This window comes from Bos indicus, chromosome 21, assembly GCF_029378745.1.
Source record: "Bos indicus isolate NIAB-ARS_2022 breed Sahiwal x Tharparkar chromosome 21, NIAB-ARS_B.indTharparkar_mat_pri_1.0, whole genome shotgun sequence".
In the NCBI taxonomy this organism is placed as follows: Eukaryota; Metazoa; Chordata; class Mammalia; order Artiodactyla; family Bovidae; genus Bos; species Bos indicus.
In genome coordinates, this window is record NC_091780.1 from 61,322,101 (window position 1) to 61,466,279 (window position 144,179).

General features: G+C 41.0%; 2 protein-coding genes and 1 pseudogene across 6 annotated transcripts; 2 read left to right on the top strand and 1 right to left on the bottom strand.

Moving 5' to 3' along the window:
- The first annotated feature begins 602 nt into the window (after nucleotides 1-602).
- On the top strand, nucleotides 603-68,617 carry AK7 (adenylate kinase 7). Its single transcript, XM_019983944.2, has 18 exons — nucleotides 603-758; nucleotides 8,423-8,611; nucleotides 16,169-16,277; nucleotides 25,086-25,180; nucleotides 33,052-33,162; nucleotides 37,409-37,489; nucleotides 38,950-39,038; nucleotides 41,031-41,121; nucleotides 42,806-42,883; nucleotides 44,374-44,523; nucleotides 47,521-47,649; nucleotides 48,848-48,980; nucleotides 55,951-56,079; nucleotides 56,313-56,381; nucleotides 60,414-60,611; nucleotides 65,176-65,396; nucleotides 67,675-67,833; nucleotides 68,375-68,617. Exons 1-18 carry the CDS (start codon nucleotides 654-656, stop codon nucleotides 68,408-68,410), a joined length of 2,172 nt encoding a protein of 723 aa, XP_019839503.2. The 5' UTR covers nucleotides 603-653; the 3' UTR covers nucleotides 68,411-68,617.
- Nucleotides 60,898-64,891, bottom strand: LOC109575108 (small ribosomal subunit protein eS19-like; annotated as a pseudogene).
- Nucleotides 68,618-84,391: 15,774 nt separating the features above from the next.
- Nucleotides 84,392-137,874, top strand: PAPOLA (poly(A) polymerase alpha). 5 transcript variants are annotated; one of them, XM_019983364.2, is made up of 22 exons: nucleotides 84,392-84,616; nucleotides 98,897-99,082; nucleotides 99,485-99,551; nucleotides 102,319-102,400; nucleotides 104,143-104,252; nucleotides 104,703-104,756; nucleotides 107,529-107,640; nucleotides 108,290-108,379; nucleotides 108,470-108,608; nucleotides 110,461-110,533; nucleotides 111,870-111,990; nucleotides 112,942-113,026; nucleotides 117,563-117,616; nucleotides 118,143-118,262; nucleotides 119,382-119,491; nucleotides 121,899-122,020; nucleotides 125,033-125,175; nucleotides 127,501-127,601; nucleotides 127,798-128,018; nucleotides 131,705-131,767; nucleotides 133,624-133,698; nucleotides 135,719-137,874. In XM_019983364.2, the coding sequence occupies exons 1-22, from the start codon at nucleotides 84,609-84,611 to the stop codon at nucleotides 135,812-135,814; spliced, it is 2,232 nt and encodes a 743-aa protein (XP_019838923.1). In that variant the 5' UTR covers nucleotides 84,392-84,608; the 3' UTR covers nucleotides 135,815-137,874. The 5 variants fall into 5 exon arrangements, with proteins under 5 accessions (XP_019838923.1, XP_019838924.1, XP_070631761.1 ...); XM_019983365.2 differs by having other exon boundaries at nucleotides 84,393-84,616; nucleotides 98,909-99,082; XM_070775660.1 differs by lacking the exon at nucleotides 84,392-84,616 and adding an exon at nucleotides 85,000-97,378 and having other exon boundaries at nucleotides 98,909-99,082.
- Nucleotides 137,875-144,179: the final 6,305 nt, after the last annotated feature.

Sequence of the window (144,179 nt, forward strand, 5' to 3'; positions counted from 1 at the left end):
ATTCTATCCCTTTGTGAAAGAGGGTGAATCCCAGCACAAATGGCCTCCAGCTACCCCCACTGCAGCCCCGGAACTGCTGAACCTCTAAAGCCCAGTGGACTACCACCACTGGCAAGAGCAGTGGGGACCACACTCGCTGTGGATCCTGGGTCCTGACCCTGAAACTCCATGGCAACAGCCCTCCTTTGCAGTAGAGGATTAAGTCAAACCCTCCGGATCAGACCATCCTACAAAGGGCATGTTAATTCACTTCAACATTTCGGGGAAGGCCTAGGCTACGGACTTTTTACCTTCTCCTCTGATTCATCAATATCTTTAGTGCTCCGAGTCTGGGGGTCACTGGGACGTGTTTCTGGAGTTTTCGAATGAAAGAGAGGAAAGGGAACAGAGGGCAAGCACAGCCCGACGGCACCGGCAAGAAGCAGAGCAGAATGGGGCCCCAGCTGCAAGCTCTCGGGAGGGGACACGGCGGGCCAGCCCTGCGCCCTAGCGGGGGAAAACTCAGGGCGCGGGAAAGCGGAGGCCCCGCCTCGCGCCCTAGGCCCCGCCCCGGAAGGGCCGCCTGGGCTCCGAGGTTCTAGGGCCGCGGCCCCACCCACCTCCTTGGCAACCAAAGGGACGCTTTCTTCTTAGCAACCAGCGCGGCTCCCACCATGGCTGAAGAAGAGGAAAGTGCTGCCCCTGCGGAGAAAGCTATCCGGATCCAGAGGGTGTTTATAAACCTGGTGGACTCATACAGCAGCAGAAACATCGGGAAGGTAAGCGGCGGTGGGTCAAAGCCGAACCCCAGACCCCAGCTCCCCCAGTCCCGGCTCCAGGCCCTCAAACCCGGTTGCACCTTAGCCGCGGACTTTTTCAGGGTCTCCCCTAAGGGACCCTCCATCGTCCGGGACACAGGCAGTGTCCCGGCTCCCCAGTCCGCCTCCAGGCTAGACCAGCGCCCGACCTGGAAGACCAGGGTTTTGGAGACAGCCGGTCCAGTCCGGGTTTCTCCCTTGTTTAGGGGCGGAAACTGAAGCTCAGAAGGAATTGGGGGCTTGCCCAAGACTACTTAGCGAGCTGGGGGCTCAGATCTCCGGCTTCTAACCAGGTTCTCTTTCCACTCCCGCTGAGGAGTCTCAAGCAGGAAAGTGACGGATAAAGTTCAAAACCAAATGCAGTAACAAAACGTCAAAAAGATAGGGGTTGTGTTTGTTGTTCAGTTGATAAGTCGTGTCCAGTTTTTTTGCGACCCCATGGACTGTATAGCCCGCCAGGCTCCTCTGTCCATGGGATTTCCCTCGCAAGAATACTGGAGTGGGTTGCCATTTCCTTCTACAGGGAATCTTCCCAATCCAGGAATGGGACCTACCTCTCCTGCATTGGCAGGCGGATGCTTTACCACTGAGCCACCAGAGAAGCCGGTAGTATGAAATTATTTGTATCTTTCAAAAAGATACAAATATAGAGAAGATGTGTATATGAGTGTGTGTGTGTGTGTGTGTGTGTGTGTGTGTGTGTGTGTGTGTGTGTGCGTGTGCTCAGTTGTGGCCAGCTCTCCATGGACTGGGGCCCGCCAGCCTCCTTTGTCCATGGAATTTCCCAGGCAAGAATACTGGTGTGGGTTGCCATTTCCTATTGTAGCAGATCTTCCCAATTCAGGGATCAGACCCTGGTCTCCAGCAATTGGCAGGCACAATCTTTACCACTGTGCTACCTAGAAAGCCCAAAGAAGATAGATAGATAGATAGATAATCTACATACAGAAAATGTCTCAAAGGATACACAGGACATTTAACTATTATCACCTCTGGTGCATGGGATTCATTTATTCATTCAGTGCAGTTCAGTTGAGTTGCTCAGCCGTGTCTGACTCTTTGCGACCCCATGAATTGCAGCACGCCAGGCCTCCCTGTCCATCACCAACTCCTGGAGTTCACTGAGACTCACGTCCATCGAGTCAGTGATGCCATCCAGCCATCTCATCCTCTGTTGTCCCCTTCTCCTCCTGCCCCCAATCCCTCCCAGCATCAGAGTCTTTTCCAATGAGTCAACTCTTTGCATGAGGTGGCCAAAGTACTGGAGTTTCAGCTATAGCATCATTCCTTCCAAAGAACAAGGGGTATCTCCTCACCGCCACCCTTCCTGACCTTCAGCGTGGGATGGCTGGGCTTTGCTGGAGCAGCTGTGAAGAGATACCCCATGCCCAAGGTAAGAGAAACCCAAGTAAGACAGTAGGTGTTGCAAGAGGGCATCAGAGGGCAAACACACTGAAACCATACTCACAGAAAACTAGTCAATCTAATCACACTAGGACCACAGCCTTGTCTAACTCAATGAAACTAACCCATGCCCGTGGGGCAACCCAAGATGGGCCGGTCATGCTGGAGAGATCTGACAGAATGTGGCCCACTGGAGAAGGGAATGGCAAACCACTTCGGTATTCTTGCCTTGAGAACCCCATGAACAGTATGAAAAGGCAAAATGATAGGATACTGAAAGAGAAACTCCCCAGGTCAGTAGGTGCCCAATATGCTACTGGAGATCAGTGGAGAAATAACTCCAGAAAGAATGAAGGGATGGAGACAAAGCAAAAACAATACCCAGCTGTGGATATGACTGGTGATAGAAGCAAGGTCCGATGCTGTAAAGAGCAATATTGCACAGGAACCTGGAATGTCAGGTCCATGAATCAAGGCAAATTGGAAGTGGTCAAACAAGAGATGGCAAGAGTGAATGTTGACATTCTAGGAATCAGCGAACTGAAATGGACTGGAATGGGTGAATTTAACTCAGATGACCATTATATCTACTACTGCTGGCAGGAATCCCTCAGAAGAAATGGAGTAGCCATCATGGTCAACAGAAGAGTCCGAAATGCAGTACTTGGATGCAATCTCAAAAATGACAGAATGATCTCTGTTCGTTTCCAAGGCAAACCATTCCATATCACAGTAATCCAAGTCTATGCCCCAACCAGTAATGCTGAAGAAGCTGAAGTTGAACGGTTCTATGAAGACCTACAAGACCTTTTAGAACACCCAAAAAAGATGTCCTTTTCATTATAGGGGACTGGAATGCAAAAGTAGGAAGTCAAGAAATACCTGGAGTAACAGGCAAATTTGGCCTTGGAATACGGAATGAAGCAGGGCAAAGACTAATAGAGTTTTGCCAAGAAAAAGCACTGGTCATAACAAACACCCTCTTCCAACAACACAGGAGAGGACTCTATACATGGACATCACCAGATGGTCAACACCGAAATCAGATTGATTATATTCTTTGCAGCCAAAGATGGAGAAGCTCTATACAGTCAGCAAAAACAAAACCAGGAGCTGACTGTGGCTCAGACCATGAACTCCTTATTGCCAAATTCAGACTTAAATTGAAGAAAGTAGGGAAAACCAGTAGACCGTTCAGGTATGACCTAAATCAAATCCCTTATGATTAGACAGTGGAAGTGAGAAATAGATTTAAGGGCCTAGATCTGATAGATAGAGTGCCTGATGAGCTATGGAATGAGGTTCATGACATTGTACAGGAGACAGGGAGCAAGACCATCCCCATGGAAAAGAAATGCAAAAAAGCAAAATGGCTGTCTAGGGAGGCCTTACAAATAGCTGTGAAAAGAAGAGAAGCGAAAAGCAAAGGAGAAAAGGAAAGATATAAACATCTGAATGCAGAGTTTCAAAGAATAGCAAGGAGAGATAAGAAAGCCTTCCTCAGCGATCAATGCAAAGAAATAGAGGCAAACAACAGAATGGGAAAGACTAGGGATCTCTTCAAGAAAATCAGAGATACCAAAGGAACATTTCATGCAAAGATGGGCTCGATAAAGGACAGAAATGGTATGGACCTAACAGAAGCAGAAGATATTAAGAAGAGATGGCAAGAATACACAGAAGAACTGTACAAAAAAGATCTTCACGACCCAGATAATCACGATGGTGACCTAGAAGCAGATATCCTGGAATGTGACGTCAAGTGGGCCTTAGAAAGCATCACTACGAACAAAGCTAGTGGAGGTGATGGAATTCCAGTTGAGCTATTCCAAATCCTGAAAGATGATGCTGTAAAAGTGCTGCACTTTTACACAATGCCAAAGAATGCTCAAACTACTGCACAATTGCACTCATCTCACACGCCAGTAAAGTACTGCTCAAAATTCTGCAAGCCAGGCTTCAGCAATATGTGAACTGTGAACTTCCTGATGTTCAAGCTGGTTTTAGAAAAGGCAGAGGAACCAGAGATCAAATTGCCAACATCCACTGGATCATGGAAAAAGCAAGAGAGTTCCAGAAAAACATCTATTTCTGCTTTATTGACTATGCCAAAGCCTTTGACTGTGTGGATCACAATAAACTGTGGAAAATTCTGAAAGAGATGGGAATACCAGACCACCTGATCTGCCTCTTGAGAAATCTGTATACAGATCAGGAAGCAACAGTTAGAACTGGACATGGAACAACAGACTGGTTCCAAATAGGAAAAGGAGTACGTCAAGGCTGCATATTGTCACCCTGTTTATTTAACTTATATGCAGAGTACATCATGAGAAACCCTGGACTGGAAGAAACACAAGCTGGAATCAAGATTGCCGGGAGAAATATCAATAACCTCAGATATGCAGATGACACCACCGTTATGGCAAAAGGGAAGAGGAACTCAAAAGCCTCTTGATGAAAGTGAAAGAGGAGAGTGAAAAAGTTGACTTAAAGCTCAACATTCAGAAAACGAAGATCATGGCATCCGGTCCCATCACTTCATGGCAAATAGATGGGGAAACAGTGTCAGACTTTATTTTTGGGGGCTCCAAAATCACTGCAGACGGTGACACCAGTCCATTCTGAAGGAGATCAGCCCTTCCTTTGGAAGGAATGATGCTAAAGCTGAAACTCCAGTACTTTGGCCACCTCATGCGATGAGTTGACTCATTGGAAAAGACTCTGATGCTGGGAGGGATTGGGTGCAGGAGGAGAAGGGGACGACAGAGGATGAGATGGCTGGGTGGCATCACTGACTCGATGGACGTGAGTCTCAGTGAACTCTGGAAGTTGGTGATGGACAGGGAAGCCTGGCATGCTGCGATTCATGGGGTCGAAAAGAGTCAGACACGACTGAGCGACTGATCTGATCTGATCTTCCAAAGAAATCCCAGGGCTGATCTCCTTCAGAATGGACTAGTTAGATCTCCTTGCAGTCCAAGGGACTCTCAAGAGTCTTCTCCAACACCACAATTCAAAATCATCAATTCTTCAGCGCTCAGCTTTCTTCACAGTCCAACTCTCACATCCATACATGACCACAGGAGAAACCATAGCCTTGACTAGACGGAACTTTGTTTGCAAAGTAAGGTCTCTGCTTTTGAATGTGCTATCTAGGTTGGTCATAACTTTCCTTCCAAGGAGTAAGTGTCTTTTAATTTCATGGCTGCAGTCACCATCTGCAGTGATTTTGGAGCCCAAAAAAATAAAGTCTGACACTGTTTCCACTGTTTCCCCATCTATTTCCCATGAAGTGATGGGACCGGATGCCATGATCTTCGTTTTCTGAATGTTGAGCTTTAAGCCAACTTTTTCACTCTCCACTTTCACTTTCATCAAGAGGCTTTTGAGTTCCTCTTCACTTTCTGCCACAAGGGTGCTGTCATCTGCATTTATTCATTACATCCTACTAAATGGCATTCACAGTTAATAAGACCCAACAAAGTTTTTGCCCTTGAGGCTCCTTCCTCTCTGGAAGGAAATAGACAATAAATAATTTTTAACATAAACAAGATATTTCAATCCCTACTAAGTACTCTGCAGGAAAGAGAATAGAAATTGTAGACTTGGGGAGGAGAGGGTGGCTGCTTTAAATAGAGTTGCATGAAGGGCACTCTTGAGAGGTGACATTTAATCTGACATGTACAGAATGAAGGTCCAGCCCGAGGAACTAGCTCCCACAGGGCACAGTAAAGGTTGCAGAGGTCAAAGTGGCGAGGGTGCAGTGAATCAGGGGCCCCAGGGGACAGCAGTCACCGTGTCCAGGACCCATGGGACTTTGGGGCCCATAAAAATGTTTTAATTTCTCTTAAATTTGGAAGGAAGCAAAAAAAAAAAAAAATTGGAAGGAAGCAAATTTAAAATTTAGCAACAAAGATTGTGTGTCTTTATAAAAATACAGTCATAAAGTTTCATTTTTATTAATAATATATTTTATGGAGGAAAGTCAGAAGGTGGCCCTGCCCAGCAACTAAGCAGTGCTTCACACAAAGCCAGCACTTCATCAGTATTTGCTGTGTGAATTCACAAAGTGTGTGTGCTTAGTCACGTCCAACTCTTCTGTGACCCTTTGGCCTACACCTGTCAGGCTCCTCTGTCCTTGGGATTTTTCAGGCAAGAATACTAGAGTGGGTTGCCATTTCCTCCTCCAGGGGATCTTCCCATCCCAGGGATCAAACCAGGGTCTCCTGTGTCTCCTGCATTGCAGGCAGATCCTTTACCCACTGAGTCTCAGGGAAGCTCAATGAAGCAAGTGAAAGTCACTGTCGTGTCCCACTCTTTGCGACCCCATGGACTATACAGTCCACGGAATTCTCCAGGCCAGAATACTGGAGTGGGTAGCCTTTCCCTTCTCCAGGGGATCTTCCCAACCCAGGGATTGAACCCAGGTCTCCCACATTGCAGGCAGATTCTTTATCAGCTGAGCCACCAGGGAAGCCCCAGTGAAGCAAAGTCAAGCATAAAGACTGACAACTTGTGGGGCTTTTGTCAGGAATTTAGTTTATGTTCTAAATACAATGATAGTCACTGGAGTACTTAAAAATAGAGGTGACATGATTGAAATTAGGAGGGAGGGAGGGAGGGAGGGAAGAGAATTTAACCTTTTACTTTACCCCATTTTGATCACTGATTATTTTTTACAACAGCATATTTTTATAATAAAACTTTTAGTTTGTAGAGATTTTTTCAAAAGCTGATCAATAACAGAATTTTCTGGTTATTCCTAAACAAAGCAGGACTTGAATTTCTCAAATTACAAGTAATTGCATTGTCGGCACTAAGCAACATGGGAGTAGAAATATAAAGCATTAAAAAAAAAAAAAAAAGGCATGGAAACCATGTCTCCTGACCTCAGTTGGACCATGCACCCCAGCCCCTTCTCCAGTCTGGAAAGGGGCCGTGTGGCAACCGTGCAACTTAGAATATCGTATCAGAAGATCTGGCATACCCCCTCCTTCCCCATGCAATCTTGGGCAAATTGCTTACTGCTGGGCCTCAGTCTCCTCGTCTGTGAAATGGGATAATAAAATTGAAGTTGCATGTTTGAGAGGTAAACAAAAGTATATATGTCATATTTGGGGAAAATATATTCCAATAAGAGATTGAACCTGACATCTTGCCTACTAACTTGGACTGTTTTTGTTTTTTTTAATCAAAATAAGTGGGGAAGGACTTTTTGTTTATTTGGTTTTGTAATGTTTTTACTCCCAAGAAGTAATATCATCATGATTATTTACATATGTTTAATCTAAGAATTATATGTTTAATCTATAAATTAAAATTACTTCTATTTATATATGAAACTCATGAACATTGCATAAACCACTCACAAAGATAGCTTTTATAAACACAAGAAAAGAAACTTTGCCAACCTCCTTCTCTTTCATTATTCATAGCCACTGGCCACATGCGGTTGTTGGATGTTTACACGTGTCTAGTCTAAATGGATCTGTGCTGTAAGAGTAAAATACACATCAAATCTCAAATACTTACTGTGGGAAATACAGAATATATAATATCTCAGTAATGTTTATATTGGTATGTTAAACTGATAATAACTTGGATACCTTGAGTTAAAACATACTTAAATTCTTTTAAAATTTAAGCATTACCTACATTCACCTGTTTCTTTTTATTTTTATTAATGTGGCTACTAGCAAATTTGAGTTCCCTAAGCAGATCCCATCACGTGTCTACATTTCTGTTAGACAAAATCATCATGGTGAATTTAGCCCAGCTCCGCCTTTTGCTAGTGCAGGATAATGTCCTTAATGAGGGACTTTCCTGGTGGGCCAGTGGTTAAGACTCCGTGCTCCCAATGCAGGTTCCCTGGAGTGTATCCCTGGTCAGGGAACTAGATCCTGCATGCTGCAACTGAAGATCCTAACCCAGTCAAATAAATTTTAAAAAAATTTTAAATATGTCATTAATGAGCTCTTAAAGCTCTCTGAGCCTGAGTTCCCTGCCTATAAAATGGGGACTCATAATATAGTACCCGTTTCACTGTATTCTTGTGGGAATTAAACCAGTTTCAGTGAGATACCAGTGTCAAAAGCTCTGGCTTTGTACAAGTGGAACCACTATCAAGCCTTCAATAAAGGTCAGCTTTTAGAATCATCATTCATTCTGGTTCCATTCTGAGCTGTTCTTAGTGTTCAGGAAATTTCTCTTTGTTGCAGTTTCTTTCTAACTGTGTTGTCGGGGCTTCACTTGAAGAAATTACAGAGGAGGAGGAAGAGGACGATGAAAATAAATCAGCGATGCCAGAAGCCTCCATGGCCAAACTGAAGGAAGGCACGTTCCAGATCGTGGGCACAGTTTCCAAGCTGGACATCCCCCGACCCGAGTTTGCTGTGGAGACCTACTGTGTAAGTCCAGGGGGGCTGCTAAGAGGGGACAAAGGAAAGCACCACCCTCTGCTCAAATGCCCTGCCAATGTGTTTGCTTCTCACCTCCTCTCTCCTGCCAATGAGACCGTGGGAAAGCTGGGAGGGAGCAGGTCTCCCTGTGATGGAGGCTAACACCTCTCATCTCTCCACTTCAAAGGTTTGCCTACAGGGACTTCCTGGTGGTCCAGGAAGCTCTGAGCTTCCTCTGCAGGAGGCACAGCTTCCATTCCTGGGCTGGCAAGCTGCAGGGAGCACCCCCTTCCCCCCATCCCCTCCAAGAAAAAGCAGCAAAAATCTTAAATGATATAAATGAGATATTCTTAGAAGGTTAGAAGGTGTGGATCTCACTTGAACTTTCAGACTCATAAAATTCTCTATCCTGTGTTTAAAATGCATTCTGCCCTGCCTCACCCTAACATGACTCTGGACCATGAAGGGTGTTATTTTGAAAGACACCTCCTTTGGTAATAAGCCACTGGAGAGCAACATACCATTACATTGCTGTCTTATTGAGAAGTAATGCTGCCTTTAAAAAACAGAGTCTATACAACCCTCATCCTGAGACATTTAAGTACCTCCAGGGAGGGCAGCCCTCCCAGGCTAACCTCTCCCATCACCCTGCCTGCCATTCTCCAGATCCTAAGGGACAGCTTTGCACATTCTGAGCCCTGGAATAGGCTTCCCACTTCCCTCCCTATATATCCTTCATGCTTTAACACAGAATGTTGTCTCTTCCAGGAAGCCCTTCATGATTCCCCACTCCTAGTATAGATTCTGAGCTCTTTGCCTGTCTAGATCCTTTTACACTTTTTACACCCCATTGTTATTATGTGTCTATTGTTATGTGTCTATTGTCTATTGATTACACTGACTGTGACTATCTGTTCCTTGAATGTGGACATAGCACCCCGTTTATTCTCATGTGTATCCGTGAATGGTGACAGACAGCACTGGCCCTTAATAAGTACTCATAACTGAATGAATGCATCCCCTCCCACCAACTTTGGGAACTTCACCACTTAACCCCTTTTCACCCTCTCTGGCTCTTTCTTTTTTTTAAAGGTTGATTTGTTTTATTTTTGGCCGTGGTGAGTCTTCCTTGCTGAGCACAGGCTTTCTCTAGTTGCAGCGAGTGGGGGCCTACTCTCTAGTTGCTCAGGCTTCTCCTTGCAGTGGCTTCTCTTGTCGCAGAGCACAGGCTCTGGGTGTGCAGGCTGAGTAGTTGCGACTCTTGGGCTCTAGAGTGCTGGCTCGGTAGCCATGATGCACAGACTGTGTTGCCCCGGGGCATGTGGGCTCTTCCTGCCCAGGGATCTGACCGGTGTCCCTTGCATTGCAAAGCAGAGTCTGAAGCCCTGGACCACCAGGGAAGCCCTCTTCTGTGTCTTCACTTGCCACTTCTTTCTTTCTACTCCACATATGCTGACATCTTCCCACTGGGAAACACACACACACACACCTCCTGCCTCTTCTCTGCCCCTGGCCCTGCCACCACTGGGCTTGGGAGAGGGCTCAGCACCCTCACAGGCCTCACTCCTGCACTCTCCAGCCCGCACCCCTTCACAGGACGTATCCTGGCCATGGTCTCTCTTCCCCACTTCCCTGCAGCAGCACCTGGCTGACTGCCCACGTGCATCCGCTCCTTCTCTTTAAATGTTTTTTTCCAGAGCTCCCTCCCCTCTCCTAACAGGCATTCTTCCTAACTCTTATCCAGTCCTGTAGCTTCAGCTTCAAGACGGTGCCTTTCTGATCCTTTCCCAGCCCTGCTGACTGAGCACACATCCAACTGCTTTGTAGCCTCTCCCCAGATGTCCGGCAGCACTTTTACATCATCATATCCAAAACGAAGTCTCTCACACTCCTCTACAAAACCACTCTGCCCTGCTTTGTGTTAGGGGCCTCACTGTCTGTATCTCTTTGGACTATTTGGGGTTGCGAGTCATAGTGGGGAAAGGGGTGATGTAAACTGGCTTATTCAGTAAGGACATTCATTAGCTTATGTGGCTGGTGGTCTCAAGGAAGAACCTGCTTCAGGCCTGGTGTGATCCAGGGATGGTAGCCCTTTTCCAGCCCTTTCCTCGGCTCTGTCTTTCTCTGAGGGTGACTTCATTCCTCAGGTTGGCAGCAAGGCTGCAGCATTCCAGGGTTCTGCACACCTACACAGCCACACCCTGATGAAGAAAACTTTCAGAAGTTCTTATAGAAAGGAGGGTGAACTTTCCAGCAGTACCCCACACTCACTGTCTGCAGTTGAGTCACTTGCCTGTTCCTGAACCAGTCTCTTATCTGGAATCAGTAAGGCCCTTACTTGAAGTTAGAGGATGAAGTTAATTTCCCACAGGCTGAGAAGGGGAGTAGTTTAACAAAATTCGGGATCTGTTGGGAAAGAGGAAGAGGGAATGGATGTTTGTAGACAACCAAGTGTCCTTTATACCATTCATCATGCACTTGCCCCCATCACAGCTGTGAGCCTGGTATTGCTATGGGCTTCTGCCTCCCTACTATTAACTGGGAAAAAAAAAATACTACTCAGAGTGTGAGAGCTGTGAGTTCAGTTTTATTTGGGGTTTACTGATGACTATAACCTGAGAAACACACAGAGAGCTCTGAGGACCTGCTCCAAAGATGTAGGTGGCATTAAGGTGGCTTATTTAACTCCGCATGTAAGTGAAATAAGCAGGGCTGACAACATACAGCCTTGACGTACTCCTTTCCCAATTCTGAACCAGTCTGTTTTTCCATGTCTGGCTCCAACTGTTGCTTCTTGACCTGCACACGTTTCTCAGGAGGCAGGTCAGGTGGTCTGGTATTCTCATCTCTTGAAACATTTTCCAGTTTGTTGTGATCCACACAGTCAAAGCAGTATGTATGTGATTTGAGTGAAGGGGGAGTAAGTGCAATTAAACACATGCAATTAAGTATGTGCAATTAACACATCTCAGTAAAATGTCGCTGCTAGTCAGGAGGAGCAGATGTCTCCATTACTGATTTCGGTGCTTTTCTAGGTATTAGAACATGCAAGATAATGGGGTCATAAAAATTTCTCCTGAAAATACTTATCTCTCTGAAGGCCTGTTCTGTTGGTTTTTCCCTGAGCACGAGATGCCTCCTTCCTGACCTCCCCGCTGATTTCCGTTCAGGGGTGTTGGAGGTCAGCAAGCGCAATAGCTAATGACCTCATCCTTGTAGAGCCGGATGGCTGGTGACGTCCTTGCTGGCACCACTGCATCTCATATCCTCTTGGTCATGAGATCCTCAACCCAGCTCTCTCTAATTTTTAAGAGCTCAGCTTTTTATTGGACGTATTACCAAAGAGGCTTAGTCAAAAAGACCAAGGCCCATGTTATCATCAGACTCTTCAGATTCTTCTTTGCTTCTGCTTTCTGCTCCTCAGCTGGGGCAACAGTGGTGGGGGTGGGGGGACAGGACCCCCTGCTGGGGCAGGTCTACCAGCCCTGCCCCCTGCCATCCCTACCGCTCCCCGCCCCCATCATTGCAGATGAAGCTCCCGATGCTGACATTGGCCGAAGCCTTTGTGAACAAGCCTGGCCAGAAGGCTCAACATTTACACTGACTGCTTTAATGAGGGCATTGTTATCCTCTGCAGCCATCACCTCATCCTCATGCAGGATGAGGGCCGAGTAGACGCTGATGGGCTCCAAGACCGAGGCCGTGGTGAGGGCGAGCCCTAGGCCCAGGTGCCAGGCACGGTGCTAGCGCAGGGTGAAATGACGGTCTCACTCTAACGCGGTCTTAGCTTCCCCGGAAAGACCGAGAAGCTTAACCCAGCTGAGGGAAGGGAGGCCTCAACCCATCTCTTGAATAGCTCTCTAAAGAATGTCTCCTTTCCATTCTCCTGGCTAATTGCATTGGTTCAGGTCCTCACCACTGATCTCTATTTATACCTGAATTTGATTCAGTGAATTAGTATTGAGCCCTTTCTTTCTTTGGCCTTGCTACACTGCAAGCGGGATCTTAGTTCTCTGACCACGGATCCAACCGGCACCCCCTGCCTTGGTACACAGCGTCTTAGCTCCTAGACTGCCAGGGATGTCCCTGGAGTACTTTAAAGGCCCAAAGATGACTGCAGGGCTCACAGACTAGCAGGGACTCTTCGATCTAAACTAGCAGCTCCAGGCAGAACGGTGACTTGATGACTGAGGCATGCGTACAGCCGTGTCCAGAGCACTCTGCAAAGGTCAGTTTGAGTTTTCAGTCTTATCTAGAGAGCCAGACAAGTGAGCTCCAAACTTCTCCCCATCCCGCAGATCAAGACCCATCCCAGCTCCTCTGATCTGGAGATCCAACACAGTTGGCCCTCCTTTTTGGAGTTTGGGGACTGCTGGAAATGCTGGGACTGAGGCTGAGCCTGCAGGGCTGAGTAGAACTTACCAAGCAGGTAAGGGGACACCTAGGTGAGGGTATGGTGTGCTTTGGAACAGAAAGCATCAGTACAGCTAGAGCTTGGATTCTAGGGGAGCCAAGGGAAGAAGCAAGTATGGCATAAAAGGTGAGACAGAGTGGAGAATGGAAGATAGCAGGCTGGCCCAGGTTGTGAAAGGAGCTTCTTCCTGGCTCAGCAAACGGCCTGCTAGTCTGTGAACTTCCTAGGCTCTGCTCAGGGAGCTTGTATTCACCCTGTCAGCCCAGCTCAAATGTCAGTCCCTATGAGTCATAATCACATACTCGCTGGTCCATCAGAGCTCAAATGTACCTCTATGATAGCCCTTTCTACACTGGGGGCTGCCCTGAAAGAATGCACAGGCTGCCCACTGCACAAGGATGTTCAGCTGTGGCCGTGAGTAGGGGCTGAACCGTGTTCTGCTGGCTGCAGTGTGTCCTGGAGTGGGCGGCACATCATTTGTCCAAGAGCAGGTTAGCTTTTTCTACTTTGTACAAAAGCTTCACGTGCTTAGTTGCATCCTTGTCCACATTAGACCATACTTATTTGCCAAAATTTTGCCAACAACACACGCACACCCAATGCTCCGTATTATCAACAGTCATACATCATTTTTTGCCTTTCTCCTTAGGGTCAAAATCAGTGCTCACAATTATTTATTGGGGGAACAAATGAATGCACATATCTGATAGGATGACCATTCTCTTGAAAATATGCCTGTTTCAGCTTAAATCAGTCCAACTGTGACTTACCGGGTGTACATGTTTTCTTCTGGACACATCTCACATGCTTTCATGGACTCACAGATGCTTCATCTTCTTTGTCTTGGAAGAGATCTAGAACACACTGTGTCAGGAACACGTGGCTTCAATTTCTTCCCATCCCCCAATCTTTCTCACTATGTCCTTGCTGACTGTACGTAAGTCCCAGGCGTACCAGGACCGTGGTGTATCATGTCATGCTGTTGACAAGGTGAAAATCCATCTTTGTTTCTTTAAGAAAAGTTTTTGTTTTTGTTTTTTTTACTGTAATGTGCATCTTGTGGGATCTTAGTTCCCTGACCAGGGATTGAACCCAGGCCCTCAGCACTGAAAGTGCAAAGTGCTAACCACTGGCCAGCCAGGGAGTTCCAAAAATCCATGTTTGAATCAGGATTTTCAGAGTATCTTCTCTCTTGCACATTCAGTCCAGAAAAGAAATCAAATGGATGATATTATGGGCTGAATCCTGTCCAAAATATGTGAAGTCCTAATCCCCCAGGACCTCCAGAGGAGACCTTATTTGAACATAGGGTCTTTACAGAAGAAATCGAGTTAGAAGGAGGTCATTTGGGTGGGTCTCTAATCCAGTATGCTCAGTGTCCTTATAAAAAAGGGGAAATTTGGACAGAGTATAGGAAGAATTTCATGTAAAGATGAAGGTAAAGATGTGGGTGATGTTTCTATAAGCCAGGGAACACCAAATATTGCCAGGGAACCACCAGAAGCTAGGATGTTGCTGTTGAATTTAACAAGAATGTGAGAAACCTAGACAGTGTATTAAAAAGCAAGACATCACTTTGCCAACAAAGGTCCATCTAATCAGAGCTATGGTTTTTCCAGTAGTCATGTATGGATGTGAGAGTTAGACCACAAAGAAGGTTGAGCGCCAAAGAACTAATGCTTTCCAACTATGGCGCTGGAGTAGACTCTTGAGAGTTCATTGGACTGCAAGAAGATCAAACCAGTCAGTCCTAAAGGAAATCAACCCTGAATATTCATTAGAAGGACTGATGCCAAAGCTGAAGCTCCCATACTTTGATGAGAAGAGCTGACTCATTGGAAAAGACCCTGATGCTGGGAAAGATTGAAGACAAAAGGAGATGGGGTGGGTCGGGGGGTGCAGCAGAGGATGAGACGGTTAGATAGCATCACCAACTCAAGGGACATGAATTTGAGCAAACTCCCAGAGGCAGTGAAGGACGGGCAAGCCTAACTGTGCTGCAGTCCATGGGATCGAAGAGTCAGACACAACTTAGCGACTGAACACACACACACACACAACCTCTGATGAAAGGCATCTCCCCTCTTGTGATTCTCCAGAAGAAGTTGTGGTAAAGAGATCAAGTTTGATCTAAAGTGTCCTGCTCTCATGCAACCAATCAAGGATCTATGGAGGAATATCTGACCCCTGAGACAGGAGGAATAGCAGCCAGTGCAAATCCTGGTCCTTTTATGGTTGATACCCACCCTCAGTACAGTACTCCCAAAATCTGCTGGCACCACACAGCAGGGAATAACTAGTTAAACACAATGATCGTCGAAGTTACTTTCATATCATATAAGAAATTTTTCTTTTTAACATTAGAAGTTTCTGTATTGTGGGGCTTCCCGGGTGGCTCAGTGGTTAAAGAATCCACCTGTTAATGCAGGAGACACGGGTTTGATCCCTGATCTGGGAAGATCCCACATGCCACGGAGCAACTAAGCCCATGGAGCCCAACTACTAAAGCCCACACACCCTAGAGCCTGTGCATTGAGAAGCCTGCCCATGGCCACTAGAGATTAGCCCCTGCTCTCCAAACTAGAGGAAAACCCACAGAGCAACAAAGACCCAGCACAGCCAAAAATAAGTAAATTTTTTTAAATTCTGTATTTTTTAAATACTCCCAGCTGTCAACTGTGATAAGTCACCTTACATTTTGAGACCAGGTTTGTTCCACCTTGAGGATTCTGAAATAATCCACATTAATCACTTACCAGCACTTCTGAGTCATTCATGATCTATAACGGCTCAAAGAAACTTCCTCAAAGATTGAGTTTGTTTTAAATGCTTCACACATTTTCTTCTAGTGTGTTCTAATTCTTCCCTCCTGAATCACGGTTTAAACAGAAGGCAGAAATAGTACCTAAGATCTTTATGTAATTTTCTTATTCATCTGTTCCCGGCTATTTTCATAAACTTTGTTATTTGAAAACTACACACAGAAGAGAGCCAAGATTTCATTTTAAATTAAAAAAAAAAAATCCTTCTGTGATTTTTTCTTCTTGGGGGACTATCCAGGCGGCATGTCTCATCTGGAAATTGTCACTCCCATCTAAATATTAAGGTGACATTGCTTCTTGCAACAAATTACTGTCAACTTTCTTTTTCAGGGCATCTCTCAAGAAGACCTTCTCTTGCGCCTGCTGGAATGTGATGTTATCATTTATAACATCACTGAGAACCCCCAGCAAGCGGAGGAAGCCATCTGGGCAGTCTCTGGTCAGTGAGATGCACCCTTGATCTCCAGGGGCGGGACTTTCATGCCATATACCTTACCAAAGAGCCATCCCAGGAACACCAGGCAAATTAGAACCAGGGGAGAACTGATCTGAAATTTACCTAAAACAGGAAGTGAGATCAAACTAGTGGATATACCTATGGATAATGTTACAACATACCCAGAGGCATATGAAAATATTTAAGAGTTTATGTGAGCAAGAATCAATTCATACTGGGAATTCCCTGGAGGTCCAGTGGTTAGGACTGTGTGCTTTCACTGCCAAGAGCCCGGGTTCAAATCCTAAGATCCCCATGGCTAGGCAGACAAAAAAAAAAAAGAATCTATTCATGTTGGGCAGCACCAAATTCCAAGTGGTTAGGAGATCCACTAACAGAAACTAGGGGCAAGACTGAGAAAACTCAGAAGCAAGGCAATTATTTGACTGGCTACAGCTTAAGTATTAGTTGCTCAGTCATGTCTGACTGGGAGAAGGCAATGGCAACCCACTCCAATACTCTCGCCTGGAAAATCCCATGGATGGAGGAGCCTGGTAGGCTGCGGTCCATGGGGTCGATAAGAGTTGGACACAACTGAGTGTCTTCACTTTCACTTTTCATTTTCATGCATTGGAGAAGGAAACGGCAACCCACTCCAGTGTTCTTGCCTGGAGAATCCCAGGGACGGGGGAGCCTGGTGGGCTGCTGTCTATGGGGTTGCACAGAGTCGGACACGACTGAAGTGACTTAGCAGCAGCAGCAGCAACATGTCCAACTCTTTGTGACCCCATGGACTGTGGCCTGCCAGACTCCTCTGTGGAATTCTCTAGGCAAGAAGAAATTCCCTTCTCCAGGGGATCTAACTGACCCAGGGATCGAACTTGGGTCTCCCACATCGCAGGCAGATTCTTTACCATCTAGGTGACCAGGGAAGAGAAAAGCCAGAAGCATGCAATTATTTGATTGGCTGCAGCGAAAGCATTTCCCTTATTTGGGAGGGTCTATCGACTATTTGTGATTAGTTTCTTTAGGTTTGGGTTTGCTCATCGAGGCTGCTAAGGTGCTAGGGCCACCTCAGTCTAATGGCTTCCTTGCTAAATTAATTTAGCAACAGGTACTCCTGAAGGAGAGAATTTTTTAAATTGAAGTATAGTTGATGTGGTGGTTTAGTCACTAAGTTGTATCCGACTCTAGTGACCCTATGGACTGTAGCCCGACAAACTCCTCTGTCCACAAGATTTTCCAGGCAAGAATATTAGAGTGGGTTGCCATTTCCTTCTCCAGGGGATCTTTCCAACCCAGGGATCGAACCCAGGTTACCTGCACTGCAGGATTCTTTACTGTGAGCTACAGGGAAGCCCAAAATTGATGTACAATATTATAAAAGTGTATAATGTTATGAGTCACAATTTTTGAAGGTTATACCCTACTTGCCATTATTATAAAATGTTGGCTGTGTTTCCTGTGTTGCACAATATATCCTTATAGCTTATTTTATACCTAATGTTATTGTTTAGTTGCTTAGTCGTGTCTGACTCTTTGTGACCCCATGGACTGCAGCACACCAGGCCTCCCTGTCCCTTACCATCTCCTGAAATCTGTTCAAGTTCATGTCCATTACATCGATGATGCCATCCAGCCATCTCATCCTCTGACGCCCTCTTCTCCTTCTGCCTTCAATCTTTCCCAGCATCAGGGACTTCTCCAATGAGTCAGCTGCTCACATCAGATGACGAAAATACTGGAGCTTCAGGTTCAGCATCAATCCTTCCAATGAGAATTCAGGATTGACTTCCCTTAATATTGACTGGTTTGATCTCCTTGCTGACTAAGGGACTTTCAGGAGTCTTCTCCAACACCACAGTTGGAAGGCGTCAATGCTTTGGTGCTCTACCTTATTCATGGTCCAGCTCTCACAACCGTACGTGACCACTGGGAAGACCATAGCCTTGACTTTACCTAATAGTTTGTACCTTTTAATTCCCTACCCTTATCTAGCCCCTCCCTCTTCCCTTTCCCCACTGGTAACCACTAGTTTTTTCTCTAGTTCTGTGAGTCTCCTTCCTTTTTGTTATATTCACTAGTTTGTGTATTTTTTAGATCCCACATATAAGTGATATTAGACAGTATTTGTCCTGCTCTGTCTGACTCATTTTACTCAGCATAGTAAGTCTATCCATGTTGTTACAAATGGCAAAATGTCATTCTTTTTTATAGTTGAGTAGTATTCCAATGTCGGAGAAGGCAATGGCACCCCACTCCAGTACTCTTGCCTGGAGAATCCCATGGACGGAGGAGCCTGGTGGGCTGCAGTCCATGGGGTCGCTAGGAGTCGGACATGACTGAGCGACTTCACTTTCACTTTTCCCTTTCATGCATTGGAGAAGGAAATGGCAACCCACTCCAGTGTTCTTGCCTGGAGAACCCCAGGGACGGGGGAGCCTGGTGGGCTGCCGTCTATGGGGTCACACAGAGTCGGACACGACTGAAGCGACTTAGCAGCAGCAGCAGCAGCAGTATTCCAATGTACACACAGACAAATATATATCTATCTATATGAATTCTTCTTTATCCCTTCATCTGTTGAAGGACTTTAGATTGCTTCCATATCTTGGCTATTGTAAATAATGCTGCTGTGAACAGGGGGTACATGTATCTTTTTGAATTAGTGTTTTTGTTTTTTCAGATATAGACCCAAGAGTGGAACTGTTGGGTCATATGATAGTTCTATTTTTAGTTTTTTGGGAAACTTCCACACTGTTTTCCACAGCAGCTGCACCAGTGCACATTGCTGGCAATAGTGGGCAAGGGTTCCCTTTTCTCCACATCCTCGCCCGAACTTGTTACTTGCTGTCTTTTGGATCACAGCCATTCTAACGCATGTGAGGTGATATCTTACTGTGGTTTTGATTTGCGTTTCCTTAGTGATTAGCGATGCTGAGCATCTATTCATGTGTTTGTTGGTCATCTGCATTTCCTCTTTGGAAAAATATCTGTCCACTTCTGCACATTTTAAAAATTGTGTTGTTGGTTTTTTTGATGTTGAGTTGAATGAGCTGTTTATATATGTTGGACATTAACCCCTTATTGCTTTTACATTTGCAAATAGTTTCTCCCCATTAGTACATTGGCTTTTCAGTTTGTTAGTGGCTGTGCAAAAGCTTTTAATTTTAATTAGGTCCCATTTGTTTATTTTTCTTTTATTTGCTTTGCTTTAGGAGACAGATCAAAAAAAAATACTGCTATAATTTATGTCAAAAAGTGTTCTGCCTATGTTTTCCTTTAGGAGTTTTATGGTTTCCAGTATTACAGTTAGGTATTTAATCCATTTTGAGTTAATTTTTACATATGATGTTAGGGAGTGTTCTGAGTTCATTCTTTTACATGTAGCTGTCCAGTTTTCCTAGTGTCATTTATGGAAGAGACTGTCTTTTTCTCCATTGGGTATTCTTGCCTCCTTTGTCGAAGACTGACCATAAGTGTGTGGGTTTATTTCTGGGCTGTCTAGTCTATTCCACTGGTCTGTGTGTTCAAAGAATAGAATATTTTTAATCATTTAAAGAAATGAAACATTAACATTCAAAATTTAACCTTTATTCATTCTACAGACACTGCTCAAGGAGGTGGGATTGAATGTATTGGGAAGATACAAAGACAAATAAAAGGGGTACCTCAAGACTTTTGTAGGCCCATGGGAGAGCTAAGGGACTCAGGAGAAACTTTTGTGCAGGACAGAGAATGGCATGTTGATACAAAAGGTGTCACAAGATAGATGTGACTTTAGGAGAAGAGGAATTATTTCTAACTCTGCGGATTCGATTCAGTTCAACAGATGTTCCCTGATAGCAGGGGTTGGGAAGGGGTTGCAGAGAACACTTGCATGTTTTAAATGTTTTGAAAAAGGTAATAAACTCTAAGGAACAAAGTGATGTTTAGCAATTTTGTGCTTTGTAATTCATATCCTTATTAAGTCCAGAGCAACTGAGCTTATTTGAATTGTCATTCTAGACCAGGAGGACAGCGAAAAAGACACAAGCACCTTGCTTTGCAGTATTTTTTACTTCTATGTTAGGTGCTTCCCTGGTGGCTCAGACTGTAACGAATCTTCCTGCAATGCAGGAGACCCAGGTTCTATCCCTGGGCTGGGAAGATCCCTGGAGGAAGAAATGGCTACCCACTCCAGTATTCTTGTCTGGAGAATTCCATGGACAGAGAAGCCTGGCAGGCTATATAGTCCATGGGTCACAAAGAGTTGGACACAGCTGAAAGACTATCACTTACACTTCAATATCTTCATTTTTGGCAGATTAGTCCAGGAGTCAGCAGACTTTTTCTGTAAAAGGCCAGGTTCCTGGCTTTTCAAGCCAACTTCTCTGCCATTGTAGCACAAATGCAACTATAGACAAAAAAGTAAATGAATGAACCGGGTTCCAATAAAACTTAAAAATATATATTTATTTATTTATTTGGCTGCTCCAGGTCTTAGTTGCAGCATGGGGGATCTAGTTCAAAGATCAAGCCCAGGCCTCCTGCTTTGGAAGCACGGAATCTTATCCACTGGGCCACTAGGGAAGCTCCATTCAACAAAACTTTATTTACAAAAACAAGCAGTACCTTGCCAACCCCTGAATAAGAAAAGAGAAAAACTGTATTTTGGCTTATGTTCAAAGAAATGGAATGAAGCTTCAGGAATATCTGTACCATATTCAGAGAAATAATGATGGGAAAGTACTCTCTCTGGGTTCTGCGGAAGTCCTCAGGAGCTTAGAATGTTTGATTTCTCATTTATCACTGTGGGCCTAAGTTTCATTCAGATACAAATCAAAAACATGAGCAGTGTGTCATATTTCAGAACAGAGCTTTATAATTGCCTACTCCCCACATTTTGTCCCTTTGCAAATATCGACAGATGATGTATAATTGCACCACCTAAAATAATAATCAGACCTAATGTTTACTGAGTTCTCATTTTGTGCTGGTCTTTGGAAATTGATTTTTTCTGTTTAATACATACTCAGAGTTTTCTTTAAATTTTAATTCTTTTCTGCTATAAAACCTGGACGTATTTCAAAAATTTAAAAAAGCACAGGAGGATTTAGAAGAAAAAAAAAATTTCGTGCATTTCTTTCCCATCCCATCTTTACTCCCCCAAAGGAACCTCATTTAACCCACTTGTTCCTTTTAATACACACACACAAAAATGCCTGCACTGATGTCCTTTGATTATGAATTTTAGACATTAACCACTGACTTCCTGCTATAACAGATGAGCCTCAGCACCTTGTAGGATCCCTCTCACTAATCATCACGGGAACATGGTAGGTTTGATAGGGTGGCCTCAGCCTGCAGAGGCTTGGAGTGGGGTTTCAGTTCCCGGCCAGAGATTGAGGTCAATCGAGGCGGTGAGAGCATCTAGTCCTAGCCACTAGACCAGGGGTCAGTGACAAGGCCCTGGCCCCTTGGCTTTGCAGAAATGAATTCCCATGAAGATGGAGAGTAGTGAAACAAGTAAAATGCTTATTAGGAGGAAAGAGTACAAGTAAGTGTGGATAGACACAAGTGGAATCATTTTGATTCGCCAGATTCAGAGTCCATACTTGGTGTATCTCAGGATCCTACCATGTGTTCGTGCACATCTCTCAGCCAAGATGGAATCCACCAAAGAGGCTCATGGGTAGTGAGCATCACTTACTGCAGTGTGGTGCCCCCTCCCTTTCTGACCTCCAGGGAGCCTTTCTGTGCATCCTGTGCATACTAAGGGAGGTCTCCTGACTTCAAGAATGAGAAAAATAGGTGGTCTCTTATCTAGAGGCACTTGGACAACGAGATCAAACCAAGTCAGTCCTAAAGGAAATCAGTTCAGTTCAGTTCAGTTGCTCAGTCATGTCCGACTCTTTGAGACCCCATGCACTGCAGCACGCCAGGTCTCCCTGTCCATCGCCAACTCCCAGAGTTTACTCAAACTCATATCCATTGAGTCAGTGATGCCATCCAACCATCTCATCCTCTGTCATCCCCTTCTCCTCCTGCCTTCAGTCTTTCCCAGCATCAGGGTCTTTTCAAATTAGTCAGTTCTTTGCATCAGGTAGCCAAAGTATTGAAGTTTCAGCTTCAGCATCAGTCCTTCCAATGAATATTCAGGACATTTCCTTTAGAATGGACTGGTTGGATCTCCTTGCAGTCCAAGGGACTTTGAAGAGTCTTCTCCAACACCACAGTTCAAAAGCATCAATTCTTCAGTGCTCAGCTTTCTTTATAGTCCAACTCTCACATCCATACATGACTACTGGAAAATCAACCCTGAATATTCATTGGAAGGACTGATGCTGAAGCTCCAATACTTTGACCATCTGATGCAAAGAACCAATTCATTGGAAAAAGACCCTGATCGTGGGAAAGATTGAGGGCAGGAGGAGAAGGGGGTGACAGAGGATGAGATGGTTGGATGGCATCACCGACTCAATGGACATGAGTTTGAGCAAACTCAGAGAGATAGTGAAGGACAGGGAAGCCTGGCGTGCTGCAGTTCATGGGGTAGCAAAGAGTAGACATGACTTAGCAACTGAACAACAACATCGGATCACAGAGAACAAATTTCCAACTCTTTGCCCCAGGGACCCATCTATCGCCTGCCCCAGGTTCTCAAACTTAGATACCACAATTCTTTTCATGGGGGACTCTTCAGTGGCTCAGCAGTAAAGAATTTGCATGCCAGTTCAGGAGACTCAAGAGACTTGAGTTTGATCCTGGGTTTGGGAAGATCCACTGGAGGAGGAAATGGCCACCCACTCTGGTATTCTTGCTTGGAAAATCCCATGGACAGAGAAGCCTGGTGGGCTACAGTCCATGGATTGCAAAAAGTCAGACACGACAGTGAGTTCCACTCCACTCCAATGCTTAAATGTGTGGAGAGCCCTCCTGGAAAATAACAAACCTTTTGGATACCAAATACTCATGGGTCCAATCCACCACTATTCTAAATTCCAGTGTCTACATATTGTTCATAATCAAGCATTGAGGTGTTACCAAAACCTTCCACCCACAGCCCCTAGCCACCACTCATGGACTGCTCTACCCCAGCCAGGGACAGTTCGGGGGGTGAAAAATTACTTCTTTCCACAAGGACTTAAGCTGAATAGCACTGCTTTATGTGAAATCATGAGAGGGCCTGGTCCCATTAAAAAAAAAAAGATTGAAATAATGCTATTTATAGCAACATGATGGACCTAGAGAATATCATACTAAGTGAAGTAAGTTAGAGAAAGACAAATATCACAAGATATCACTTATACATGAAAGCCTAAAAAATGTAAATGAATTTATTTACAAAGTAGAAATAGACTCACAGACACAGAAAAGAAACTTATGGTTATGGGTTGGTGGGGGGTGGATAACATGTACACACTATTATATATAAACTAGATGAACAACAAGGATCTACTGTATAGCACAGGGTTCCGTAGTCACGGTCTTATAATAACCTATAATGGAAAAGATTCTGAAAAAAAAAAATTTATAGATATAGATTTTGTTTTATTTTTAGTTGCTAAGAGTATCCAACTCTTTGTAACCCCATGGACAATAGCCCACCAGGCTCCTCTGTCCATGGGATTTCCCAACCAAGACTAGAGTGGGTTGCCGTTTCCTTCCCCAGGGATCTTCCCAACCAGGGGATCAAACCTGCATCTCCTGCATTGGCAGTTGGATTCTTTACCACTTGCCACCAGGGAAGCTGTATAGGTATAGATGGATACAACTGAATCACTTTGCTGTACATCTGAAGCTAGCATAACATTGAAAGTTAGCTATATTTAAATTTTTTTTCAAGATTTTTAAAAAACAGAGAGGCCTAGCCTTCTGATTCAGGCCTCCCACTCCACTCTCCATGAAGCCCGAGAAGAGACATAGTGGGCACCACAGGCCAGACAACCAGGCTTCTAGAACTGGACTCTGTCCCACGGCTTCATTCCATGACTCTGGGCAAATGGGAAGTGTGCTTCCCTTCCCTTTTCTATAAAAACAGAGCTGTTAGCATCTACCTCCTGATGGTAAGAATTCAGTGCATGTGTGTGTTAGTTGCTCAATCATGTCTGACTCTTTGCAGCCCCATGGACTGTAGCCTGCCCGGCTCCCCTGTCCATGGAATTCTCCAGGCAAGAATACTGGAGTGGGTTGCCATGCCCTCCTTCAGGGGATTTTCCCAACCCAGGGATTGAACCCAATCGCCTGCTTTGAAGGCAGATTTCTTACCATTTGAGACACCAGGAATTATTTACTAAAGCCCATGAATTGTTGCCATTCATGCCCTGGTGGCTCGGTCAGTAAAGAATCTGCCTGCAATGCAGGAGACGCATGTTCCATCCCTGGGTCAGAACGATCCCCTGGAGGAGGAAATGGCTGCCCACTCCAGTATTCTTGCCTGGAGAATCCCATGGACAGAGGAGCCTGGCAGGCTACAGTCCATGGGGGTCGCAAAGAGTAGGACATCAACTAAGCGACTAAAACACCACCATGTCAGCTTTAATTACTAGTATCTCGGGCCCTCCTAAAGGTGGAAGCACACCGCTGCAGGCCAGAAAATAGGAAGGGGCTGGACTGTGAGCTGGGCGCTGAGGAAGTCGGATGGCTGGAGGGAGGCGGCCGGGAGCAGAGACTAGGAGGGGCAGTGAGGCGTCAGAGGGGGCGCCCCCTGGTGTTAAGTCGCTGCTTGAAAGAGAAGTCACTTCAAGTCAGACTGGTAATGAAAAGTGCACAGCATTTTAACACGTTCTGCATGGATCCAAGTAACCACTCCGCTTTTTGGCTCCGCAGCCCTGAATGAAGAAACCAGCCATTTCGAAAAGCGGAAGGTGTTTATTTTGGTCTCCACGGTGATGACCTGGGCGCGGTCCAAACCCCTGGACCCGGTAAGTAGTGTAGTGCGCTAGCTTTTCTTCTGTGCAGCATTGCTGCCTCCGTACCTTGTAATCCGCCCGTGGAAAGAGCTTTCTACAGTTTTCAATGTGCTTACGCTCCTGAACTCTGCCCCTTAATAAGCACTCCGCAGCGTTCATGGACAGGGAAGCCTGGTGTGCTGCATGTTAGCCTGGGGTTGCAAACAGTCGGACAGGACTGAGCGACTGAACTGAGAGTTCATGGGCTCCAAGCCACTCCATTCCAAGGAGCCACGTTGTTTTAGAAGGCCCTGAGAAAGAAGAGGAAAATGCTGCCTGTCCAACTATAACAAACCTTATCACTTTTTATTTTAAATGTATTAAAAGCGTGCTCTTTTAGACTTAACCTGTACCTATATTTTTATCGTGTATATTCCCATGCATACATTAAAAGGGAAAATATAAGCAAATACAAAATATAAGCAAAAATATAAGCAAATTCAGTGGTTCTAGTATTCCCCAAACTTCTTCAAACTCAGAGTTCAGGGGCTTCCCTGGTGGTCCAGTGGCCAAGACTCCACACTCCCAATGCAAGGGTTTGATTCTTGGGCTGGTGCAGTGGTCAAGAATCTGTCTTCCAATGCAGGAGACCCAGGTGACACAGATTCGATCCCTGGGTAGAGAAGATCCCCTGGAGGAGGAAATGGCAACCTGCTCCAGTATTCTTGCCTGGGAAATCCCATAGACAGAGGAGCCTGGCAGGCTACAGTCTGTGGAGTTGCAAAGACTCAGACACGACTGAGCACACACTTTCCTATAAAGCTGATATCATCAGACTTGTCCGCTGATATCAGATTTTGCTGCTTTGTCTCCATGCCTCTGTGCCTGTGAACTGCCTTTTCATCCCAGTACTGAATCACACTATAATCTTTGAAAAGACATCCTAAAAGGCAATTAGACCAACATGCGTAGTACCTAAGTCAGTATAAAGATGATATGTGCTCAAGGCGACCCCAAGGTGACCCGGGCTCCAACGAGGACGGCATGGCGGATGCTTCCTGGCTGAGCATGTTGTGATAAGCCAGTGATGACAGGACACATTCCAATCTTAGAGATGTTAAAATGGGGAGGGAAAAAGGCACGTGTTAGACTCAGTGGAATGCTTTATTTATAACAAGGAAGTATTTACGCATTTATCACACTCCTTGCGTCAGAGGTCATTTATTTGTCAGAGGTCATTTATTTGTTTAATTCTCTCTCCCTTAGTGGACACAGAGGTCCTCGAGGGCAGGAACCGGAGGGTTTCTGTCCGTTTCTTGTGAATCTCACTCACCTCCTCCACTTGGTTGCCATCGCCTCAAGGAGCAGGCCTGTCACTTTATTCCTGTTGGAGTTCCAACCCTCAGAGTATCTAGTAAAGCGTCTGCTACAAAACAGTCGTTGGTCACTTGACTGGCTGATCATTTCACTGGCTTGATTGATTGTCCTCACTCCTTCAGTTATTAACAAACTCATACAGACTTAAGCAAAAGAGGGGTTTATTGACTCATAACTGGGTAGTCAGACCATGGGCTTCAGGTTCAGCTGTATCTAGGGGCTTAAACAGTGCTCAGAACTAACCTACTCTTTCTCTCCCTTCAATTGCTTCTTTTCTCCTCTAGGCTTATTCTCAGGTAAGGTCTCCACTCCTTCTGGCCCCCAGGAGCTCCCAGGCTTATATCCCTAGAGCTTACTTCTCTTCTCCCTTTAGGCCATATCCCTTCCCAGCTCTGGAATATGCCATTCTTCCAGGTCTTACGTCACAGGCCTAACCATCAATCAGTCACTGTGACTGGGGGAATGGAGAACTCTGATTGACCAGACCTGGGATCATGTACCTACATCTAGAGGCAGGAATGATCAGCCTCCTGAACTAAATAGGCCAAGAGTGGGGAAGAGATGGTTCCTCCAAAGAAAATATGGGGAAATGGCTCCAGTGTTAGCTTCTGTGTCCCTTTGGCATGTTCTCATCCTCCCACCATGGTTTTTTTTTTCTTTTTAAACGATTTTTTGTTGTTGTTCAGTCACTCAGTCATGTCCGACTCTTTGCGACCCCATGGACTGTGGCCTCCCTGTCCTTCACCATCTCCTAGAGTTTGCTCAAACTCATGTCCTCTGAGTCGATGATGCCATCCAACCATCTCATCCTCTGTTGCCCCCTTCTCTTCTTTCCCTCAGTCTTCCCCAGCATCAGGGTCTTTTTCAGTGAGTCAGCTCTTTGCATCAGGTGGCCAAAGTATTGGAGCTTCAGCATCAGTCCTTCCAATGGTTATTCAGAGCTGATTTCCTTTGGGATTGACTTGTTTGATCTCCTTGCCGTCCAGGGGACTCTCAAGAGTCTTCTCTAGCACCACAACTTGAAAGCATAAATCATTCAGTTCTCAGTCTTCTTTATGCTCCAACTCTCACATCCATACATGACTACTGGAAAAACCATGTCTTTGACTATATGGACCCCTGTCAGCTAAGTGCTGTCTCTGCTTTTCAACATGCTGTCTAGGTTTGTCATAGATTTTTTTCCGAGTAAGCATCTTTTAATTTCGTGGCTGTAGTCACAGTCCACAGTGATTTTCAAGCCCAAGAAAATAATATCTGCTGCTGTTTCCTCATTTTCTCCATCTATTGGCCATGAAGTGATGGGACCAGATGCCATGATCTTAGTTTTTTGTATGTTGAGTTTTAAGTCAGCTTTATCAATCTCCTCTTTCACCTTCATCAAGAGGGTCTTTAGTTTCTCTTTGCTTTCTGCCATTTGAGTGGTATTATCTACATATCTGAGGTTGTTGATACTTCTCCCGGCAGTCTTGATTACAGCTTGAGCTTCACCCAGCCCGGCATTTCTCATGATGTGCTCTGCATATAAGGTAAATAAGCAGGGTGACAATATATACAGCCTTGACATACTCCTTTCTCATTTTGTACCGGTCTGTTGTTCCAACTCCAGTTCTATCCAGTCATGTGGCCACACCCAACTGCAAGGAAGCCTGGGAGATGCCGTCTAGCTCTGAGCCCAGGAAGTCAGCTGAGTCCAGGCTCCTCAGGGAAGGGCTCATCCCTAACGAAGGGAGACTTAAGCAAGATGCAGCCTTCGTCCCTCTGGGGATGCTGTCGTGCCTGGCTCTGACACCTGAAACTGCTGCTGACATCTTCTGTGCCTGAAGAGGAAGGCCACACCCTGAGGGCCACAGGCTGAAAAAGGTGTCCAGAGGGCAGAGAAGACGCCCATCGCACGACACCTGGAGGCGCTCCATTTGGGGATGTTACTCATGGGAAACAATGCCTCCTCGCACTTTTGAGGACATTTTGAGTTCCAGTTTTTGTTATTTGTAGCCAAAAACATCTAAACAAATACAAAACTGCATTTAGTTCAGTTCAGTTCAGTTGCTCAGTCGTGTCTGACTCTTTGTGACCCCATGAATCGCAGCACGCCAGGCCTCCCTGTCCATCACCAACTCCCGGAGTCCACCTAACCCCATGTCCACTGAGTTGGTGATTCCATCCAACCATCTCATCCTCTGTCGCCCCCTTCTCCTCCAGCCTCAATCTTTCCCAACATCAGGGTCTTTTCCAGTGAGTCAGCTCTTTGCATCAGGTGGTCAAAATATTGGAGTTTCAGCTTCAACATCAGTCCTCCCAATGAACACTCAGGACTGATCTCCTTCAGAATGGACTGGTTGGATCTCCTTGCAGTCCAAGGGACTCTCAAGAGTCTTCTCCAACACCACAGTTCAAAAGCATCAATTCTGTGCTCAGCTTTCTTTATGGTGCATTTAAGATAGTTTTAATACAAAAGGGTAAGTAGAATAGAATATTTTCATTTGTAAATATTATACAATTTTAATAAGTTGGAGAATCTTAATATACCCAGGTTTTTTCCATAGTATCTGTTTTAGAAGTATAGGGACTTCCTCAGTGGTCCAGCAGTTAAGACTCCATCTTCCAATGCAGAGGGCACAAGTTTGATCCCTGGTTGCAGAACTAAGGTCCCACATGCCATGGAGTAACACCAAAAATTTAAAAATAGTAATAAAAGTATAGCTATGTATTTGGTTTTTTATACTGAGTGAAGGGGGGGACCAGAGATGACATTGGCTTAACCAGATAGCCCAGAAGAGCAGATGGGATCTGTCATCACACATACGGACCAGGTGGGAGAAAGAGAATAATGATCAGGGGGGAAAGAGTCCAGCAAGTGATCCACACGGGGAGTCAAACACAATGACCGATTAAAAAGAGGGTCCCCCAGAGTCTTAGCGGACAACAGGTTCACCCAAAGTCCTTGAAGAAAAGGGAGATGACTACAGAGTCAGTTCTCTGCTTCCTATGAAGATGAGGCCTATCAGTGAGCCTGTTGATTGTAATGAGGTGTTAATAAGGCAGGCAGTTTCCAGAAATGGCAACACACATCAATACACAACAATAGAAGAGTCCTGGTTTTATGCCGACAATACGGCGACTCATCACTTACTGGAAGAGCGACTGATACAAATGGTTGCAAGAGACTAGAACCTGTATAAAAGATGCAAGTTTAAAAGACATTTTATTTGTCATTTGTTTGTAACATGGGAAATTTAAGGACTAGAGGGAACATAGCCCCACAATCGGTAGGGAAGTTTCGAAATGTACAAACCAGATCTCAGTCCCAACCAGGAATTGGAGATGACAGCTCGAAGCCTGCAGCGCAGGATTGGCTAGACCTTACGGGCCCAGTGCAGCTGGCCAGAGAGGGTGGACCAGTCTTAGTCTCAGAGTGCAGGGGAGACACTGGCTGGCTGTCCAGACCTGTGACCAGAGAACCAGGTCACCTGAAACGTAACTGTTTCTGTCACTGCCATAAGGACTGAGGGTGCTACAAGGCCCAGAGGGCACTGGGCAGCCAGTCACAGGGAGCAGGAAGGTCAGTTCGGCAGGCTGGCCACCATGTCACTGTCACTAGGACCAGGGAGATGCTGGCACTCAGTCCATCCTGAAAGCAAAGCTGATTATAGATCTGCTGTGACTAGGATTGCCAGATGTAGCTACTAAAATACAGGACACCCAGGTAAATTTAAATTTCAGATAAACTGCAAATAATGTGTCACGTAAGTGTATCTCATGCCTTAAGACATACTCATACTTGAAAAAATATTTGTTTATCTGACATTCAAATTTAGCTGGGTGGAGAAGGCAATGGTACCCCACTCCAGTACTCTTGCCTGGAGAATCCCATGGACGGAGGAGCCTGGTGGGCTGCAGTCCATGGGGTCGCCAGGAGTTGGACTCGACTGAGCGACATCACTTTCACGCATTGGAGCAGGCAATGGCAACCCACTCCAGTGTTCTTGCCTGGAAAATCCCAGGGACGGGGGAGCCTGGTGGGCTGCCATCTATGGGGTCGCACAGAGTCGGACACGACTGAAGCGACTTAGCAGCAGCAGCCTCTATTTTATCTGGCAGTCCTACATAGGAGTCCCTGGGTATATTTAAGAGGTCTGCTAATTAGATGACATGTGTTCATTGAGTATCTACTATGGACACAGAATTGGGGTGGACTAACTGGATCTTCCCCAAAACTCACTCTTTCTCAGTCTTTCTCCCAGTAGTGTCCACCATGTCCACTGCTCACCTTCTCTCCCTTCCATCCATCAGTCAGTTCATCACTCAGTTCTGTTAATTCCTCATCCGAAATGTCTCCTAAATCCATCCTGTTCTCATTGTATCTGTGGGCTACAGGATGGCCTCGGAACTGGCAGCTGCCATCACATCCTTCCAAGGCAGTCTCCAACAAACAGCTCAAGTGATCTTGTTCAAATATAATTCAGATCATGCTATTGTTGTTGTTGTTCAGTCGCTAAGTCATGTCTTTGCGACCCCATGGACGGCAGCATACCAGGCTTCCCTGTCCTCCATTATCTCCTGGAGTTTGCTCAAGTTCATGTCCATTAAGTCGGTAAGGTTATAGTCCTGCTTAAAATGCTGAAAATCCTCCATGCCTTCCCATGCCTTTAGGATGAATCTAAACTCCTTCACCTGGTCCACAAACCCTGGCAGCCTGGCACTGCCTACCTCTTCCTCTCCCAATCCCCAGCGTGGCTCCAGTCATTTCAGCCCTTCTTCCCATTTCCCAAACCTGCCAACAATTGTCATGCCTCAGGGTTCTCATCCTTGTGTTTGTTCTTCCTCTCTGATTAATTTTGGATAAGCCCTGGACTCAGATGCTTTTGTCCAGTTATTTATCTTAGAGCAATGTGATGTGATTGGAAGGCTTCTGATTAGACTGTATTTTTTGAAATCCTTGGACTTTCCTGGAGGTCCAGTGGTTAAGACTGTGTGCTTCCATGGCACGGGGCACTGGTTCAATCCCTGATCAGGGAACTAAGATCCCATATGCTGTGCAGCTCGGTCAAAAAAAAAATATCAGAAATCCTACTCCAATTAGGACCTCTAAATCTGCATGGATTGGGGAGAAATCTGTACCATGGATTTCAGTTTCTCCGTTTATTCTACAGGAAGTTTTTGTTGAACTGTCCCTCCGAGGGACTCTAGGAGCGTGAGTTGTGGAGAGACCAAGTGATGAACAGCTCAGTGGACTGTCGGGAAATATTTTCCATTCCTGATTCTTAGGACAAACTGATATCCTATCTGATGAAGCCAGTTTTTAAAGCCTAAGACAGAAACTTGGACAGGGTATCTTCTAATTAACATGGGATTGACTTGAGGGAAAGAGGCAGTATGGAAAAGAAGAAGAAGGAAAAAAAAGCCTCACAATTTAGATTTTAAAAATGAAACTGCAGGGATCTTCCCTGGTGGTTCAGTGGGTCAGAATCTGCCTGCCAATGCAGGAGACACGGGTTCAATCCCTGATTCAGGAAGGTTCCCCATGACGAGGAGCAACTAAGCCTATGAACCACAACTGCTGAGCCCACGTGCCCTGGAGCCTGTGTTCCTCAACAAGAGAAGCCGTGGCAATGAGAAGCCCGAGTACCAAAGCCAGAGAATAGCCCCTACTCGACGCAACTAGAGAAAAGCCCACAAAGCAATGAAGACCCAGCCCAGCCAAAAATAAATAAAATTAAAAGAATAAATGAAACTACATGCATGTCAAGAACTATTAAGAAATGAGGTTTTTCTAATGTCTTTATAGAATCACGTCTCTACAGAATAAAAGAAGACATTTAAATTTTAAAATTCTGTTTAGATGAAGTGTAAATGATAGAATTTGGGGAAGTCCCTGGTGGTTCAGTGGTTGAACTCAGAACTCTCACCACCAGGAGCCTGGGTTTGAGCCCTGGTCAGGGAACTGAAATCTCTCAAGCTTCGAGGTGTGGTCAAAAAAAAAAAAAGGTAGAATTTAACTAGCTGAAACATTTTCAAGGAAGTTAAGTCACTGTAGAAATAAGCAGTAATTTTTAGAACACTTTGAACTTAAAGGAAAGTTTTTTTTCTTCTTTTCCATACTGGCTTTTCCCTCAAGTCAATTCCATGTTAATAACATACCCTGCACAAGTTTCTGTCTTAGGCTTTAAAAACTGGATTCATCAGATAGGATATCAATTTATCCTAAGAATCAGGAATGAAAAATATTTCCAGACAGTCTACTAAGCTGTTCATCCCTTGGTCTCTCCACAACTCACATTCCTATACAGTCCCTTGGAGGGACAGTTCAGCAGTTCTTCCTGGAGAATCAAAGGGATAAACTGAAATCTATGGTACAGATTTCCCTAGCATCTTGGAGCTTAGAAGTTCCCATCGTGGCTAGAAGGGGGCGGGGCCTAGTGGGGCGGGGCCTGGGCCGCGCGCTTGCGCGCAGAGAAAAATTATTAAAAAAAAAAAAAAGAAGTTCCCATCGTGCTAATGCATGGACTCTGGGCTTTTTTCTCTCATAGGATGACTCTGAGGTCCCATTTACTGAAGAGGATTATCGAAGAAGAAAGCAACATCCTAATTTTCTGGACCACATAAATGCTGAAAAAATGGTTCTCAAATTTGGGAAAAACGTAAGTCTCAAGTAGTAGAACCTTTTGAGTAGGAAAAGCTCTTTTGGGACCCGCTTGCAATGCCCCTGCTCAGGACCATTCCACATGCTCTGCATACATATCTTAGCTGGCTCCCTCTCTCTGCATTTAGGTCCCACGTCCTTACACTCACAGACCTCCAAGCTTCAGGCTCCCTCAGAGAGGCCGTGTCCTGGCCCAAGTTCTGGCCCAGCCCCCTAAGATGGAAGCCTTGTGTGGGGTCCTCAGCAGAGCCCAGTGTAGATCCAAAAGGTCGAGAAGAGGCAAATAACTCAAGAGTGGGAATGTGTGTGTGATGCGCAAGGTCTTCGTTCCCCAATCAGAGACTGAACCCTGTCCCTTGGCAGTGAAAGCACCAAATCCTAGCCTCTGGATTTTCAGGGAATTCCCTCTAAGATGAGGTTTATATGCACTTTTCAGAGTAGATGTAAGAAATAAATGAGATAGAGTCTGGGAAAAGGGGGAAATGCAGTTTCCTCTTCCTCATTCCCACTTTGGGGCTTCCCAGGTAATTCAGTGGTAAAGAATCTGCCTGCCTATGCAGGGGACGTGGTTTCTGTCCCTGGGTCGGGAAGATCCCCTGAAGAAGGAAATGGCAACCTACTCCAGTATTCTTGCCTGGGAAATCCCATGGACAGAGGAGCCTGATGGGCTACAGTCCGTGGGGATCACAAAAGAGTCAGACGTGACTTAGCAAACAAACAGCAACAACATGTGGGGTCTAGTTCACCAGCCGCGCCCCTTCCCCCCCACCCCACCCCCGCCCCCCGCGTTAGGAGCGTAGAGTTTTAGCCACACAGGGAAAGCCCTGTGTACGTACATAATTATTCTAATTTCACAAATGCAGACTTTGTGGGAAAGAGGTGTCAAGTGGTAGGGAGCTGTGACTGAAACCTGGATCCATCAGACACCAAAGCCTGTGGGTTTTGTTATTTTTTTCCTGACTCCAAAACTCCACCATTCAATAGAGTTCATCTTGACACATCTATGTCACTGATTGTTGACATACCTCTAGCTGAGAATTCAACAAAGATAATAGCTTGTTAGCCTTCACTTGCAGAAAATTTTTATCATTTTGAAATCCATATATTTTAAAATTTTTTAATTTCTCTATATCAAATTATATGACAGGGATGCCTTGGTGATGAATAAACAATAACAAGCTAAAAATTGAAAGCTTGCTTTCCGTGTACCAGGCACTATGCCAGATGTATTACTTACAGTACCTCATGTAATCCTCATATACCTCATAGGTAATCCTCACAACGTTGTGAATTAAGTGATACTATCATTAGCCTCATTTAACTTACGTACATTTGTATGGAACCCCCAAACCTCTAAGTTTTCATCCACTGCTATTTTCCCATAGTCACGAGACCGTCAGTAATGGTAGGTAATTATAGTTCTAAGACGACACCTAGTGGTCTCAGAGAATATTACACAAGGAACTCTGTTCCCAAAACTGTGCTTCTAGTAAATTTTTTTCTTTTTTACTTTGGCGATACAAACACTGTGAATATAAAATATTTGAAGAAAAAAAATATGATATTAGGAATTCTAATCCATTAACTTATGATCTTAGCCAAGTCATTCAACTTTTGGAGTTAAGTAGGTAATATAATGGAGAAGGCAACGGCACCCCACTCCAGCACTCTTGCCTGGAAAATCCCCATGGACGGAGGAGCCTGGTGGGCTGCAATCCATGGGGTCGCTAAGAGTCGGACACAACTGAGCGACTTCACTTTCACTTTTCACGTTCATGCATTGGAGAAGGAAATGGCAACCCACTCCAGTGTTCTTGCCTGGAGAATCCCAGGGACGGGGGAGCCTGGTGGGGTGCCGTCTATGGGGTCGCACAGAGTCGAACACAACTGAAGCGACTTAGCAGCAGCAGCAGCAGGCAATATAAAAGGGTTTAGACTAGACAATCTAAATTTCTTCCAGCTCCAAATCCTGTATTATATTAAACCTGTCCCAATGGAAAATCCATGATTTCTTGATCACTGGTTGAGAAGGCATGATCACACATGCAAAAATAATGGGAGTGAGTGTTAGTCGCTCAGTCATGCCCGACTCTTTGAGGCCCCGTGGACTGCAGCCCACCAGGGTCCTCTGTCCGTGGGATTTACCAGACAAGGATACTGGAGTGGGTTGCCATTTCTTCTCCAGGGGATCTTCCCAACCCAGAGATCGAACCCGGGTCTCCTGCACTGCAAGCAAATTCTTTACCGACTGAGCTACGAGGGAATGTGAATGACAATCTAAAATGGAGAAATAAGGGAATTCCCTGGCGGCCCAGTGTTTGGGACTCTGCATTTTCACTGCACCGGGCATGGGCTCAACCCCTGGTCAGGGAACTAAGATCCGGAGTGCCTGTGCAATGTAGCCATAAATAAATAAAATGGAGAAACAGCATCATCTTAGTATCTTTTTTTATTATAAGAACATGACATATGTCCCATGCTCTAAATGACACAATCAAAATTTAGGGTTTTTTGTCCCTATTTTTCTTTTTAAATTTTTTCTTGATTAAAATATAGGTAATATACAGTGTTGTCCCAATCTCTGCTGTACAGCCAAGAGACTCAGGTATACACACACATGCATTCATTCTTTATTTTCTTTTCCATTATGGTTTATTACAAGATATGGAACAGAGTTCCCTGTGCTATACAGTAGGATCTGTTGTTTACCCATTCTAAATGTAATAGTTTACATCTACCAACACCAAACTCCCAGTACACCCCTCTTTCTTCTCCCTTTCTCCTTGTCAACCACAGTCTATTCTATATGTCTGTGAGCCTGTTTCTGTTCTATAGATAAGTTCATTTGGGTCATATTTTAGATTCCATGTGTAAGTGATATCATATGTATTTGTCTTTCTCTTTCTGACTTACTTCACCAAGTATGATTATCTCTAGCTGCAAATGGCATTATTTAGTTTTTTTTTAGGGCTGAGTAGTATTCGATGGTATATATGCACCACATCTTTATCCATTCCTCTATTAATTATCCCAAGCTTTGTTAGCCACTCTTTTCTGAACAATTAGGAAATAAGGTTGCTCTGGCCAACGTGTTCATCCTAATAACTCTTCTTTAACCTAGTGTTTTTCATCAAGTAGATAGACCCTTGGAAAGAATCTTGTAACTCACATCCGTTAAGATCCTACTGTGTACCAGGCACTGTGGGTAGGAGCTGGTCTCACAGCCATGAACAAAACAGACGTGGTCACTGTGTTCCTGGGGCTGGTTGTCCAGTATTTATCTACTGTCACCACATCAGCAGCCATCACACTCATAGTTACAAACTATACTATAAACACCAGACTATGGACCAATTTTGGAGAAGGAAATGGCAGCCCACTCCAGTATTCTTGCCTGGAGAATCCCAGGGACGGGGGAGCCTGGTGGGCTGCCGTCTATGGGGTCGCACAGAGTCGGACACGACTGAAGCGACTTAGCACCAGCAGCAGCAGTGGGCCAATTTAGCATTTTGAGGCAAGTTCATAAGCTTTTTAAATCCTTTGCGGACTTTTGTTATCACGTTCTCTAGGACAGGCAGGAAAAGCTGGGGGACCTGGTCACCGTGCCCTTGCCTTGCTTATCCCCCGGCCCAGTTGTACAGGAACATAGATCAGTTACAATTCCCTGTTGGCTCAGCTGGTAAAGAATCCACCTGCAATGCAGGAGACCTGGGTTCAATCCCTGGGTTGGGAAGATCCGCTGGAGAAGGGAAAGGCTACCCACTCCAATATTCTGGCCTGGAGAAATCCATGGACGGTATAGTCCATGGACTTGGAAAGAGTCAGACAGGACTGAACGACTTTCAGTTTTCACAAAGTTCACTCAAAGACCCCAGTTCTCTCATACTGGTGGTGGTGGTTGGGGGGTGTTCCCATCTCTACTTGGGTTCCATCTTCACTTGGGTTCCATCTTCATTTCACAATTCTCTCTTCAACTTAGCAACATCCAGCCGCCCCAAATCGAATCTCAGTGGTGGTAGGGTGGGGGTTGTCTGTACTGATAATTGTACTTCAGACACCAATGAGCGTGCTCTAATCAGCTGAAGGATTAACAAGAGGCCAGGCACACAAAATATGTTAGGAGTTTTTGAAAGAGGTGATGAGACTTACTAAACTGCTCATTTAAAAAAAAATCACTAAAATAATCTGATTCACTGCGATTTATAATACTACATTTAGCTTTTCTTTTGTATTTTATCTCATAGGTCAGAAAATTTGCCACTTATGTAGTTGCTGCTGGACTTCAGTATGGAATGGAAGGAGGCATCTTGCATGCTTTTTTTAAGGTATGACTTTTCTATAACTATGAGGATTTTTTTTAAGATGGCAAATTTCTAAATATTTATTTTTTTCTAATTTATTTATTTTTCATTAAAAAGAAAATCTTTCCCAGGGTTGGGCCATTCAATCCCATGACTGGTGCCACTGACTTAAACATCAGTGTCCAGTGGAACTCCCTCTCCCTCTGCAGGTCCAGCACCTCAACGTGCGTGTTTCACAAATCCAAACTGTATCTATGGTCACTTCCCAAATCTGCAGCTCTTCCCGGGGCCCCATATCAGAAAAGTGGGCCACCTTGCACCCAGCTACACCAACCAAAGCCCAACTCCTCCCTCCTTCTCGTCCACCACGAGATCCTCAAGCCCCATGGAGACAGACTCCCCAGAATTTCCCTTTCTTCAACCCAGCACTCCCAACTCCCCACCCACCCTCTCTGGACGAGATTACTTCATCAGTTAGATAGATCTTTTTGGATGTCTCCAACTATGGCTGTCTTTGTGAGCTGTAATAGTCAGGCACATGGAACTGGGGAAAAATGCTTTTGATTTTCTTTATTTTAGCTAGCTTGGTTGGGTGAAGTCCCTGCATTACCAGTGTTTGGAGATGAAACAAATGTCATTCCAGCCAGTCACATGGCTTAGGTCTCTCCATTTAAACTCTTACTTCCCATTATCATCCCTTCACAAGAAAGTGAAAGTGGAAGTGTTGGTCACTCCATCGTGTCCAACTCTTTGCGACCCCATGGACTGTATGTAGCCCACCAGGTTCCTCTGTCCATGGGATTCTCCAGGCAAGAATACTGGGGTGGGTTGCCATTCCCTCTCCAGGGGATCCTAAAGCAAATCCAGTCATTTCACTTCCCTGCTTAAAGCCCTTAAATGGTTTTCCCCAAGTCCAAAATATCCAGTGATCTGCTGAGGCCCCCACCCCTACCTCTTTCACTCAGGATAATTAAACAGTACCCACACTATCTATTTACTGAAATCTTTAATGAAGGGAAAAGACAAGGATTTGGACTCTGTGAAGATCATGGTTCAAATTCAGTGTAAAGGACTTATCAGAAGTCTAATTCCTGAAAGGTACTTTATCCACTAAGCATTTCATCTACAAACTGATGATAATAACCCCCAACCAGTGGGGGTACTTTGAAATTTTAATTCTCATAAAAATAAAAATTGAAGACATTATACATACTGCAGTATGTTCTGTCTATGTAGATAACAGGCAGATGACTACTAAAGATAGCTAATGAAAAGTATTTCAGCCCTGAGGTTGCACTTCATTTCTTTTAATAGGATTTGATTAACTAAATCTCATCAGAACTGATTTATAAAACATCTTAAGCTGATTACTTCATCAGTTAGATAGATCTTTTTGAATGTCTCCAACTATGGCTGTCTTTGTGAGCTGTAATAGTCAGGCACAAGGAACTGGGGAAAAATGCTTTTGATTTTCTTTATTTTAGCTAGCTTGGTTGGGTGAAGTCCCTGCATTACCAGTGTTTGGAGATGGTACAAATGTCATTCCAGCCATTCACGTTCTTGATCTAGCAGGGTAAGTGTTCTCCCAGCCGTGTGACTGCCCTAGAATTAACTGACCGACGCATTTGTTTCTTACCAAGTGCTAAGATCCTCATGCGTATTATTGTATTTCTTCTTCACAGCAACCCTAAGTAAACGGTACTTTTATCAGCTCCACTTTGAAATAGTGTCTGTCTGATGAAATAGTGATGAAATACTATTGAAATAGTGTCTGATGAAATAGTGTCTGTTATCTAAGAGTTCCCCACTTCCGACAGCAAGTTCAAGTTCAGGTTCACCCTAGGAGCACAGTTGCACATCTTCCAGTGTTTTTCAGACTCATAGAGTATCCCCAGATCCCCATATCCTTCTTTGCACATGCTGACTTAAACACTAGGTAAGAGATGGGTTCAATTTATTTGCAATTCATCACACCTGCATTTCGAGTTCCAAGAGCTTCATTCTGTTATCCCCTTGGCTCACCCCACAGGAGGAACCAGTGCCTCTCTGAGAGTCTTTCTGGTTTCTTTTTCTTTCTCTCTCTCTCTTCTCTTTTTTAAATTTGGCCATGTGGCTAGTGGGAACTTAGTTCCCTGACCAGGGATAGAACCCATGCCCCCTGCAGTGAAAGTGTGGAGCCCTAACCACTGGACTGCTAGGGAATTCCCCCTCTCTGGTTTCTAGATCCCTCTCTTTCTCTCCATTATTCAATTAGTCCCAATCCCAGGCAGTATTTACTGGGAAACAATGAGACTTAAACTTCAGGACCCTTCCCCTGCATGGGTCCCTTCCACAGCCCTAAACTTAATCTTCATTACTATTCTCAAAGAAGGATTCCCTAAGCTTCAGACTCCACTCAAAACCTCAATCTGCTCCAGGCCACATTAACACTGAACATGGTGAGGCTGAGACAGACTCTTCTTTTCTGCAGAAACTTTACATTACCACGTTATCAAGTTTTAAAGATATGAAAGCATCTTACATTATTAAATTAATTAAATTATTCCCATTACACAAGGACTCAGGGGCCCTTTTGGTAGAATTTTTTTCCCTGCTAATTTCTTGAAGATTGTCAAATATTTAACAAAGGAAGAAGCTAAAAGAGGCAATGTTCTGTGAAATTAATATAAAACAAATATGAAATAGAGATTTAGACAGGTGCATTTGTTTTATTTCCATTTGACTAAGGGAGCCACGATAGAGGTAGAATCCACAGTCTCGTGACAATCTTCTCTTCACTGTTGTTTCTTGGGAATTGTTTTTCATCTGTGTGCAAATCCCTGCTCTGCCTCAGTAGCTGTGTGAGTTTGGGGAAGTTGCTTAACTTCTCTGGGTCTGATTTTCTCATTTGTGAGATGGGGATGATAATAGCCTTACTTGAGTGTTGTGAGAATTCAGTGGGGTAAAACCTGGGGTAGCCCACAGCACAGGGTTGATGGCATTAAGCCCTCAGAAATGTTGGCCGTCATCCATTATTAATCCAAGGTGGGAAGTCTAAGCCACTCCATGCTATGTGACTTAAGGAGTCATAGCTTCTGTGAATTCATGTCTTACTTTGTGAAAGACCTTCCCCAAAGCACTGTCATGAGACTTCATTGAGGTAGTGGGTGAACGGACTTCATCGACACAAGTCCTGACAGGGCTCAGCTACTCTTGTAAGCAGATGGATCTGGTTTCCAATCCTGGCCCTTCTACCTTCCCAGTAACTCTTCAGCCCAAGAAATGTCACTTAACTCTTTACCAGCCTCCTCCTCTGTAGCCTGGGGACCATCATTCCAACCTTGACCTTGTAGGAAAATGAAAGTGAGATAATCCACTAAATCGTCAAAGCCCCTGGCCCGTGGGGGTAGCAATCAGCGAATCCTATTCACATAAACAAACATCTCCTGTATTTACTCCCTCTGGGGATGATGCTCCCTGGGGGTCTGCAGAGTGATGGGGGTAGCAATCAGCGAATCCTATTCACATAAACAAACATCTCCTGTGTTTGCTCCCTCTGGGGATGATGCTCCCTGTGGGTCTGCAGAGTGATACAGAACATCATAGACCACGTGCCGAAGCTCCGCTACCTGGTGGCTGTGGACGAGTCAGTTCACACCCTGGAAGACTTTGTCAAGGTATAGCCGTGTCATCCCAGGCTGGGTGGCATCTCTTAAATCATTTTACCCCAGCCCCTCAAGGTGGAATCAGAGGTGCTAACAAGATTGGGTGTAGGGTGGGGGTGGGGCCTAAAATAGAATATCCTTAAACCCAAGCTTGGGCTTCCCTGGTGGCTCAGTGGTAAAGAGTCCACCTGCCAATGCCGGAGACTTGGGTTCGATCCCTGCGTCAGTAAGAGCCCCTGGAGAAGGAAATGGCAACCCATTCTAGTGTTCTTGCCTGGGAAATCCCATGGACAAAGGAGCCTGGCAGGCTACAGTCCACGGGGTCTGTACAACAACAAAACCGAAGCTTACTATTTGCATCTGCAGTATATGTATGCTTGGAGGGAAATGGCAACCCACTCCAGTATTCTTGCCTGGAGAATCCCAGGGACAGGGGAGCCTGGTGGGCTGTCGTCTGTGGGGTCGCAGAGTCGGACACGACTGAAGCGACTTAGCAGCAGTAGCAGCAGCATACATATGCTGGGAAATTACAACCATGATAGTCTCTCCCCAGTATATGCACGGAAAGGAGCAGAAAAGGCCACTGTAGGGTTCAGACACAAATCACACACCGGACTACTAGAATCTGTGACCTGTGCCCCAGAGTACTGATAATGGTCAAGTTCTCCAAACCTACTGGCAGCTTCCAGGAGCTCTGATCTTTGAAGATCTCCTCTCCTCTCCAGGCTGCTCTGGCTAAAGGTCACCTTGTGGCCCAGCTGGCTCAGCCAGTGCAGCCTTCCTTTGCCCCTCCCCAGGGCACCCCCTGCTCATCTTTTATGGGAGGAGGGTCCCACACAGAGCAGCATGTGGGATCTTAGTTCCCTGACCAGAGACGGAAGCTGGGCCCTCTGCAGTCAGAGTGTGGAATCCTAACCACTGAACTGCCAGGGAACTGACCCCTACTCACCTCTACGGTTCAGCTCAGGGGCTTCCGCACTGGTCCACGGGCTAGGACTCGAGCTCGCGCTGCAGGAGGTGCAGGCCGATCCCTGATGGTGGAAGTACTTCCTGCCGAGTGCGTGTGTGCTCAGTCGCTTAGTCGTGACCAACTCTGTGCCACACTATGGACTATAGCCCTCCAGGCTCCTCTGTCCACAGGGTTCTCCAGGAAAGAATACTGGAGTGGGTTGCTATTTCCTACTCCAGGGGATCTTCCCGACCCAGGAATCAAGCCCATGTCTCCTGTGCCACCTGCATTGGCAGGTGGATTCTTTACCACTGAGCCACCTGGGAAGCCCGCCGCTTGCTGAAAGGTGTGGCCAAAACAAGTAAATAAAGATTCACCTCAGACCTCTTCCTCTGCACCCTCGCTACCTCCACCCCACCTCCCCTGCAGCCCCAGCACCTCGTTTCCATATTCCTAACATCAGACATTACACACCAGCATCTGAGTACCCGTCTGTCTCTCCCTTTTCAGATTGGGAGCTCCCTGAGGGCAGGGATCGGGCTTTATTCATCTCTGTGTCCAGTTCCTGTTGTGCCGTGAGGATCCTTTGCTCTGTGTGGAACTAATAAACCAGTTCATGTCCTCAGGGCTCTCCCCTGTTGCTTTGCAGATTTTTTTTGTATTCAGTTATGTTTGCATTTATTTGAGAAATTTTACATCAAAATCTTACAGGTCAACCAAAATAATATTTCTGTTTTTCTCTAACAGTGCATCAGTAAAAGTACTGGCCCTGGGAAAATCCAGAAAGTACCCAAGGAAAATGCTTTCCTAACCAAGGACTTAACAGTTAGTATATGAGAGATTTTTTTGTGTTTTTCCTACTCTTTTCCTGAAGGTATTGCTTCTTGAGAGATCTGGAGTCAGAGGATCTGGCTTGCGGGTTCATTTCAGCTCCTCCTTTACAGTGGAAATTCAAACCTGTAGCAACTTCTTCTCTTCTGTGAGCCTGTTTTTTTTTCTTTTTTTTCTTTGTTTTCTTTGTTTGTTTGTTTTCCCTCTGAAAATCCTTCAGAGATCATGATCAAAAAATATATTTGAAAGCTGTCTAATGTATAAAATGCTATACAAACACTACATGCTGTTCTCTTTGGCTCCTCTCTAAAATTCAAAGAGGAGGCTGAATTTCTGATCTCATCACTGCAACAAGAAGAGGACAGTTTTAGCCATGCAGTGCATTCTTCCAGCTTGTTTTAGGATATAATCTTCCCTTAAGAAATAAATTCTAGCGAAAGAGTTGACTGGGCATGATTCCGAAAGGACTGATATCGTTGCTTGCTTCTGAGAAGCAGAACTGGGTGGATGGTGACTGGGGCCAAAGAGGGCACTTTGCCCCTCTACTATTTTTTTTTTTAAGTGTGAAGTATAGTTAATTTCCATTGTGATGTTCGTTTCAGGTGTACAGAAAAGTGATTCAGTTATATGTACATATATCTATTTTTTTTCAAAGTCTTTCCCCCTTAGGTTATTGCAAAATACTGAGTCGAGTTCTGTGTATGACACACTAGGCCCTTGTTGGTTATCTACGTGTATATAGTAGTGTGTATGTTTGCCCTGCACTTTTTGTTCTTTTGGATTTTGAACCATGAGATTGCAATACTCAAAAAACTGGTAGAGTTTTTAAAAACCTTTTTTTTTTTAAAGGAAGAAATCTTCCACTTGCACTTCTAGTATCTCTCTACCATTTTTTTTTTTTTTTTTTTTGCCGCACTGCATGGCCCAATCCATGCCTCCTGCAGTGGAACCACAGAGCCTTAACCACTGGACCACCAAGGAAGTCCCTCTCCCTACTCTTTGTTTGTGTAACTGTGTAAGGCAGGACACCGCCCATCACAAGAGAGCAAGTGTGGGGAGACTTTGGGGTCACAGAGTCTCACAGCAGGTGCTCTGTCAAAACTTGTCATTCAGTCGCTAAGTCGTGTCCAACTCTCTGCGACCCCGTGGACTGCAGCACGCCGGGCTTCCCTGTTCTTCACTATCTTCCAGAGTTTGCTCAAACTCATGTCCACTGAGTCAGTGATGCTGTCTAACCATCTCAGCCTCTGCCATCCCCTTCTTCTCCTGCCTTCAATCTTTCCCAGCATCAGGGTCTTTCCCAATGAGTTGGCTCTTCCCATCAGGTGGCCAAAGTATCAAACTTAGAGCTGTCTTCACTGACATTCATGTTTAGCAAATGCGTCCATATTTTTCTTCAATAACTTCGGTGATTTAGGTTTGTTATAACTGTCGGGGGAGGGGGCTGGCAGGAGACAAGTCTTTGACGTCCTTTTCTCTCTTAGCAAGAGAATATTGACCACTTACTGGTCAATTTGAGGATGGAAGCACTCTTTGTGAAGGAGAATTTTAACATTCGATGGTTCGCTCAAGCAGGATTTGTGGAAAATATCAACAGCATCCTCAAAGAGTACAAGCAAAGCAGAAGATTATTGGTAACTATAACCACTTCCTATTTAAGCTTCTGATTTAAGCAAAGTACATGAGGCTTTGGTGTAATTACACCAATGGAAGTACTTTTCTTTCACATGTCTGAATTTCTAAATTCAAGTTCTTTATCACGTCTGACCCGTTGTTCAGGTCTAACAATCCGCATCTATATTCTATTGGAAACTTGCCAATCGAATATTAAAAATTTTTGAGTTGACACTGATGACCGTTATGCTTGACACCAACTGAACATGATAGTGAGCCCCAGACTGAGTGTCACAGAGCCGTCTCTATAAGGGAAGATGTCAGGTCCCTCAATGGTCCATGTTTCACCTGGGTATCCATCTGGGTAGGTAGGAGGTAGGGAAGGCTGATGATTACTTTGATCTTTTCTGATTGGCCAGGGGATTTGCTGGTCATTTTAATTTTTTTTTTTTTTAAGATTTTTGTTGTTGATGTGGATCATTTTTAAAGTCTTTATTGAATTTGTTACAATATTGCTTCTGTTTTATGTTTTGCTTTTTGGCCACAAGGCATGTGGGAACTTAGGTCCCCAGCCAAGGATCGAATCTGCGCCTCCTGCATTGGCAGGCAAAATCTTAACCACTGAATCAGCAGAGAAGGCCCTTCTGATCGTTTTAGCAATCACAACTTGCCGTAGATATTCTTATCTCCATATTCCAGATGAGGAAACCAAAGCTCAGAGAGATGGAGCAATTTCTTCAAGGTCACACAGCTAGTCAGGGATTCAGACTAGCTAAGATGCCAACTTAGCTTGAACGGCCGAACTGTGGAGCCTCCACAGCTCCATCTCTGAAGTCAGGTAAAGGCAGCACTTGCCCAGATCTTTGGATTTCTCACAGGGAGGCTTTCCCAAGATGAGAGTGAATATGACAGGAGAAAGCATTTAGAAAACTACAGTCCACGAGGAACAGGTGCCCTCAGGTTGCCATTGTGCATGGAAATACTGAACAAAAGCCAGCAGAGTTGCATTTGTAGCCTAAAAATCATACTCTCTGGAAAATGATGCCTTGTTGAGAATCAGTAAAAGATGTACCAACTTGCAAGAGAAACGATGATGCTTTTAAGCATCTGAGACACCCACGATGGCTGTCCTTGGAGACTGTCCTGAAGCACAGAGCAACTCAAGAGGTTAGACTAGTGTTGTCATCTGTGGGTCAACTTAGAACAACACCAAGTCAGAGTGGAGGTAGGACAAGACACCTTAAAGAGACCATGTGGTTTCTGATGAGCAAAACTGGACAGAATATGATAGAAGGAGTAAGCATACCTAAAGATTAAAGTGAGTCTGTCCATCCCTGGGGCGTTGGTGAGCATGGCAGCATAGAACAGCAAACACGACCGAGGGCAGTGTAGACAATGCCATGCCGGTGGCATTGAGCCAATGGCCCCCACAATCCCATTCCTTTAACAAAGCAAAGCCGGCCCTGTGCAGAGCCAGGTGCATTCAGCCACCTTGATCTATTGCCACTCAACAGTCCATTCATCCAACTCTCACTCTGATCAAAGCTCATCAAACTATTTTCTATACGTGTCTGCCTTGAGGGGTAATATACCAAACACGAGCCCTTGGAGTGTCCTGAGCCCAGTGGCAACCCTACTTGTCATTATAAACGAGTAAACTACCAGCTCCTGCTTTGTACCCTGATAAGGTGGCTTCTCTGATGGCTCATCGGGTAAAGAATCCACCTTCAGTGCAGGAGACGCAGGAGACATGGGTTTGATCCCTGGGTTGGGAAGATCCCCTGGTGGAGGAAATGGTGATCCACTCCAGTAGTCTTGCCTAAAAAATCCCATGGACAGAGGAGCCTGGCAGGCTACAGTCCATAGAGTCACAAAGAGGCAGATGCAATTTAGCACGCAGCACACAAGGTGAGCATCCCTACGCCAGGAGACAGATCCACTCTTGGTGTGTGGGTGACACAGGCAGGTGAACCTGCCCAGTTGACCACCGGCCCTCACGTCTTGGTGAAGGCACCATGTGCCCCTCGGAGCCCAGCTCTGTGCATCAAGACTCAGTTCCAGTGTTGCTCTGCTGACTCCTACCCTCTCATGCCCACCACCTTGGTCATCGCCATCACCCTGAGAGCCTGCCCCTGAGCAGACGAGATCATTCATGTCCACCACACCTTACCCAGCACCCCTGCAGGGCCTCTGCTCACTCCCTTCACAGCCTGACAAATAGTAATAACAATAGTAGTAGTACTAATAATGATAGCAGTAATCATGATAATCAACTCCATGTATGAAATTATGTAAGCTTTAAGCACATGGACACTCTGCCCATGGAAATTTCTTTTCTTTGGCATGATTTTTTTTTTAATTTAAAATTTTGAAAATTTGCCTTGCAAAATACCAAGCTTCAGTTTCACAACCATTTGAACCATTTCAAAAGAAATGACTTATTTGTCACCGGTATTTTTATTTCTGTTAGAAATAAACATTTGCTCACCAGTTATGAATGTAGTGAGCTTCTTTAGCATCCAAGCAAGTTTTTCAGCAGAGGAAATTTTTTTTTAATGGGTGTATTTTTAAAAAAACTAGAATAAATTAACTGGTTTAAAAAGGAAAAGATAATTCAAGACCAAGTTTAATCCAGAAACAATGTTCAAGAGGCAATAAATTAAGCACTTTCTAAGAGTAGACTAGAAACTCTTCTCTGTCTTTGCTGTCTTTACAGGGGTAACACTGCAAAGGTGAAATTGTAGTGTGTAATGCTCAACTACTTTGCTTTTTTTTGTTTTTAAGTACTTTTAGGGTGCTCCTGAGCACAGTTTGCTGTGTCTTGTCCCCCATGCGCAGATCAGGACACATAGTAGATGCTCATTAAACACCAAGAGAAAGTGACTCTGGGCTCTTGATGAAGCAGTGAACCGGCCTGCGGAATCCTGAGACTTCAAAGGGCTGATCCTTGAAATAAAGATCTCGCTTAGCTGCAGATCATTCAGAGGCCCTGTGTCATCCCTTTTCTCCTCTTTTAGCCGATCAAGATTTGCATTCTCGGTCCTCCTGCTGTGGGAAAATCCAGCGTCGCTGAAGTTTTAGCCAAATACTATAAACTGCACCACATTAAATTGAAAGATGTCATCTCTGAAGCCATAGCGAAACTGGTAACAATTTTAGCAACTTTATTGGGGATTTCAATAATTTAAAAATGCCTTTTCTTAGTCTTATAATTAAGAAGTCACTGATCTTCTGTGGCATCCTTCAAAGAGATTTGTTATTTTAACTGGAGTTTGTTGTCAGCCCCTATTATGAAAACACAGAATCCCAAAGGGTTTTCCTTCGTAAGGTGGAAGCATCTTTCATGGGTGGACTTTAAACTTTTGTCTGTCTCTAGTTGTTGCTCAAAATATATCTTGTATTCTCTCTGTTGACTGGCGGTTTTGTTATTCTTTTTAAAACTGTATAGTTGTACAATTTAAAAATTGTATAGTATAGTTGATTTATAATATTGTATAACTTACACATGTACAAAGTGATTTACAATTTTTAAAGATTATATTCCATTTACAGTTATTATAAAGCATTGGCTATACTCCCAGTGTTGTACAGTATACCCTTGTATCTTCTTTTAGAAATAATAGTTTGTGCCTCTTACCTTTCTGCCCTTACGTAGCCCCTCCGCACTTCCCTCTCCACATTGGTAACCACTAGTTTGTCCTCTGTATCTCTGAGTCTGTTTCTTTTTTGTTATATTCATTAGTTTGCTGTATTTTTTAGATTCCACATATAAGTGATATCATACAGTATTCGTTCTTCTCTGTCTGACTTATTTCACTTAGCATAATGCCCTCCAAGTCCATCCATTTATTGCAAGAGGCAAATTTTCATTATTTTTCATGGCTGGGTAGTATTCCATCATGTGATATAAATACATATCTGTTGATAGACCTTAGGTTGCTTCCCTATCTTGGCAATCATAAATAATGCTGCTGTGATTGAGGTGCATGCATCTTTTCAAATTAATGTTTTTATGGTTTTTGGATATATGTTCTTGTTTAGTCACTAAGTCATGTCTGACTCAACGATGCTTACTAGGTGGTGTCCGTGGGTAGAGAGAGTGTTGATTCTTAAGTGGTTCTGGCATTAGCACAGAAATAGATTACTCATCTAAAAGAGAGTAAGAAACCCACAAGATGCTCATCTGTCCCATAGATACAAGCATCTTGACCACTTTTGCATGCCTGTCCTTGAGTACCTCCCCTGTTTGGGTACCAGCCTTTTCCAGGATCATTTGCCACAAGGTTTAAGAGTAGCCAATCAATGCAGGACATCACGCTATTTGAATATCTTTGTGATATATAGGAGGCAATCATTACACCTAAGGATGTAACAGAAGGAGGAGAAGAAGAAGGTGAAGAGGAGGAAGAGGAGGATAATGTGGAGGATGCTCAGGAGCTCTTGGAAGGCATCAAGGAAAGCATGGACCAGAACGCAGGTAACCATTCTGTGATATTCTTGTAACAGTCATATTCTTGTGACAGTGATAGTCTTGTGACAGTTGGGTTTTGCCCTTGTTATAAAAACAACCTTGTGTTGTTGTTCAGTTGCTAAGTTGTGTCTGACTCTTCAGCCTCGTGGACTGCAGCACTTTTGGCTCCTCTGTCCTCTACTATCTGCTGGAGTTTTTTCACATTCATGTCCATTGAGTTGGTGATGCTATCACATCTCATCCTCTGTTGCCCGCTTCTCCTGCCTTCAATCTTTTCCAGCATCAGGATTTTCCAGTGAATCAACTCTTTGCATCAGGTGGCCAAAGTATTGGAGCTTCGGCTTCAGCATCAGTCCCTCCAATGAATATTCAGAGTTGATTTAAGATAAAAAAAACTTGATGGGAAAGAACTACCTAAGTTTTAAAAAATTGTGTGTAGTCATCAGTCAGTTCAGTTCAGTTCAGTCGCTCAGTCATGTCCGACTCTTTGCGACCCCATGAATCGCAGCACGCCAGGCCTCCCTGTCCATCACCAACTCCCAGAGTTCACCCAGACCCACGTCCATCGAGTCAGTGATGCCATCCAGCCATTTCATCCTCTGTCGTCCCCTTCTCCTCCTGCCCCCAATCCCTCCCAGCATCAGAGTCTTTTCCAATGAGTCAACTCTTCCCATGAGGTGGCCAAAGTAGTCATAAGTATTTGTAAAGCATCAAAAACTGTAATTAAACAGCAAAGGACATATCAGGAAAAAATATTTACCACCAAATATGACGAAAAGTTAATAGTTAATAAAATAATAAGAAAATCATTAAGTCCTGAATAGGAAAACATGGATGAAAAACTTGGGCCAATGATTCACTCATTCAGGAAGAAATACAAATAAACAGAAAAATTATCTCACTCACATGATAATTTTAACCAGTTTGTTGAACACATGCATTGCAGTTAAGTGTCCCTTTAAACGTAAACTCTGTACTCATTCTTCCCTTGCCCTGGAATGGTATTTCAGGCTGGTCCCACTGCAGCTTTTAGATAATAAGTAAATGGCGTCTCTGTTTGTTCATACTTTAAGAAGGTCATTCCAGCCAAATAATCATAAATGAGGTTTTGAAATGAGATGTCTTTAAGGAAGCTTGCCACCCAGGCAGGAAAGCATCAGCAGCAGTTAGAAAAATAGAAACCATTTCATCTTTACATAATTGAGATCCTCCATCAAACGGGTAATACTAGCATTGGCTGTGAAAGTGAAAGTCTCTCAGTCATGTCTGACTCTGCGACGCCATGGACTGAACTCTACAGGCCAGAGTACTGGAGTGGGTAGCCTTTCCCTTCTCCAGGGGATCTTCCTGACCCAGGGATCGAACCTGCGTCTCCTGTGTTGCAGGAAGGAGGACAAAGGTGCAAAAGGGCTCTCCCCTTGAGGACCGCCCACCGCCTTCCCCTGGGGCACAGCTCTGGGCTGCCGTCTGTCTCTGGTCTTCTGACACTCCCCGTACTGTCCCTCCAGATGCTCTTCTTACTAGCTATTTATCTTCGGGACTCCTCACCCTCCTCCCAACTCTGTTTTAACCCTCCACTTCCTCCTGGCCTGCCCCCAGGCCACTCCAGTCCAGTCTATAGGGCGGAGAATATGCTTTTTTCTGCATACACTGAGGGTTCACTTAAACCAGCTAGCTTTCTGAGTCTGGGTTTTTGCTTTGATGTAGGCCAGGTGGGGCCACACCTAGGTGGCTCAGAGGTTAAAGCGTCTGCCTGCAATGTGGGAGACCTGGGTTTGATCCCTGGGTCGGGAAGATCCCCTGGAGAAGGAAATGGCAACCCACTCCAGTATTCTTGCCTGGAAAATCCCATGGACGGAGAAGCCTGGTGGGCTACAGTCCACCGGGTCGCAAAGAGTCGGACACGACTGAGCGACTTCACTTTCACTTTCAGGCCAGATGGGGAGGAAATGAAAGTCAGAATCCCAGAGAGATTTCCCAGAGATAAAGGAAATAACCCTAAACACTCATTGGAAAGACTGGTGCTGAAGCTCCAGCGCTTTGGCCACCTGATGCAAAGAGCCAACCTCTTGGAAAAGACCCTGATGCTGGGAAAGATTCAGGGCAGGAGGAGAAGGGGACGACAGAGGATGAGATGGTTGGATGGCATCACCGACTCGATGGACACGGGTTTAAGCAAACTCTGGGAGACAGTGAAGGACTGGTGTGCCACCGTTCACGGGGTCCCAAAGAGTTGGAGACAACTTAGCAACTGAACAACACTGAGCATTCACTTATACCAGCTGGTTATCTGAGTCTGAATTTTTGCTCTGGCTGGGCTGGGTGTGGAGGAAATGGAATTTAAAATCCCAGAGGTGAAGGGCAGAAAACACAGGTCAACACTTTAAGATATGACACTGCCCTTGCCTCGCCTGTTTCCTTTGTAGCCCAGTTGGTTAAGAATCCGCCTGCAATGCACGAGACCCTGGTTCGATTCCTGGGTCGGGAAGATCACCTGAAGAAAGGATAGGCTCCAGTATTCTTGGACTTCCCTTGTGGCTCAGCTGGTATAGAATCCGCCTGCAAGTGGGACACCTGGGTTCGATCTCTGGGTTGGGAAGATTCCCTGGAGAAGGGAATGGCCACCCACGCCAGTATTCTGGCCTGGAGAATTCCATGGACTGAATAGTCCATGGGGTCGCAAAGAGTCGGACACAAATGAGCGACTTTCACTTTCACCTTTGCCTCGCCTGTGACAGTGGGGAATCCCTATCTTGGTTTCAGAGTCTTGCAGTGTCCCGGCTCTTACCATTCAGGGGAGAGGAAGAAAGCAAAACAAGACATTCCATTGTGAGGACACCTGTGGAGGAAGTCTGGCAAGGCCACTTGGAAGGGTGGGGCCTGGGGTTTGTAGGAATCCACAGGTGATCGTGGTCATGTGTACATACGCTGTAAGCCTGGGGTCTAAGGCCAGAACCAGACAGACACGGGACAATGTTTATTGACAGAATCATATAGTTGGTCTTTGCAAAGACCCGAAAGTCTTATCCAATAACTTTGTGTAAACAGGGTGACATGAAGTACTGACTGGACTCTTTTCATGTCCCGGTGGGGGTGACCACACAGAACAAGAATTATGGTTGAGAGCAGTCATTGCGTCACCAAAGTTCAAGAAGGGCCTGTCCTTGGCAGGAGATTCTGTACTTCCCACTGATGCTGTTGTTGCCATTCAGTCGCTAAGTCACGTCTGACTCTTTGCAACCCTATGGACTGCAGCACACCAGGCTCCTCTGTCCTCTGCTATCTCCCAGCGTTTGCTCACATTTATCACTCACTGAGTCAGTGATGCTATCAAGCCGTCTCATCCTCTGCCACCCCCTTCTCCTTTTGCCTTCAATCTATCCCAGCATGCAGGAGAGGCCAACTGGATTAGTAGCCAGGGTCTCCAGTTGGTGCTAGTGGTAAAGAACCCGCCTGCCAGTGCCAGAGACATAAGAGACACGGGTTCGATCCTTGGGTCGGGAAGATCCCCTGGAGAAGGGAGTGGCAACCTACTCCAGTATTCTTGCCTGGAGAATCTCATGGACAGTGGAGCCTGATGGGCTCCAGTGCAAAGGGTTGCAAAGAGTCGGACTGAAGCGACTTAGCATGCACAGGGAGGGAGGCAACCCTCCCCGCTGTCACAGGCCCACCCTCCCCGCTGTCACAGCCCACCCACCCGCTCACTTCTGACAAGATGGCAATAGTCCAGTCAGTCCCCCGTAACCCCAGGAAAGTGCTTTTTTCTTCAAGCTTGTTCAAAACTCCTTCCTATTCACATTTACCTGAAACTAGAACACAGACCCAGGTTACGTTTAAACAAAAGAAGACCTGTGAACCCATGGTGCAAACCTCTGGAAATTTCATAGCATGAAGAGGCAGAAGTCCTCACCTGACCCAGTGTGTCATCATTTGAGTCTAAGAACTCCAGCAAGACAGAACTCACAGTCCTGCAGGGAGGCACCTCCGAATTCTTATCGATTCGTGATTCCACTCCCGTTGATCCCTGACTATGCAGCCAAAATAAGGACTTGTTTAAACCACAGAATTCACTAACTAGTTCTAGATCCTTTTTGCATTGTGGATTTGTTGAATCTGGTTGGTGGGATTCCAGGTGATCGGCAGACTGGCCTTTTAACTTTTCTGTGGGTTTGAAATTAAAAAGTTGGGGACAGGGTGAGAAAAATATGTAAATGTATCAACGTTGTAGTGTCTCTACTGTGCATGCATGCTAAGACACTTCAGTCGTGTCCAAATCTTTGTGACCCACTAGGCTCCTCTGTCCATAGCTTCCTCCAGGCAAGAATACTTTAGTGGGTGGCCATGCCCTCCTCCAGGGGATCTTCCCGACCCAGGAATTGAACCCTGTTATGCATGGATTATTTTAAAGACCTTGTTGAACCTTTTTTTTTCTTTTTCCTGTATTTTGGCTGCACTGCTTGGCATGCAGGATTTTAGTTCCCCAACTAGGGAACTAACTGGCGACTCCTGCAATGGAATTGCAGTCTCTCTTAACCACGGGACCACCAGGGAAGTCTCCCTGCTATCTATGTTTAAACTGTCTTTAGCAGTTATAATTATGGGTTAATATTAGCATTTAAATATTACTGTTATTTGAAAGGCAGACTTAAAATTTAACAAAAAAAGAAAACAATGAAGCTGTGTGGTGTTTTAAGGCCTGTCCAGCAGGGCTGTGCTCATTTATTTTAAAGCAGAAGTAACTGTCACCTTCCAAAATGCCCCGGGCCAGCCAAGGTCATGGCTGTATCTCCAGGAGGTCACAGTTCTCTAGAGAAAGGCACCTGGACTTGGCCCTTTGTGTACTCACATTCCATGGTTATCATAAACTGCTACTCAGGGCTTCCTCGGTGGCACAGTGGGTAAGAATCCGCCTGCCAGTGCAGAGTGCGCAGGTTCGATCCCCGGTCCAGGAAAATGCCACATGCCTTGGGGCAACTAAGCCTGAGCACCACAACTACTGAGCCCGTGTGCCACAGCTACTGAGGCCCACATGCCTGGACGGCGTGCTCCGCAACACGAAAAGCCACCGCAGTGAGAAGCCCGTGCACCACGGCGAAGAGCAGTCCCCATTCGCCGCAACTAGAGAAAGCCCACGTGCAGCAACGAAGACCCAGTGCAGAAAATAAAGATAAAATAAACTGCTGCTCAAGCCCCCTTCTGGCATATTGAACTCTTAGTTCTGAAACAAACAGAACAAATGGCCAAGCTCATTGCCTGAAATAAACCAAGGGATGCCACAGAGGAGGCTGAAGCTAGATTTCTGAGTATGTGCCTTTCCTTATCAGGGAAGCTTTTGAGAATTGGAAATACTGTTTAAATAAAACTCATCTTTGGATATCAGTGGATCCTTGACATTTTTAAAATGTGGCTTTATTTCTTGACAGCACTGTGAACCTTACTGAAAAGGAATGTCAAATCACTTTGAGGAATTTCATTATGTTAAATAACATCTTTATCTTTTTGTCTCTGCCATAATATTTAAGTTTCTGAAAGACGTGATTATTTTCTGAATCAATTACCACCTAATGATTTGTGTGACAATGAAAGGTGGAAGAAAGGAGAGCTGTTTTCATTAGATCATCTCGTTGTCGTTGAATAATAAAAAAGGCTTCAAATTATTTTATATTATACATCCACTGATAAGCTGAAAGTATAGTGCTGCCCTAGGAAGAGTTTCCGGAGAAGGCAATGGCAACCCACTCCAGTACTCTTGCCTGGAAACTCCCACGGACAGAGGAGCCAGGTGGGCTGCAGTCCATGGGGTCCGCTAAGAGTTGGACACAACTGAGTGACTTCCCTTTCACTTTTCACTTTCATGCATTGGAGAAGGAAATGGCAACCCACTCCAGTGTTCTTGCCCGGAGAATCCCAGGGATGGGGGAGCCTGGTGGGCTGTCATCTATGGGGTCGCACAGAGTCAGACATGACTGAAGCGACTTAGCAGCAGCAGCACCAGGAAGAGTTTCAGAGATCAGTTTCTAAACTCCCCAAACTTGCATTGTTGTTTAGTTGCTCAGTCCTGTCTGACTCTTGGGACCCCATGGGCTCTAGCGCATCAAGCTCCTCCATCCCTGGGATTCTCCAGGCAAGAACACTGGAGTGGGTTGCCATTTCCTTCTCCAAAACTTGCATTACCATAATGTATATATTAAGCCATATAAAGGCAGGGCTGTTTTTTAGAAGTGATAGCTGTTCAACAGTTAACAATGGAAGGATAGATGAATATTTTAGAGAAGTTACATCATACTGTCTTGGAAACACTGTGACAGTTTTTGGACAAACTCCTCCCTCCTTTGCCTCCCCAAGCAACTGCAGGAATCCCACATTCAAGGCTGGAGAGAAAACTGTCCAGTGGGGTCAAGGTCTGAAATGCCGACTGGAAGAGACAGGGAGCAGAGGGCTGGTGCCTTTAAGGGTCAGGATCAAGCTTGATTTTTATTCAAAAGCAGCAAATATTTATTGGGCGTGTGCTATTAATAAATCATGTGGCAGCAGGATGCATGAATACCATCCCACTGAATTCTCACAATGGAAGCATTTTTTATTATGTATCAAAGCATAGAAGTATAATATCAAAATAGAATTGAGTAAACCCTGCCAGTCAGGGAGAACACTCTGGATTTCTCCACTTAACTGCTCTTTCAACTTCATCCAAAAGTTGTGACCATGGTTAAAAAAACAAATCTGAAAGTGCAGACATCAGCATTTGCCTCCACTCTTTCTTGCAGACGAGTTCCTTAGTTTCTCCTACTTTACAGGGCGTTAGAATTCATGTGTCATGGTTGAAATACAGAACCACATATTTTTCACTGTAATGCAAAGATAAGAGTTTTTGCGTAGTAATTTTGACGACACAAGAATTTTTGAGGTCACTTTAGAATGTAACCTGTATATGTAGAATATGACTGCATGGTAATTTTTTTTTTCTTTTTATCAGGTCGCCTGGAAGATCAATATATTATTAGATTTATGAAAGAAAAGCTAAAATCCATGCCTTGCAGGAATCAAGGTTACATTTTGGATGGATTCCCAAAGACCTATGATCAGGCCAAAGACCTGTTCAGCCGTAAGTGTGGGTGTTCCTTTTGTTTTGAATGTTTACATTCAGATAAGTTGCAACTTTATTGTTCAGAGTAATAACGGTCACAATTAAAAAAATCAGAGGGACTATATCTAAAATACAAGCTTTCCTTGTTACAGCTAGTTTTCATGAGTGACTCAGTTAAAACATTTACATTTTTGAGCTGTCCTTCATAATAATATGTAATGAATTCAATGATGTATATTTTGTTTTACTAGAAGAGGATGAGGAGGAGGAAGAAGAAGGCAGAGGCAAAATGTTTCCCTATGATAAACTAATCATACCTGGTAAGTTTAAGCTACTTCTCCAAGGTCATATTTAAAGGAACGTCATTTGATATCTCTTTTGTACCACAACAACATTTTTTATGTTGATAAAGTAGGTTTGTTTGTATTAGGAAAAAAGTAAAGCAATATCCTTAATATCAAATTCCAACCTAAAGAATGCACTGGGGGTAATGGATAGAGTCCCTATGAGAACATTCATATCTGCTGTTCCCTTCTGTGACAGAGCAGAAAAGTTAGCCAATCTGTTGGTGCCCTGACTTCCTTTCTTTTTTGTTTTTCTGTACTTTTTTAAAACTTGAGATATAGTTGATTTACAACATTATATAAATTTCAGGTATATAGCATAATACAGCATAGTGATTCACAATTTTTTTAAAAGTCTTTATTGACTGTGTTACAACATTGCTTCTGTTTTGCGTTTTGGTTTTTCAGCCATGAGGCATATGGGATCTTAGGGATCAAACCCTCACCCCCTGCAGTGGAAGGTGTAGTCTTAACCACCAGACCATCAGGGAAGTTCTGATTCACTTTTTAAAAAATTTTTTCCTTTTTTTTTTTTTGATTTAACAGTGTTTTAAAATTGTGCTCCATTTGTAGTTATTACAAAATATTGCCTCTATTCCCTGTGCTCTACAGTGTCCTGGGGAGAGTTGTCAGTTGGTGAGACCGCCAGGGACTGGGTCACTGCCCTTCCTTCCTGCTCTGCTTTAGGTCCTGGCCATGCCATTGTCTCTTCTGGAAGACATCCAGAATCCAGAATCGAGACTGGGCAGGAAGAAGCTGCTCGGGTCCCTAACCACCACAAGTTTATCCTTTTAGGTATTTACCCAGAGCTCTCACTACATACCCTTAAAAGAGAAGTATCAACAATGTGTTCCATGAAAAAGGATTTGCTGAGTACCTAGCAGGCATTTCTTGTGACTCCGCCATCAACTTTAAAAGTTTTTTTCTTCTTCTTCTTTTTTTTTTTTAAGTCAGTTTGCATGAGGTTTAACCAAGTTCCGGTCATATGATAAATACAAGAATAGCTATTTTCTTAGCCCAGGGATGTAGCTTGGAAGAGGCTGCTCACTGTGTCAAAGTCCCCAAGAGAGACAATTCACAGCTGTAATCCTTTCCTCCTCCTGGCCCAGGCACAGCTTGTGATGAAGCTTCTGGAAGCAGAGACATCAGGGAGCAGTCATCCTCAAGGATGGATATATACTGTTTGCCTGAGGCAGGATCACAAAATGCCAGAGGAATGGGTTCTCTTAGGTTTCCCATTAATTTCTGTACTTGCCTCCAGAAAGGTTAAAAAGTAAAGTCGACTGGTCTAAATAAGCCCATCTGTCCAGTTTATGAGACTTTAGCACTTCTGGGCGATAGGCATTCATTCTAAACCCCATGGTAAATCCTCCTGTTCTCCCTGAGGCAGCTGGATAAAATTCAGCTCAACCCACCATCTGCCACGTAACAGGCAGGACACGCGAGGGAAGCTTATTGAGCTTCTCCATGAGCTTGGGAGGCAGGAATTACTCCCTTGTTTACCAGATCCCGAGCCTGAAGTCCAGAGACTGATCCAAGCCCTCTTCGCTGGTAAATGTGAGGGCTTGAATTCAGATTCATATCTTCTCATGCCACTGCCTCCAAAAACCAGAGCGAATGAAACCCCTCCCTAAGATAAGAAAATGGAAACACAAGAGGTAAAAAGATATGCAGTTCTTAGTCCTGATCCACGGGGCTGCTCTCTGCCGGGTATGGTCCAAACACGTCCATGATGAAATCTCTTTGGAATGTCTAGTCTGTTCTTTTCAATTAGCCCCCCTCCCCCCTTTTTAAAAAGAAATTGTCATTAGTTTCTCTCTTCCTGAAAAAAATCAGATCATTGTCTCATTTGAACTGTGAGATTTTAATTAATGGAAATGACAGAGACATGAGAGGCTAATGCCATTGAAAGAAGAATTTATTCCTCATATTTCCCCAGAGAAGGGAGTGTGGGAACCATCCAGGGCCACTGGGAGAAGCACCAGGGTTGGTCAGGAGGCAGGGGAAAGTCTAGGACTCAGCCTCTCTTGAGATTACTGTGGGAAAGGCAGGGGATTGACTAGTATGAGTAGTTGCAGTGGGCTTTGGTCTCTAGCTGCCTGGTCCTGGCCCTGGCCCTGGCCCTGGGATGAGTAAAGGCAGGAGAAATACTGACTTGGTGTGTAAGTTACATAAAAGGGGCGGTTGGCTTGCATACGTGAAGTGTGCACTGAGGGGTGGATGAAATGCTCACTGTCATTAATAATGATCCATGTGTCAAATATTCGATAAGCACTGACTGTGTTATACTGAACATAGATGTTTCATAGCATGAAGTGAGCAAATAGGTTGATCTATGAAAAATTAAAGTCCCAGGGAAGTCCCTGTTTATATTAATTTGGCAAATTGGCCATCAGAGCATTTTGCTCATAGCTGTGAGTCTCTTTGGGAAATGGTGATATTGTGCTGGAAATGTGTCAAGGTGACAATTGACTGGGCAGCTGACAACAGATGTATCACAGGGTTATTAGAGATTTGGATTGACAATTTCTCCTTTTTAATTTTTGGCCATGCCACATGGCTTGTAGGATCTTAGTTCCTTGACCAGAGATTGAACCTGTCTCTTGGCAGGAGAAGTGTGGAGTCCTAACCACTGGACTTCAAGGGAATTCCCAATTTTTGCTGTTTTTATTGAAAAGAGGGAAGGAAGGAAAGCAGAAAGGAAGAAACGGAGGAAGGGAAAGAAAAACAATAGATCTTACAAGATGCCCATTAATTGGGCCTCCCAGGTGACTTAGAGGTGAAGAGTGTGCCCAGTGCGGGAGCCGCTCCCTGGGTGGGAGAGATCCCCGGGAGGAGGAAATGGCAACCCACTCTGTTGTAGCCACGAGTTCCAGGAAACAAACTCACTCAGAAGGACAATGCAGATAGTGGAGTGCAGTTTATTACGCCAGTGGGCCCAAGGCAGAGTCTCCTCTTAGCCAAGGACCCGTACCAGTTTTTGTGAAAACCTTATATACCCTAAATGTACTTGCTCAAACCCACCTCCCCAAATTCCTTGAAACTAGTCTGGACAAGGTAAAAAAGAGATACGATCAAAGTTAACCAATGATTCACGTGTCACTGCTACTGCTGCTAAGTCACTTAAGTCGTGTCCGACTCTGTGCGACCCCATAGACGGCAGCCCACCAGGCTCCCCCGTCCCTGGGATTCTCCAGGCAAGAACACTGGAGTGGGTTGCCGTTTCCTTCTCCAATGCATGAAAAGTGAAGAGTGAAAGTGAAGTCGCTCAGTCGTGCCGGACCGTTAGCGACCCCATGGACTGCAGCCTTCCAGGCTCCTCCGTCCAAGGGATTTTCCAGGCAAGAGGACTGGAGTGGGGTGCCATTGCCTTCTCCATCATGTGTCACAAGACTAGATAAACAGTAGACATTTATCAATAGGACTGTGGTCATATCCCGATAAACATAATGGAATTTACGACTTTGTTCTGTTACAGAGATAATTAGTGTATTCTTTTAGGCAACGGAGAGTCCAAGTCCAAGTCCTGAGGCTCTTTTATCCAGGGGGTCTGGTTTCCCATTGGTATGCCGTTTCTATAGACACCGGGCACAAAGTTCAGAGTGCAGTGGGAGGGTGACCATGCGTGTAGCCTAATGTTCTCAGCCTGGCCTAAGATGGAGTCCAGCTCTGTCTGTTTCCTCCTTCAACTCCAGTATTCTTGCCTAGGAAATCCCATGGACAGAGGAGCCTCGTGGGCTACAGTCCATGGGGTCACAAAGAGTCGGACACGACTGAGCGACTGAGCACGTGCGCATGGGCTTCACTGGGGGGGTGGTCTCTGGAAACATGGTGATTTGTATCTGTCCTCCACCAGAGGCAGCAAGAAGGCCAATTGGCCAGGCCCTCTGTGGCAACAGGATTTCCCAGCTGGTAACCAGACGTCTGGGTTGAGCAGTGGCGGGTCTGCCAGCACCTGCTTGCCGGCTCCAGGGCCCCTGTGTGAACTCACAAGCTCCTTCTCTCCAGAGTTCGTGTGTTCACTGGATGCGTCCGACGAGTTCCTCAAGGAGCGGGTGATGAATCTCCCCGAGAGCATCGTGACAGGGACCCACTACAGCCAGGACCGGTTCCTCCGGGCTCTGAGCAACTACCGGGACGTCAACACCGAAGACGAGACTGTCCTCAACTACTTCGACGAACTTGAAATCCACCCAATCCATATAGGTACGAAATAAACTCAAGGATAAAGTGAACGTGGAGCACCACGGCCCAGTGTCTGCACCCCCAGCCAGCCTGGGGCATGCCTGTCATAGGGCTGGGGGAGCGGAGGACAGTACAAGTGTGTGTCTAGGGCCCAGGACGTCACAAGAAAAGACAGGGGAGTTGTCTACTTGAGGATTTAGTGGAGTGGGTGGGGGGTGGGGAGCGTTACTGTTGTACGAAAACGTGGATGTATTACGAAGGTGAATGCCAAATGGCATTATTTATTTTACCAAATTGGCTTTTATTTTTATTTTAACGAATGAGGCAATTGATTAACCCGGTATCGTTTGTTGTAAAGCTTCTTGTTGGCAGCTGCCACCTGTGTGTGATTCTGTTCCGGTCTCTATGTCCACGAGGTCAGTTTGTGGCCCCCATCCTGGTCCTGTTCCACCAATTTCAGTCTCTCCAGGGCTTGGAGGACCCGGCGGGCCACACTCTTGGAGCCTCTGCCGAAGTAGCCGGGCATGACACCATTCTCTGATGCTCCCCCACCCCCCCCACCCCCGACAGATCTGGGTTTCAGAGCCAACCCCGGTTCCAGCCCGGAGGTACAGGTGCCAGGCTGTGGCAGCTGCTCATGTAGAACCACTTCTCATTGTAGGGAGCAAGCTCTTTATGTTTGGCCAGCTTGACCGTGTCCACCCATTCAGGGACTTTCAGCTTCCCGGACCTCTAAGGAAGGCTGCTGGAGTTCTGATGCACTTCTGCGGCTTCACGTCTTTTACAGTAACTCCAGGCACGATGCGCCCTCTGCACTGCTAGCCAGGGGAACGGGGGATTTTTAAAAAATATTTGATTTATTCATTTGGCTACGCTGGGTCTTCGTTGTGGCATGTGAGATCTAGCTCCCTGACCAGGGATCAAACCCAGGCCCCCCTACATTGGGAGCGAGGAGTCTTAGCCAAATCAGGAAGTCCCCAAATTGGCATTTTTTTAAGGGTACTTAAAGTTACATGGTTTGCTGCCAGCTGCATTGGACCATTTCCCCAGCATCCTTGGGAGGTGCCTTCTGTTCCCATAGCATTGCACTGGTGTTCTTCACAAAGCCCCTCCTGGCCTTTAGACTGGCCAACTCACCCCTGGTTGCTGTTGTTTGTTGTTTCATCACTAAGTTGTGTCTGACTCTTGTGACCCCATGGACTGCAGCACGCCAGGCTTCACAATCTCCCGGAGTTTGCTCAAACTCATGTTTATTGCGGAGAAGGCAATGGCAACCCACTCCGGTACTCCTGCCTGGAAAATCCCATGGACGGAGGAGCCTGGTAGGCTGCAGTCCATGGAGCACTAAGAGTCGGAATGACTAAGCAGCTTCACTTTCACTTTTCCTTTCATGCATTGGAGTAGGAAATGGCAACCCACTCCAGTGTTCTTGCCTGGAGAATCCCAGAGACAGGGGAGCCTGGTGGGCTGCCATCTGTGGGGTCACACAGAGTTGGACACAACTGAAGTGACTTAGTATTAGCAGCAGCATGTTCATTGAGTTGGTGATGCTATCTAACCATCTTATCCTCTGCTGCCCCCTTCTCCTCCTGCCTTCAATCTTTCCCAGCATCAAGGTCTTTCCAATGAGTCAGCTCTTTGCTTCAAGTGGCCGAAGAAATGGAACTTCAGCTTTACCATCAGTCCTTCCAATGAATATTCAGGGTTGATTTCCTTCAGGATTGAGTGGTTTGATCTCCTTGCTATCCAAGGGACTCTCAAGAGTCTTCTCCAACACCACAATTCAGAAGCATCGGTTCTTCAGCTCTCAGTCTTCTTTATGGTCCAACTCTTAGTCCATACATGACTACTGGGAAAACCATAGCTTTGACTAGACAGATCTTTGTTGGCAAAGTAATGTCTCTGCTTTTTGGTATGCTGTCTAGGCATTAACTCACTCTTAGCTACTCAGAAATCAAATAGCTCTTCATCGCATTCCTCCTGTTTCCTGTAAACACTTAACTCAGAGCTGAGCACCCAGCAAGCATGCAGTGAGCATGCTGTCTCATCAGCCTCACCGCAGCCTCATCGTTGCTACCTCCAGATCCTTTCTGTTGTGGCTGGTTTCTCCTCCTCTTGGCTCAGTGAACCACTGAACTTCCTTTCTGGTTTTCTGGATCCTGACACCTCTGCTTCCTCCGGGTTTGCTGAAAAAAATTGCTAATCTGATGGCAGCTTAGTGCCCAGGTTGACCTTTGGGGCCTCCCAAGGCCTCTCTCCATCCCCTCAAACCAGCTGGGACACATCCCAGTCCTGGAGTACTGGGAGGCTTAGAGCTGACAGAAACTGTCAGCAGGAGAGCTGATTCCAGTTTCTAGCTCTGCCTCAGTATTCTCATCTGTGAAATAGGAAAATAATCCCTGGCTTGTGACTAATGGTGGGGATTAGAGATAGGAGGTGTCTGGCACATTGGTGAAGTTCAACAGCTGGTAGTTAATCTTATTATTAGTACAACAGTAAGGCAGAAAGTGATGTGTATTATGAAATGAGAATACATTTATCAGTCTGCAAATTCTGCTCTGTTTTGCACCCTCAGAAGTGATTGGATTTTGTCTTCATCTGGACAGGCCTGTGTACGTTGCACACCAAGTTCTATAGGTAGAAGCTAAGGATTCTACACCTACTAATACGGGAAGTAGTTTACACGATTTACCCAGAGAACTTGGAAGGAGTGGTGAGCAAACTTCATAAAAGTAGTGATTGTCATCTTTTTCAGTAAAACCCCCCAAAACTATTTATGGAATGATGAGGAGAGCCCCAGGGAGAAACAAGGCAGAAATGATGAGGTGGAATGAATGAGTGAGTGATCACTGTCTTCTGCCTCATTCCGTGCCCGTCACTTTTGGCCTCATCTTCACACTCACAACCAGAGACAAGGGAAAAGCAAAGGGGTGTAATGTATCCCAGCGATGGGCATAGGGGAGGGCGTCAAGGTCAGGAACGCGCCCAGCCTCTGGAGGGTCTTGAATGGGGCCCTGGAAGGATGCTGGCACCTGCGTCCTGTCGCTGCACCTCTGTACCCCACTTCTCTCTCAGCATCTCTTTCTGCCCTTTAGTTATTTATTTTTTTGGCCACACCATGCAGCATCTTAGTTCCCTGACCAGGGATTGAACCTGAGCCCCCAGCATTGGAAGTGAGGAGTCTTAACCGCTGAATTGCCAGGGATGTCCGCTCTGCATCTTTTTTCTCTTTTGCTCTTTGAACCAGGTCTCTCTCCTTTCTCTGGCCCACGTGGTAAATGAAGGCTGCCTCACAGCCCTGAAGTTTCCATGTTAACACTGGGAGCCAAGCCCGTAGCTAGATGTGTCTCTTTCCATCCTAATTGTACATACTTAGACGAGCAGATGGGAGGTCATGGTTGGGTCAGGTGCGCACGCCCCAGCTAATCCTCCATTCATCCTTCCCAAGGTCAGGGCAGAAGTACTCCTGGAGGCAGCAGTGTTCTATCTTTCAAGTACATCAGGGGTGTAATGCTCTACTAGGGGAGCCAAGGAGAAATGCATTGAAATGTCAGAGCTCAGGCAACCAGGAAGTGAGTTTGTGTATGTGTGTGTGTGTGTTTTGGTTTGGTCTTGCTTCTTGATGGGCTTGTTTCCACCCACCGACCAATGTACTTGGCTCCGTTCTTCCCCTCGTCCCATGTTGGAACCTGGCAGAGCTTCTAGCCTAGGTCAAGGTTCTATAGTCCAAACACGGGGGGCGGGGAGTGCAGCAGTGGCTGTGCTTGGCGGCTGGTGAGCAGTTACTCCCGAGGAAGGGCTGGAGGCGCTTAGCTCTCAAATGCACCTACTGCTCACCCTTCTGTGCAGAGACCTTCCAAGCAAGCCCGGAGACTGGTGTAGAATTTACTATTCAGTGAATTGTGCAGGGAGGAACTTCCTGTTGTCAGCAAGCCTTCCCCACTCTCCCCTTCCCCTCCCAGATCCCCTTCTCCCCCTCCTCCTCTTTTTTCTCATTCTCCTTCTGGTCTTCTTGTTAACATCAGTCACATATTCTGGAGTTTGGACTTTCTCTGATTCAATCAGGCAAACTGAAAAAGTTAATTAAAAAAAAAAAGAATTGAAAATGTATCCCAGAATCACTGATTCTCAGAAACAGAAAACCAAAGAAACCTGGAGGTCACTCAGCCCCCTCTCCGCCCACATCCAGGTGCAGGACTTCCTTTTGTGGAAATCCCCCTGAGTGAAGTGCCCTAGTCTTGCTTAAACGCCTCCCAGGGTGGAGAACTCACTCCTTTGAGGAGGTCCACACCCCCATCCATCCACTCAAATCAGAGGCAGGTGTCACAGCTCAGAGACCCGAGCCCCAGGCTTGCTCCCCGTAACTCTCAGAGACCAGTTTGATATTTGCCAGTCAGGCCAGAAATTCTAGACTGTGCTGGTAAACTCAAAAAGGAAAACCCCATATAGTAATTTACACAATTCGCCATCACAGGATTACAGTAATGAAGAATTTTCCTAAGTCTGGTCTCAGGATAGATTGTGAGCAGGGACCAGACTATGAAAAAGTCTGTGTGGGTCTCTTTCTCTCTCCTAATAATTAAAGATGTAGGAAGACTCGAAGATGCTCAGAACAGACTTGCCATCAAACAGCTCATCAAGGAGGTCGGGGAGCCTCGAAATTATGGCTTAACGGATGAAGAAAAGGCGGAAGAGGAGCGGAAGGCTGCTGAGGAACGGCTGGCCAGGGAGGCCATGGAGGAGGCAGAGAGAGAGCACAAGGAGGCCGTGGAGACTGCTGAGAAGATCGCTCGCTGGGAGGAATGGGTGAGTGTGTGCCCGTGTGTGGGGTGGGGGTGCGGGGTGCGGCGCTGGCAAAGCCATCCGGGCCTGTAGCGCTTCCCATCCTAATAGAGAAATGTCGTGCAAATAACCCAAACGATTTTGTTGTTGTTTGTTGTTGTTTATTTTCTCATATATATCATTTTTTAAAAATTTATTTCAATGTCGTGCAAATAACCCAAACAATTTTGTTGTTGTTTGTTGTTGTTTATTTTCTCATATATATCATTTTTTAAAAATTTATTTCCTATGTACCATTTAAAAGAACATGCCCTTGGTCTTTTGCTAAGTAAAAACAGCTAGGACTTCCCTGGTGGGCCAGTGGTTAAGAATCTGCCTGTCAATGCAGGGGACACAAAGTTTGACCCCTGGTCCCGGAAGATTCCACGTGCCATGGAGCAACTCAGCCCGTCCACCACAATCACTGAGCCCGAGGCCCTGGAGCCCACACACAGAAACAAAGGCCCAGCACTGCCAAAAAAAAAAAGTTAAAAAAAATACCAATGAGCCACTGATGTAGTATGAACAGTACTGCTGCAAAAGTGTACCATTTGGCAGCATTGTCAATCTGGGGATTTCGTTTGGTTTCCCTCCATTTACCCATCTAACTTGGGTGGTCAGCCTCATTTCACCCTCCTTCTCACCACTGAGTCTTCTTATCTATTCTGCCTCCAAAAACCACACGCAGATCCACCCACAGGGCTCCACTTCTGCTGACCAGGGTGCTAGACTCACGTGGTGCCTTCTTTTTGTCTCCCCAGCTCCACCCCCTCCATCTCCAGTCTGCCCCCCTGCTGATGCCTGGCGGTCCATCTAATATATAGACCCACCGCGGCCATTCTCTGTTTAAAGTCTTCACAGACTGTTCATCATCATTAGATGAAAGTACAAACTCCTTATTGTGGGCCCCAGGGTCCTCTGTGACCTGGCTCCTTCTAAGGTCATTTAAACAACTTGCCACCTGTGTGATTCACTTCCTCCTTGCTTTTGAGTCTTTGCTAAATGAAGCCTTTTCTGCTGCTGCTGCTAAGTCACTTCAGTCGTGTCCAACTCTGTGATCCCATAGACGGCAGCCCACCAGGCTCCCCCGTCCCTGGGATTCTCCAGGCAAGAACACTGGAGTGGGTTGCCATTTCCTTCTCCAATGCATGAAAGTGAAAAGTGAAAGGGAAGTCGCTCAGTCATGTCTGTCCAACCCTCACCAACCCCATGGACTGCAGCCCACCAGGCTCCTCCGTCCATGGGATTTTCCAAGCAGGAGTACTGGAGTGGGGTGCCATTGCCTTCTCCGAAATGAAGCCTTTAGTCTTTGTCAAAGTAAGTCTGTCTAATAAGATCTTTCCTGGGCACCATATTTAAAGTTCAATACCTGCCCCTCAGCATAACGTGTCATATCCCTTTCTATACATTTAAATTTCCCCCTTTGGGACTTCCGTGGCAGCCCAGAGGTTGAGACTTCCAGCGTCCATTGCAGGGGGCATGGGTTCAATCCCTGGTGGGGGAACTAAGATCCCGCATATTGTGCAGCATGGCCACATTCATTCAAAAATGAATTTGCACTTATGGTTTGTACTCTTTGCACTTATTTCCCCTCTGTCCATGGGATTCTCCAGGCAAGAAGACTGGGGTGGGTTGCCTTGCCCTCCTCCAAAGGATCTTCTGGAAGTAGGGATCAAACCAGTGTCTCCTGCATTGGTGGGCAGATTCTTTACCACTAAGCCCCCAGGGAAGCCTAAAGCAATGTATATTTTATATCTTTGTCTGTGTAATGTCTTTTGCTGTCTTTTGTTTAACTAATGTCCAGGAGTAGGCTGGACTGATGTGCTTAAGCCCCACCCAATCCCCTAGGCTGAAAAGGGAGATTTCTCAAAGGAAATCTGGAATTATTAGTCCTGAGAGAGAGGGACCGGATGCTGAGCAAGGCATAAACACAAGCCCACCAGACCAATACCTTCTAGACTTTCTATTAGACTTCTACAATTCTATGATCCTTCCTTCCTTCTTTTCTTTCTCTCACTTTGCTTGATCTGGGCAGCTAGAAATTATTTCAGTGTAAGAAGTGAGATAGGTATCCAGTTTATTATTTTCTAAGTGACCATGCACTTGTTAAAACACCATTTACATCTTTTCTCTGCCGATTGGAAACACCATCTTTATCATAACGTAATGAACATTGCTACTTCTAGTGGACTCTGGGGTGAGTTGTATGAAACTGTTCTTCTTTTTCCGTCTATTTACCCTACCCACAATGTTCTATTTGTAGAATAAACGACTAGAGGAAGTGAAAAGAGAAGAAAGAGAATTATTGGAGGCCCAGTCTATTCCCTTGAGAAACTATTTAATGACCTATGTTATGCCAACACTTATGCAGGGTCTGAATGAGTGTTGTAAGGTCAGACCTGATGATCCTGTTGATTTTCTGGTAAGAGATTTAAGTGTCTTTTTTTTTTTTAAATATCAATTTGAAAATAAAATATACCCAAATATAAATGAAAAACCAATTGAGACAGAAAAATTGTGTATCTGGTTATTTTGGAAATAGCCTTTAATACCTTCATCATAGTTTATAATAGTTTATAATAAGTTTCATCATAGTTTATAAGACTTTTATTACTCATTTGAAAGTAAAAAGTTTATATACTTGCATTTTTATGTTTTTAAGTGTTGGTTTGTTTTATTATTAAATGTCTAGAATTAAAGTAATGGAAACTATGTTAATAATGAGGACTATTTCTTATTTAGTTGCTTCCAACTCTTATGCAACCCCATGGACTTGCAGTCCTCCAGTCTCCTCTGTCCATGAGATTTCCCAGCAGAAAATACTGGAGTGGGTTGTCATTTCCTTGTTCAACTTCCATTTTTAAGTACAATGAATTTTCACTTTTATAGTACAAACTAATGTACTATTAATTCTAAAAAATAATACATTTTAAATTGCTGGCACTTTTTTTTTTCAATTATAGGCAGAATATCTTTTCAAGAATAATCCTGAAACGTAGTAAAACTATGAAGATATCATGTCATGTGCTTTGCCGAGCTCAAGATGAGTTTAACATAGTAATTTGAAAAACTGCTTTAAAAAAAAATGCTTTTCTAGTTTTGGGGAAATTCTTTTCTTTCTTCCTGCAATCAAATATTTTATTAAGTAAAATCATAAAAAGCCCTATGGTAATGAGTCACTACTTCATTAAAACCTTGCATGCTAACTTGCTTTGTCGTGTCTGTGTGACCCTATCGACTGTGTGACCCACCAGGCTCCTCTGTCCATGGGATTCTCCAGGCAAGAATGCTGGAATGGGTTGCCATTTCCTCTTCCAGGGGATCTTCCCAAACCAGAGACCAAACCCGTGTCCCCTGTGTCTCCTTCATTGGCACGCAGATTCTTTATCTCTAGTGACGCCTGGGAAGCCTAATTAAAACCACATTTGAGAGGTAAATTGTTAAGGTGTATCTGTGTATAGCTCATGGGATAAATGCTGATTTACTATTTCACTCTTCATCGGAGTATTCTGCATGATAATGTTCAAAGTAACTCAATTTACAGCATGAAGAAAGTCAGACTACATATTATTCCAACATGTGAGCTAATGATTTTATGTGACTTGTTATGGCCCCTGCACCAATGGTGTTAGAAATGAAAATATATCAGAACAGTTTTTGCTTTTTGAATCACAGGAAGTCAAACAGGGTTGGTTTCTGCAAGGTGGTTTCTGAGTTTAAGATCAGCACCCAACCTGTGAGGCAGAGACAATTATAAACTTCTTGGTATAAAAATTCATGTAACAGGATGAATAATTTTTAACATCTGTGATAATTAGAAAGTAGCTGAATATTCTTAACAAAATAACTTTACCATATCAGTTCAGTTCAGTCGCTCAGTTGTGTCCAACTCTTTGCGACCCCATGAATCACAGCACACCAGGTCTCCCTGTCCATCACCAACTCCCGGAGTTCACCCAGACTCACATCCAACGAGTCAGTGATGCCATCCAGCCATCTCATCCTCTGTCGTCCCCTTCTCCTCCTGCCCCCAATCCCTCCCAGCATCAGAGTCTTTTCCCAGCATCAGAGTCTTTTCCAGTGAGTCAACTCTTTGCATTAGGTGGCCAAAGTACTGGAGTTTCAGCTTTAGCATCATTCCTTCCAAAGAAATCCCAGGGCTGATCTCCTTCAGAATGGACTGGTTGGATCTCCTTGCAGTCCAAGGGACTCTCAAGAGTCTTCTCCAACACCACAGTTCAAAAGCATCAATTCTTCGGTGCTCAGCCTTCTTCACAGTCCAACTCTCACATCCATACATGACCACAGGAAAAACCATAGCCTTGACTAGACGAACCTTTGTTGGCAAAGTAATGTCTCTGCTTCTGAATATGCTATCTAGGTTGGTCATAACTTTCCTTCCAAGGAGTAAGCGTCTTTTAATTTCATGGCTGCAGTCACCGTCTGCGGTGATTTTGGAGCCCAAAAAAATAAAGGCTGACTCTGTTTCCACTGTTTCCCCATCTATTTGCCATGAAGTGATGGGACCAGATGCCATGATCTTCGTTTTCTGAATGTTGAGCTTTAAGCCAACTTTTTCACTCTCCACTTTCACTTTCATCAAGAGGCTTTTTAGTTCCTCCTCACTTTCTGCCATAAGGGTGGTGTCATCTGCATATCTGAGGTTATTGATATTTCTCCCAGCAATCTTGATTCCAGCTTGTGCTTCTTCCAGCCCAGCGTTTCTCATGATGTACTCTGCATAGAAGTTAAATAAGCAGGGTGACAATATACAGCCTTGACGTACTCCTTTTCCTATTTGGAACCAGTCTGTTGTTCCATGTCTAGTTCTAACTGTTGCTTCCTGACCTGCATACAGATTTCTCAAGAGGCAGATCAGGTTGTCTGGTACTCCCATCTCTTTCAGAATTTTCCACAGTTTATTGTGATCCACACAGTCAAAGGCTTTGGCATAGTCAACAAAGCAGAAATAGATGTTTTTCTGGAACTCTCTTCTTTTTCCATGATCCAGCGGATGTTGGCAATTTGATCTCTGGTTCCTCGGCCTTTTCTAAAACCAGCTTGAACATCAGGAAGTTCACGGTTCACATATTGCTGAAGCCTGGCTTGGAGAATTTTGAGCATTACTTTACTAGCGTGTGAGATGAGTGCAATTGTGCAGTAGTTTGAGCATTCTTTGGCATTGCCTTTCTTTGGGATTGGAAAGAAAACTGACCTTTTCCAGTCCTGTGGCCACTGCTGAGTTTTCCAAATTTGCTGGCATATTGAGTGCAGCACTTTCACAGCATCATCTTACAGGATTTGAAAGAGCTCAACTGGAATTCCATCACCTCCACTAGCTTTGTTCATAGTGATACTTCCTAAAGCCCACTTGACTTCACATTCCAGGATGTCTGGCTCTAGGTGAGTGATCACACCATCATGATTATCTGGGTTGTGAAGATCTTTTTTGTACAGTTCTTCTGTGTATTCTTGCCATCTCTTCTTAATATCTTCTGCTTCTGTTAGGTCCATACCATTTCTGTCCTTTATTGAGCCCATCTTTGCATGAAGGCATAAATAATCCCGGTGGCCCTTGCCAGCTCTAAAAATCCTATAATTCCCATAACTACACTGGATGAGAAATCGATTTCAGTTCAGTTCAATTCATTTCAGTTGCTCAGTCGTGTTCGACTCTTTGTGACCCCATGGACCGCAGCACGCCTACGTTTATTTTAATGACATGTATCATTTCTTTAAATAATAAAATCTGAATATAACTGCACTACACTTTTTACACTACGTTTTTTGTGAGGCAAAATACACACAGCATAAATTTATCATTGCAACCATCCTGAAGTGTACAATTCAGTGGTACTGCGTAAATCTGTGACATTGTCCACTCATCGCCACCATCTAGCGGGAGAGCTTTTCCATCACCCCAAGCGGAAGCCCTGCACCAGCCATCACTCTGCATCATCCCCTCGCCACAAGCTTCTAGCAAACATGAATCTGTCTCTATGGATTTGTCTACTCTGGAGAATCATGAAATGTGTGGCCTTTTGTGTCTGGCCTCTTTCACTTAGCATGTTTCCAAGCTTCATCCATGTTGTAGTATGTATCAGTATTTCATTCCTTTCTATAGTGGTGTCTATACTCTACGCATAGACTGTATTTTGTTTAATCATTCATGCCTTGATGGACAGTTGGGTTGTTTCCACCTTTTGGCTGCTGTGAATAGAGCTGCTGTGAACATTTGAACACAAGTTCCTGTTTGAACCCCTGTTGTCAATTTTCGGTAGAAAGCTAGCTGTAGAAATACAGTCATAAGGTAATTCTGTTTGACTTATTGGGGGAACTACCAGACTAGCGGGTGGGTAGTAGTGTCACATTGTGACTAAGTACGTTTTCATGCGCTTGATGACCATTTGTGTATGTCCTTGGGAGAAATCTATATTTGAACCTTTTGCTCACTTTTTATTTGGGTTGTTTATCTTTTTGTTACTGAATTGTTAAAAGTTCTTTATGTATTCTAGATAGAACACCCTTATCAGCTATGTGATTGGCAAATATTTCTTCCCATTCTGTGGCTTGTCTTTTCACTCCCTTGATAATGCCCTTTAAAGCACAAAACTTTTAATTTTGATGATATCCAATTTACCAACTTTTCTTTTACTTCACTGCACTGTTTTGTCCCCATTTTTATTATTCTTCACTTTTTTTCTTACTCTTTAATTTTATTTATTTTTTAAACTTTTTGATTTGTATTGGACTATAGCCGATTAACAACCTTGTGGCAATTTCGGGTGAACGTTGATAGGACTTAGCCATACAGATACATGTATCCATTCTCCCCCAAACCCTGCTTCCATCCAAGCTGGCACATAATACTGAGTAAAGTTCCATGTGCTATACAGTAGGTCCTTGTTGGTTATTCATTCTGAATATAACAGTTTGTACATGATCTTCCCAAACTCCCTAACTATTCCCTCCCCCTGGCAGTCATAAGTTCATTTTCTAAGCCTTTGCATCTCTTTCTGTTTTGTAAGTTCATTTGTATCATTTCTTTTTAGATTCCACGTATAAGGGATGTCATACAATATTTCTCTTTCTCTGTCCGACTTACTTCACTATGACAATTTCTAGGTCTAACCATGTTGCTGCAAATTCACTGCACTATTTTTGATCCTTATTTTAATTGAAAATACTAAGTAACTAAAGAGAACCTGGAATGTTAGGTCCATGAATCAAGGTAAATTGGAAGTGGTCAAATAGGAGATGGCAAGAATGAATGTCGACATTTTAGGAATTACCAAACTAAAATGGACTGGAATGGGTGAATTTAATTCAGATGACCATTACATCTACTACTGTGGGCAAGAATCCCTTAAAAGAAATGGGGTAGCCATCATAGTCAACAAGAGAGTCCAAAATGCAGTACTTGGATGCAATCTCAAAAACGACAGAATGATCTCTGTTCGTTTCCAAGGCAAACCATTCAATATCACAGTAATCCAAGCCTATGTCCCAACCAGTAATGCTGAAGAAGCTGAAGTTGAACGGTTCTATGAAGACCTACAAGACCTTTTAGAACTAACACCCAAAAAAGATGTCCTTTTCATTATAGGGGACTGGAAAGAAAAGTAGGAAGTCAAGAGATACCTGGAGTAACAGGCAAATTTGGCCTTGGAATATAGAATGAAGCAGGGCAAAGGCTAATAGAGTTCTGCCAAGAGAACGCGCTAGTCCTAGCAAACACTCTCTTGAACAACACAAGAGAGACTCTATACATGGACATCACCAGATGGTCAACACCGAAATCAGATTGATTATATTCTTTGCAGCCAAAGATGGAGAAGCTCTATACAGTCAGCAAAAACAAGACCAGGAGCTGACTGTGGCTCAGATCATGAACTCTTTGTTGCCAAATTCAGACTTAAATTGAAGAAAGTAGGGGAAACCACTAGACCATTCAGGGATGACCTAAATCAAATCCCTTATGATTATACAGTGGAAGTGAGAAATATTTAAGGGACTAGATCTGATAGAGAACCTGATGAACTATGGACGGAGGTCTGTGATACTGTACAGGAGACAGGGAGCAAGACCATCCCCAAGAAAAAGAAGTGCAAAAAAGCAAAATGGCTGTCTGAGGAGGCCTTACAAATAGGTGTGAAAAGAAGCCAAAAGCAAAGGAGAAAAGGAAGGATACACCCATCTGAATGCAGAGTTCCAAAGAATATCAAGGAGAGATAAGAAAGCCTTCCTCAGTGATCAATGCAAAGAAATAGAGGCAAACAACAGAATGGGAAAGACTAGAGATCTCTTCAAAAAAATGAGAGCTACCAAGGGAACATTTCATGCAAAGATGGGCTCAGTAAAGGACAAAAATGGTATGGACCTAACAGAAGCAGAAGATACTAAGAGGTGGCAAGAATACACAGAAGAACTGTACAAAAAAGATCTTCAGGACCAAGATAATCACGATGGTGTGATCACTCATCTAGAGTCAGACATTCTGGAATGTGAAGTCAAGTGGGCCTTAGGAAGCATCACTATGAACAAAGCTAGTGGAGGTGATGGAATTCCAGTTGAGCTATTTCAAATCCTAAAAGATGAAGCTGTGAAAGTGCTGCACTCAATATGCCAGCAAATTTGGAAAACTTAGCAGTGGCCACAGGACTGGAAAAAGTCAGTTTTCATTCCAGTCCCTAAGAAAGGCAATGCCAAAGAATGCTCAATCTACCGCACAATTGCACTCATCTCACACACTAGTAATGGAGAAGGAAATGGCAACCCACTCCAGTGTTCTTGCCTGGAGAATCCCAGGGACAGATGAGCCTAGTGGGCTGCTGTCTATGGGGTTGCACAGAGTCAGACACGACTGAAGTGACTTAGCAGCAGCAGCAGTACACGCTAATAAAGTAATGCTCAAAATTCTCCAAGCCAGGCTTCAACAATACATAAACTGTGAACTTCCAGATGTTCAAGCTGGAAAGGCAGAGGAACCAGAGATCAAATTGCCAATATCTGCTGGATTATCGAAAAAGCAAAAGAGTTCGAGAAAAACCTCTATTTCTGCTTTATTGACTACACCAAAGCCTTTGACTGTGTGACTCACCACAAACTGTGGAAAATTCTGAAAGAGATGGGAGTACCAGACAACCTGACCTGCCTCTTGAGAAATCTGTATGTAGGTCAGGAAGCAACAGTTAGAACTGGACATGGAACAACAGACTGCTTCCAAATAGGAAAAGGAGTATGTAGGCTGTATATTGTCACTGTGCCTATTTAACTTAGATGCAGAGTATATCATGAGAAATGCTGGGCTGGATGAAGCACAAGCTGGAATCAAGATTGCTGGGAGAAATATCAATAACCTCAGATATGCAGATGACACCACTCTTATGGCAGAAAGTGAAGAAGAACTAAAGAGCCTCTTAATAAAAGTGAGAGGAGTGTGAAAAAGTTGGCTTAAAGCTCAACATTCAGAAAACTAGGATCATGGCATCCAGTCCCATCACTTCGTGGCAAATAGATGGGGAAACAGTGGAAATAGTGTCAGCCTTTATTTTTTGGGGGCTCCAAAATCACTGCAGATGGTGACTGCAGCCATGAAATTAAGATGCTTGCTCCTTGGAAGAAAAGCTATGACCAACCTGGACAGCATATTAAAAAGCAGAGGCAGTACTTTGCCAACAAAAATCCATCTAGTCAAGGCTATGGTTTTTCTAGTAGTCATGTATGGATGAGAGTTGGACTATAAAGAAAGCTGAGTGCCAAAGAATTGATGCTTTTGAACTGTGGTGTTGGAGAAGACTCTTGAGAGTCCCCTGGACTGCAAGGAGATCCAGTCAGTCCATCCTAAAGGAGATCAGTCCTGGATGTTCATTGGCAGGACTCGTGCTGGAGCTGAAACTTCAATACTTTGGCCACCTCACTCGAAGAGTTGACTCATTGGAAAAGACCATGATGCTGGGAGGGATTGGGGGCAGGAGGAGAAGGGGACGACAGAGGATGAGATGGCTGGATGGCGTCACCGACTCGATGGACATGAGTTTGGGTAAACTCTGGGAGTTGGTGATGGACAGGGAGGCCTGGTGTGCCGCGATTCATGGGATGGCAAAGAATTGGACACTACTGAGAGACTGAACTGAACTGAGGCTTACAAGCAGGCAGGCGAGAGACTGCTGCACTCCAGCAATCTCTACAGTGAGGCTACAGGGCTACACTTTCTAATCAAGGGAAAAGTGGGAAGAGGAAGAAAAACTTTTCTGTCATTTTTTTTTTTGACAGTTGGCCCAAAAAAAAAAAAAAGCCAGTTATAGATCAGAACTACAAAGGCTGAAGATTTGCAATTTTGAGACACCAGTTATAAATTATCTTTAGAGATTAAAGAGAGCATTGTCAACATGATCATGGAACTTTCATCATTCTTGAGTAGACATCATGCTTCCATCATTAGTTCCTCTTTGTCAGCTACAAATTGGCACTTACGAAGAGCACTGTCAAGACTGAACAACAAAGCCATTTCCCATCAGCCTCTAAGGAGATTAAACCCCATGCTGCTATAGCTGTTGATCCTTAACAACCCCTGAGGGAGTTCAGGGTAGAGTGAGGCACTCTGTGCTCCAGGGACTCTGGTGGGACAGGCCTTTAGATAGGTGGATGTTTTTAGGAACAGACTTTATGATCTGAATCCTCAGTCCCCTCATATCTAGGGAAGCACTAAATCCCTTCACGGGGACATCAGGTCCTCATGACTAACAAAAAAACCTTTTGTAAATTGAGTGCTTCATGGTACTGAACTCCCCCTTCACCAAATCCTTATATATTGGCCTTCCCCCGCTGCCGCTTTGGAGCAGTCTCTCAGAGCTGTCTGAGATGCTGCTTCCTGGGCTGCGGTCCTCATTTTGTCTCCAATAAAACTTAACTCTCAATTCTGAAGTTGTACATCTTTTTTAGTCCGTATCCTCCAGGTTGGGCAGGGGAGGTTTTTTTGTTGTTGTTCCTACAAACAACAAAGCTAGGTCTACAAAATATCCTTTTCATGTGTGCAGGGAGTGTATCTTAGGGATCATTAACTTACTGAGCTCAGTGGGTAGGACGTGGGGCTCCTGCCACCACTGTTTCATTGTTCTGGGGCATGTCTCCTGCATCTGCAGCCTGGTCTTGTTGCTAAGCAAGCCTGTTTGGTTTTGGGGTTAAGCACACCTGCTTGCTTTCTTTTTTGACCGTGCTGGATCTCTGTTGCTGTGAGGGCTTTTCTCTCAGCGGGGAGGGGCTGCTCTCCAGTTATGGAGTGAGGGCTACTTATTGCAGTGGCTTCTCTTGCTGTGGACTACAGGCTCTAGGCACATGGATTTCAGCAGCTGCAGCATGAGGGCTCAGTAGCTGTGGTACACAAGCTTTAGTTGCCCTGCGACATGGGGAGTCTTCCCGAAGCAGGGATTGAACCCACGCCCCCTGCACTGGCAGGCGAATTCTTATCCACTATACCACCAGGGAGAAGGCAATGGCACCCCACTCCAGTACTCTTGCCTGGAAAATCCCATGGACGGAGGAGCCTGGGGAGCTGCAGTCCATGGGGTTGCGGAGAGTCGGACACGACTGAGTGACTTCACTTTTACTTTTCACTTTCGTGCGTTGGAGAAGGGAACGGCAACCCACTCCAGTGTTCTTGCCTGGAGAATCCCAGGGATGGTGGAGCCTGCTGGGCTGCCATCTATGGGGTCGCACAGAGTCAGACACGACTGAAGCGACTTAGCATTAGCAGCATACTACCAGGGATTAGGGTGATGGCAGAGGAGTAGAGTCTGGATGTCAGGTGGATTTGAGAGGTGGAACCAGTAGGACTTGAGGATGGATTGGGTATGGGCAGTGAGGAAAAGGAAGGAATCAGGAAACTGACTTGTTTTGAGCCTAAAGGATGACTGAGCTATTGAGAGAGAGGCAGAGACTAGAGGAAGCACAAGTTTGGGCCAGTTCTAATTAAAGTGTTACTGCAGTTCTGAGACAGGAAGCGGGCAGGGCAAAACTTTTAAAAGAATGACCTATGACACAGCCCACAACATAACCTGATTAGAATCAACTAGGTCCAAGACTTCCCTAGTGGCTCAGATTAAAGCGTCTGCCTACAATGCGGGAGACCTGGGTTTGATCCCTGGGTAGGGAAGATCCCCTGGAGAAGAAGATGGCACCCCTTTCCAGTACTCTTGCTTGGAAAATCCATGGACAGAGGAGCTTGGGAGGCTATAGTCCACAGGGTTGCAAAGAGCTGGACACGGCTGAGCGACTTCACTTCAGGTCCGAGAAGGCAGAAGAGCGGACTTCCACCTGAGTTTGACCTCAGTATATGTTCACTATAGCACATCAGCACGCTAAATGACATACCCCAGGTGCCATGACTTGCCAAGGACGACCACAGAAGGTCAAAAAGTGGGCGGTGGCCCAATTCCTGAAAATCCTCACCTCTTCCCCCAAATAGCTGGAATACTCCTCCTACTCATTAGCCTATGAAGTTACCCACCCCTACAAAAACTGACAACCCCCATACTCCCCTGCTGCTCTTGCCTCCTGACAGGGCCCACACTCTATGCAGTGTCTATCCTCCCTGGATAGACCTGTTTTCACTTTACTGTGGCTTACTCTTGAACTCTTTCTTGCTCAAAGCCAAGAACCCACGCTTGGTGGCCAAGGGACTCAGACAAGATCTGTGATGTGACCATCCTCTGTCTTTCCTGGAAGTCCTTCCTTTTATGCAAATGACAGAAGACACATTCTTCAAAACATCAACATCTAAAAGGGGAGTGAGAATTTAATGAAAAGATAGCTCAAGAGTACAGCACTATTAGATGGAAATGCTTGCTATTATTTTGACTTTAGTGACTCATAAATCTGCCTTTTGATTGAAATTGTAAAAAGTATACACCAGTAGTAGCCAAATGAGTCATTATAGTTTATTATTTGGATTTTAAAAATCTCTGTATCACACAGTGTCTCCAATGATCACCTCCTAAATAACACAGAAACACAAACCAGGTAGTCCTCAATAGGTGAAGAAATTAAAAAATATTTTCTGTGCATGGGACTTACCTGGTGGTCCAATGGCTAAGACTCCAACTCTTTGCAACCCTACCGCCTGTAGCTCGTAAGGCCCTACTGTCCATAGGAGTCTCCGGGCAAGAATACTGGAGTGGGTTGCCATTTACTTCTCCAGGGGACCTTCCTGACCCAGGGATCAAACCCACATCTCTTAAGTCTCCTGCATCGGCAGGCTAGTTCTTTACCATTAGGACCACCAATTAAATAAATATTTTTAAAACTTCCTCTATTTTTTTATTTGCATGCACTATGTACCTAAGATCATACGTACATAGTGGCTCAGATATGAGCTCCTTATTGCCAAATTCAGACTTAAATTGAAGAAAGTAGGGAAAACCACTAGACCATTCAGGTAAGACCTAAATCAAATCCCTTACGATTATACAGTGGAAGTGAGAAATAGATTTAAGGGACTAGATATGATAGAGTGCCTGATGAACTACGGAATGAGGTTCGTGACATTGTACAGGAGACAGGGATCAAGACCATCCCCATGGAAAAGAAATGCAAAAAAGCAAAATGGCTGTCTGGGGAGGCCTTACAAATAGCTGTGAAAAGAAGAGAAGTGAAAAGCAAAGGAGAAAAGGAAAGATATAAGCATCTGAATGCAGAGTTCCAAAGAATAGCAAGAAGAGATAAGAAAGCCTTCCTTAGCGATCAACGCAAAGAAATAGAGGAAAACAACAGAATGGGGAAAACTAGAGATCTCTTCAAAAAAATCAGAGATACCAAGGGAACATTTCATGCAAAGATGGGCTCGATAAAGGACAGAAATGGTATGGACCTAACAGAAGCAGAAGATATTAAGAAGAGATGGCAAGAATACATAGAAGAACTGTACAAAAAAGATCTTCATGACCAAGATAATCACGATGGTATGATCACTCACCTAGAGCCAGACATCCTGGAATGTGAAGTCAGGTGGGCCTTAGAAAGCATCACTATGAACAAAGCTAGTGGAGGTGATGGAATTCCAGTTGAGCTATTTCAAATCCTGTAAGATGATGCTGTGAAAGTGCTGCACTCAATATGCCAGCAAATTTGGAAAACTCAGCAGTGGCCACAGGACTGGAAAAGGTCAGTTTTCATTCCAATCCCAAAGAAAGGCAATGCCAAAGAATGCTCAAACTACTGCACAATTGCACTCATCTCACACGCTAGTAAAGTAATGCTCAAAATTCTCCAAGCCAGGCTTCAGCAATATGTGAACCGTGAACTTCCAGATGTTCAAGCTGGTTTTAGAAAAGGCCGAGGAACCAGAGATCAAATTGCCAACATCCGCTGGATCATCAAAAAAGAAGAGAGTTCCAGAAAAACATCTATTTCTGCTTTATTGACTATGCCAAAGCCTTTGACTGTGTGGATCACAATAAACTGTGGAAAATTCTGAAAGAGATGGGACTACCAGAACACCTGATCTGCCTCTTGAGAAACCTATATGCAGGTCAGGAAGCAACAGTTAGAACTGGACATGGAACAACAGACTGGTTCCAAATAGGAAAAGGAATATGTCAAGGCTGTATATTGTCACCCTGCTTATTTAACTTAGATGCAGAGTACATTATGAGAAATGCTGGGCTGGAAGAAGCACAAGCTGGAATCAAGATTGCCGGGAGAAATATCAATAACCTCAGATATGCAGATGACACCACCCTTATGGCAGAAAGTGAAGAGGAACTAAAAAGCCTCTTGATGAAAGTGAAAGTGGAGAGTGAACAAGTTGGCTTAAGGCTCAACATTCAGAAAACGAAGATCATGGTATCTGGTCCCATCACTCCATGGGAAATAGATGGGGAAACAGTGGAAACAGAGTCAGACTTTATTTTGGGGGGCTCCAAAATCACTGCAGATGGTGACTGCAGCTATGAAATTAAAAGACGCTTACTCCTTGGAAGGAAAGTTATGACCAACCTAGATAGCATATTCAAAAGCAGAGACATTACTTTGGCAACAAAGGTCCGTCTGGTCAAGGCTATGGTTTTTCCTGTGGTCATGTATGCATGTGAGAGTTGGACTGTGAAGAAAGCTGAGGGCCGAAGAATCGATGCTTTTTAAGTGTGGTTTTGGAGAAGACTCTTGAGAGTCCCTTGGACTGCAAGGAGATCCAACAAGTCCATTCTAAAGGAGATCAGTCCTGGGTGTTCTTTGGAAGGAATGATGCTAAAACTGAAACTACAATACTTTGGCCATCTCATGCAAAGAGTTGACTCATTGGAAAAGACTGATGCTGGTGGCAGGAGGAAAAGGGGACAACCCAGGATGAGATGGCTGGATGGCATCACTGACTCAATGGACGTGAGTTTGAGTGAACTCCGGGAGTTGGTGATGGACAGGGAGACCTGGCGTGCTGCTGCTATTCATGGGGTCGCAGAGTTGGACACGACTGAGCAACTGAACTGAACCGAACCGATGTACCTAAAAGAACCAGTCTGGGAATCTTCCCACCAGGGCACTGTGTGGAAAATGCAATTTGAATGATACTTAAGATTCAGGTAGAAAAACATCTCCCCCTCTTCTTAGCAGCTGGTGGAAAGCAGGCCGTGGGGCAGGCTGTTACAATAAAGCAGTTTCGGCAGCAGCTGGAGGTAGTGGGCTGGAGCTCCAAGGACATGCAAGGCAAGGCTAACACTATACAGATATTGTCTTAACCAAAACACTGATAATTGGCTTTATCTCACTCTCCACTTTTCATGGCTCAAACTACATCCTTAATTGAGGATTTGTGACCACCTAGCTCATTACTCACTTGTGAAATATGAGCTGGATTAGATTGTAGTGGCCCGGTGAGGCAAAGCCATTCCAGAACTGAAATAGGATTCCAAGACACCATCAGTTGTTTTCAGAGTTTATAATCTGTCTCCAGCCTTTACATCTCAATTCCTGGAGTGTTTTCAATAGCTTCAGACTTTTCTGAAGGTCCCAAAGGCACATCAAAATCAACCCGTATCAAACCGTTCTCATAATCTTATTTCCTGGCTCAGTCATCTTGTTTCCTATTTCATTTGTTCTGTCCCCTTCCTAGAACCTTCATAATCATCTTTGTTTTATTCCTGCCCTGCTACCTCTAAACCAGGATTAACCACAATGCCTAAATCTCTCTCAAATTGGGTTAATTGGAAAAGAGCCCGGATGCTGGGAAAGATTGGGGGCAAAAGGTGGCAGAGAGTGGGACGGTTAGACAGCATCTCTCGCTTAATGGAAATGAATTTGAGCAAACTGGGAAACAGTGAAGGCCCGGGGAGGCTGCTGTGCTGCAGTCCATAGGGTCACAAAGCGTTGGAAATGACTTGGCCACTGAACAACGATCTCCTGCCCATTTTATAACTTTCAAAGGCTTCCCCATTCACAAAAAGATCCCAATCTTTCAGAAAGGCTACAGGTCTCAGGTCAAAGATTATGTCAACTATAAATTGGCCCTTGCCAGAAGCACTTGCCGGCTGCCTCTGCAGGACTGAACCCTTTGCTGCTGCAGCTCTTGACCTCCAACAGGATCTGAAGGGAGTTCAGGGTGGAGAATGAGGCATTTCGTGCTCCAGGGAAACTGGTGGAACAGGTCTGTAGAACGTTATTTTCAGGAACTGATTTCATGATCCCAATCCTTGCATCTCCTCATATCTAGAAAAGTACTAAATCCCCTCCTGGTGACATCAGCTCCTCCTGACTAACAGAAAACCTTTCGTAAGATTAAGTGCTTGATTGTGTAAACTCCTCCTTCACCAAAATCACATATATTGACCTTCCCGCACTACCCCTTTGGAGCAGTTTCTTCAAGCTATCTGAGGTGCTGTCTCCTGGGCTGCAGTTCTCATTTGGCCCCAAATAAAACTTAACTCTCACGGTGTGCATCTTTTTCAAGTCAACAGTTGTCTCCTCTGAAAGACTGTTTGACCACAGTATCTAAAGTTGAACTGATCTATTTTTATTCTTATTCTATAATTCCCTTATACATTCACGTATTTATCTGCTCCCACTCATTCAGAATGTAAGGTTAAGTGGGTCAGTATTTGACCATCATCAGTGCCCATTTTTATGAGCAACTTATAAACATGTTATTAATTTCACTGGAGCTTAGATTTTCAAAAAATTTAAAGACAAGTCTATTACTGGGCCCCCAACTAAAGCCACAAGAGCTAAGGCCTAACAGTAGAACTGGGAATAAAACACAAGTCTGTCTCCAGGCTACTGTTATTCAGTACAATTGAGGGCCACATATATAATTTATATTTTTGTAGCAGTCACAGTTTTAAACAAGATGTTTATTTGGCTGCACTGGAGCTTAGTTGTACATGCAGGATCTTTAGCTGTCACTTGTTTCATGCACTCTTTAGTTGAGGCATGTGGGGTCTAGTTCCCTGGCCAGGGATGGAATCCAGGCCCTCTTGCACTGTGAACAAAGTCTTACCCACTGGACCACCAGCAAAGTTCCTAGTAGTCACATTTTAAAAATGAAAAAGAAACAGTTGGAATTTTCATATTTTTAATGCATTCTATTTAAATCAAGATATAAAAAACTGTGAGGTATTTCACATTCTTCTGTTCATACTAGTATCTCTTGACATCACATGTGATTTGTACTTACACCATATCTTAAACGGACTAGCCTCATTTCACATGTTTGCAAGCCACCTGTGACAAACAGCTACCCTATTGGACAATGTGGGTTTTAGACCCTTGTGGTTTTCCAATCCCACTCAACGTTTGGTGAAAAAAAGGGAAATCTTTGGTTAGACTTACTGAGAATTTACAAGGGCATATTAACATGTTTAAAGAATTCAGAACTTTAATTTTACCTATTTGACTGCTCTTTAGAACTTTAATTTCCCCTATTTGACTGCTCCCCTGCCCTCCATTAAGCTCTGTGTGACCCTCTGGAATGCGTTCTAAATTCGAAGGAAGGAGAATCAGAGTCCAGTCAGTCTGGGGCATTCTTTCTGAAACTTTGGCTGGAGATTAGTAGTGACCGCTTAGGGACAGATGGGTTGAAAAAAACATAGCCTTGGGGAAACTGGAGGCGAAAAGGCCTTTGCTATCATTCCAAGGATTACGGCCACCTACGTTTCTACTGAGTGACAGCTTTATTAGTGAGTTCCAGGGCCCAGCTGTCAAAAAAAAAAAAAAAAAAAAAAATGAGCTCGTGTTCCCGAAGCCGCGGTCATCTGAGTCCTAGCCTTCAAACTTCTATTCACTCAACAGTTATTTCTCGAGCGCCTGCGTACACATGAGTGGGCAGAACAACTCCAAGGCCCCACGCAGAGTTAAACTGAGTCTATCAGGGCAGGAGAGTCCTAGCGGTGACCCTGCGCCCCTCTCTGTTGCTGGCTATGCCAAGCACCCCTCGTCCATTACCGCATTCAACAGGCGCCAGTCCCCTGGGAAGCAGGCAGACACTCACTCTTCAGAAAAGTAAGGACAGGCTGAGTGACTTGTTACAATTCAGTGACACCGTGCGGAGCCCCGCGCTCGACTGGCACCCGGGGCAGGTGGTGGGCCCGCGCGGGCGCCTCGGGCCCCTCCAAGGGCCTCCACCGACCGGTCCGAGTAGCAGCGCGACCTCGGGCGGCGAGACCTGGGCGACCTCACAATGCACCAGAAGCGACGCCCCTCTCCGGGCCCTGGCGCGCGCAGTCCGGGCCGCATAGGCGACGAGACCGGCCCGGCAAGAGGGGACACCCGCTCCCCTCCGTCGCTCAGAGAAAAAACCCCTCGCCTTTCTCACCCTGTCCCGCACCCGGACTGCAGTCGCGGAAAAGGATCCGGGCGGAAATTTCTAGGGCGCCAGCCGGAAGTCGCTGGGGCGCCAGCGGGCTATTAAACTACCCTTCCCGTGAGGCTTCGCGGCGTCGAACGGCTGCTGCGCGCATGCGCGCGCCCGGCGTGCGTGGTGACGTCACCGGTTCTAGAACGTTGCTGTGGTAGCGCTCGGGCGCCATGTTAGGACGAAGGGGAAGGAGGAGAAGCGCTTAAAGCGGCGGGAGCGGGTGCGGGAGTGGGGTAGGACCCAGGGCTAAGGCAGGCCCCCGCCCCCCTCCCTCCCGCCTCAGTGGATCATGCCCAGGGCGGCAGTGGCGGCGGTTGCGGGGGGGAAGTGACTGGGCGGTGCCGGCGCAGGAGACGATGCCGTTGTAAGTGATTTGTATTCTGTTTTCTCTCGCTTGCCGACTGGGCCTTGGGGGGCGTCGGGGGAGGGGTCGCGGTCGCGGGAGCCGGGTCCTCGCCCCGCGGGGGAGGCCGGCAGGACTGGGGCTCTTCCTGTTTCCTCTCTCCCGCCCGCCGCCTCACTTCCCCCTTGTGCTCCGTTCCCGCTTCCCACCCCCACCTCCTTTCCTGGCTTTGGCGGCTGTCGGGCCGGGGGCCTTCCCCTTCCGGAAAGGGCCGGAGGAACCTCTTTAACTCGACTGCTCGCGCTTGGTCCGATAATAGAAAGGAGGCGAGAGGGAAAAAAAGAAAAAAAAACCCGGTGGCCAGCGGCCCGGGCGGAAGGCCCTGCTCCTTGCGGGGTCTGCACTCGGGGTTCGGGCTTGGCCCCCCCGCCCCCACCCCGGCGCCTGGCGGGCTCATTCCGCTGCTTCTCTTCCCGGCCTACGTCTCCTCACCGTTTCCAAGTTGGCCCACGTCGTGCGCCAGTGTTAACCCACTTCCACGTCCCAGCTTGCATGAACACGAGTTAAAAAACAAACCAACCAACCCAGTTTTGAGCGTCGAGCCCTGCTGTTTGGAACCTCTCTCCCCTCCACCCGGCCCAATACCCTCCAGTCTTCCAGTCCCCGGAAAAGGGGTATTTTCCCGGGCGCCCCCATCGAAAGGTGTTGCGTTACGTATTGCTCTCCCGGTTTTGTTTTGATAGGGTCGCCGGAGTTCTTCCTGCTTCCGTTTCTCTCCATCTGCAGTGATATAACTTTTTGTTTTTCTGATGGTAGACTTTTTCTTATGTAGTTCGTCTTCGGCTTTTAATCCTACTAGGCCTACATCCTTTACTTTCTTTCCCTTGTAGAGTTTTGGTTTTTTTTTTTTTTTTTTTTAAGTTTTCTTTTTCTCTTTGAAAGACTGGGATGTAATTTGAGAACTCATTGTTGATAGATTACAGCGTTTTTTCCCTGCGTATATACACAGCAGTGCAGAGGCCTAAATAGTGAGACTGCATTTCTTCCATTTTTGAAGATTCAAGGGTAAGAAACGAAGGGCTGAGGCGTTCTCTTCATTCTGGCCCCCAGGCATGTAATCGACCCTTGAAATTTTGCTTCAAGGCAGAAGAGAAATTTTAGGGTTTCTGACACCTACTGTAGCGCCTCAGGTTTTGTTTTTAGTAAAATGAACTTTTCTGCAAATATATGTGATTATAGTTTTACAGTTTTATTTATGTACGTATACGTGTGTGTCTCTTTACAGGTGAGGCTCTAACTTTGAAACAGGCATTAAACACACCTGTCGTACTTTACACGATATTTTAGAAAAGAATTTCACGCTCCTTCTCACCCATTCCAGTCATTTTGTTAAGAGGCCCATCGCATATTATTTCTGTAATGAGAATATTTGTTAGTTTTAATTAAATATATAGACCTAGAGTCTTGTAATCTGCAAGGTCCCTGTTAATTGATTTCTTCCTTTTATGGAACGATAAAAAGGGTCACTAGGAGAACCGAGTCTTAGCAGGATTTTTGTGGCATTTTTCAATTCAGCTATTAAAGTCAACCTTAATGTTTGCAATAATGCCATGTGACTCTGTGTTAGCTCACATTTTACTGCTGTTTTTGAAAAAGGACTTCTCTTTCTGATAATCCATCATGTCAGTATTAAACATTGATCAGTAATACGAAATGTGTTCTTAAAGTGGTTTAATGAAATTATTTTAGAAATTGACATTTCTTTTATACCTACTTTTTCCCAACATTGGGGAAGGGAAGTATACATTTCTTTTAAAGACCTAAGTGCTTCAGATTTTAGGGAAGTTAGTTCAAATGTTTAAAATGGGAGACACAGTGAAGGCAGCAGATTCCCACACATGGGTATTGCCTTTCTAGTGTGTATCTTGAAATGTGGACAGATATTAATTAGCTGTCCCTCTTTTATTTTTAACCCTAAGTGTACTATAGCCCTTTTGAAATAAACTGGAAAGGCCAAAGACAGCCAAGTTAAATAGGCTCCCTACCCCCCATTAATTTGCTTTGTTTTTCATGTTTTGGTGTCACTAATTTTATTTCATGTTTTGAATTGTGATTTTCAAACTGTATTGTGTTTGACTTCCAGTTACATGTTCAGTATGGCTGTTAAAATTGTATGGGGGATGGGGTTAAGGTATAGACCATAGATAAGTTGTCAGAATGGATAAAATCGAAACAGATTATTGAAGTTAGGTCATTAGAAAATCATTAGAAAACATTGTGAACAAGTCTCCCATATATTGTCCCAAAGCATACCTAGTTGCACATATAATTTTGAAAAGCTGACATGGTTTAAGAGCCATGGTGATGAAGTTTCCAAGATTTTTGATAGTCTTTAGATCCATTAACACAGTATTTCTCATCTTGGTACTATTGATATTTTAGGCTGATAATTCTGTCATGTGTATTGTAGGGTGTCTAACAACATCCCTGACCTCTAGATTTCAGGATTCCCACTCCCCATATTCTGGTAATGACAACCACAAATGTGTCCAAATGTTGCCAGGTGTACCCTGGGGACCAAAATCTTGTTGAGAGCCACTGCATTAATATAAAGTATAATACCGTATGGGAACTATATTCCAATTTCTGCCTTATTCTGTGCTGGTCAGATCTTTATTTATTTTTCAGCTCACTTCTGGCTATCACTGGTAATGAAAAAGACTTCAAGGAGAATAAACATTATCAATGGTTTAATATTCATGCCACATTTTTAGGATTTTATTGGAAGAGATATTTAGCAAGAGTTTGCGGGAGACAATAGCTTTTCTTCCAGATACTTGGAGTTGTCACCAAAAAGAGGGGAATTGGAGTAGTTTCCTGTAGCGATAAGAGCTAGAACTGGGACCATTTGGTGGATAGTAATATTGTGTAGCACTGGTTTTCAGAGTGTGACCTATGGAAGTCTGGACGTTGGGGGTCTTTGATCCTTAGAGAGTACATAAAATCCAAACTGTTCACAGGGTTGAGGTGTTATGTCTTTTTTAGTCTGTTGATATTTGCACCGGTGCTGTAATGATGATTGTGCTTTAGGAAGAATTGAGGCAGAGGTGCCGTATCCTTCTAGTTGTCGTTATGTTATTTCACCGCACACATGCACACAGACACACAGTTTGAAAAAAAAAAGTCCTTGATGAAGCAGTAAAAATTTTAATTTTACTACGACTCTTGGCCCTTGAACTTGTCTTTTAAATATGTTGTGATAAAATGGAAAGTACACATTAAACTGCTAGAAAGAAGGATGGTGGTTTTGTGAAGAGCTCACCTGGTTGATTTGTGAGCTAAGCTAGTGCTTTTCGTATGGAGTTCTGTTTATACCTCAAAGAACAAGTGATGAACCATAATGTTCGTACTTGACAGCTTAGCATTTGCTTGAAAAATGGAGTCTGTCTTTAAGGAAAACAACTGACAATGTAGTCAGTGATAAAATTTGAGCTTTCAAGCAAAACTTAGAATTTTGTAATGCTTGTTTCTGCCATTGTGAACTTGTCAGCCTCCAATAATTAAAAATATTTCTGATTTGATGGTGATATTAATGAACACTTTAAAAATACTGTGGTTTTTAAAATGTGTCAACATTTGGAAGGCAGGTTTAAGTGCAGGATGGACCAATGGATTTTAATACTCGAATACAAAGGGTTTTTTTGCTGTGGTTTCTGCTTTCATATTGTAACTAGGCTTTAAGAAATTACCACTTGGGGCATTTTGGTGTAGTATTAAAGAAGAATATCCACAGTTATTTGAAAAGACTTAAAATACTCTTTCTTTCCACTTACAGTGGTGTAAATCCATTTTCTTCCTGTGCATCTACGAAAACAATTTATCAAAAAGGATTGCATGGAGAAGCAGATATGAGAATCCAGCTGTTTTTGATTAAACCAGAATTAAAGAGATTTACAAAAATGTAGAATAGTGTTATAATCACTAAATCTTTGGTTTTAGGAAACAGTTATTTTTTAAAAAATCATTTACGTTGGCATATGATAGATCTCTTGTCACTTAAATGAATTGGCATTTAAAATTTCTGTTGCAATTTCTAAGGCACTAAACAGCGACAGACGTAATCCACGTAAACTTGAGCTTATTTGAGTCTTCATGAGTTGTAAGAGAGTCCTAAGACCCAAAAGTTTGAGAACTGCGGATGTATAGTAACAGCTGACAGCTGTCCCAGGCTGCTGTTGGCAATGGTGGTGTCAGCGCGGCATCTCTGGTGGGTTTTGAACTGTCTGGAGGAATGGACACACCTGATACAGAGACGTTTTTTGTTGTCAATGAAAAACAGTGTATTAGGTAATCTTTAAGAAGGGTGACGTCTGAGAGTTTTTGATTACCAGATTTTAAGATTTAGAGGTTTTGTAATGAGCTGGTTACTGCTTAATAATGCTGGTTATGGTTTTGAAATGTAATTGTTGTTTAGTCACTCGGTTGTGTCGACTCTTTATGACCCCATGGACTGCAGCCTGTCAGGCTCATCTGTCCATGGGATTTCCGAGGCAAGAATAATGGAGTGGGTAGCCATTCCCTTCTCCAGAGGATCTCGCACCAGGAATCAAGCTTGCGTCTCCTGCATTGCAGGTGGATTCTTTACCACTGAGCCATGGGAAAGCCCATGTGGTATTTTACTGTAAACATGTTTTCAATTCATGCTATTTTGATGGAGAAATTGGGAGGGAAAGTATTGGATCTGGGTAAATTTATAAGCCTATTCACTTCCTACTCTCTGACTGCCCTCCACCACCACCCCTTAAGCCTTCTAGCTTGAAAACATCTTTTAAAATGTTTTATCAGAATATTCCATTTCTTGGCAGCTGAACTACTTCAAGTTAACATTACAATTAAATTTCACCTTCAGTTGCATGTAGGCAAGTTTATAAAAGCTAACTTTAGGCAAAATGAGGCCAGTTGGAGTCCCAGCTATTTTTCACTTTTGGTTGGTGGAAGAGACTTGTCTTTTATTTGGTATGTTTATCATCCTGATACTTCAGCTTTTAAATGACTGTACAGTCTCAGTTTCTGACTCATGAAACAGCCCCATTGCAGGAGATATTAGTTCTTGAATGAATGAATGAATGAATGTGGCAGTTGCTCAGTCATGTCTGATTGTGACCCTATGGTCCATTGAATTCTCCAGGCCAGAATATTGGAGTGGGTAGCTGTTCCCTTCTCCAGGGGATCTTCCCAATCCAGGGATCGAACCTAGGTCTCCCGCATTGCAGGCGGATTCTTAACCAGCTGAGCCACAGGGGAAGCCCCCTAAGTTGTAGATTGGAACCAAATTCGACTCTGGGTTCCATGTTTCATCCTCATCCTAGAACTGTAGCATCTGTGTACGTTTTTGGTGTTTCCTCAACTCAATTGGCATCTGTTGATGTGTCTTAAGTATACTTAAGTTTCAAGATCGGGTTCTCGAAAAATACTTGTTCAGTCTTTGGATTGCAGGTCTGCAGAATTTTATAGCATTTTGATTTGAAAACTTAAGGATTTGGGGAAGAAGAAAATGTAGAAGTTTAAAATAGATAATCTTTATTCCTCTTCTGTTACAGAATTGTCTCTCAAATTTCTATTCCCTCTATATTTCAGAAACCAGATTCTTGTATTTTACAGTCTTTGTAGTTTTTAAGGTTTTATTTAAGAATAGTCTTCCTGTCATTTTGGTTATTAGCATCTAAATTGGGTATCCTGGAGTTACTATGTAATACTATGATATAATACATTGTTGAATATTTTTTTCTGATACACTTTAAAATTTTTTTAGATTGTCTAGTTACATTTCCCTCATTTTCAAATTATGCTTGACAAATACTGATGCAGGAATGCTGTGATTTGGCCATTTTTGTTGTTTTTACTTCTAGCCCCTTTTAGACGGCAAAGGGACAGTTAGAAGTGCCCTTAGGAAAGAGAGGGAAATACCTGGCCTTTGTTACAGTTCAGTAATGAGTGCTTTTCTCTGTATAATCAACCGTTTATTTCCAAAGTTTGACCTTGGAATTCATCATAATTTGTTCCCCCTGAGGGTGAACCATTGCTTCATCTGTAGGTGCTCTGATGCTTACTAAATATTGCCTGGATGAGCCACCTGGACTATATATTTTAAGATTGTAGTTAGGTTCTAACTATATTTAGTACCTCTTACACAGGCTGAAGGTGATACAGCCATTTAGAATAATGTGTTAGCAAATACTGTAAGCTTGACTGTTAAGCTACTAGTAAAATTTAAATATATTTTAAACTTCTTGTGAAAGAGTAGATTGTATTATTTCTGCTAAGAATTAATATTTAGTGCACATTCAGATATTTTACAGAGATCGCGTATTCTTACTTTGTTCAGTGTCCTTTTATCCTGCTCGAGTGGACACATTATGTTTACGTTAAGGCCTTTAAACAGCAAATTATATAATTTACACCTAAAGATTATATATAAAGATATATATATCACGTTATTGTGATTTATCTGATTACTTTCAAGGAAGGTAAGTTAAGCTTTCAGTTTTAACTTTACTGACTAAAACTAACAAGAATTGAGTGTTTTCTGTTGACTAGTATCTACATTTTGAGGCAATTGGCCCTGTTAATATGATGGGTCTCCAGTTCCAAATGTCCCATATGAGGAGGCAGGGATCCATCGGTAGCTTGAGCTTTGTTTAAATTGAGATGAAAGCCGTTAAATATTAACCATTTCCGAAAACACCTGGTGATTTGTTGTCCTTTCGGTTAGTGTGTTATCTGCTGAGACTGCTTTTTTCCAGTTCTCCAGTTGTTGAGAGTGCACACCTCCTTATCCTTTTCCTTTGGCATAGCCTTGATTCTTTCTGTACTATTTATTGTAAGCTTTTACTTTGCACCCATCTGTTGTTTAAAGATCTGAATCCCTGACCAAATTTGAGATTGTCACTAAGGATAGAGACTATCTTTGTATTCCTGGTTTTAGTATTGTCTCTCATACATATTTGGGATCCTAATTCAGTAAATTTCAGCCTAGTAATATAGTTTTTTGGAAAAAATAAATGAGGAAAAAGTGCTTTTAGGAAAATTGGATTAATGAAGTTTGATAGATAACCTTGAATGCTTTACCAGTGCTCTAAAGCTGTAAATCGTGATTTGTATTTAATTTTCTAATCACAGAGCATTACACTGAAGAGGCCATCTTAAAGTTTTTATTTCAGTTCTTTATTAAAATAACTGTTTGATTAGGATAAACTACAGAGCCAGGAATCAAAATGCTAATTATTGATTTAAATTGAGCAGTTATTTGGTGTCTCTTGCTGTTGGTGAATGATTTAGGGGGAGGGGGGTTTAGCCTCTTTACCATCATAAACTTAATGGTGAATAGTAAGAATCAGATTTTCAACTTCTGTATGATTTCATCAATTAAAAAAATGCTTTAACAAATCAAAACAAAATGTTACAAGATGAAATTATTCCACAAGTCAATTCTGCTTGTTATATTTCTATGCACATATAGACATAATAAACATATGTGGTTCAGATGGTAAAGATCTGCCTGCAATGCAGGAGACCCAGGTTAGATCTCTGGGTGGGGAAGATCCCCTAGAGAAGGGCATGGCAACCCGCTCCAGTATTCTTGTCTAGCAGGCCACAGTCCATGGGGTTGCAGAGTCAGACACAACTGAGCAACTGAACAACAAGATGGATGTAATAATACACAAATGACTTTTGAAGATACAAGACTGTATGTTGTGAAAGATGTCTGGAGGCTTAACTATTATAGTCAGATGCCTGAGGTCATATCCTGACCCAGTGAATTTAGGTCAGCCTTTCCTGTCTGGGCTTCCTTGGTGGCTCAGAGGTTAAAGCGTCTGCCTCCAATGCGGGAGACCCGGGTTCGATCCCTGGGTCGGGAAGATCCCCTGGAGAAGGAAATGGTAACCACTCCAGTATTCTTGCCTGGAGAATCCCATGGACGGAGAAGCCTGGTAGGCTACAGTCCACGGGGTCTCAAAGAGTCAGACACGACTGAGCAACTTCACTTTCAACTTTCAAGATGAAGAAACTCAAGAGAGCAACTTTCCTGTCTTGAGTTTCTTCATCTGTAAAATGGAGACAGGTAATAGTAGAGTCATTCGAACAGTTGGGAATAATGTAAAGTGCTTGCCACACTATCTGGAATATCCTGAGGTTTCAATAAATACTATTATCATACTTACATCCTGCAACACCTGACATGGTGAGCATCTTTCCATGCTACTACCTCATTCTTTTTATATAGTGTAGATTTAAGTTGTAAGAATGCACCATAATTCGTCAGTTCTGTATCATATTAATGGATATTTAGGTGGTTTCCAGTTTGTAATGCACTGTGAACAGTGTTCCAGCAAACAACCTTGGGTATCTTTTGTACTGTTCCTATGAGAAAGGTCAAATTCCAGAATCTGTGGGGTCAAGAGAGAGATTTATTTACAAATACCAAGCATGGTCCCTTTATAAAGGATAATGCTGGAATAGGCACTGCCCATTTCAAGATCATTGTTGCTCTACAGGATTTTGGACCCATATTTGGCCTGTCTCTAATCCATTGTATTCCTACCCCATGAGCAGTAGAAATTTGTGCTTTACTGTACACATTTTATGTATTAAAAATGTATTGTAAGTTAAAGAGCATATGTCTTCCAATTTCAGGGCCTTCAGTTTAAGTCCTTGTGTCCTAGTGAATTTGTGTAAGATAGATTGTTAGAGGTGAAATTGCTAGACGTAGCTTTAAAAAAAATTTTGATGACTCCAGATTGCTTTTAAAAATTATATGCCAAGTTCACCTCCTTTGTGATGGATAAGAGTGCTCATTTTCTTATACCATTGCTAACATTAATTAGATGGTTATAAGTCTTTCATTTTTACCAGATAGACATCAGCCCTCTTTTTCTCCAATCTGACAGGGGAAAAAAAATGATTGTCTTAATGTGCTTCCTTGATTTGCAATGAAACTTTTTTAAAAGTTGATATAAGAACATATTAAGGATACAGGTTTCCCTTGCTATCCGAAAGTAGAGGGGTCCTATGAAACCTTTTGTAAGCCAAAATGGCATAAAATGAAGAAGCAGCTACCTTACGTGCATCTTGCTAACAGATGCGCAGAATAAATTGAGATAAAGCATAGCGGCTCACAGACACAGTTCAAAGTTAGAGCAGTTTGATGGTGAACATACGTATTTCCTGGGAAAGGAGGTTGGTAGTAGTGCCACTCTTGCCACTCAGGGTGCAGGCTGTCTCTGAAACAGCTTGCAAAACAGACAGACAGTGTTTTTGCCTTTCGCCTTTTTTTGTAAAAGTGAAAATCCTCCTTGGATTTCATTCAGGTAGTGAAAACAAGTACTAATGTAGTTTTTCATTGGAGTGTTCCTTACTTTCCTCACTTACTTGAAGTGGTCATCAATATACTATATCCGTGACTGATCATACTTTGACTGTTTGAAAGTATGGCTACTTAAGTGAAGTCACTCAGTTGTGTCTGACTCTCTGCGGCCTCATGGACTGTAGCCCTTCACACTCCTCCGTCCATGAGATTTTCCAGGCAAGAGTACTGGAGTGGGTTGCCATTTCCTTCTCCAGAGGATCTTCCAAACCCAGGGATCGAACCCCGGTCTCTGGCATGATAGGCTGTTTGAGCCACCAGGGAAATCACGTAACTAGTTTACAAATCATAGGAACTTGTAGCATTTGAGTCAGCTTTATAGTTATGGCAGTATAAGTGCCATAAGAGTGGTTCTTAATATTTCAGAGTGCAAGTATTGTTTAAACTGGATGCCTAAACTTTTGAAACAAGCTTCTAGCCAAAACAAGCAGCCTACATTCATACTCCAGTTTCACAAAAATGTTGTCATTTCTAAGTTCCCTAATTAGATTTAGATCCTAGACAGCCTAGCATGGGGAAGGGAAGGATCTTTGTGTTTGGAAACTGGTCCTCTGTGACATAAATGTGTTACAGTATTTAAGTTTTTAGTTTGCCATCCAAAGCAGAGAAGAGCTTTAATGACTCCACAGAGGTACAACTTAATAAAAGTGACACAACTAATGGCAGAGGTGAAATCAGAGCAGCGTAACTAGTAGAAGGGAAATCAGGCCTGCTTTCTCTTTATCAGATTGCTTTTGGGTTGAGAGCAGATTTTGTGGACCCAGTTTTGAATGCCTTTACACCAGAAGTCATGTGGTTTTTAAGGAAGCCCTGATTTAGGAGGGTAATGTTTGGTAGGCAGTGTGTATGGCAGACTGGCATAGTCAGGGAATAGAAGAAGTGGGACCAAGATGCCAAGAGTCAGAACAAGTATTGGAATGGAGTTGTTATATAAAATGTTGTTGAAGTTTAAAAACAAGAAAAAAATAAAGGTGGGCATGTGTCATTTGCAAGCTTTGCCTTGATGTAAATTATTTTAAATATTATAAAGAAAATGCCCGTATGTTATAAGAGAGAACTCTGAAAATATTTAGTATTATGCTCTCTTCCTCCCTCCTGACCCCCAAAACAGTAGAATGGGGGAAGGAGTGTTGGGCTGCCCTTTGTAATTTTGTGCATGTGAGCTCACTCACTCAATCCAACTCCTTGTGACCCGGTGGACTAGCCCACCTTGGCTCCTCTGTCCTTGGGACTTTCTAAGCAAGAATACTGGAGTGGGTTGCCATTTTCTCCTCCAGGGGATCTTCCTGATCCAGGGATCAAACTCTCATCTTCTTCATTGGCAGGCAGATTCTTTACCACTGAGCCACTGGGAGAGCCCTTTGTAATTTTGAAGGGTAGGGCACAATTTCTGTCTTGCTCTGATCCAGAAAGGATTAAGATTTAAAAAGGCTTTAGTCATATTTTGAAAGCTGGCAAGATGTTTACATTAAAGGTGGATGAAGAGGATGGATCAGGGCAGAGGTATAAAACTAGAAATTAGGGTACTAAAATAGTTCTTAAAGAAGTACAGTGATTTTTGGATTTTTGCAGAGAACTTGCAGGATGACCATCAGTTTTGCTGTAAGAATTCAGGCAGTAGCCTAATGCTAAGTCGCTTCAGTCATGTCCGACTCTGTGTGACCCCATAGACGGCAGCCACCAGGCTCCCCTGTCACTGGGATTCTCCAGGCAAGAACACTGGAGTGGGTTGCCCTTTCCTTCTCCAATGCATGAAGTGAAAAGTGAAAGCGAAGTTGCTCAGTCGTGTCCGACTCTTAGCGACCCCATGGACTGCAGCCTACCAGGCTCCACCATCCATGGGATTTTCCAGGCAAAAGTACTGGAGTGGGGTGCCATTGCCGTCTCCGCAGTAGCCTAAAGGTAGACACAAATATGTTCATGAGATGAAAGTGAACCAGTTATTCAGGAAAAGCACAAGGATTCTTGATATTTAAATGGAAAACCAGAAAGACATTTTAATGGATCACAAATACCCTGGCTCTGTATCTAGTTTTTTTCCTTATTGTTTTATATAATTGTAGAAGTTATTTTTTTTAAATAGTTAAGTGGGAAGAAAACTGCATATTGGTAAAAATGTCTCTAAAAAGTGATGGACCATGGACAGGTGGCTCCTGTGTTCAAGAATTTCAGGAAGAGCTTTTGCATTCTTGGGATTGATAGCTAGCTGTCTGGTGTATGGTTCCAGGAGAAATTCTGTAAAGGATAACTTTTCAAATTACCCAATATTAGAATGTGTATATTATCTTTGTTAGAAACAAGACAGCAAAAAAGATCCTTAAATTTTGTCCCTCTCCTTAATTTCTAATGTTAAAATTAAATGGAAAAATTTGACTTCTTCTCTTCAATTATAGCTAATGTTTCTACATTTCAGACGTTCAGAGAATCTGGCATCCTAAAATTCCTAGTCTAGCTACTTAGGCTAAGCTTAAGCTATTTTTATTGGAGGCATAGGTGTCTTGTACCTTTCAGAACATGTATTTATTTCTTTCCTTTCATTTGGTTGTGATTTATTTTTATTTCTTTCATGCATGTTCTTGAGTTAGTACATATTCTATATATAACTTGTATTAAATATGTACACATATAGAGATAGGTGATATATATGTTCTTTGTTGCATTAGATGAGTCAAATAAATGTGGTTTATCTTCTATGATGTGACTACATTTTGAATAAACATTTACAGCTGGGGTATGATTTGTTTCCTCATCAGAATGTTAATAAGGAAACTAATGTAGACGTCAACATTTTTCCCCCCAATTAAAGTAAGCAAACTTGGTGTGAATTTAGAAGTCTGAGCTTACTTGGTGTGAATTTAAAAATCCGAGCCTATATCCAGTATTTTTGGCAATATAATTGAAATAGACAGTGGACTTTCCTAGCATTGTTTTTTGTGTGACCATGAAGAACCTGAATATTGAGAAAGAAAAAAATGAGTCTGCCAAGAAAGCTTAATGCCACAGAGAATGGGCACCCATATTTTGGTGATATTCAAACTCAACTGGTAATGAATTTAGCCCCTTGAGAAGAGTGCAGATGAACTATTACTTGCTCAAAAAAAAAAAAAGAAAAAAAATCAGTAGAGGTTTAAGTTAGGAAAATATGAATTCAGTTTATACTTGACTTGAAAGCTCTCATTACTTGCTTGAACCAAATCTGGCTAGAATGAACTTTATATTTGTTTTCTTTTCTGGCTTTACTTACATTAAAATCATTTATAAAATATTTATAATCCTGGGGTGGTCATGAAGGGCTGTAGTTTACTTGGAGAAACTCATATGAAGCAATGAACAATGCACGAGAATTTAATTATGCTAAGGTATGTGGTAAGTGTATTTTTTTACACTTAGTATGTAATTTATCTGTAATCTATTAGAGCATGGTGGGAAGAAATGGTTGGGCAGTTTTGAGGGCTACCTTTTTTATGTCAGTTTTATGGAACCTGAGGATAGCTATTTGTTGATTGACAAAAATATGTATTAACCAAGATACTATAAATGTATTTCCACTTAGGTTAACTTCTATATTTTAATCATAATATGAGATATTTAGTCTTTTAACAGTGCTTGGTGCTCACGTGGAGCCCCAGCTCTGAATTGACATCATAGTCTTGTGTAGCAGTGGAGTTTATATTAAAGTTACTAGGAGGAAGTGATCTGACATAAATTAATTGCTATAAGAGATAAATCTGATTCATATTTATTCAGCAAATGTTACTGTAAGATCTGAATTAGAATTGAGACAATGCATAACTTGTAAATGCTGTAGAGCCTATTGACTAATTAATAAACACTGTGGGTTTCCTGGCATTCTTAGGTATTATGTTGATATCAGAAGACAGTATAAGACAGGGTCCCACCTAGTATAAACCAGAACCCAGGACAGTAGTGAATAAATGCATAATGGGACTTAGCCGCATAGGATTCCTGCACCTTATTGCTCTAGTAGGCTATTGCACTTAAATTTAAATATATATATGTACATATATATATATATTTAGAACTTGGAAAGAAATAGAGATGTCTGTGTATATAAAATAAGTTATTTCTTAACAGAATTTAGGGCAAATACCTGATTCAAATGTTAGCTTTTTCTCCTTACCTGATTTTGTACATTATTTGACCAGGCAGTTTTTAGTTAATAATTGTGCTACTTTAGAATCCCTGTCCATTGACTTATAAAGGGAGGGGAACAAAAACAAGAATTGCTTTCACACAGAAAAATTGAGTCAGGTTAATTTCCTAAACCATTTAGAACATACTGGACCTTTTCACTAGTTATGTTAAAACCCTGTTGGTTTGTAAAAATCTAGAATTTCTCTTAAAACAGAAACACATTTGACTAATCATTGTTAAAGTGTAAATCTAGTTTAGTGTGACTATAGTTCTCCCCCTCCAAGTAACTTTTCTGTTATTTGCCTCATTATCTATGAGTTTTATTCATTGCTAGTCAGATGTTAAGTTCCACTTGGTGAATCTCTTGTGTTGGTAAAACTTTTTGTATTTATCTCATCTCTTTAGAAATAACAATTTAACAGATTTGGCTTCTTTTCACGAAGTGAAATTTCTCAGAAGTTCACTGTATCCTTGATTGCATTTTCTCTAGCAATATATTTGATCGGATATTCATAATTTATTTAGATGTTTAGATAGTAGCAAAGTTAAAATCCTTGGAGTGGGAGGAGAACTAAAGTTTTCTTCTTGGTCATTTAGTTTTTGCATTACTTTTTGTTTTAAAACATGTTTTTGGAGTGAATCAACTCTGTAGAAATGCATTTTTTCTAGTTATGCTGATTTGTTTCAAATTGTGGAAATTTTTTGGCAGTAATTTTATCCAGTTCTGTTTGCAGTCCAGTTACAACACAGGGATCACAGCAAACACAGCCGCCACAGAAGCACTATGGCATTACTTCTCCCATCAGCTTAGCAGCCCCCAAGGAGACTGACTGCCTGCTCACACAGAAGCTGGTGGAGACTCTGAAGCCCTTCGGGGTTTTTGAAGAGGAAGAGGAACTGCAGCGCAGGTCAGTGTGTGTATGTTTATGTTTTCTTTTAAGGGACAATTTTTTATTGACATAGTAGGTTAATTTGAGGAATTCTTTACTGAGAGAATTTTTCGCCCCAGTATATATCTGTTTCAAACAAGAATGATACCTCAAAAAAACTTGCCATCTATATAAAGGTCTGTTTCCTTTATTTTGATTTGCAGTAATTTTGGTTAGTATAGTACTAAAGCATTGTCAGAAAGAGGAATGCCTTGCTTAGCCGAAAGATTGTCTTGTCCAGTGTAACAGTGCCTACATGTAGCTACATGTAAACTTTCTTTCTGATAACTTAAAAACTGGTCAAAATTTAGGAAGCCACATATTAAAAGTGATCTGGAATAACAAACAACTTGATACTTGACTGATATCCTCTATCAACAGGATTTTAATTTTGGGAAAATTAAATAACCTGGTAAAAGAGTGGATACGAGAAATCAGTGAAAGCAAGGTAAGGTGACTTAATTGTATGGGAAGAAATTTATCAGCTGAACATGGCAGTTATCTTATCTACTCTTACTGAGTGAATTTAGAGTCTTGAATGTTTAGAATCTTTTGTTTTAGACTGTTGACAGTAGAATTTATAGTTGGTGTCTAGCTATTTTGAAAACAGGAAAAACTGGATTAAATTCAGTGATTTCATAAATACATTTTGGTTGAACACTTCAAAGCTGAAATTCTGTGATTACTTACACATGTCAGAAATATTATTTCCCCCAAAAGGTGCTTTAAAAAAATGTATTAAATATGTATATTAAATATTCAAGACTCTTGTTACCTTTTAAGGAATTCTGCAACAGTAGGCATTTTTAGGCCTTCAGTTACTAAACTCAAACTGAATATTTAGTTTATTTAGTTTTTTATAATAACATTCCTTGAGTTTCTAATATTTCATAATAAATAATGCAACTGTTGAATCAATGATTAGACTTCTGGTAAAGGAAATGTATTCTTAAAAAGTTGTGTAGAAGCCATTTTAAAAAAATTCCATAAATATTGGTCGTTTTTCCTGGGTAGTTGAAAATGCATATTTAGTCTATAATACAGTTGAAAAATTGATGGTAAGAGAACTAGAACTAGAAGAAAACCTGAGGCAAGGTATCAAGGTAGAAGAAAAGTTAAAATCTTCTAGCTTTAGTCAAATTTACAATATTGTTTTCTTAAAGCAGTGTATATATATTTCAAGAACTTGACTAAAACTTTAGCAGCTGGATTATTCAAAATTGAGGATTCTGTGTGTACTATTTGTCATTGATAGAGTTTTGGTAAAAATGTATTTTGAAAAGAACTTCCTTTTGAGCTAAAGCAAAGGATGTGCAGGTTTAAGTATTTTTACTCATTTATTGAACTTTGTGATTCATCATTGTGTAGAAAACACAGCTTTGCTTTAATGGGTTTTTATTAGACCTTTAAGTTGAAAACCATAGACAAGGCCAAAACTTAAGATTTATTTAATGTGAAACAAGAGTTCCAACTCATTGATAGTTTTGTTTCAGTAATTTGAGTACCTTGTTAGTTTCATTAACTGATAATTCTTGATATAATTCGTCTTCCTCATTTTCCTGAGGGTAAGAAAAATTATTTGGATTAATGAAATTAATTTCATGGGCTTGCCTGGTGGCTCTGCTGGTGAAGAATCCGCCTGCAATGTGGGAGACCTGGGTTCAGTCCCTGGCTTGAGAAGATTCTCTGGAGAAGGGAAAGACTACCTATTCCAGTATTCTGGCCTGGAAAATTCCATGGACTGTATATAGTCTGTGAGGTCACAAAGAGTTGGACGTGACTGAGTGACTTTCACTTGGTGAAATAATGCTCATTCCTAGTCACACTTGTGTCCTTTTCTCTGTAGGCTGTCAGTAGTAAATTGGTTAGAGAATGGGACTTGAGAGGTTAGGCTTTACAGGTTTGATCTTTCATGTCTCTTTTCCTAGGGGCCATTTCTTTTGTTGGTTTTAAGACTTGATGCAGAATTTCTTCATATTGACACTGTTGATACAGTTGAACCACATAGTTCTCTCTTTGGATCTTAGTTCCCAACCCAGGATTGAACCTGTGCCCTTGCAGAGTCTATACCACTGGATGACCAGGGAATTCCTTATATAGTTCTTTTCTGGGGATTATGCTGGAAGATGTTAAAAGTAGCACTCTTCCAACTGAATGCACTGCTTCTGTCCGGTCTCCCCAAATTGTGACAACCAAAAATATCTCCAGTTAAATCAGTAGAGAATTTTTAATGTATTACTTACAATTAATTTATAAATATTTTGGGGAAAATTTATATAAAATTTGAATTTTCACTTAGTTTGATTTATTTGCCATCCTGTATTCTGACACTTAAAAAAAAAGGTTTTCAATTGTTTTTCTGTGATGTTGTATTAATTAAGAAACCAGAGAGTCCCTGAGCCTGTTACAATTTGTGTTTAGGATTTTTGGAGTATGAAGTAACAATTTGGTTACTTTGCTTTTGAAAGGGTGGTGGGGAAGAGTTGTCTTTTTTATGTTCTGCTACTGAATAAGACTTCACTTGAGCGACTGAACTGAACTGAGGAATTAGAAAGTAAAGAGAAACAATGACCTAGCACACATGAAGATTTTGTGTGTGTGTGTGTTGAGACATTATCTTTATCCCCGAGGGCAGTTATGTATTCTCCATAGTGTGGTAGTGCCAGGGTCAGGAAAATGAAAATCAGTAAGTTTCGTTTTTCTCAGAATCATCCCACTAAACTATTAAATCATCCTACTGAACTATTAAGAGTAGCATTATTGACTTTAAAGTCACTCTTGATACAGTAAAATTTTATAGTCTAATGTACTGTTATATTCTCACATTCATGATTTAATGCACACCTTGTCATGATTAAAATATGTGATTCTAACATTGTTTCTGTGGAATCACATGATCTCCTCGACCACCATCTTCTATAAAGAAGTTATATAAGTATAACTTATATAAGTATAACTGAATTATAAATTCAGTTTCCAAAAATGTGGCAAAATATTAGCACTGATTAAAAGTTGAAAATTGCTTAAATTTCAAGTTAGGTTGATCTGTGAAGGCCTGGTATTTTATAGAGCTTATAGTTCATTTACCTTGTGTATAAATTTGCATGGAAAGTGTTTTTTGTTTTTTTTTTTTTTGTCTAATGTACAGTGTTACTTGAAATAGTTACCTTTGTGCTCCACTGGCAAAATAACTAATTTTTTGTTTGCTTCAACAGAATCTTCCACAATCTGTAATTGAAAATGTTGGTGGGAAAATTTTTACATTTGGATCTTATAGATTAGGAGTACATACAAAAGGTAAATACTGTTTTAATTATCTTGAGAAAGAATACTTTTAAAATTAAAAAAAAATTGTAACAGCACATCCATCTCAGTTACTTATGGTGTATTATACAACTTAGGTTTGTATGGAAGTACTTCAGGAAGCCTAAATTTGATAAGAAGAATGATGTAAAGTGATGCCTTCTATACCTGTACTCTTCAATGTAGTATTGAGTAAAATAAATTTCTGTTTCTTAGTAGAATTAGCCATATTTTCATTGTTGAATAACCACATGTGGTTAGTGGCTATCATATTAGAAAGTGCACATAAAGTACAGGTTTTGCCACTGGGGAGTGATTTGGGGCAGTGCTGCTCTGTATATCATTTGATGTACCTGAAGAATATCAGTTTGGAAATCAGAACAAAAATGAATTAAAGTTTGGGGGGGAAAATCCGTGTCTTTCCTTGTCCTTTTTATTACAAAGTCATGGAATATACTTAAGGAAAAAACCAAAAAAATTATCTTCAGTCAGTATCAATCACTAATCATATTTTCTTAGTCACATTTGTAGGTTTTCCCCCCTGTTGGGGAGAATATTATTGAGGTCTTTTTTTTTTTTTTTTAAACTGAGCGTAGTTAGTAAGCTTTTGGTCTTAATGATCTTATTTATTCTTCAATATTCTTATGTAACAGATAGGAGTCTGAGACTTAAAGAGACAATACAACTTGAACAGTTGCTTCCAGCCATCTCCTGGCAGAGCTAGGATTCTAACTCTGGCAGTCTGAGGCTGTAGTTTTCAACCATTAACCACTACCCTCTGTTAAAACTATCTGGCAGGGGACAGTCCCTGGTGGTCCAGTGTCTAAGACTTGGCTTTCCAGTGCAGGGGATGCGGGAGCTAAGATCTCACCTGCATCCTGGCCAAAAAGACCAAAGCATAAAATAGAAACAGTATGGTAACAAATTCAGTAAAGACTTTTGGAAAAAGTTATCTGCCAGTCTAGTATTCTCTGTATTGTGGCATTATTCCTTCTCCCCATCTCCTGCTACTCTGTGCTGGAAGCAGTGCATTTGCTTTGGATGTGTCCTGTGAATTTTACGTTCTTTTCTCCCTTCATGAATACGCCAGATGTCCTGCCTTCAGAGTTAGTGCCTCAGGTATTGAGTCTTTTAGGAAAATGACCATGTTGACCTGATTTCATATTGATCTCCTCTGTTTATGACCCCAGTTACTGGTTTTGATCATCTTTTTTTGTGCTTCCTTATGTACTCAATGCTGGCCTTCTATCAAGTCCTAAATTAATAGCAACCATCTTACCATGGTCTGCCTTTTTGGATTCTTGCCGATGGTGCTTCTTGCAGTGTATAGGTCCAGTTTAGGTGCAGGTAGGAGCCTGGAAGCAGCAGTCATAATGTACAGACAGGAACTGTATGCTTTTTGTTTTCCTGATGAACATGGCTGTGACTAGTGACAACAAGATATTGGATGTATTCTTGACTAATTCCTTCTCTTACCATAAAAGTTCCCATCTGAGTCAGGTTTCTTTGACTCCCAGTTGACCTGGGCCACTGCAAATAGAAGTTGCTTTAGGAAAAAATATATCCCATCAATTAAGGTCATGTTTTTATTATACTGACTGGTAGCTTTTCTTTTTGTTTTTTTAAGGAAAGGGGTGCAGTTTAGAGGCTCATTACTGTCAAATACTGCCATGATAAGGTGCAAAATAATTTTCTTGTAATACTAATTAGTAGTTGGGGCTTAATTTTTTTTCTAGGTGCTGATATTGATGCATTGTGTGTTGCACCAAGACATGTTGATCGAAGTGATTTTTTCACCTCATTCTATGATAAGTTGAAATTACAGGAAGAAGTAAAAGATTTAAGAGTACGTAAATGTTCTGGGTGAAAGGGGAGGAGTTAAAAAAGTCAGTTTAGTCAGTTGTGTGAGTTTTTTATGGTGTAGCCATCAACTTTATTGAACTCTTGTAATTTGCCAGACCTTTTTAAGCTTAAGATAATACATGCTTGTATTTTATTCTTTACAGCAGTCTAAAAATCATAAATCTGTAATCTCATGTACAGAGTAGGAAATGAGGCTAAGCAACTTGGCCACCATCATATATCATAGTAGCAGAGATCAAGGGTTTGAACCAAGGCTTGTCTGATTTAGGATTCTAGTGTCTTAAAGTATTTATTGAGAACCTAGTTTGTGTCAGTCATTATGGTAAATTATATTTAAACAGTTTTAAGTATTGCATTTATTTAAGTGTACTAAAACTAGTATAATTCTAATGTATAGTTTCAGAGACACTAAACTTACTTAATTTTCTCACAGGCTGTTGAAGAGGCATTTGTACCAGTTATCAAACTGTGTTTTGATGGGATAGAGGTAAGGTTCAAATAGACAGTTCTTACTATTGTAATTTTGATAGATACAGGTTAAAAACTTGATTTATTTCAGAGTTTTGTAATTGGTGAGATGGTGTGATATTAATAAGAATTTTTTTAATGGAAATGGTAACCTGTTCTTTTTAGTCTTTTTTAAAAAAAGAGACTTGTGAAACTAGAAGTTAAAATACAGACAAAAATGTACTGACTTTGAAATGCTGCTGCAGAACAGTTTCCTTGATAGGTTTTCCATATGCAGATTCTGTGTACTTTTAATCTCACTAAGGCAGTCCATGGGTCACAGAGCCATGACTGAGCTACTGAACTGAACTGAAAGCAATATAACAGTGTGTTTTTGCAAATAGAACTTTTCCTTGACTTTCATTTAAGTGAAATATGTAAGAAGTTGAGAGAAAATTGTGACCTGGTGTTATGTGTGCTGAAATGTTTTCTGATAGAGAAGGATACCTGAGCTTAGGTTCTTGAGGTGGTGTGCCGTTTTCTTTGCTGTTTTCAGCGTGTGTTGTGACAGCAGCTGCAGCAAAGCTGACAGTGCAGCAACTTCAGTATTTGTCACGTTACTTCCGCACACATGATGGTGCTGGAGCATCACTGACAGTAACTGTGGTTTTAAAGTTTTACAAACTAGAAAGATAATACTTCATTTTTGAAAAAGTGGTTTCTGTAATTGCTGCATATGGTGCCTAATATATATGACTAATAAGTTGACATAAAATGTTAAATTTGGTAAAGGATTATCAAGTTCAGGCAGTTTTGATTTACTCAAGTGAAAGTCGCTCAGTCGTGTCCGACTCTTTGCAACCCAATGGACTATACAGTCAATGGAATTCTCCAGGCCAGAATACTGGAGTGGGTAGCCTTCCCCTTCTCCAGGGGATCTTCCTGACCCAGGAGTCAAACCCAGGTCTCCTGCGTTGCAGGCGGATTCTTTACCAGCTGAGCCATACTTACTGTCAGTTTATTAAATATAAAAAACAACCTGTAACGTAGGTGATTCCTTGTTTTCCCAAGATTTTTTTTTTTTTTGGTGGAGACCCGCCTCATTGTGTAAATTTTTCAGAATGGAGACAAAAGTCAAATGGTTAGTTGAAATATTTCATGTGTTTGTTACCAGTGAGTTGCTTTTTGAGTTTACATTTTTCCCTCCTCTGAGCCTGTAGTCTTTATTGAAAGTGAAAGTGAAGTCGCTCAGTCGTGTCCGACTCTTTGCGACCCCATGGACTGTAGCCTACCGCGCTCATCCGTCCATGGGATTTTCCAAGCAAGAGTACTGAAGTGGATTGCCATTTCCTTTTCCAGAGGATCTTACAGGGATTGAATCTGGGTCTCCCCCATTGTAGGCAGACACTTTACCGCCTGAGTCACCAGGGAAGTCTGTAGTCTTTATTATTTCTGTCTAAATTGGGGGAGATACTGTATTTTGGTATCTGTATCATTGGAAAATTTAGACTATACCAAAAACTTGATTTGTGTAGTTTTTTTCCTGATCTTATAGGTAGGTGCATGTTTAAATGATTTTTCACAGTGAGCTCTTAAAGTATACCTTTTTAAAGTAGTCTTATAAAAAGACTTGTTTCTCTAGCAGCAGAGTTTGGAACCATGAAATCATGCCCTCAGGAATAATTACCAAATCTTTGCCAAATTTTCTTTTGCTTCCATCTTTCCTTGAAAAAAGGAGAAAAAAACCAATTTTGTCAGTAGCATTCTATGAATAGACCTCAAAATTAGCCAGTTTTTGTTTCTGTTAGTCAAAACTAAGTTGGAGAAATAGACTAATATTATAAATACATAAGTTCATAAATACAAGAAGCTTCCTGACATGTTTATTTGGGCCACAGTTAATCATATTAGCCTTATATTTGGGAACCTTTCAGCATATAATCAATACACAGTTCATGTATTAATGGATGGAAACTTAAACCAGTTATCTAAGTAATCCAGTATGTATGCATTTAGCAAGGATAGTGAATTTAACTTAGTAAGTATGATTAAAATGGCAGGGAACTATTTATAAAAGTTCAGTTTAGTATTACCATGTTTTAAGATCTGGTTAAAATACCTATGGTAAGAATTTTGTTTGAACTTTTGGAATTATCATGTTAACAGCTGATGAAAAGATTCTGGTTTTAAGGAGTATTAAGTGTTTTCTTTTTAAAAGAAATGTCTTTAAACTGGTTTGGAAAAGAGTAGTACATGCATATGTATAACTGAATACTTTGCTGTACAGCTGAAACTAATACAACATTGTTAATCAACTATATTCCTGTATAAAATTAAAAGTTCAAAAAACAGTTTTGACAGATATGGAATGTTAAACTTTTTTTTTCCCCCATGAGAAAGTCGTTTATTTATTTTTTTTTTTTTAATAAGAAAAAAAACTTTATTTGAAGTGTTCACAAGAATTTTAACATAGTAAACCTCAACTCAAACATTGACACACAAACAATAAAAAATATTAAAGAGTATCATCATACATCATTTTGGCAAAACAAGATGGTCCAAGTTCTTGTCACAAAACATTGCATAGTGACATTTTTCCTGTCAAATGACTAACTGGATGAAAATACCACATTTCTTTTGTGTCCTTAAGAATATGTAGGTCATTTATCGATTATTGAGTTTTGAGAAGATTCATCTACAATATATTCCTCTGAAAGCTCATAACCTGACCAATTTTGCCATCATTAACAGAGTCTAAGAGTGCTGCTACCTGCCTCTTTCCATTTATCCTTAAACTTTGTTTTTGTTTTAGATTGATATTTTGTTTGCAAGATTAGCACTGCAGACTATTCCAGAAGACTTGGACTTAAGAGATGACAGTCTGCTTAAAAATTTAGATATAAGATGTATAAGAAGTCTTAACGGTATGTAAAAGCCTACTTCCTTTTACATAATAGCAGTTTTGGTCAAATATGAAATGGCTTTCAACTCAGGTTTTGTAATGAAGCTTTTAATAGCCCTATTGATTATCTGTAGTGAGTCATATAAAACGAGCTTTTTACTTAATAGACTGCAGTGAGATATCTAGTAATTTGTTGTGCTCATCGATGTCTTGCACTATTATTTCTTTGCTCTCTGGAACTTTTAAATACTGTCTGACATTTGTACTCTGTTGCTAGAGGTTTAGGTCTCACTGTGTAACTGTTTAAGTTTTGATCCCAATAACCTTCATAACATTTTCATCTATTGCTGCATTTGAACACTTATTTTAACATTGCTTGTTAACAGTGCTCTTAAAGAACAGTTCTGAGAAACTTAAGTGGATCATGCTCTACTCAGTGTGTCTGAACTGGAAGACATTTTAATTCTGGGTTGAAAGTTTGCGATGAAGCAGAGTACAGTTCAGATTCTTTGGTTTAGGGTAGTGCTTGTAGTGCCTCTTTATTAACATTACTGATTTTAGAAGCAGATTTTTATTTAATTTGACATTAGTCTCAGAAAATTTAAAAGAAATACTCTCATTAAACCTTTGATGATATGATTTTTTTTTTTCTTTTTACTCCTATTAATCAGGTTGCAGGGTAACCGATGAAATTTTACATCTAGTACCAAACATTGACAACTTCAGGTTAACCCTGAGAGCTATCAAACTGTGGGCCAAACGTGAGTTCAGAATTTGTTGGCTAGCTTATTAAACATGTTTAAGCTTTGGTTCAACACTAACTTTTCCTTTTTGCTTTTCCCTATCAACAGGCCACAACATCTATTCCAATATATTAGGTTTCCTCGGTGGTGTTTCCTGGGCTATGCTAGTAGCAAGAACTTGCCAGCTTTATCCAAATGCAATAGCATCAACTCTTGTACATAAATTTTTCTTGGTATTTTCTAAATGGTATGTGTTTAGATTATATTAAAATAAAATTGATTGTAGACACTGAAGTTTAGTCTTATTTCTATGACATTTCTGCAGCTGGTCTCAGATTCAAATTTAAGTTCACGATGTAGCAGTGTAGATAGCCTTGGGGAGATCGTGTTGCATATAAAGTGACAAGCCTAATTCTGTTCCTTTTGCCAGCTTTCCCAGGGTAGTAAGGCAGGTCCTGTTTGTACTTCATGCGTAAACCTACTCTCCAAATAAACTCTGAATTTTAGCTGTAATGTTTGCTAAAATCCAGTGAGTTGATAGGTTGGGATATTAGTTACTTTGGATAAAACTTCCCACCTCGTTTACTCTTTGTTGTTTGTTGTTAAGTCACTTCAGTCGTGTCCGACTCTGTGTGACCCCATAGACGGCAGCCCACCAGGCTCCCCCCGTCCCTGGGATTCTCCAGGCAAGAACACTGGAGTGGGTTGCCATTTCCTTCTCCAGTGCATGAAAGTGAAAAGTGAAAGTGAAGTCGCTCAGTCGTGTCCGACTCTTCGCGACCCCATGGACTGCAGCCTACCAGGCTCCTCCTCCCATGGGATTTTCCGGGCAAGAGTACTGGAGTGGGGTGCCATCGCCTTCTCCACATTTACTCTTTGAATTCTTCTAAATCTGTAGACCGTTAGTTTCTCATGGTTGTTTGTTTTGCTTTTAGCTGCCCATTTATCTTTGGTAGAATATTAAAGATATAAATGTTTATATGGCTTTTAAGGGTAACTATAAGTGCTTGAAAAGCAGTTGATTATCCCTTTGAAATTATTAACCCAGGAAAGGTTTTTTTAAAGCTCTTCCTCATTTAAGCTTGGTCACATTTGTCAGCCATTATTTAGGTAAGATAAAAGATTGCTATTTCATATTAGTTGCTTTGACCCAACAGGTTAGAGTTCTTGGTTTTTAATCAAATTGATCTGAAAGCTTTGTCTTCCCTATTTGTGTCAACCTCTCTACCTTCTCCCTCTAAAATGGTGTTTTAGTAAGTTTTATAAAAATTAGAATTATTCAGAGATAATTTATAATTAGAGCTTTGTCACACTTTTCAGAACACACCCTGTAATTTATGGATTTGATAGCATTTAATTATATATAACCAAAATTGGTGAGAAAAATGTCAGAATTTCTCTTAATGCTGCACGTACATAGCAAATAATATTTTTAAGAAGCTAGTCTTGATACTGTGTGGTGTAGTCCATGGGTTTGCAGAGTCAGGCACCACTTAGTGAATGAACAACAACAACAATCTTGATACTAAAGGTGCCAAATGTTTTCCAGTTTTTTTGTTTTCTCTTATATAAAGACTGAAGTAGCTAACTCAACAGGACACATCTTTAAAACAGTGTGTTCACATCATTACTCATATTCATGTTAATAAACTTTAAGTCATGAGATAGAGATTATAATTATTCATACTCCTTTGCCTATAACGAATTAGCTTTTCATCCTGGGTTGTCTTTGGAGCTAGCATAAAGATAGGATTTTTGTCTTTTCATGGGAGATTCTATCCTGTTCAACTTTGAGATGAACACATCAGATTGTCTTGGGGTGGTACTTTTTAATTTGAATAGTGCTTTATCAGTTCTTTGAGAGGTAGAGAAGATGTTTGACTTAAGTCTGAGAAAGCTACCAGGTGGTTGGAGTTAATTTCATAGAAAAAAATTAATCCAAGTAGTCTTAACGTCGACAGAGGAGTAAAAAGTTATATATACCAAGAATGCAAAATGAATGAAGAAGAATCACATTCACAAATGCTGTATGTTTAGCAAAATACGTGTAGATGGTAATATCCAATAGTCTTATCAAGTGCTACAATCTTTTTAAACAGGGAATGGCCAAATCCAGTCCTATTGAAACAGCCTGAAGAATGCAATCTTAATTTGCCTGTATGGGACCCAAGGGTTAGTGTATTATTTTTTCCCCTACAAATTCGCACTGTGCAATAACAAGTAGAAGTCATCTGCATAAACTGAGGGAGACTTCCCATTCTGTTACGTATGAGTGGACATGTTCGTATCACACTTTCTTTTTAATCTCAACTAGAATTGTCCTCTGGTGTGAGAAGCATAATTATGTACCCTGGAACCACATTTAATTGTACGTAGTTTATAATATCAAAGTCACTAACAATTTATATATAGAACTACCTTGTAAGTCAAAGTTGTGTGGGCATTTGTGCTTAAAAAAATAATAATAAAAGGATACTAAAAATCCCTGTATTTTTTTTTGTTCGATCTAAATATTCTGTTAAAATTGGGTTATTGTAGGAAAACTGTTGCTTAATGTTTAATCATGACAGATAACGTCTAAGCAATACCACTTCAATTACTATGATATAATTGTAAAAATTGGTTTGGCGAAATCAGATTACAAAAGCATGGTTGGGCTGAAGAGGAGCCTCCATTCTGCTTTTTTGGAAGTTATGACCTTCACTGCTAACTCAGTTTAAATGTTAACAACATGCACTTTATTAATGGATAAAAGAAATTTAGGTTTGTAAGGCTTTCTAGGTTTATAAAATTCTGTTTATCTACACTGTTTATTTTTTCATTATAGTATCAAAAATATTTTCAGTTTTAAGCCTTGTTAATGACATCAGGTTGTATATTTTCAGGTTTTCCAAACCTCAAGACAATTTAATTTGGGAAGGATATGAATTTACAATTTTTTCTGTTAAAAAATGCCACTTTCGTCATTAGTTATATGGATTAAGATTAATAGTTATTAAATTGTTTTGTTATCTTTTAAAATGATACCAACATGGATAATGTAGTTGTACCCTGTGTTAATAAGCTACTCCTGATAAGTTAAGGGTATATTAAAGACTTAAGTTTCCAGCTTGTTTAAAATTCATTTTACACAGAACATGCTGTAATGTGACGTTTCTCAAAAATGTAATTGTGTGTGCATCCCTATTTCTGTTGTTGACAAAAGAAAAACTAAACATCAGTAGGTGCCAGTTAGAACCTTTATTTTGCTCAACAGGCTCACTGTTTTTAGTACAGTCACCAGAGTAGTCATGCCCAAGTGATTGAAACAACCCATTAGTTAAGACCAAGTCACAGTTTCTGTAAAGAATTCCTTAAAAAAAAAGTCTCTTTACATGGTTTTTCTTTCTCAACTCCAGCTATGAATGAAATAAAATTTAATCATTGGTTCAGTTTAACAAGGGGTAAAAAGTCCAAGTATCTGTTGACTATGTACTTGAAGAAACTGATTGGCTGTTGTTGTATGTAGGTAAACCCCAGTGATAGGTACCATCTTATGCCTATAATTACACCAGCATACCCACAACAGAACTCCACGTACAATGTGTCCGTTTCAACACGGATGGTCATGGTTGAGGAGTTTAAACAAGGTAAGTGTTTATCCTTATGCTCTCCTTTATACAGGAAGGATTTACATACCATTGTTCACCCAGTAATCGGGGATTCAATTAAATGGAAGAAAGCATTCACCAAAGTGGATTCTGGTGTTATTAAGTACAGATTATATTTGAGAATTAACTTGAAAAACTCAGTTTAATTTCTTTTAAGCAATTTATTCTTAATTATATATTGGAAGATTTAACATTTAAAGCTGTGTCCTTAGCTGGGCCTTTTATGATTTAGTGCCATACTATTGCCATGTGAAATTTTAAATAGTATCAGTTTCTCTCCATTGATTGACATGAGAGGCTTTTAGCAGGCTGTATACTTGGAAAAAGCTTTGAGTAGGATTTTGGCCACACTGCCCACTGTTTTAGAATAACCTCTAAACTTCTGAATCCTATGAGTATTGCTAATTTGAAGGAGTAGCTATGGTAAATGATCTTTGAGGGAAGTAGCTTGAACTGGATTGTTTAATTTGACACAAGTCAAGGAAATAGAATCAGCTGTATGACTACCAACTTCAAACTCAGATTTGTAAAGTTGTTTTTGTAGTCTAAAGGGGCTCTTCATGGGAAGATGTTACTGTCCTTTTACAGGAAATTTTTTTAGAAGGGCAGGAAAGTCTATGGAAAAAAATTTTTTTTTTCTTGGGTAACTCAAGTGCTTCAGTTTTAGGAGAGAGGCATTCTATGAGCATGGCATTTTAAAGTAATGGCAATTTTCCAGAAACCTGAATCTCAAGTTCTCCAGCTTTTTCTGTTTTTGAAAAGAGTGGACGTATGTAAGAATCTTTATGCTGTAGAGTCTGTAGACTAAAATTGCTGTTAAAATTATGATTTTAGGATTATAATGAATGCATGTGGTATGTTTAAAAGATCTTTAAAATTCTAGATTCTTAGACTGAAGCATGCAAATATTTTAATATGTTTTTAATTTAGGTCTTGCTATCACAGATGAAATTTTGCTGAGTAAGGCAGAGTGGTCCAAACTTTTTGAAGCTCCAAACTTCTTTCAAAAGTACAAGTATGTATTTTAAGGCATGTCGGACATGTTGCTCTCTTAAGTATTGATTTTAATGGTAGCATATGTGACATCTCTTGCTAGACTAATGTAGTTTGAATTTTGCTTTAAACATGTATACAAGTTTTCTTCTTGTTACAAAGGGCATACTGTTTTAGAAAACATACTATTATTTTGTCAAGGTACAGTGTAGTCCCTACAGTTTTGCTGCCTGATGTAACCGAATTTCTGCATTTGTAGCAACATCAGTTCTGAGGGTTTGCTAGTCATCACCAAAACTCTAAATCTGTATAATTTGGCAAAGGAGTGAACTGTTAAAATCTGTAGTTAATATTCTCTTCTAAGTAATTATTTTCATCCAGTTCTGGAAGCTTATTCTTAAGATTTTCTATAACACAGGCAGAGCTAATAATATGTCAATATATGTAGTCAGCAAAATGTTTGCAGTCGTTACAGCACATGATTGGCCTACCATTTCCCCTTACTGTTCATAAAGCCCCTCAAGTATTTCTACAAATATTTTCATGGACTCGCAGTGGGTGTCATATTTTTTACTAATGGTTTTAATATAATGATTTAATACTTCAGTATAGGTTAATAGCCTGATTGTGTTGGTTTTGATGAAAACTGTAAGTTATAATAAATCTGACTTTAAAAAAAAATGGACTTGCACTTTTATTTGCCCTGAGCTGAAAACTTGCCAAAGTCCCACTTAAAAAAATTTTTTTTCTTTAATGCCTGAAACTTTCCTGACCATTTGATCTTATGTTGGATTGTGTTTTGTAATAACCTAAGCAAGATTGCTTTATGCTATTTCCCCGATTAAAAATAAGAATGATGACCTTCATGATGTCTCTGTGTTTTGTTTCTGTATCTTTTGCATGAAAAAGCAATAATGGAGCCAGCTTAATTGTTGTGTTCTGGGAGCACTGCATTGTCAGTAAAAATTTTAAATAGCGTAACATTGAATGTTCTTGTTTACTATTCCCCATAAGTTGTGCTTTTCCATTTGGCGGACAAGTTTGCATCGTTTTTTATTTTAACCACTGTTGAGCAAGTACCTTTGAACATTTAAACTAATAAACATATTTTGATACTTTAAAAACTGGCATGAGAGAGCACATGATTACTTGTAAAGAGAATAAAGAAACTGATCTTGTAGAAGTATCAGCATCTCTTAATCCCTGAAACTCCAAGATGAAGCTAGATAGATTCTTCTTTTTGTCCCATTTTCTTGTAGGAATGAGAAGTGGGTAGAATGAAGTTCTTCTAAGTACGTACTTAAGTGGTTTCTTTCTCTTTTTTCACTTTAAGAAAGGTTAGTGTTGAAGCTGAACAAATCTTGATATTGTCATCTATTTAAATTTGTATTACTAGAACTTGGAAGGGGGTGTGTGTGTGTGTGTGTGTGTGTTTTGACACTTGTTTAATCTTTCCTTTAAAACTTTTAGGTTATCCTTCAAAACGTGTGCCAAATAGTACATGTAAGGTGTGGTCTGTTGACTGATTATCTTTACTGAATTCTCTTGGAACAAATTATTTTAGGTTATTAAAAGCAACTTGAAACATAGAAATGAGGATGCAGCAACAAATAGAGGAAATTGTATCAGATAATTTCAGCTGTGAGTCCTGGGAAAAAAGATTTGAAAAAATGACAACAAGCAGCTGATTTTACCTATACCAAATTCACTTATGTCTTAATTTTTCTCAAAAATTTTCCTCTTAAAAAATTCGTAATTGTTATCATTAGACTGAGTATTCCCAGGTTTGAATTTTTCTTTTACTATATTATATGAAATACTCCAAAGATTAGCTGTTCAACTGAATTGAACCGCTTAGTTTTTTCTTGTCAAAGTTGGTTAAGCTTATTCAAGTATATCCTGAAAGTGTTGTGTTTGTTATGTATAGGATTCTAAGTCATCTGTGGTCTACCTGCCTACCTTTCTTGCAAGGGAGAAAACCAGGAAGGAAATTTTCAGTTGTCTTAGAAAGCTTGTGGAAAAGGGATAACGTTGCCTTGTGGAATTTTACAGTCTTAAGAAAATACTTTTCATGTTCTACCGTTAAAGATACTCAAGCTGACATAAGTAACCAGCAGTAAAGTAAATCACTATTGACATAGGAAGTGTGAAGACTTACTTCAGATGTTCAGTTTCCTTAGGAAACAAGGAAGGAAAGGTATTAGGGGAAAAAAACTAAATGTTCTCATGAATAAGACTAATAATTTATCATTTCAAGGAGTCTGTATGTATAGAATAATTTAGCCTCAGAACGTGTTAAAAGCTTTAAGAGCAATGAACTCTATAATTTCTTGAACCTGAGTTACTTGAAGATGGAACTGCAAGGATTTTTGCTAAAGAGAGAAATTAGATTTTCGGTATAATGTCTGGAGTTGTTACCTACCCAGGGAAAATGTTCATGTGATGAAATGGCCAGGAAACCTACCTAAAAAAATGCTTTTGGGGGGGTGAATAGTTGTGAGGTAATAAGAACAACTAAATTAAGTGTTTTTAAAGAGGTTTTAATTCAGTATGTGGTAGGTTTTTATAGTTAGGTTTTAATTGAAAACTGATAATCTTTAAATCTGGGGAGAAGTTAATCATTTTTGCATTTTTCCATTTTAGTACCTGAAGCACAATCATGACATTGTGAAATAGAGGATAGTATTTTTTGAAGCAGCAACAAAATTAAATATAGTCTAAGTTTGGAGCTATTTTTAGTCTCTGTGCTCTGATAGGAAACTTATTAATGGCAGATTATTTCTATTACTGTGTTTTATATCTCCCACTTCATATTTGCTTAAATGTGGCTGAGTCAAGAACATTTAACTTCAGCGTACATACTTGGTGGTTTAACACTTTCAGCTATATTTAAACAGATGCCTTTATTGTAAACCATGTGCAGAGTAGACCCCTCCCCTGCCCTGGCCCATTGGCTTTCAGTAAGAACCAAAGTTGAACTCTCTAAGCTTTAGAACTTTAAACTTTTAATTGCCAACAAGATTATGTTCAAGTGAACTTTATATTTTGCCATAAATAGAAAACACTGTGTATCATTTAAGCTTTTGTTAAAGACTCAGATGGTCATTAAGAGCGTCTATTTCACTAGTGTGGTGCTAGAGTGATTTGGAGATCTGAGTTTTGTCCTAATAGGTGAACCCGGACAACTTTGTCTTCTTGAGTTTTTGTGTGCATGCCTGCTTTTTATACTTTGTCTTCTCCTGTTACAAGTTGTTATACTTTTCAATTTTTCTCCATACCCCTGCCTCCCCGCCACCCCCGCCCCCCTCCATAAAGTTTGTTGTCCATTCTCAAACTCCCAGGAAACGAACTCAGGTTACTGAGCTTATTAGGGTTTTGTTTGACTTACAAGAGCATGTAGGGCCCTAAGAGAATTTTCTGTATACGTAAAATGCATGAGCTCTTAGTGCTTTTATGTGACTTTTGACTTCTATTTATTTGGGCCATCTGTGTGTGTTTCGTATGTTTGGTTTGCTCTAAATAATTGCTGAACAAATTAAACTGGTGAAGGAAAGAAAGTATTGGTCTCTGGAGTTGGACTGCATATTTACTTTTCTCTCTGCATGTTTTCATATTTATGTGTATTATCTCTGTTAACCTTAAGTTTCTACATCAAGTTTATTTAAAATTGTGGTCATACTCTTGACTTTTCCAACTAGTATCTGGATTCAGTAATGATGTCAGTTTGCTTTTTGAGGTAAAGTTTCTGGTGAGAAGTTTAACTTCTGTCACCATTTTAATGGATTTTGTAGAAAAGTACATTGAATTGAATTTTCTTTTTTTTCAGTCTTATGAAGTTGAGTTATACTTTAGATTTAAATAGTTTGTTTCAAAAACATTTGAAAATAGATACTTGGTCATGATCATGTTTTCTGAAATGAAAACTTGATTTTGTTCCAATTTGAATGGTATTGAATTCCACATAGAAATCATATTACTTTGTTACTCTCATGTTAATGATGTCTGCTTCTTTGTTATAGAAATTCATAGTGTTGTTTGAAAAAAATGATGAGGCATGACTTAAGTATTGTTTACTTTTTGCTACCTTTTAATTTGAATTAAAAAGCATAATGTATTGGATACTATTTTTGAAATTATTGATGTAGTGTGTGTATATTTAGTGATCCTGCTTTTGTGGCTAAAGCCTTGGTGCTTTATTTCCATCAAAGCAATTTTGCTTTAATGGGTTATATTTTAGTGAGGTGGCTCTTTAAAGATAAGGCACTCCACTAGAATCATTGAACCAAATTATCAGTGATGTTTAGTCAATGTTTTTGAATTAAGCTGTTTTGGGGGTAATTTTTCGTAAAATTACTTTCTTTTACAGAAGAATTAAACTTGCCCAGTAGTTGCTAAACTTGTGGAATTTAGTGTTTATGATTTTATGTGCAAACTGAAATTGCAATTCTCTCTTGCTGAATTGATCTATAACTGTCACAAAGCTTATTACATTATGGTGTTAATATCCAGCACAAAGCACTTAAATGAAATAAATAGCATGTTGTCTTTATCTTCAAAGGCATTATATTGTACTTCTAGCAAGTGCACCAACTGAAAAACAACGCCTAGAATGGTGAGTAAAAGACTTTACAAAACAAAAAAAATACTTCAGAACGAATCAGATAGCCCCAGAACACAGTAGGAGATGGAAGTCCTTAAAACATCAAGTTTGATTTTGTTCATAAATACAGCTTTACTACTTAAATGGAAGTTTTAATGGAAGTATAGAAATTTGGAGATCCATATACAACTTTTTTTTTTTTTCTTATAGAGATCCATGTATTATTTCTTAACTGTATTTAAAGTGCTTTCTTTTAGTTTACTGATTTTTGTCTGTAAATATTTCTGGGGATGTCTTTTGTAACCTTCCTTGTTTGAAATGTGACTTGATTTGCTTCTTGCGGTTTTTACTTCATTATTTTTGAGCTAGAACATAAGGTTTTAATTTTATCTATGGGAGTTGAGACATTTGAACTGCCCTCGTGTATTCAAGTTATCTTCATATTATAGCTTTATACAAACTTACTTGACTTTGTGCATTTTGTTTTATTTTTTAATTAAAAAATAATTTCCATTAATAATGAGTGACATTTGTTCAGGGTGGGCTTGGTGGAATCAAAAATCCGAATCCTGGTTGGAAGTTTGGAGAAGAATGAGTTTATTACACTGGCTCATGTGAATCCCCAGTCATTTCCAGCACCCAAAGAAAATCCCGACAAGTAAGCAATTCTTTAAAATCTGGATTCCCCATCTTTTCAGCTTTTGCTCATGGAAGTTTTATAGGCAGTTTTTAATAACTCGAGTCACTATTCTTTTGAGCACATCAGGGTCAGACCAGTGAGTTCCAGTTCTTCACTTTAGCAATATACCTTCTCCCCTTTTTGTAGAGTGGTTTTTAGAATAGCTGCTGTATCAAACATCAATCTTTGCTTTTTTATTTTTTTTACAAAGAGAAAATGCTTTGATTTGACCTTGCAAAAATTTGCTTTGTGGTGGATTCTGGGAATTTAAAAACATAAGTTACTAAAAGCTGCCTCACTTTATTTTAAGAATCTTTTATAGGTCAATTTCCAGTTTGATTGTTGCAGTTTTATTAAGCATATGAAATTCTGCTTTGCCTATAACCACTTTATTTGGTGGGCGAGGGAAGTTTTAATAGCTTTTTTTTCAAGATATAGTACTAAAGATTGAAAAATATTGGTAAATAGATCACTTAAGTTGGTGGTGTAATAGAATAGCTATTACTGTTTTTATAGATGAATTTCTTTTGCATTCATGTAAAAGAGTTGCCATTTGAGTTTTTTATACATTTTTTTTGTTGCTGCAATCTTAATCATTAAAAAGACTGATCCGTTCAATAGATGTATCATTAAATGTTCAAAAGTAGCTGAATCACCCATTATTCTTGTTGTTATGCTGTGGTCAGACTTCATGCTACCTTTTCAGTTGAGTTTTAAAAGTTTCAGGAATTATATATTAAGGTCTAGTTAAATTTTTATATCTAGACTAGTTTTGTTTCAGATTTTTCTAAAATGTCATTAATTTATGTAACTTTCTTGGAAGTGCCTTTGGTACTTTTGATCATTAAAAACACTGGCTGTTAGTACATAGATAATGAAGAGGATATTTGTCGTAGGACTCCAGTTTTTTATAAAACAGTAGAAATACAGAGGGCAGATGTAGAGGAGGAATTTGAGTTTTGATGGAATTTGGTTTATAACTTAGTTTGCTTGTGTATTTGTATTCTGAGTTTTTCCATGTACATTGGGTTGTGAAGCACATTGATAACTGTTTTCATGAAATCCTTATAAATTATTATAATACTCTTTATTTTACAGGGAAGAATTTCGCACGATGTGGGTGATTGGGTTAGTGTTTAAAAAAACAGAAAACTCTGAAAATCTCAGTGTTGATCTCACCTATGATATTCAGTCTTTCACAGATACAGGTATATTTCTCCTTGGATAATCAAAACATATACTTGCATATTTGAATCATCTTCATGTATACCATAGTAGAATTTGTAATAACTTGGGAATTTGTAATTACTTGGGAATATTTTACAGTGATCATCAAAATAACCTTAATATTTTTGGATTAGGTATTAGTTTCAGTAATGTCTAATATATTAAATAATTTTTTTCTTTTGTGGTATACCTAAAATTAAACAGTTGAACCACTTTAAGTTGTGTGTGATTACTTTATGAAATTAGAAATAGCCTGGGTATTTGATTCTCTTAAAAGACTGAGTCTGTGTCTGATTGCCTTAATAGTCCTGAACCTTAGAAAATTTTGGAGCTAAACTTTGGTGAAATGAGGTTATTTATCCTGTGAATTATAGACTCAAGTTTTAATTCATGAATGTGCTTAGTCGCTCAGTTGTGTCCGACTCTGCGGCCCCGTGGCCTATAGCCCTCTAGGCTCTGCCCATGAGGAATCTCTAGGCAAGAATACTGGAGTGGTTGCCGTTTCCTTCTCCAGTTCATGACTAGGGAATACAGTATGAGTTACATTTTGGATTGACCTGAGATACAAGGTAGTATGGTTTAACTAAAACCTTACTACTAGAAGTAGTTAGCAGAAGCTAAGGCTCTACAGAAGTAACAAATCATGTAGAGATACTTGGACTAGAAAATTTATTTTGTGCATTATACCTTGTTGAACTGCTTATCACACTTTGTACTTATGCTCCATCAAGATTTTATAGCATATTAAAGAAATATTGGGGAAAGAAATATTTGGTTGTCCTGTATCTTGAAACATTTTAATGGAATACTTTGTGGGATTTTCTGACAAAACAAATGTAACATGTTGAAAGCTCAAGTTCTTGCCCATGTCTCCTTTAGCATTAAATCTTTTTAATCTCAGGTGAGAAATGAGATCTGGCAGCTGTGAATTTACAGTTGCTCAAGTTAGAAATCTTACAGTCTTTGAATCCTGTTTTCCCCATACTTGGTATTAATCTATTAAAAAAAAAAAAATCTTGTCCCTATTTTCAGAGTACATTGAGATTCTTGGTACTATTTGCTATTTCTCCTGCTTTTACCCAAGCCTCTTATCACTGGTCTTTTGGATCACTGCCATTGTTGTAATTTTCTTATTCTGCCCTTCATCTGTTCTCAGTCAGCATCCAGATGATACTAAGCTAAATCATGTCTCACCTACTAAAAGCGTACCCATCTCCCTCTGAATCAGTCCATATCCTTACTGTGGTTTGCAAGCCTTTATGTGACCTAGTCTTCCCATTATGACTTTGACCTCATTTCTTTGTAATTGTGTACACATATATATAATTTCTTTATATATAAAACTTATAATAAGTTCAGAATCCTTTATCCATGTGTCTTGAGGTCAGGAAAGTAATAAAGTAATATTTCCAGTGGGGAGCAACATTCTATAGTCAAAGACAGTAATATTTCTATATAATATTTACATACAGTATAGGTACAAATAGTTCAGATCAGAATTTGTCTTTGGGGACTTTAGGATTACAGATAAGGGCTTATGGATCTTCTACTTTCCCTTCTCCCCATGGCCTTTTTGTCATTCCTCAAACATCCCAAGCATGCTCAGGACCTTTTGTTCTTAGTGTTTGCGCTTCCTAGAAAGGATCCCACAGAGTACTCTGAGCTTATTTACCAACTTTCATGTGAGTCTCCACTCACATGTAATCTGTTTCCCTGCTAAGCTTCCTGTCTTCTTCCCCTACTCAGTTTTTTCCTCCATAGCACTTATCACCCATCTGATATGAAATATACATTATATTTTATTCTCCACTAGAATGAAGTTTGAGGTTTTTTTGGTCTCTTATTTCCTGCTATATTCCCCATGTCAAGAACATATGATATTTTCCATTTGGGTACCTTCTGACTTTTGTTTTGTTGCAGTTGTTACATACTTGGTCTAGAATTTTATATATTGCTAGCATAAATAGAATCCCAGGGATGGGGGAGCCTGGTGGGCTGTCGTCTCTGGGGTTGCACAGAGTCGGACACGACTTAAGCGACTTAGCAGCAGCAGCGGCAGCATAAATAAGTATGAATTTAAGAAACCCCTTTTCCCCAATTGTCACTCCTTGAGGAGTTAACTCTTATTACTCTAAGAGTTAATACACTGGAAGAATTAATATAGTCTCTTTTTATTCATTATGTATACCTTGTGGTAAAAGACATTTATTAGAGTTTGCTCAGGCAATGAATTATGTCAGATCAGAGATGACATTTTGACCAGATAATTTTACTGATAGGCAGTATTAACGAAGAACGGGTTCCTACTTGAGAATAGCTTCTCCTGAATGAGTTTAACTGCCTTTATTGCATGTTCTTTTGCTTGTAACAATTTCCTAATTTGTATAGTTTATAGGCAAGCAATAAACAGCAAGATGTTTGAGGTGGACATGAAAATTGCTGCGATGCATGTAAAAAGAAAGCAACTCCATCAACTACTGCCTAGTCATGTGCTTCAGAAAAAGAAAAAGGTAAATTTAGAAAGTACTTAGAAGGCATTACTAATCAGTGTTTTATGTGTCCAGCCTATCAGTATTTCAGAATTTAGGCTCAGTCAGTAAGTTGTATTTGAAATATAGATCACAGCATTTTGAAAATCTCTTATATGGGGAAATTACGTTACGTGAAACTTTGCTCCTAATCAGTTTCTTTCACATAACTTCCTTTAGACTTCAGATTAGTTGAAGTACTTCACAGCATTATTTTATATATATATTTGTGTTCTCTTCAGAAATCTCTTCTTCTTATCAATTTAACATCACACATTAGTATGTACTTTCCTTTGAAAAGTAAAGAAAGTTAAATTACATAATATGTAGATCAAGTAAATTATATGACTTTTTAAATGAAAATGATTGTATTTTATAAGAATTACACGTGTGTATTATTTAAAAATTAGAAGTTATTATAAGATGACTGGCAGTGGTAACCAGATGTAATGTTTTGTAGTATGTTCTTCTGTTGTTGATGCTTCCTGTTGGATAACTTTTGTTAGCCATGTTTTTCTTATTTGGATTTATTATAGTTATTAAAATTTTAGTGCAGAAATAACGTTTTTACTTTAAGTGGTTTCCAAAGTGTCTTATTTTTAAAATGAAATACAGCAGTGAAAATACGTGAGCTCGAGGTACATATGTTGGGTTAAAAGTACAGATATTCACATATATATATATATATATATATATATATATATATATATATATATATATATATATATATATAGGTTTGCAATATATTTTTTAAGATACAATACAAAATAAAAGGATGTGTTAGAGGATAAGGACTGTTGCGTTCCGGATGGTGGTTTATTATCTGGGCCTGGGATTGGGAAGAAAGGAATGAAATTACACACAGTTCAAGTTCAGGTTCCACTGCCTCCTAGCTGTGAGACTTGGGCAAGTTGTGTATAAATATCATGTTCTTGATTTGCCTTAGAACTGTGGTAATTTTACCTACCTTATTATGTAATCTGTGAGGATAAAATGTACCTAAACCTGTAAAACTAGTAATCCTCAGATTTGTTTCTGTTACCACCACCATCATCATCATTCATAACATAGAGGTACTATTTTTTTAGGTGTAAAATGCATAAAAGTATATTTCATTTTTTAAAATAGCATTATATTAAAGCCTTTCTACACACTTATTTATTACTTCTCATGAATTATCAAATCTAGAACATGACAAAATGTATTTCCTATTATTGAGCTTATTATTTTTTTCATAAAGTTAGCATATAATTTATCATTAAATTATTTAATTTTTAAAATAAAAGTTTGTCTTCTGATTGTACCTTGGTGTCACATTATTGATGGGTTTAAGCAACTATACTTGCATGTGTGTTTACTGCATACGAAAATATATAAACATTTTATGTGTTTTTAGAAATGAATGTGCATTATTAGATTATGTTCTTCCATGCTTAGCCATTTTAGTGAAATAGAAATATTTATAAAGGAGGTAATTAGGTTTTCCTGAACCTTTAAAAACTGAATTAAAACCTTTAATTCAGATTAAAGACTTTTAGAATTCCTGTTTACATGGCAGTGTTATATTTGGAACAACTAGATTGTAATTAAAGTAAATTAATTTTTTATTCTATTACTTAAGATAGTACCTAGATAAAATCTTCTAGATTATAAAATGTATCATTAGTGATCAGACATTTATTTTGTCCAAAAATTGTATCACATAGAGTTTAACCATAATCTCACTGCCGATTTCACCTGTCTCAATATTTTAGTGTATATCTATACAGACTCTTAGTGCATGTATGTAACCACAGATCATGTGCATTTTTTAAGAGGTTTTTAATGATACCTACTCTTTTGTGACCTGCTTTTTCGGGGTGCTTTCAATTTTGTGACCATTTATCCAGATTATATTACAAATACTAAGTGTCTGGTTGGTATTTCTTTGATGATGGTTAAATCTCATCTTCCCCACTTGGTCATTATTGATCTATAATATACACAAGTGGTATCTCTGAGGCATTCACTCTAGGTTATCTTGTCATTTGGGAATTGGAGTGGTATACATGCATTGGACACACACACAGGCACGTACATACATATGGGGTATGGGTTTTTTTTAATAATGCAAATTACTTCCATTAAAATGTTTCTGTAGGTGAGTGAACACAAACTAAAAGTGTTCTGAAAAAAATGAAATGAATTTGATGTTATGATAGTGCTGATTGCAGAAACAGAAACTTTAAGTTAATTTAAAATCAACTTTTATCCCTTAGTACTGTTTATAGCTTTTTAGCTTTTGGTTTTCCTGCAATGAGTAACTGTTTTTGAGTACTTTGTTAAGAGTCAGGACCAACATTTGGATTTACATGTGGTCATTAAGTTTTCAGGAAATTATTTTTGGTTTTATTTTAACAGGATAATTTATACTATTAAATATACCATGTTAAAATCCTAAGTTGCAGATAGAGCTTTGGCAATCTCTTGCTTTTCAGAGAGGCTTGTACAAATAACTAGGAATAGGCACTGAACTGTACTACTTGATAATTTTTTAAAGAATCAACACATTTTTTATCTTTGTTGTAGAACAATTTGAACTCTATAAACAAAAAATTACTTCTAATCCCACTAACCAGAGATATTCATTGTTGCTATCATCTTTTACTGTTGACGTGTGTGTGTTTATAGTCCTATGACTTAAGTTACCTGTATTTTCATATTAAAGTCCTTTTTAATTTGAGGTGTGTCTTACATGGTGTGTATGTTTAATATATATCATTCCTCCTCCCCCCCACCCCCCAAGGAACTGTAGTTAAATCGAGGACCCCAAGAAGTCAAAGTATGTGTCCCAAATCTGCCTTTTATATTTTGGCATGACACTTCTGGTTATCCTAACCTTATTGATTTGTGCTTTTCAGTAGAAGTCACTTATCTGTTAAGTAAAAGATGTTCCTGTTTCAGAGATCTGGATAACATAAAGGTATAATTGACTAAATACTGTATTAATTGCAGCATTCAACAGAAGGCGTCAAGTTGACACCTCTGAATGATAGCAGCCTCGACTTGTCTATGGACAGTGACAACAGCATGTCTGTGCCTTCACCTACTAGTGCTATGAAGACCAGTCCGTTGAACAGTTCTGGCAGCTCTCAGGGGTAAGGAAAAAGGGAAAGGAAGTGGAGTGACTGTTTGAATAACCAGTTTCTTAAGTTGAAATACCTACTGCCTGTGGTGAACTACACGGTGTGCTAAGGAGAACCAGAAAGAGGGACGCAATCACATTTCTGTCCTGGAGATGCTTATCACCTATGTAGCAGGGAGTAAATATCTGAAAATACTGGAGATCTTCCAGAGAAGATTTGTGTGCGCTTTTTTTAGTGGAAATTTCTTTTGAAGAATTGTCTCTTTAAGAGCATGTAAAGCAGCTTCCCTGATAGCTCAGTTGGTAAAGAATCCTCCGCAATGCAGGAGACCCCGGTTCAATTCCTGGATCGGGAAGATCCCCTTAGAGAAGGGAATGGCTGCCAACTCCAGTATTTTGGGGCTTCCCTCTTGGCTTAGCTGGTAAAGAATCTGCCTGCAATTCGGGAGACCTGGGTTCGATCCCTGGGTTGGGAAGATCCCCTTGGAGAACAGAACGGCTGCCCACTCCAGTATTCTGGCCTGGAGAATTCCATGGACTGTATAGTCCATGGGGTCGCAAAGGGTCAGACATGACTGAGCATCTTTCACAAAGCAGCTGAACATTTTTATCTTGAAGAAAAAACATGGCTGTGGTGGCAAAAATTAGAGCGAAAAAGCCATATTTATGTTTAACTTCTGTGAATCTTCATAGTGTATCATTGCAGATTTTTTTTTAATGGCTATACTACTGTATTTTCAAAGTGAGCTGTTTATTGTAGATTTTGAGGGGGCTGCTGGTATTTTAAATTGTGGTGGTTACATTGATCACTTTGTTTAGTGAGTTGATACTTAAACCAGGAACACTGTTCTAAATGCATGTTACATATTATTTTTTTGAAAAGAGGAGTTTTAAAAATTAAATTGTTAAGGTATATTGTTAAATAATAGCCAGTGGCAAAGATGCAGATTGGGGTGAATTTTTGGATTAGCATGAAATAGAAAATGCCAAGGTGCAATAGATGATGGGGATTTAGTTTTTTTCTCTTTGGCTTTGAATGTGTGATGTGTTTTTAGGCCAGTCATACATAATCTGAAGTCTTTGGGCATCAACCTGGTCCTTAAATCTTGCAGTTTTAAAGCAATTCTGCATTCGTACAGCATTAACGTCCACATTTGTATTTTTAATGGTTTCATCTGTTTTTTTTTTGTTTTGTTTTTTGAGTGAAGAAGCAAAAATTTTAGTAAGAATTTCAGAAGTTGTATAAAAACCTTTGTGTACTTTGAGTTTTTTCACATGTATGTAAAATAGATCTTTGCTCAACTATTTATTATGTACTGTCCTTTGCTGTTTTATTTCAGGTTTTCTCTTGCATCTGTGGTGGTTCTGTTTTTCTTTTCTGTTTAATCATTAGATGCTTGTGCCTTTTCAGGGCTCTCTTTTGGTCCTGTGTGCCTTCTCCGTATTCGCTTTGAGGGTGTGGCATCACCCACTCCCTTGACTTCATGTCCTCCCATGTACCAGAGAGCTCAAAACTTTAATAAGCTGACTGCTCTCGCTGCTTGTGCATGTCTTGTAAGCATCAAAAATCCAAGTCCTCTAGTTTTGCCCACCTTGACGTGGCATTCAGCAGTTGGAGAGTGTAAGTTCTAGTGGAAGGAGAGTGAATAACCACAAGAGATCCAGGATTTATTTGAGAGAGAAAAGTTAGAGATAGGAGAGTGAAGGAGGGGTGATTTGAGTTTCCTGAGACAAAGGGTGAGTGGGATCCAGAACACTGAAGGAGAGATTGGGTTTTGGGATCTTTTGTTGTTTATCTGGACCACTGGATGGCCTTTTAGGATTTCATGAACCCTTAGGTTTTGCACATCGAATCTTATTTCTCAGACCATTTTCTTGTTTTACAGCTTTTGATGGCATTTTTTTATACCCCAAATCATTTAAGTCAGTTACCCTAAATCAAACAAGAACAGGTCTTTTTTTTAGCTCTTCTAATATGGTAGTCATTGGCTGTATGTGCCACTTTAATTAATGTTAAATGAAATCAAATATTTTGTTTCCCATTTGCTGTATTTCAGTGCAGAGTAGCTGCCTGTGTATAGTGGTTACCATACTGGTTAGGGTAGACATAGATCATAGTTACAGAAATTCTGTTGAGCAGCACTGCGTTAAAATGTTTCTGTGCTTTTGATTGTTGATTATATTTGGTCAAAGTTAGTTACTGATGTATACATATGTATGAGAAATAAAAGAATCAATCATTTACTTTAAAAATAACTTCACATATTAGATTTTGTTAGAGTTTTATTTATCTCTATTTGCTCTTTTTCACTTTTTAATTTTTGTTCCCCATTTTTAGCAGAAACAGTCCTGCTCCAGCTGTAACAGCAGCATCTGTGACCAACATACAGGCTACTGAAGTTTCTCTGCCACAAATAAATTCCAGTGAAAGCTCAGGGGGTAAGGAGATGCCAGATAAGGAAATACTTACATTATATTTGGTTTTGGCCTTCATTTTGAAAAATGGCTTTGTTAAGTAGTTTGAATTTAGTTTTTTAATACCATTTTTTTTTTTCCCTTGTAGACTTAAAATAAAAAACTTGTAACTTGGTGTTCTGTAATTTAGCGCTTGTGTATTTATATACTTACTACTTAGGTACATCGAGTGAAAGCATTCCTCAAACTGCCACACAACCAGCCATTTCATCACCACCAAAGCCTACGGTCTCCAGAGTTGTTTCCTCAACACGTTTGGTAAACCCACCACCAAGACCTTCAGGAAATGCAGCAGCAAAGATACCTAATCCTATAGTAGGAGTCAAGAGGACATCCTCACCTCATAAAGAAGAGAGCCCCAAGAAAACCAAAACAGAAGAGGTATCTATATTTAGTCAGTCTTGAGAATAACTACCTTGCCTGTTTTAATATCCAGTGGGAGAAAACCTTGTGAGCCCAGATTTAGAAGCAGCGAGGAGGAAAGCTTTTCGGTCATTTTAGATGGTGCTTCAGTGCTGTAGTTTGCTCTTTTACGCTTTCCCACTCTTTTCAGTAACTAACTCTTGCATAAAGCTGTGTTTCCTGTTTAAACTTCTGCGGCATGCCTAGGCTATGACGCACCTGAGCCTGGGTTTGCATGTCATCTTCACATATTGCTCTCTGATGACTGTGTCTTTCACATGTACCAGTTCTTCAGCAGCCCCTTTGCAGACAATTTTCTGCTTCTGTATTCTGTATTCCAGGTGGAGTTTTGGAGCTTCTGCACTGTACTTGGTATCAAAGGGTCACTGAGAGGTTCTCAGGGAATTCTTACTGAATGCCTGGCCATAAGTTGCCATATTAGATTAGTTTTGGTACCTTGAATGATTGTGATTATATCCTCCAGCCCTTTAGGAAATTTTCTAATAGTACTTCCACTTTTCATAGTGGTTAGTTTACCTCGTCAAAGTCTCAGATAGTTTTAGGAAAACTGCTAAAAGTGTACATTGATTTTGGTGTTTATCTTAAAATAGAAGTAGCCTTGTAACATACTTTCATTGTTTCCTGGAATCACTATTACTGTGTTTTCCTGTTAATGAGGCATTCACCATTGTCCCAGAGATGACAGCCCAAGACAACAATTTTGTTAAGATTTTTGGCTGATAACTTGTTATTTAGGAACCTCCTCGTTACATGAAAGTTTCTTTAGAACGGTGGCAAGAAAGGAGGGCTCTTATATAGTGATTTGATTTTTAATGGTGAAAGATTATTGTCTCTAAAAGTGTTATTCCAAGCTTAATCTGAATCCTTTTGGTTTAGATTTTTTGGAAACAGTCACTGTTAACTAAATATGAATAATTTAATGAATTTTGTCACTCTGACAATGCTAAATGAGAATGAAAAATGGGTATAGTATATCATGTTTGGTACCATGTATTCTGAAACACATCTGTCTCTGTAATTATCTCAAGGCAAGTTGATTTTCAGCCTCAGTTTTTCAGATTTTGTTGTTTTGATTTTGCTTTTTAAAATACAGATTTTAGGGCTTCCTCCAAATATACTGAATTAGACTCTCCAAGAATTAGACCTACTAATGTTTTTATTAAAGACCCCGGTTCTACCTGATACTGTTGTGCAGCAACCTAAGAATGTAGTTTTGACGTAATACCACTTTCTGTCTAGTGGTGCTTGTTTGGAGTTGTCAAAGCATTTCACAATTCATGTTTCTTTGTGCCTGTAAGGTATGTGTAAGCATAACTCTAGATACCTATCATTCTGTTGCTTCATGTTAATGGCCTAATTCCTTTCCCTGTAAGAGTTCCAAAATATGTATCAGCACAATACTTAAAATTCCATTTGTGCTTACCTTGGTAGGAAATACTCTTGTTTCACGTCTAGTTTAGAGAGGCAATAGGAATATAGAATTTTTTAACTTCATATAGAAAAATATAAATACACACAAGAGATCATTTAATTTTTAAATAAGACTTCAAATATATACAAGAGTACCCATCATGCAATTTCAGGTGTAGTGAATTCAGACAGTCCCTGTACCCTTAATTCTTTTCGCTTTCCATTTCGCCTGTACTTGGATTATTTAGATGCAAAACTCAGACTTCAGTCATATTATTTCATTAGTATTTTTAAAATCATGTATCTAAAAGGTAATAATTACAGGAAAGAAAGTATAAGGAAAAAAAGTCTACCTAGAAAAAGATGAGCAGTCAGATATCTAGTGAGCACTCAAATGCCTGTGATTGTGTCATTGATTTTTTTTAGTAGTTTTTGTTTATTCAACTCTGTAAGTAAGATCCTTGATTGATTTTTTTTAAGTATCTTTAGAAATACAGATTCATCGCTGCCCTCTCCCCCTTATAATTTTTTGTTCTATGTATTTTCTCACAGTTTGCATCTTACTTAGGACAACTTCTTGGAGTTGACTAACAGAAGTAGAATTTTAAGATAATGAATGGATCTTAGAATTTTAGGTTTTCTCATAGATCATCTCCTTTCCCAGAAGAGGAGCTTGAGGTTCAATAACTTTCCCATTTATAAAACTAATGAAAGTCAGAGTAAGGATTAGAACTCAGGCCTAAATGTCATGGTGCTAAAGGTGAAAAAGTCTGTTACAAATGCTTTGATTTTTGAAGGTCTCCTACTAGGTGTTTCATTATTTGTTAATGAGTCCTTAGTATTAGAGGTTTGAGTAAACCGGAATCAAACACTGGCCTACTCAATAATATACTAACACGTGTACAGATATTTTAGGTATCGTCAGGTAATTTAGTTTTGCTTTTTGCTTAATTTTTATCATATGCTAAATCTTTTTGGTAGAAATGTAAAATAAATATAGAAAAAGTTTGCCTTATCACCTGAATTCTATGGCTAAATGCTTTGTGTGTATATATGTGTGTATATATGTATATATATAATTTTTTTAAGTTATGGAAAATTTCAAACATATACGAAATTGTAATGAACAAGCTATGTTTGCGTTACTTAAGCTTTTAACAGTCAACAACTCAGGGCCAGTCTTGTTTCATCTACAAATCTACTCTTTTTCCCATTGTTATGAAGCAAATCCCAAGCATGTCATTTCAATCGTAAATATTTGTGTGTGATTTTATATTGGTAAATATACTGATAACGTGTGTGTATATGTATGTATACATATATATGTATACACCTATCTTATATTTACTGAAAGTAATAATAATTCTATAGTGTCACATAGCCAGTCAGGTATTGAAATTTTCTCAGTTGTGACTTAAGTTACTATTTTTTAAGTTTGTATGTTTGCAGGATACAAATCAAGTCCTCAAGGGAATGGGTTGATACTGGTGTTAAATCCTTTCTACTTTGTAAGTTAGCTGTGTTTCTTATGTCTTGTTTTAAAGCCACATTTACAAATAAATTTTATTTCTGCCTACTAAGGAGAGCAGAGAAGTTAGGGTCAAAATTGTTTTTCTTAGGAAAGTGATGTTTATTCCAAGTCACTCACTACAGGAGTGAGAAAGTACAGCCATTTTTGGTTTCTCATTTCTCCTCTTTACCAAAAATAAATTGTTTTAAATAGAATTACAGTAAATTAGGGAGGAAAAAAAGACCTGAAGAGAATATTTTTCAGGCCTCCTCCAATATGTTAAACACTAAGCCAAGGGGATTCTGTGGTTAAATTAAGTTTGGGAAAGTTAAAAAGAGATAGTCTTTCTAGAGCTTCTCAGAACCTTTTATGTACTAATATATATGAATCTCCCAAAAAGGAGGTGATAGTATTCCAAGTTCCTATGTTTGATCAGTGAGCTCTTTTTTCTCTTCCTTACAAGTAAAGTGTTTTATGAATTCCATAGTTTGGGGAATATACTTCTGTCGATGACTGATTAACAATGACAGTGTTCCTCATGTTCTTTTTAAAGCCTAATTTGTTAACATGAAAAAAAAATTTAAGCAAACCAGTAATCTATTTTAAGGACAAACTTGATCTTACAGGTTAATTATTTTATACTTTAAAAATTTTTATAAGTCATTGGCAAAGAACAATCTAAATTTTCGTTTTAGAGAATAAAGCTTTTTTTTTTTAAAAACAGGATGAAACAAGTGAAGATGCTAACTGTCTTGCTTTGAGTGGACATGATAAAACAGAAACAAAGGTATACTAATTTAGCCTCAGAATTCATAAACAGTTAAGAGTACAGAAGATGCGATAGAAATGTCTTCAGAGTACTGCACTGTATTTTGTTCTATAGGCTTTAGGTTGTTTTCAGTATTGTGTTTAGAGATGTGTTTGTTCCTTTTTAATACTCATTTATGGCATCGAAATTGAATCCCTCAAGTGTATGAAGTCCTCCTAGATGTGGGGGTATCTGGTGGGCACTAAATGGAATAGAATAGTGAGATGTTCCTGCCTGTATTGGAACTTGTATTTAAGTAGAGAAGGTAAGAGGTAGATGTGGTTGATTACATTAAAATGAAAGCAGTTGATGGTGATGAGAGGCAAGACTGCAGAAATAATAAAGACATCACAGAAGGGAGAACACAGTATTTGGAGTGATCCTTGAAGGATTCATAGGGTTTAGGGTAGTACAAGATGAGAAGGGCATCTCACTCTTGAGGTGAGAGTGTGGTATATTTACAGAGCCAGTTTTTGGCACACAGCTCTGGCTAGAACCTGGGATGCAGGGGGCTTGAATCAAGGTAGATGGGATGGGAAAGACTGGTGTAGCCAAGTATTAGATTTTGAATATAATTTTTTTCAGAAATTGAAGTGTACTGGAGGCTTTTAACTTTTTTCTCCTAGTTGTAGAAAAACTGCACATCTTCCTCCTTACCCGCATATTATCCAGATCGATATGTTAGCAAATATTATTTTGGTGTCTATAGGTTTTGTTTGTGCCTACATATACCAGTGCCTTCTGCTTTCAAATCTTTACTCACTCTGTAAAGCAGAAAAATAGTTATGCCATTGCGTCATCTGCAGATACTACTTATAGCTGCATTGAATGCTATTTTAAGGCTTTAAACCTTATTTTATTCAACTAGTTGCCTATTGTTAGCAATTGTTTCTGTTAAAAAAGGGAACTTGGCCCTTTTCTACAGTGTTGACTGTAGCTAAATACCTGCCATCCATTTCTGTTCATTTTATTAGGATAAATTAATGAAAGGAATTCCTGGGAGAAACAGATGTTTTAAAGTCAGTATGTGTTGCTGAGGTTATGCTGCAGAGAGACTGCGCTCTCCCATTTCTACTCCGGTGTTAACGTTTTCAGTGTCACAGGAGAAATTTGGTGTTTTGTAGTTTTATTATTGTATATATTTTACAGAAATTCACATTTTTGTATGTTTATTTTCACTTACATGTGCATATCTCTGTTATTTTTTGTGCACTGCTTTGAAAAAGGCTAGGGCAGTGGAATGACACAGTTCACCCTGTATTTTCTGATGATTTTCAAATAGAATCAGTGCATTGGTTATTGAGAAGGGGAATAGAAACCAAAAGGAAGGAGGACTGTTTTAGAGACATTTTCTTCTTTTAATTAAAGGCCTTAGAACAGTTTTGTGCTTCTGGGTAATTTAATTTAATAATACTGAATTGGTTTTATTTTATTCACATAGCTTAAGCTGAGCTTGGGTTTATACTCTGTTAATTATTGTCCAGGCAACATTTCATAATATGCATATATGTGTCTTTAATGAGTGCTTGTTTAAAATGTCCAGGTTGAAGTTGGTTGGAAAGTCATGAGATATTTTGACCATGCCTTATAAAGTTTACGTAGGCAAATAGAAATTCATGTGTATCTGAAATGGTTAAATAAATAACCTATGAGGTTTGTTTTTTTCTTTTGATGATTAACCATTTGATGTGATAGATGGTTTTGTAATGTAGTCACATCTTTCTCTTGATCCCTCCTGTCTTCCAATTTGTCTTTTTTATTAACCACCAAACCCAGTTATGTTCTTTTATCATTTTTTTAAGTCTCTTTCCTCCCCCGTCCTCTTTGTCTCACAGGAACAACTTGATACAGAGACAAGTACAACTCAATCAGAAACCATTCAGACAGCGACTTCTCTGTTGGCCTCTCAGGTACTAAGTGCAAAAAGCAAGGGGAACTTTATAAATGTTGTTAAGATTAGTGTCGTATAATGAATTAAAGTGACCACATCAGAAGTTTATTGAAATTATCTTTCTGAAAGTAAGTGCTCACCTACAAATATATTTATAGTATTCAGAGGTGGAGCACTGGTTGTGATGAAACCATTCTTTTGCACAGTCAGGATGCTAACTCATCCCCTTTTTATATTATTTGACATTGCAGATCATTTAAATCCTCACTGCACAATATGCCGTCTTCACCTGGAGGTTTTGTTATAAGTCAGAGAGTGAACTTTAAATTAGAACTTAAAATCCTTCTTCATGGATTGCTTTTCAAATGTTTTATTTTCAAAATGTGTTTCTGCTTCACTTTTCACCTCTGCTTTTCAGTTATTTATTTAGTGTAATGCATAGTTCTTTAAAGCTATTTTTTCATTTGTCCTAGAAATTCTGCTGTGACAGTACCTTGTGTACAGTAGACACTTGGGCTCTTTTCATTAATTTGTGAACCTTCATTTTGTTTGTGAAATAATTGTTTTCTTCTCGAATCCTTTTAAACTGAATATACTCCAAAGTCTAAGTCAGGCTCTGACATAAAGTAAATACTTCCTTTAAGTAGACATTAAACTGGTTAACTTCCACAAAGCTACTGCCAGTGACGCTGCGGGACTGACGAGACAGTGGAACTACGCTGCTTTGTGGCTCAGAGTTATTTTAATGTGATAATTTTAAGATGAGTTTTTGCTGGCTGTTAACCTTCATAGTTCCTCTTGATATATAAATGCTATGATTACTTTCTGAAATGTTTTATTTTCATAGCCTTTAGCTAATAAAAATTTTGTGGGGTGGCGTGGAGTAATTCCAACAACATTAGGAAGTGTTGTACTTGATACTGATACACAGACAAACTTATTTATCAAAATTCAGTTCTGTGATTGTGACTGCATGCATTTAGGTTAGCCACATTAATCTCTAGGGAACTGTTTTCATAGTTTGTTTTGTTGACTTCATTCCTCTAGTGATTCATACCCTTGGGTGTTTGCCTTTTAGATATTTTTATAAGGAATTAGAATTTTCTTTGTAATGAAAAGATCCCTAGAACCGTTGAGAGAAAAATCACCAGGTTATATATATAATATAAAAAGTTATGTCGATTAAAAAAATTTTTTTTAATCTCTTTATTTGGTGATAGAAGGGAGGTATTAATGTTGTGACTGTGTCTAACAATGAATCTTTGAGATAAACTTGAAATATTTACAGAAGAAATGATAGGCTCTCTGGGATTTGCTTCAGAATAATCTGGGAGTAAAGGTGGGAGAACAGTGGATTGGCTTTGATGAAGTCGGTAATGAATACACGAGCATTCATTATATAAGGCTCTACTTCTGTGTATGTTTGGAATTTTCCATAATAAAACAATTAAAAATGCCATCTTTTTTTGTTGTTGTTGTTCAAAAAGGCTTTGTGAGTAATTGTTTTTAACATAATAAAGCCACCCTAAATTTTGAATAAATCAAATTGTTGCTCAGTAGATTTAAATTTTAATTGACAGAGTCAGAAAATAATACATTCACTGTTAACTGCTACTGCTGCTCCTGTGTGTAAAGTGAACTTTAAGTATTCTTCCACATGGTGGTGCTCCAGTGCCAGTTAATATATGACTGTTAGTGCTCTAACTTAACATGAACTTAATAAGTGTATGATAGGTTATTGTTTGGAGGACTGTGTTTATTAAAGCTGTTTTTGAACTTACTTAGTTTTTGTATATTGCTTAAAATGTTAGCAAAATATTGTTCCTTATTTGAACATTTCTACAAGTGTTAAAACAATTTTGTAGTAATAGTCATGTTTTTTTGTGCTCCATTTTAACAACATTTTAGAGTGTTTTTAAGATTTTAATTCTTTTGAGAAGGTCCTCTCCATTTCTTAGGAAGTAGAGCAGTGAAAAATCAATCTCATTGATAAGTTACAGTACTTTGAACAGTGTTGTGTTCTTTGCTTTTATTCTCAGAAAACATCCAGTACAGACCTTTCTGATATCCCTGCTCTCCCTGCAAACCCTATTCCTGTTATCAAGAATTCAATAAAACTGAGATTGAATCGGTAAAAACAACCTCAGGGGTCCAGAAACAGTGTCTGCCAACTCAACCTGTTGTCTTCAAATGCTAAAAAAGGAGAACGGAGGGTGCAAGACTAGACGTGACTGAAAGTGGATTGAGGGTTTTTTTGTGACCTCCCTTACTGGGCTAATCAGCACTTGATCGGAAGTCCAGGTTAGTATGTGAAGCCAGGAGTACTATTATTATTGTGTTAGCAACAGTTGCATTAACTATTTCAAAAAATTACTGCCTTTAAAAAAAAAAAAACAACCTCAAGCTATATTTGTATTCATAATTGACATCTGAACTGGGTTTATGTTTGCTGCATTGTTTGGAAAATTTGCAATACAAACTGGCATAAGAATTCTTTATTCTGATGATGCACTTTTATGTATTTTTTATTATTATTATTAGAAAGTAGAAATAATTTTAGATTTTCAGCTTGATGGATTTTCATTTTTTCCTGAAGCATTTCCTTTACCATTAGTCTTTAAATCGGATGCCGTTGCGCAGTGATGTACTGTTATGCTTCAGAGAAAGGATAAGAGTACATCTAGGTCAGTCCCTCTGAGGTAGCTGTAACCTTTAAAAATGAAATGTCAACACTAGGGTATATATTTGACATTGAAAGAATAATTAGGAAATACTTCGTTTTGATGGGGTCATGATTAAGAGATGATATTGGGTTTTATTTATAGAATTGTTTAGAGTGCATACAAATCAGCGATCAGCCAGCGAATATTTTTCTTTGAGCTTTTTAAAGCTCCATATTCTTCTGCCTTCAATCTGTTGTCTTTGAAACCAAGCTTTTTGCTCCCTCCCTCTTCTTCCCTCCCCCACCCCTTTTGCTTGTATGTGTAAGGTAGGACTTCTTTCATAAAAAAAAACAAAATGCCAGTATTTTCTTAAGCCATGATGTGAAACCAGTGACTCTGTGGCTGTATGGCACAGAACACTAAATTTTTGTCCCATGGCTGAAACTTTAGGGTGACTACAAATAATGCCTGTGAAACATGGTATCTATCTTGGATGGCCGTTTGATCTCTAAATATGAGGAATTTTGTACACTCCACAGAACTCCTGTCTATAGTAGAGTTGATCTTCAATATTAAACGTGGGCAAAAACGCATTTTCTCCAAGAATTTTAAACTAATTTTTATTTTTAAATGGTTGACCAAAACTTGTCAGTAAATTTTACATGCAGAAATATTTAAAAATCATTTCTAGCAAGCACTTGACGTCTAGTCAGCTCTCTACTCCTTTTTCCATTTTGTTTTATCCTATCAGTAAATAATTCCTCATAATTACGCCGCAGAGCATTCATCTTCACAAATATACGAGGGAAGCCAGATGTTGATAAACTTATTCTTTCTGAATCTGGACAAAACAAACCTAACATTTTTCTGGTGAGCATGTTTTATGATCCTCCATTGTGCTCCATTCTATCACATGTGCATTTTTCATGTTAAACTGCAATTACTTAAACTCTTCCCTGTTCCCTCTAAATTAATTTTCCAAAGTTGGAGTGTAGTCTTTTCCCCCTTAGGCTATGCATTAATTGAGGCTTTCTTTTCACCATACTTTGTAATGTCTAGTATACAGTATTCCTACTTCCCGCATCTTTGCTCTGCACAGTCAGCTTGCCCTTCCTCCCACCGCCTAAGAAGATAAGATGGTCAGACTAACAGGTGAAGTCTACAAGGTGTCTGTGTGTTTTGTGTAGCTTCAGAGTTAGATCGAAATTGCCAGGCACAGATTTAGTCTTGTCATTTTGTTTACACATTGGGGAAAAAGAATTCAGTTTATTAAACGTTTCATGTAACTGCACCCAAGTTTTGCCAAGCTGGGAACTTGGACCTTTTCTGTGTAGTGACTTTTTAATTCTAGTTTTCATAACCTGGAGATCAGACTGTTGCTTTCGCATGATGTACGTAGTGTCTCATGACTGGAGTTTGCTTTGTTTTATAGTATCTGTACTCCTTGTATTTTTCAAGAGCTATTTTGTAAACAGATGATGTATTTCTCCATTGAAAACACAATAAAAAAAAAAAAAAACAGCACAATCCCACAGTTGGCTGGTTTCTTTTGACTGACTATTTTTTTGTTTTTTCAGTGATACCATTATTGCTACTTGTAAGTTAGAGTATAGCTCTAAATGAAGATTTGCTGAAGAATTTAATTTTGGTTACTTTTAGAAAGCTCTATATCTGATTAATTTTTGCCATTAGTAGCAGCCTAATAATTGACATCTCACATCAGGTATTTGTTTTTCATATAATTGATCATTAGGGAGGAAAACATGAATATAGTACTTGATAATTAATTTTCAGCTGACCCATCCTCCAAAATACTGTCTCCGTTTGTACAGACACCATCTCTTTTCTTTGTATTTATTCCATGTAGTCAGCAGTGTACGTGCCGCTGCTGTGCTTCCTTTCAAAGCTGGTGGTTTTCGGAGCAGCTGCTGCTTTATCTCCAATGTCAGCAGGTGGCACTGTTGTTATTCAGTGAATTGAGGAGCCTGCGTTTCTCATTTTATTAAACGCAGATCAGATTCTACTTTTCGTAAATCTTTAAATGGTCAACAAGGCATACATAATTTATGGATTAGGAATGAATTCTGTGTGCATGTGATGGTCAGCTTTTGGGTATGGTTATCTTAGATGCTTTGAGTGGAGGGATTGACATCCTTATGTTAAATTATTTCAAGGATGTGCAGTTGTGCATATTTTCATCCCTGAAACTCCAGATTCTAATACCTTTACTATATGTAAAAATAATACATGCAGTGTGGAATAACCTTTTATTAAGGAACATTTAACTTTTGGGTCTATTCAGTTAAAGAGAAACTTGTTAAAAATTACCCTTGACTCCATTGTTAACACCTACAGAATAGAGCTTACCATACCTACTTTGATAAGACACCTAACATGGAAGTGGATATCGCAACTTTGTGAGTTTTATCACCCACATAGCCTTTTGACATTTCATGCATCTTGCTGAATTAGTAAAATGATCATTGAAAATGTGTTTTGTGGTTCTGAGTATATTCTGGAATAAAGTTTGTATTTTTCTAATTAATACCTCTGTTTTTTTTCTCCACACAGAAAAATGTTTTAGAGCTCTGCATAGTATTAATTCTGGCTGCACTCAAGGTGGCAATAAATGATCAGCAGCTCCAAGTAGTAATTGATATATGAAAGGATAAATCATTAATATATACAAACTTTAGACCAAGCCCTGGAAATATTAACTGTTAGTGCACTTCAGTGCACTTAAGCAAAAAGATAAACTGTTTACCTAAAGGCATTGAACAGTCCTTTGGATATACTTTGGCCTATTTTAAAATAAAAGAATAGTACAAGGAAAATTAATTGCCTTTTACCCTGAATTGTATGTTTTGCTTTTTTAAAAAACTTCTCCACTTTATTTCTTTTCTATTAGCTTTTCTTCAAACCAAAATCACAAATGGATGCTGTCTCAATTGCAGACCTGAACTTGGGGGGGGGGGGGGAATTGTGTGTTCTGTAATAAACATGACCTTCAGTCATACGGAGACAAGTGGTCTGTTTAATTATGTGTAATATGTTTCTCATTTGTAAAATCGATTTATTCATCCTTTCTCCATACTTGTCAGTTTAAAAATTCTTGTGACATTTTATGTAGCTTCTGGCACCAAGAACGATGGCATCAGTAGTTCTGAGCCATGTATTGCAGAAGTGATTTTATGTACTTAATTCTAGAAATGATTTCAAATACTTAGAAAGTCATTTCAACTTCAGCTTTTCTTCCTTAGAGACATGCTTTTGTCTTAATGTTCTGGGAAATTCATTACAGCTGATCAGACCATACACATTTGCTGAAAGGGATGGAATTTTAAGTACATTGTTCCTTTCCTAGTCCCGTCTCAGTTCGTAGGACATTGCTTGAACGGGTAGAGTTGCGGTTGTGCACAAGTTCCTGTTTCAGAAAGCTCACATTTGTGTGAAAGCTTGTGACTGTAATTGCACTTTGGTCATCTTTTTAAATGCTTCATGTTTTCAGATAGCTGCAGACCACATCTACAGTGGGCACAGTTTTGTTTAGAGTTCATCGAGTTTAGCCACCTAATACTTAAAATGTTGATGTTGAAAATAATCATACTTTACAAGAATCTAAATAAGGCTATGTAGTCACTTTTTTCCTGTTTTGGATCTCTTCAAATTTCACTAATAGGTGAAATGAAGAACAGAACAGTCGGTGTGTGTGCTCCAATCAAAGCTTTATATTTTTTACTATGATATTCCCAAGGTACAAGATAATGCCTTATCAAAAATAGTTTCCTCCTTGCCACCCAGCTTAGAGTTTTTGTTTACACGTGTTATTTTTATTTTTTAGTGGGAAGAATGGATTTATGTTAAGTCTTTCACAGTCTTTCTTAATGGGTCCCAGAATTGACCAGGGAAAGAGTTTGTTGGTTTTGTTTCAACTTTACAGAATAAACAGTTCTAGAAGCCCCAGAGCTGATTGACCCTGCCTTGAACTTAACACTCAGGTCCTTTTCTACCTGAGCACAAACATCACAGCCCTAAGACAATTTACCTAAGACACACTATAGCAAAATGCATTATTTAGAACAGTGTAAATTCAGTTGTAGTATCAGAATCTTAAAAACATAAAAATTTGTTTTACTTATAGATCTAGAATATTTTTCAAACAATTTTGTCAATAGATTGAAATGTAAAACAGATTAAAAGGGAAAATCATTAAAGGTAAATCCTGATCTTTGGTGGGTTTATGTCGTGGGCTGAGTGTCATGTAATTAATACTTGCAGTGATGAAGTATCACTTAGTCTAAGTACCATGCATCTCAATATTTAGAACTACCAGCATTATACTCAGTTTTTACTTAACTTGGGTGTGTTAAATTTCATATTAATCATGTGATTATGACCCAGTTAAAAAAAAAGTATATATAAAGTCTCTTACAAATAAGCTGTTTAGCAACACTTCCGTTAATTAGTGCTATTTTTTGATTCAGCAGATTTCCGTCCCCAAATACGTGTTTTAAGTTCAAAAATGTCAGTTTTATGAGTTTCATTCAGGTCATTGCAGACATTTGTCTCAGCCCTGTATGTTTTCTAATCATGATATATAAGGGGTTATCAATTTTATGGAAAGGCAGAATAGCAAAGTTATCTCTGGGAAGTAAAGTGATCTTACATCACTACTGTGCCCCTTTCCAGTCCCTGTACACAAACGTGGATATTGAGTAGGTTCTTTTCAGGATTTTAGGCATAAGAAAGTGGGTAGTGTATTTTAATATAATAATGTAAAATGTCCCAGCTTTGTGCTTATTCCTCATGGATGCTGTCTTTCTCTTGGCACAACACCCTCCTTACAAACTTTCACACTGTGTGCTGCCTGGTGCTATGTGATTTCCAGAAATCTGGCATGAAGACTGGTCCTTGTTTGCGTTTTCTGACTGCAGTGGAGCTGTTAATAAAGAGATTGATGATAAAGTTGTCGAGAAGAGACAGTTGGGCAGAACTACTCCCCATGAGTGACAGAGGGCATGATCTGCCTTCACAGCCAAGAAAGCCGCCCCCAGCGGCGAGCCGACCGTGCCTGGACCCTATGCCAAGACTATTAGAAGGAGCGTTAGTGTACTCCTAGGTTACTGCAGCTCTTTAATTTAGCCTTGGTTTCACATTTCCATTTTTAATCTATGTTTGTGGCATGTTCAGGACAAATATATTGGTGAATGTTACACACTTCCCAACTATAAAATAATTATCTTTGCAAACTCTTAAAAGCACTCATAATTCATTCTAATCTGATTTGGTAAAATTAGGTTTTATTTAGAAAATGTTAAGGTTCTTACAGAAAGCCTAAGTCCTTGAAGTCTTAAGGGAGTCAAGTCTCTGACGGTCTTGAGAATAAGCACTGGCTGCATTAAGTATTGGTTATGGGATGTTAAGTATCTTGGTCATAGTGATTATAATTGTATATATCTTTCATCTATCACTTCTAATAAGTTTGAGTGAGTGGTATTTGGTTATGCTGTTTTCTGTTTTGTGTGGTCTCCTTGAGAGTCCATGAGAATTTTTGTTACTCTATAACACTCCTTTAAAGATAGAGATTCTGCTGATGATTTTTGAAATCATCCTAGGTTACATGTCTTCTGTTTTAGTTTTCCTGAATATGTGACTGTTTTGGACAGACTTCTCTTTTGTATTGTTGTGGCCTTTGTCTTGTTAAATAAATGACCCAAAATGTGGATAGTTTAGTTTCTTGACAATGAAAATTTTTGAAAAAGTTAATTTTGCAAGTATGGTTTTTGCCTGTGCCAGTCAACGGTTGAATTCGAAGTATGTGTATCTGTCACAAGGCTTTCATTTTTTTTTTCAATGTGTTGATAAGATCTCAGAGAAGGAACCTAACGGGGCATCTAGTTCATTGTACTCATGACAGGCTCATCCACTTCCACGGAGGGAAGAGTCCCTCTTTCATCCTTGCCTTTGCAAGGCAGTAGTTAAAATTTTAGATTGGGCTCACAGTGATTCCCTTAATCTGCAGCCATCTTTTTCTTTTTTTTTAAATTTATTTTTAATTAGATAATTACAATTATTGTGTTGATTTCTGCCATACATCATCATGGATCAGCCATAAATATACATATGTCCCCTCCCTCCCACCTCCCACCCCACCCCTCTAAGTGATCTTCAGTAATCTTACTGTTATCTTTAGAAGCAGGTTCTGACCGATCTGTACTTCCTTCAAAATGGATTCCTGCATGTTTGTTCTGTTGGACTTGATTTGGGAGGAAATACGATGGGTGTTTGCAGGGCCCTTGATACAGCGAGCCTTCCTTGAACCACAGGGTGTCTGAGAGCCTGTTCTCTCATCGCCAGGTTTGTTCTTGGTGTCCCCTGGATCTCCCAAGAAGGTTCATTGGCCAGACTTCCAGGGTTGGTTCTGATCACAGCCCTGTAAACTGAAATCTGTAAAATAGACGCTATGGTGGCTAGAAGAAAGGCGAGCTATGGGGAATCCTAGTGTTTGCCATCATCAGCTTCTTGGCCTTGTAGTCTGGCCAAGACTTTAAAAAAATTTTAAATTCAGAGCTCTTGTTTTTCATTTTCACTGGTTTGGCTGCACTGGGTCTTTGTCCCGTCATTTTGTTACTTGGGGTCTTTTGTCACAGCACGGGCTCTGGAGTGCGCCAGCTCAGTAGTTGAAACACACAGGCTCTCTAGTTGGAGTCCCGCGGGCTTAGTCGCTCTGTGGCATGCGGGATCTCAGTTTCCCGACCAGGAATTGAACTTACGTCTGCCACGGTGGAGGGTGGATGCTTAAACGCTGGACCACCAGGGAAGTCCCAGCCTTGTAGTACTTTTATGAAGAGTTTTGGATTTGATTGTTGTTAAGCAAACAGGCTGTGGGAGAGGTTGAAAATTTTACTGTATTTCCAGAAGAGTTTGAAATAGCTTAGACCTTTGAAATGGCTAACAGTGTAGTTTTTAAAAAGGATAATGCAGTTGAGATAAAGGGGAAGTAAATCTATAATAAGGTGAGGTCAGAAACTTAAAATAATGTCCCCTTTCCTCTTGTCTATTCAGTAATGTTTTCAAATTCTCTCTGACCCAACTCTTTGCAAGGCCTCATGGAATATGGCCTGCCAGGCTCCTCTGCTAAGGGATTCTCCAGGTCAGAATACTGGAGTGGGTAGCTCTTCCCTTCTCCAGGGGATCTTACCGACCCAGGAATCGAACCAGGGTCTCCTGCATTCTAGGCAGATTCTTTACCAGCTGAGCTACCAGGGAACTCTAGGTCAGACTTTTAACTTGCTGGCTTCATGGGATTTGTATCCTAGTGAGTTAATTTTTTATTAGTAATGGCTGGTAGGAAAATGTCATTCAGAATTATTTTAAGTTCTTGTGATTTTTGGTTTGTTGACGTCAGTGGAGCTTCCATGAGTAAAGGATTAGAAGTTAAAGCATGTCAGGGGCTCTGACTTGAGTGGTATTTTATTTGAAACCTTTCATACTGGTTTTCATGAAGAGAAGACAGGGTAGGGAGAATCCCACCTGGTGTTTGAGACATGACCAGACACCAGAGCCAACTGGAAGGCGGAGCCTCATGGAGAGTAAGACATGAGATGTAGGCTTCTGGTTCAGTAGAAGACTTGAGCTGCCGTTTGTGAAAGTGGCATTGTGGTAGAGGTGCCTAGTCCCTGGTTTAGGAATTGAATCTCATAAGATACTGGATCATCTGTGACAGGCTTGTGACATGCTAGGGAACAGTCTTCAGCAAAGCTATTCGTTAAGACATCCGAATTGACTGCCGTTTGATCATGTAGCTGAATTGAAACATTTAACTAACAGCTTTTCT

Excerpts from the sequence above, each read along its gene's own strand:
- AK7 (XM_019983944.2), top strand. The coding sequence starts at position 654 with ATGGCTGAAGAAGAGGAAAGTGCTGCCCCTGCGGAGAAAGCTATCCGG. Across the intron at positions 16,278-25,085 it reads AGCCATCTGGGCAGTCTCTG|CCCTGAATGAAGAAACCAGC; the intron begins GTCAGTGAGATG and ends TTGGCTCCGCAG. Across the intron at positions 67,834-68,374 it reads ATGATCCTGTTGATTTTCTG|GCAGAATATCTTTTCAAGAA; the intron begins GTAAGAGATTTA and ends TTTCAATTATAG.
- PAPOLA (XM_070775660.1), top strand. The coding sequence starts at position 97,353 with ATGCACGAGAATTTAATTATGCTAAG. Across the intron at positions 110,534-111,869 it reads TGCCTGTATGGGACCCAAGG|GTAAACCCCAGTGATAGGTA; the intron begins GTTAGTGTATTA and ends TGTTGTATGTAG. Across the intron at positions 131,768-133,623 it reads ATGATAAAACAGAAACAAAG|GAACAACTTGATACAGAGAC; the intron begins GTATACTAATTT and ends TTTGTCTCACAG.